Below are 121,896 nucleotides of genomic sequence, written 5' to 3'. Positions count from 1 at the left end.
GCAGGGAATGGAAGTTTGCAATGTGGCATACCTGTTCTACAAATGGCAGATTTTGGCTGCAATGTGGCACATTTCCTTACTACTAAATTCACACTGAAGGAAAGCTCCAGTGTTTCTTATAATACTATAAAGCGCTAAATAACCACAAATGCAATTTTAAAAAACCACCATAAAACCCCTAACCAGTATATAACTGCATTTAAAAAAATTACCATCTGGTTTAATCTTATACTTTTACCATATTTATAACATTTACCTTACAAAATATCTGTTTTCCAATTATTTTTACTGGCAAAGCTTATTTTTTCAATTCTTCTTAGCAAATTCTTCAGATGGCCATTTCCTGTTTCCTTCTTAATTATTTAAGGCACTTAAATTAAAAAAAAACAAAAACGTTTAGCTCAGATATATTTGTTAGCGTCATTTGATTTTGGGCACAGTGAAAAGAGGATGAAATTTTACATAATTGTCCAACTAAATCTCCAGATTTCTGTCTGATGTGCACAGCTTTCATAAGTACCCATAAATCTAGGTAAGTTATTAAAAGGCAGAGCAAGATTTGCTGCATAAGCACCAGTCTCTCCCCATAAATGCTCATCTTTAGGCCTCAGAGTGGTTTGCAAGGAGCTTGGGGCATTAGAGTGCAAGCTCTTTGGCATGTGGACCATGTCTTCATATATGCTTCCATGGCAACTACCAGAATGGGGCCCTGATCCTGACCATTACTGTAATATAAATATTAAAAAGTAATAAAAAATACAACTTCAAGTGTATCCTTAAATAGAAATAAGGACTTTTTCTGCCACAGGCATTCTATTAGACAAGCACTGAAAATTTAAAAGCAAGCCTCCTCCATCTTCCCAGTTACACTATAATTTGTTACTTCTACTGTACTAATTATCAAAACATACTCTTGCCCCCTTGTGTGTGTAGAAGGGAGCAGCAGAGCACAAGTTTAATAATTTAACATTTTGTCTGCATCCTCTCCTAACTTGAATAGAAATACAGCACCCTCTAGTGTTCTTTTAAGAAGCAGTGCATTGATATCAATTTGAAATCAAGTTTTGCCCATGCTCATGTGGGGCAATATCTATTTAAACTGAGCCCGTTGAATATCTGTTTGACATATAGAACAGGTTTATATAAACGAGCACACAGAAAATGCTATCCAGAAGAGTTTTTGCATCAGAGTGTATCTAATAAATTTAAACGTTTGTTAAATAGTGCTGTGTGAAATGTTCACAACAAAACACAAAAAGAAGGGTTACTTCCCAGTCACTGAGATTATCTGAGAGTTCCTTCTGTGTATTCATACAAGGGAGTTGGCATGGAAAAGTCTGTACTGAACATCACTGACCTGCCTGAAGACCCTTCTGGAGTCTTAAGATAAGGCTTCTGTGCAAGGGGCACCACATGCCTCTGTATTATGTCAGCAATGGTGGGGGTGAGTCAAAGCCTTGACCCTGCATTTGAGCCCCATCTAAAAGTTGGTGCAAATCCTGAGGACAGAGCCTACAGCGGAGACCAACACTGGCTGTTCTGGGCCTGTCATGGAACAAGCAGAAGGCTGTGCTGTTGCCTTCAATGCTTTCTCTGCACAGCATTTACAATCCCATCTGGATCTCAGTCCAGACATGGCTCTAGCATCAAGGGGAGCCCTTGAGGGTTCTAAGTGCCTAATAATGTCTGGGGAACCAAATGTTTGACATCATAAGGGGATATTCATGAAGCCCCAATGAATAGCTTTCAAGAAGGATGTACAAGCTCAAGATTCTGGGACACCATCTGAAGAGTGGGAATGCACAGAGGCCCTCAAAGAACCACCTCCAATATCATTAAAAACTAAGACCAAGTTAATCCAAAAATGTGCTAACGTTAACTAACTTCTGAATAAGCATAATAATTGATTTTATGGTTTTGACGCTAAGTAATGTTAAATTCATGGTTCTGATATGAAACTAGGTAAAACTCAGCTGGTCCCCAGCCTCCCTGAGTTATGATTTTAGATTTCTATTTTGTTAGAACTTGGCGTATTGATCAAGAGGGTGGAACTGGACAGGTATGAACACAGTCTGACCAAAGCTGAAGGTCTGCACACAAATCCCAGTAAAGATAAAACACTTCATTTCTTACTGGTTGTGTTGCAACTATACTATTCTAGTGCTGCGAGACAGCCAGGTGAGAACAGAGTGGTTCACTTCCCAGAATGTACCGTTATTGTGTAGCCAACCAAATAGTGATCCAAACTCAAATGGGAGTGCCATGGATACCATCTGCCTTGTCCCTAATAGAGGATAGGAAAAGCACCTCTGATCACTCATAAATTTCTTAATCTTTGGCATTCTTTACAATCTCCTTTTGTCTTTTTTGTTTTGCTTATTACACTTCAAAATAACACCTGTTACCATTTAACAGGCAAACAAGACATGAATGTGTCATTAAGACAAATCAAGCTTTAGAAATTCTGCTTTAGAAAAATTCTCATCCATTACATCTGCAAAATCTGTTCTACGCTAGTAAACCTGCATGCTTGTGTTGCTTTGGCAGCTGAACTGATATAACAATTACACTTCATAAAGTAGATTTAAGTGACACTTCTGACTATACTGCTAGAAATGCTTCCTAAGTAGTCTGTAAACTACTTAACGGCTTGTCTTCACTGCAACAGTTTAGTCCTGAGTTAATACACTCAAGTTATTGCACTCTACTAGCCTACCTCTAGAGAGTGAATACACTGCAAAACACCACTCCCGCTAAACAAAGTGATTTGGTTAACATCACAGTGATTAGATTAACAGTTGAGCTGTTGTCACTTGAGCTGCTGCATCCCCATTGCATTACTAGCTTGAGCATCAGCAGCATTTGAGCTTTAACCAACCCCACACAGGCCAACTAGTTTGAGTTTAAAGCACCACTTAACTCAAGCTAGTGATTTGCGTGTGGACAGGAGTTGGGTTGGGGCAAAATTTGAATCAGCTCAAACTAACAAGGCAGTGAACACAAGCTCTTATAGTTTTCATAGTCACAGCTCAGGCAGCATAAGGGCTTATAAACACAGTGGAGTAATGTGTACTAACTTCTTGTGCAGTAATTGGTCTGTGGAGACCCTGCTGCTGCACAATAAAAGTTTTCTAGTGCACACCAGATGGGTCTACACAAATGATACTCAGATTGAGGCTCGCGAGTCGCAAGTGGCTCTTTAATGTATCTCCTGCAGCTCTTTGCAGCACATGATATTAAAACACTGTGGGATTTAATTATTAACCAGTCTAAGTTATTACCCTATCAGGATTCTTTTAGTATGTTATTAACCAATTGTAGTTGATAAAATAATACTTGGTCAGTCATTTTGCTCTGAGAATAATTTATAAATAGTCAATGAAACAATGAATTCACTCTACTGTGGCTCTTTTGGGTAATGCTGATCACTAATTTGCCTCCTGAACCACTGAGGTCTGAGTATTACTGGTCTACACAGACTAATTAATGCACAACATGTAAGTGTGCTTTAGAATTCACCCCTGCAGTGTGCAGCACCCCATCATGTAGACAAGTCCTAAGGGTATGTCTACACTACGGAGAGTATATTGGCAGAGCTATGCACACACATCCCTGAGTGTAGATGCAGCCTACTCCACCAGAAGAGATTTTTCTGTCAGTGTAGTAACACAACCTCCCCAAACAATGTTAGTTATGTCAACAGAAGCACTCTTGCATTGACAAAGTTGCATCTATATTGGAGGTTATGTTGGCATAGCTACACTGATCAGTGGTGTGTTCTATTCACAACCCCGACCAATATAGCTATGCTGATATAAAGATCAAGCCTAAGAGAATTACTCAGTTTTGTAGTTCAATAACCCAGCCAAGTTTACCTGCTCATAAAGCTGCATCTTCTAATTCCAGTAGATTAGTTAAGACACTTACCAGAAAGACCTAGTTTAGAAGGGACTGTTGTAGAATAAGACTGAGGTGCACTCATGCAGCAGCAGGGGCCAGTGTTTTGTGCAGATATATAATTTTTTAAAAGGAGTATGGATCAACAATGGAGCCCTCTCCGGCCCCCTCAAAAAAGTCAGCCCAAATTCAAATTTATGAAGAGAAACCAGACAAAAACTACACATAAAATCAAACAGCATACAAACTAGCCCTGAGTTAAACTGGACATCAACTGGTCACCTATTTTTAGAGAAAAACATTAATTTACGCCCCATTGTAAGCCCTAGAATGCAACCTGATCTATGAAGTCATTACCAACTGATTTCATAACTAAACAATATTAAATGCAATATGTTGAACTGTTGATACATGGATTCTAGCAAAACAAAACAAATGACCAAGAGAGGATTAAGTGCACCTATAAATTTTGATTTGACTGGAACAATCTTTAGTAACCTCAAAATTAAGGGATCTGCATGACACTTTATTCCACCCAAATAAAAGAAAAAATAAAATTTAAAAAAGATCTAGTTCACAGTCTCAAGGATTTCTGCGCATCAGTTTCTCCGTAGCAGAGCATATAACATAGGATGGTATATTAGTCTTTGCAGACTAGGGTTATCTATTTAGATATCATGTTAGCAACTCATTACATAGAACTCCTGACCGCACTGGCTGAACTGGGTTATAAAAGTTTCACCAGCCAGGCGGGGTGATGCTAATTTGTGTTATACTCAGGTTATACTGTAAAATAAATTCTAGCCTGGGTCTTAACATAAGATAATGTGTGGTGGTTAAACATTGTTGTGAGCCCTGTAGAAACAGGGCCTTCAATTTGACAGAGACAAAAAATGATCACTCCTAGTAAATGGTTACTGTACAGCTAATGGCTTACTTTCATTCTCATTTTTTTCTCTTTACAGCTTGTTCCTGAAGGCCTGTCTAAACAGCATTGCTAACTTCAGTATCTATTTTTAGCATATATTTAAAATAGCCTTTTAATTCAATGGGAAGCTTCCATAATTGTGCTGGCATAGAACTTACTCATGGAAAGGATACAAAAAATAAAAGCAAAAAAGGAGCCCCTTAAAGGAAGCTCACCCCAATGTCATTAACCAACTTATTTGGTGGAAGAGTGGTCGGGGGAGTGTCTTTGTGAGATGAAACTCGTGGGGGAGGGAAAGGGTCTATTGGAGACTATACCACATGGGGGTAATGCTAGTTTTCTGTGGCTTAAAAAAAAAAAAAGACAGGAGAGAGCAATAACAAATTTGTAAACAACCCTTGTATATCAGATATGTCAATATATGCTGTTAATAAATATGAAAAAATATTTTTTTGTTTTTAAAGCTGTCTTCTCTGGATGCTCCGCTAATACTTTTTTTTAAAATCTAGGACAAATTTACAGCTCAAGTGAGGTAGCAAATCAATAATACAGGTGAGTTCTCTAGCAACAGGAGCCAAATTAAAGCTCTCAGAACTCTACTTTCCTCCCATTTGAATTATGTTTTCATAAGGCTTTTAGGGTATCACAGAGAATATGACATAATGGAGAGTTCAGATTTATCATAGGAGAACAGCAGTAAGGAAAAGAAAGTGCCTGTCTCATTTGTGAACAATTGATATCTTACTGGCTAATTGTTTCATATGGTCCATCTCTAGCACAAATATATTTGGATATGTTATTTTGCATGTGGATGTTGCACTAAAAGTTAACACACTCACATTCACACTCAAATTTGCTTTAACAGCAAATCATTTTAGAAAATATGCAAATTTATTTTTTAAAGTGAAAAAGTAACACAGCATGGCTCTTCCGGCAAGGGTTCTAATCAGTGGTGCTGGAACAATTTTTATAGTGCGGGTGCTGAAGGCGGAAACCATGTATTTGGGTTGTTATTACCACTTCAAGCCAGTGGCTGCAGCAGCACCCCTAGTTCCAACACCTATGGTTCTAATGCTGTATTATCAACCTGTTAAAGAGGAAAAGGAAATGGCTACTACTGGGATACAATCCAGTCAGCTTTTGCCAAAAATGTAGGTTTTATAAATAAACCTTTACAAAATAAAATACCAATGAAAATGTTTTCATTAATTGTTTTTTCTTAAAATATTTGTGTTTGGAATTAAAACCTGAAAGTGTAATTGACTTCATTTATTTTTATTATTTTGTATTCAAGTATTTTAGCATTGTATTAGAGCCTGAAAGTGTATTTGACTCATTTATTTTTATTATACAAACGGAGAGAAAATGCAATAATTAATGTAAGAACATAAAGAATAGAAAATGAATGAAAACGTTTTACATTTTCAGCTTTCTATGGTGTTATTTGTAAGATAAGACTTATTTTATATTCAGTATTTGAATTGGACAGTGACCTTTGAAAGAGGTTCTTTGAAGAGCTCCACATTCAAAGATAAATCTTATCTCCATGCCAAGAGAGAAAAACTTGTATATCCCACTGCAGTGAAAGAAGCATGTGTGTGCACACAAATGTGCATGGATATAGATAATGTATATTTATACCTCCCCTACAGCAGTAATATCCATCTGATTAAGTACAGAAATAGGGGATAAACTGCATTGATCATGCATCTTTGTTCTCCTCCATTGTGCCCATTACTCCTGACCTCCACATTGCCATCTTCAAGTAATCTTTCCTTTTCATCAATAATCCCTGCATTTCATTGCCTAAATCTGTGATTTTTCTTATGTTTGTCTAGTTATTTAGGGCCTGAACTTGTTCCCACCAAAATCAATACAAAACTCCCTTTTACTTCAGGAACAACAAGACTGATCCCTTACAATGTAAGCTTTGGGGTGGCAACATGTCTACAGTAGTCTATTTTTGTAAGGCACCATATACATTTATGACACTGTATAAATGTTGAGTAGTAACAATCCCTTTCCACTAAGACTTCCAAACCATCATTGTGCCATGACATAAAGCTGCAATACGATAACATATTCTGGGACCTATGAAAGTACATTGTGACTTCTATTTTAAAGGTTTTCCCTGTAACACTAATGAAAGGAAATGGGATTTTTCTTGCACTATTTAAGTTGTACCTAGCACTTGTTTTCAAATGTACAGTAAAAAGATGTAGAACCTAAGGAGGACATATATATAAGGAAATACTATTCTGGATTCCCTAAAACCAACTCAAAAAAAAAAAATCATTCTGTTGCTAACTTACTACCCCTTCATAGGTAAGATCCCTCTCACTCACCCCATCACTAAAAATTACCCAACATGTGGCTTTCAAAACATACTATTGTAAAGCAGTGTGTTTTTTATGTCACTCAACAAGCAGTTCTCCAACAATGTAAAGGTACTGGACTCTGGAGGGAAAACCAATCCAGTCCTCTGGAAGGAAAAAATGGAGCCTCAGGATGAAATAAGAGCCATTATAAAGTGGGCAATAGAAGATTCTACTGTATATCAGTCACAACACAAGCTGCATGCATTTACTTAACACCCAACAATTTTGATTACCACATGGAGATGCTGAACTGGTGCCTGGACATTTCCTGGGTTTCAGCAAGGCAACTTCTTACTGTTAAAGATTGCCAATAAACTAGAACCCTCCTCCTGCCTTTTTAAGCTTCTACAATTACCATTCAATTTCACACTACAGTAAGTTGACTTCAACCCTTGCTTAGTTTTAAGTTTCTTTTGATGTATCAGGCCCACTGACTAGACACTTATGTAACAGAATATCTGAAGCTTTAAACTGTGCCTATATGCTTTTCCCATTATGTTACCTACATAAGCACAACATTAAAAGCAAGTCTATTAATTCCTTTCTGAGATAGGAGAGATCTGACAAATATCAGGTGGAGTTCATATTGGCCTTAGCAAGGCTAATCAATCCTGTGCGCGTTCTGCCAGGACCTTCTTAGATTGAACAAAACTGAAATAGGAGGTCTCTGAAGATTCCATAGTACATTTAGGACGACAAGGGTCATTATCCCTCTTTTGCAGATGGCAAACGTCACTTCTGTTCTACTTCAGTAAAACCTGAGAAGCCTTTTTGTTAAATGACTAAAACTTTAAAAATTTAATCATTACAAAGCAGAGCAGTCCATTAATCAGGTCTTGCGAATAGCACAAAAATGCAGGAAGTGCCATGCATACAGGAAAAGATCAATGATCCATCTAGATAGGAATCCTCTCTCCAGCAGTGGCTGAAGCCACATGCTTCAAGGGAAGACCAAAAACTCTATAACATACCTGACCTGCTGTTCAAAATTATACCATGAGGGGAAAACTCCTTCCAGACCCCAGCTGGCAATTATCTTATTCCCAAAAGACAGAAGATTGATAGGCTCTTGTAATTTTTATTCTAGCCACTGCAGTGTAACTGCAAATGCTGTTCTTATTCATATCTATCTACCCTTCCACCCCCCCCCCCACTTTTTTTGGTGTAACTAAGCCTCAGTAATATCTTGCAACAACACATTTTTTGGATTAATTGTATGCTGTTTAAAATACGTCTTTCTATCCCATTTAAATGTTTTGCCTTTAGTTTTCATGTTTGCCTTTGTATTATAGGAAAGAACAAATGAAAGCACCAGATGGGCCTTCACCACACTATGCAGTATTTTATATCCATTGACCTTTCCAAACTAAGGCACTGATCCTGCAAGCTGTTCTGAGATGACAAGCCCCTGTTCTTGCACTGAGTCCTACAGACTTTAGGGAGGCTCTATGCAGACAAAGATTGGGCTGCATGGAACAGCCTGCAGAACTAAATAGCCTAATCTTTTAATATTTCTCTCATACCTCAACAAGATATCATACAGCCAATATTATGATATTTAGCTCGCTGATTTTAAGCTGAGTGTATTTACCCCATCACAATGACTGGACCTTTCATTTCTTTTTGGTAACTTCATTTGTTCAATTTCAGCATAAAATAAAGTCAATGTAGTAATTCTTTTTTATTTCAGTGGAGTCAGACACATCTGTGGTACACTTCCACAGCTCTAGAAGCAAAGAGAGACTAACCTGATTTTACATTTTGGGTACAGGGAGAACAAATCAACATCGCTTAATAGTAGGCCAAAGAGTTAATTTCTGCAAGCACTGCTTGCAACCCAAACCTACTTGCTGATGAGGCAGATATAATTGATTTTCTGTATATTTCCTTTGACCAAATATACATAAGAATAACCTTACAGAAAACAAAAATACCTTCATCCTCACTGCTAAGGCTGGCACCACAAACTATTTCGAACTCTTAGCTTCAGGCATTGCTTATTGTTTTAAAGCCTCCTAATATATCTTTAGGCTAAATATTTCTGAAATGCACCTACCAAAATAAGAAGGCAATAAAATAAGTACAATGGCAATAGCAGCTGTATTGTCCAAGCCAACTGGTTTAGAAGCAGCACAATATACTGCCATTTAGAAAACCAGAAGCAACTTTAGCACCTGGTCCATTACTGTAAAGATGATGAGCTTGGGCTTGTGAGTGGGAATGAAGGAAAACATCAGAGCATTCCACTCCTACTCTGTTAACCAACTCATGGAACAGTTCAGAAGTTGGTGTCACAGAAGAATTAACTTCTGTCCACTTTACAAAAAAAAAAAAAAAAAGAGGCACTGCTATAGAGGAGACCCAGGATAAAACAGTAGCTGCAGAATCAAGGGCTAAGATTTTTTTTTTTTTTTTGCTTCACTTCAGAACTGGGACCAGATATTCAACTGACAACAAAGAAACAATTTAAATTACAAGGTTATAAAATTATAAAGGAAGAAGCAAATAAAAGGTTAACCAAAAGGTAATTAGGATATGTTTAAGCAGCCCCATGCAATTAGTCCAAGCGTACAACTCTGAACACATAACTGGAGTGATTCCCAAATCAATAACTAAATAAAACTGAGTTCTTTGGGGCAGGTATTGTCTCTTATTTGTTTATATTTATTATGTCTTGAACAATAGGGCTGAGGCCTCTAGGCACTGTTGTGATACAAATAAATACATGTTTTATAACAAGTTAGTTGCAAATAATTTGCTCCTTTATTTACCTGCCAAGATTGAGTTCTGGTCTCTAGGGTTTTCCTGTAAGACCAGACTATATACAGAGTGGGAAGAGAGCGTCACTGCACTCTCCTTCCCTGAGCATAATAATATTACCATCAGCTACTGGAGGGGAAACAGAATCTTGCAGTCAAGTTGTATAGCAGGTAAATCAGCCTTCTACAGTTTCACTTCTACTACAACAAACCCACCATCTTGTTTGTCTTTTATTATCTTTTCTTTATTTTTCTCTTTTTAAGTGCCTTACACATGTGTATAGTGTTTCCACGGACTACTGAGCACAGAAATCTTACTAATTAAACACAAACTCAATTTGGGCAAATGCCGCCTTCTACTGTTCATGTAGCACGTACCTTTATTTTACTTAGAAATTTAAATTGGTACAGTTACAATGACTAGAAAAGTATAATGCACTGGTTATTTCTTGAAACAGGTAGATCCACCTTGTTTGACAATACTGTAAAGCCCTGATCTGGTCTCAGGCAATGCCCACCAAGTGTTACGGTAAACCTGTGCAAAAGATAACCAGAGTAATAGCATAATTCAGAAGGAAGATATGTCAAGGAGTCTAACTCCCAGTGAATAGATAAAGGCAAATGTGGCTGGGTGAGTGATAAAGGGTACTTGCTTGCAAATTGCTTTGGCTCAGTTTCAGAATAAAAGAGCAAACTGGAGTAGTACTTTTTTGGGAGAGGTGGGGGTAGAGGAAGGAGCAATAAATAACTCAAGTTAAATATATCTCAATCTCACCTGCAACATAAACTCCAGCTAAATACTCAGTAGAACCCAGACGTTTTGAACCTTTTAATTACAGTTCCTTTAAACTCAGCTGGAGAGAAGCAGCCATCCAAATACAGCACAATAACTTAGCCCCTTCCTGCCTCATCCTGAACTGCTGGTAGCCTACACCCCCAGAAAGTCTTCATCCTCCTAACCAATGGAAATCCTGCCCACTCTTTGCTGCAAATGAATGAGAAATTGTATGTATTTACATCAAGTGAGTGTCTCCCAACTTGCAAAAATCATGTCCTTAAATTAGCATTTCTCAGTATCACTAATTTCCACACTCCCACCCTCTTCGGGATCCACTTTTGACCATGCCTCTAGCAATATTCACTGAGCTCAGTACAGGTGTAATATGCATCAACTCCCATAGGGGAAGGGAAATGATAGCCAAGAACCTATTCCTATACCTCAAAGGTTAACTTTCAGATCCTCTGGCAATGTGCTCTGAGCTCAGTGCAGAAGCAACATACTCCATCTCCTATAAAAGTGGAGGGGGAGGAAGACAACACTTTGAACTATAAACACTTGCCTCCTAGTCCACGGTCTTTCACATCTGGTACAAACTATCTCAGGACTCATTCCTGATCTTCTTTCTGGCAAGATATTATAAATGAAGGAGTAACAGATTTTCACTTATTCCATCCCTTAAACCTAGAAAAATATCTCTTATTCTAGAAGGGTATGGCAAGCACTATATATAGCAATCGTGAAAAACTGATAGTTAAAAGCCAAGGTCCTGCAGGGCCTCACTTATTATTTGCAAACCAAAGATGATATATTAGAAATTAACATTACTTACTTACTTTCTGACAAAGTATATGATACTGAATAGGTCTGTTCCCAGATTCCTCCTGCAGCTGTATCTTGAGATGTGTTGGATGCTAATTCTTGTTTTCTGAAACAAAAACAACTAGTAAATAATCCTGCACTGGCAGGGAAGGGTGAACAAAATCTTTTAACATGGCTCATTCATTTCTTACTTCTGTGAAACCATATTGGTGTATTTAATATACCAGGTTCTCAGTTTGATCCATTAAAACTGGATTTTTTGAAGGGGAGCAGATGACTCAAGGACTAGGAATGACTTTAGGGGGCTTTCACATATAGGTTACTGGTTCAAATGCAGACCAGGGTTTTAATTGCTAAAAATTTCATTCCTGTTTCTTACCTCCATGAAATGAATTTGTAGTCTCAAGCTACTTTCTAGTGGATAAATTTCTGTCCCAAACCAGCATCATAACTGGCCCCTTTTAGTGGCAGTCTCAACATAGAGGTCTAAGGGACTGAATTGGTACTGCATGTCACAATTAAGGCATATTGAGGGAAGGGGGGAAACCTTGCACTACCACTAATCCACTTGTAACCTCTGTAAGTGCATATGAGGTTGTTCATTTTCAATACCAATTCCATTTTAGGCCTCTACTGAAACTACCAATAGGAGGACCAAATGTCATGCTGAGTTGAGAAATGGGGACTCCACTGGAAACTGTCCTGAGTCTAAACATTAATTTTACATCTCTCTGTCCCCTCTGTAAATTTTTTTGCACTACCTCCTGAAACTGGATCCATGTGACTGAACATTTGTCCAAGTCCTGTGAGGATGTGATTGTGGGATTGGGGCCTATGTCATTAAAATCTTGGGCCACATATAAACTAACTTAAAAAACACTCTCCCTTTAAAAAAAAGTGACAATACATGTAGTTTTAACTGTATGATTGTCTTTGAAAATGTTACTTGAAAAATGTTAAATAGGATCTTAATCCTTGGGCATAGAATTAACATTTATCAGTATAGATAGATATTAGGGAAAAAATTTAGAGCCCCGTTCTGCAAATGCTTGTGGACATGTGTAACTTAACTCCCACATAAATACTCCAGTAGAGCTCAGTATGGCTGCTCATGTGAATGGTTACATGTGTGATTAAGTGTTTGCAGGTTTCGGGCTTATGCCACTTCTCATTCACAAGTGTGAGGAAAATTGATAGGTGGAGGATATTAAGATGAATGAAGAATATCAGTTTCATATAGCTTTCTTATCACATTTGATTGCACAATGTCTATGATAATAAAAGATAACTGTGTAAATGTTAATGGTAACACTGTAGTTCTGCATGGCTTAAATTAAGTACAAGGTTATTCAAATGTGAAGATGGTCAGAAAAGTTAGGCTCCAATACTGGAAAAAATTCTGCCAGGATAAATCCTGAGCTGGCACAGGACCCAGTGAAATTAATTGGTCTTTGTGCTAGTGTACAGACTTGAGTGTGCTGAAGCAGAAAGGTCTATATTGGTAAAAACATCTCCTCCTTAATCATCTGATTCCTTTGTCTGTCAAATATCAGCACATACATTAAAGAAAAATACAGGTTTCTTTTCTTGTTTTTCTTTTTAGAACCAATACAACTAACAAAGAGCAATATATATGCTAGATGATGCTTGAGACAGAATAGAAAATTGTCAGTTAAATTCTGCTAATGCATTCTTTATTAATAGGGATAATGCCAGAGGCCGAGAGTGTTGTATGTAAATGAATATTTAGATCTTATGTTAAATTTGCAGAACTTGGCAGTTAGAAAAATCTATCTTTTTATTTGTAAACTAGATCCAATGCCAGAAAGCACACAGAATCCCATGACATAATTTACCATGGGAAAATGTCACTGATTGTTTTACTAGGTCAGAACAATTTCAGCATTAGTCCTTTCTGCTTACTCATAGCAGAATATGACCAATTGCTATTGTATCAAGTAAAAGTGTCTCAGAAAGACTGTGCTCATTCTGCTTACTATGGCAATAATAGCAACCTCATCTCTGCTCAGACCAGAAACAAGAACTTTATTTTTAAGCCAGTCTACTAGTTGCTTTTGATGCTAAAAATTAATTACGTTCACAAGCCACTTTAAAACAGTTACTGTATTCAGTTTAGCTGAACAAATAATTTATAATAAATAATATATTGCAAAAGTTCAGCCTCTTCTTCCATTAGCAGAAAACCTGCAAGTGGATCATTTCCCTCAGATATATTCAGTACTCCCAGTCTCAAGTGCTCAAAAATCATAATTTAGAGCCCCCCCCCAAATGTAATTACTTTACCTTAATCATTTTTAAATAATAAATATTAGATCTTTTTATTTGCTTTCTTTGTTTGAGCCACCGGGGTTCACCTTTTCCAACTTTTTCTCCACAATCATAGACGCTTAAAAAAACCCTCCATGAAACCTGAGATTCTTACACCTGAAGGAGCTGGATTTTTAAGAAAAACACCAAATATCACAAGACTTGTGATTAAATTACAAGAACTGGTAACACAACAAAAGTTTGCAAATGTTTTCACTGTAAAGTGATCATGATTTATAAACAGTTCACTGAGAGTACTTGATATTGGACTGATTTTGGTTAGTTGGGACAAGTAACATGTTTCTGCTTCCCAAACAAATGAACTTACAAGTACTTGTGAAGTGCATACCTGTGAGTGTAAATATAAAATTCAGTTTCTCTGGCTACATATGCCTGAAACTTAGACACGGACCAAACATGGGGCATGAACATGTCCAAACTGAATTTATTTAAAAACGTAGCTGAATATTCACAGGAATATCACTCAGCTTTAGTAATAAGGCATTTCAGGGACCCAAAATAAGTACTTTTATATTAATTGGAATGTATGCAACATTTGATAAGTAATAAACAATGGAAAAAATTATACTAACTTTAGGACTGCTGAAGAGATTTTCTCCTCTACAAATACTTGTTTGAAAATTTTCGCTCCCCACTTAAATTCACAATTGGATTCATGTGGGTGGAGCCTTGCACCCACACACAGGTTCACTGAAGTCAGTTCAAATTCAGCAAGGATTGAAAGGCTCCACCCACATGGATTTATTTGATTATAGGATGGGGCCAAAAATCTTTTATTTCCCTGTCACCTGAATACTTTCACAATACTGATGAAGTATCCTTCACTCAGGCCTTTCTCTAGGATACCCTTTCAAGTCTCCATTGTTTGCTTCTCAGTCAATTGACAATGATTTTCCTTAGTTCAGTATGGGAAGTTCCAGAACGTTCCCTCTGAGTTATTGTCCAACACTACAGCCCATGAAAACTCTTCAAAATTTCAATGAATTTTTGACTAGTTGGAAAAAAACTAACATCTCATTGAAAGTTCCTCCCCAAATTTGAGACAAATAAGAGTTTCACAATTCAGACACCCAGCTGCCCCATTTTTCAACCATGTCTGCCTGAGTGTCAACAGCAGCACCAACGATGGAAGCCCAGCCAAAAAGAGCTGCAGGCTGGAAAAAGCTGTTGTATCGTTGTAGGGGCTGCTGTGCTGCTTGTCTGGGAACCTGAGCTCTGCGTGGGATGCATCTCCCAGGGTAAGGAAGAGACCTAGGCCACTCAGCTCATGAGTGTCACACAGTCCAAGAGCCACCCCAGCCTCAGATAGGGTGACCAGACAGCAAATGTGAAAAATCGGGACGGGGTGGGGGGGGTAATAGGAGCCTATATAAGAAAAAGACCCAAAAATCGGGACTGTCCCTATAAAATCGGGACATCTGGTCACCCCAGCCTCAGAGGTGGCCCAACCCGGCTGCGATTACGATAGCTCAGTGCATGTTGAAACCTGCCTTCTCCATGGAGCCGCCTCCCACTGGGATGGGTCTGTCAGCTCCAGAAGGGGCACCCCAACATAGGGATCAGGATGGAGCGGTGCCTACTGGGACCGGTCGCCTCCATGGAGCCACCGGCTGCTAGGACTGAGGTGAAACAGTGCGCGCTGAGGCGTGCTGCAGCCACACCAATACGAGGAGCAGCGCGCGCTCAGAGCCCCACCCACAAGAGGGAGGTAACCTTTAGCGACCGCTCCAACCCCCCTTCCACGCCACTGAAGGATCGCCATAGTTGTCTTCTGTAAGCCCCACCCACTGCAGGTGGAGTTACACAGGTCCCGCCCCCTGACTCATTTCATTAGCTGGAGTCAGTATCACTCAACCCCGACAGCCGTTCCGAGAATCTAACGGCGTTTTATGCCCCGCTCCCTCTTGGAAGCCACACCTCCAGGTGGCACAGCGATTAACCGGCAAGGCTGTCAATCATAGATCTCCTGGAATGTGACTGGCTGAGTCTGGCTTGTGGGCGGGTAATCGGGGGGACAGCGGTGTTTACCGTGCGTGAGGTGAGGAGGCTGTTAAGAAAGAACCACCATCCCTTTTCTGGACCCGGACCACTGCCTAGGCCCTTGGGGGCTACCACCACCATGGGGCTCCGGAGGAAGAACAAGAGCCCGCCCGTGCTAAGCCATGAATTCGTGATCCAGAACCATGCGGACGCCGTGTCCTGCCTAGCTATGGGCCTCCTGCTGGGGCTTATGTTCGAGGTACGGGGGTTGGGAGCTTTGCCTGCGGCTGCCGAGCGGGGAATACCCGCCCCAATCGAGCCGTGCACCGGCACTTCCGAGCGGCCCCAACCCTGCAGTTCTCCGGGCAGCGACCGAGCCTCATCCTTACCCTCTCTCACTACTGGTCACGCCCCTGCTTCTCCTGCCTCCCCAGCGCCTCACCTTATGACACACCCCGGCTCTCATCTCCCCCCTTCACTCCCCCATAGTGGGGCAGGCTGCCCCACTGTCATTGCTGTCGCCCCCCGCGGACCCTTCATGCTCGCTCGTTCCCTTCTGCTCCATCTGCCAGACCCCATATCATACGCCCCAATTCCATCTGACTCTCCTCCCCTAGTCCTCGCCCTGCCCTCCTGGATCCCCATTGCCACACAACTCCTTTCGCATCTGCTTCACCTGTATTCCTTTCCACCAAGCCCCTCATTCCCATTTATCCCCCTGGAGCCAAATCTGCCCTTTCTCTTAGGCTTGGTTTGTCCTTTTTCTTTAAAACTTTCCAGTGGTGGAAACATGAGTTAGAGTGCTATTGTAGACAGAGCTCCAGGTGGACACTGCTGTTTTAACCACCATATTGTCTTGACCTGTTCTGAGCAGGGTTGGATGACATTGCAGATAAAATGCTACTGGCAGTCCACCTCTATTATTACTGCTTCTGTTGCTCTCACTGACTCAGGTCTACCAATGATGAGGAATCTGGGGAAAAATGCTAGTGTGGACACAGCCTTAGACTTGTATCCAAATCCCTCCTCTCTTTTATGTATTTTAAAGTTCTGTTAATAAAGTTAGATTTCCTAATTAAATGAAGGTGTCACCCTTTCATCAACCTCTTTTGGTGCCTTGGTTGAATCTTCTAGGCTTTGTTCTCTGGGATAAAATTGTTGTGTCATGATGCTGTATGTGTACATTGTGTCAGTCTGGAAGATGGTTAGTTTGATTTTACTGCCTCTCTGAAGAATGGGACTACCCAATGAACCAGATAAGGCAGATTGTTTGCCTTTTGTTTGGGGTTTTATGGATAGGTGGGAAGGGGAGTTGGCAGGGCTGTGGAGGGAGACATGGTTTTCCAAGCTGTGACAACTGATGTTTGGGAGAGGTGGTAAGTATCTTACTGAAACAATCTCAACATCACTCATCACTTGAGCAAGATTTAAAATAAAACTACTTAAAGATGAGAAAATGCTTTGAAATACTTGATTGAAAGGTTCTGTATACTGCTAAGTAATATTATCTTTAAAGGTTCATTCTTCTTTACTGCTATGCTAGTCCTGTAGACTTCAGAGCATTATTATGCTGGAAGAGGGTGGAGAATGGAGTCCTGATAATCAAATAATGTCCCTCTAAATGAATGACAGATGCTGAGTTGGGTGATACTGTAGTCTGCTGCATCAGAAGTGGTACAAATTGAAGGAGATACATGATGCAGAACTTGAATGCAGAAAGTGCAGTTGTGGAAAATCAGTACTTAAAACAGGAGACTGGAGGTGGGGAAAGAGAAGGACAGTTCAGATGACAAACTTTGTTTCTTCTATGAGGACTAATGTGTTTTTTTTTTTTTTTTTTTTTTTTTTTTTTTAATGTGAATCCCAGGAATATGAGATAAAGTGGATGCACTGGTCAAAAGTTAGAATTCTAGATCTCATAAATTAAAGCTCTGGGATCAAGGTGTGGGGGAGAGAGAGGAGGGGAGTTTTTTGTTTGGGTTTTTTAGTCTTAAGTACCAGTTTTAAAGAGACTGGTTTATTTTTTGGCTGCTAAAAAAACACAGTTTGTGAAATTGTGTTTGTAAATCCTTACTTGTTCAAATACAATAAGGTCTTGTGCAAACACAAAAGTTTACAGACCTTGTAGCATTGACACAGTTATACTGATATAGCTTATTCCTGTACAGGAAGGAGAATAAGCAGTATAAGCAATTCTACACCAGTATAATTGCATCAATAGTAAGATTAAACCAGTTTTAACTATATCAATAAAATATCGCACCCCTAACTGACCTCTAAGTGTAGACCAGCTCTAAGTGTAGTTTGTGCTGGGAATAATCAGCTGCATTCTGTGAAAAATATTTTCTGATATGTCCTCCTGTCTGATGCAAAATATATCTACATAGTGGTATTGCAGTCAGTTCAAATTATACAAAATAGGTAAAGATACAGTGATCCTATGTAGCAAGATAATTTTTACATAGCAATGCAATTTTTGGGAAAGTTGATTGAGAAACCTGTAACTACTTGGTTCCTGATGACCATGAGCAAACATTATTATAGGATCCACTTGGCCTTCATTTGGAGTGGGCTGTTCAGATCTTTCATGACATGACAAGAAGATTTCAGATCAGGGTCACTTGATTGTTCTGATGGTGCTTATACCTCAACGGTTGTTGATGAGATCATCGTTTGAAAAATCTATTCATCCTGGAAAGTGAGAACCTGGCCCTGATGAGTAAGGAAATATATGCTAACAATTTACTAATTGAATTTTAAAATTAAAGTTTAAGTTTCTAGCCCTTATAATTCAGAAGATAGCAATCTGATTGTAAAACAGTAGTGTCATCTTCCTGACTCTAAAGATAGACAGCTGCAGAATTAAATCAACAAAATTGCCTCAATTCAATTTCCTCAAATTCCTTCTCATACTTGTGCTGCTGCCCCAGGGATCTCCCTGCATAGGTGTCCTTAGAAAGTTGTGGGTTTTTTTGTTTTTTGTGTGTGTTTTTTTACAGGCAGTATTTCCTGTTATGGTCTCTGAATTTTGCATATATCTTCAAGTGCCATGAAAAATAGCTACTGTCTTCAGTCTCTTCAGTAATGTATTTAGTAGAAATAGATTGTATGGCACTTATTTAAAGCCCATTGATTGACTTAAAAAAAAAAAAAACAGACCTTAAATATTAATGACAGAACTGGAAGTGTCAGTTAGTCTAATCTCTCGTTGGTTTGAGGACATGTGTTCCTTATAATTTTATAAAACACAATCATTGTATTGTGGTTGCTACAAAAGTAAAATGTCTACTAGCATTTGCATTCTCAAGGAAACTCTTTTATCAAAATGCATGCTTCTTATGTAATAGTAGATTAGGCTGCTTAAATGTTTATTGCAGGATAACTGTGAAAGGCCCATTTGTTTCTTGCCTCATTACATTTTATATTTACCTTTAATTGATTCAAATAAATGTTGAAGATATGAAATCCATCCTGCTAATTAGAAGGAAATATGAGTTTTAGAAAACTGTTAGTTTGACCGGCTTGAGAATTTATTGGCAGAGTCCTGACTGCTATTTATAGTAACTCAGGTTTTGGATATCTATGCTACCTCTTTCCTATCTTCTGAAGGAATGGAGGGCCATTTTGTAAAGTTTGTATTATATTAATGCTGCAAAGAGAAGTATGGTCATCTGCATGGTTTGTCAAAGCTAAGGTGTTAAGACTGTAGTTGTAGAACTTGGATGCTTTCACGCTAAAGGATTTGGGTGTACCAAATTTTCTTCTGTCAGAGATAAAACTCATGTTTACATCTAGCACTTTTACAGGAAAATTAAGAGCATATTTCTCTATTACATCCCATGTAAAACCTATGTTAATATTAAGGGTGCAAAGTCAAGCACTCAAAAGTTGGAAAATGCCAGAATTAAGGTTGCTCATACAATATACATATATATTATGATACAATCTTAAATTACATGACCATGTACTATTTTTTAAATAGGACAGTTGCCCCATTCATTGCACAGTGTGGACAGTGCTTGCTGAATGGTTACCTAGTCAGTATTTCTCTTTGTTCTCATTATTTGGTGTATGTCTTCCATGCCATATTTACTGCACAGCAGCCAAACCCTGCACTCAATTCAGAATTATTGATTTCCTCATGGGTTTTTCTGTGGTACTGATCATGAAGCACTCAGTACCATAAACTTATCTTCATAACATATCCTTTGAAGTGTGGATGGGGAACTGAGGCACAAAGAGACGAAGGTCAAAAGTATCAATTTTGGGTGTCCAACCTGAGACACCTAGGGCCTGGTATTTTTCAGAGTCCTTAGCATTTTTATAGCACTTGATATGTTCAATGCACATTTACCTTTGCCTTCAGTTGCAATTGTGAGTGCCCTTTGGTAAATCTAACCCCAGGTTTCTCAAGTTTGGCACTAATAAAATAAGGAAAACACAAACAAAAACTTTTCAGAGGCCCACTAATTAAATGGCTTGCTCAGCATCATATAAGAACTTTGTGGTAGAGACAGGGATAAAATCTAATTCTTCGCAGTGTCATTCAGTTGTCATAACCATGAGGCCATCCTTTGTCTTCCTGCAGTCCCCTGTCTCACAATGCATCTTGCATTTTCTGCAGCAAATGAGGCAGGGTCCCATAGACAAGTCTTATTTACTACATAAGCTGGATTCATTCCCTGAGTACTGCCCATCTTGTGTACTGAGTGAGGCAGGGATCCTGTGGAGAAAAAAATAGTATATGATACTGTAATTAAAGATTATCATAATGCATTGCAGAAGCAGCCTTAATTCTGGTATTTCATAACATCTGAGGCTTGACTTTGCAACCCTAATTTTCTTTTAATACGGTGGTTTTGAATGTAATGGTTTTTTGTTTTTTTTTTAAACTTAGGACATAATGCATCATGTGCAACTATATGGACTCCCCCCTCTCCTTCCCCCCTCTCCCCCCCTCCTCCCATGAGTCATCAGCAAAATAGAAACCTTTTGATCCACAGCACACATCTCTGACACTTGAGCTAATAGCATAACTGGTGGCAGTAAAAGGCTGTTTATCCTCTGTGAACCAGCCCCTGCCAGTGGGTTTCACAACTATTTGCTAGACAGCACAGGAATGTTGAGACTCAAGAATCGTGGGTCTATTCCAGGCTCTGGAAAACCGTGTTCTCTACTGGCTATAGAAGAGGGATGGAGAACCTCTCGCCCACTGGCCAGATCCGTCCCCCTGCTTAATTTCATCCGGCCTGCGGCAAGTCGGCTCTGAGCCTTGGCGCCCCCCCATGGGCCTGGAGACGTGAGCACTGGCTCGCCTCGCTGAGGGGGGAAGCTAGGGTGCCAGGCCAGTTGGTCGGCTGCCCTTGCGGCCCCTAGGCGAAGGGGTGATCAAGAAAGCTCTGAGTCCGCAGTGCGCCTACCTACGCCCGCAGGCGTGGCCCCCGCAGCTCCCATTGGCCGGGAACCGTGGCCAATGGGAGCTGTGGGGGCGGTGCCTCCGGGCATGGGCAGCACACACTGTACAGAGTTGCCTGGCCACATCGTGGCAGCTTCCGGGAGCGGCACAGGGCCAGGGCAGGGGGGAGCCTGCCTTAACCCTACTGCGCCACTGACCAGGAGCCACCTGAGCTAAACGGTGGCCGGCCAGAGCCGGCACCACTTACCGCCTCCTTTTTAAAAATCAGGATGTCCAGATAACTTGGATCCAAGAGTTTTAAAAGAGCTGGCTGAGGAGCTCACTGGACTGTTAACGTTGATTTTTCAATAAGTCTTAGAGCATTGGGAAAGTTTCAGAAGATTGGAAGACCGCTAATGTGCCAGTTCTTAAAAAGGGTAAATGGGATGACCCATATAATTATGGGCCTTATCAGCCTGACATTATCCAGGGCAAGTTAATAGAGCAGCCCATATAAGAAACGATTAATAAAGAATTAAAGGAGGGTAATTAATGCAAATCAGCAAGAGTTTAAGGAAAATAGATCCTGTCAGACTAACTTGATAGCTTTTTTTATGAGATTACAAGTTTGGTTGATTAAAGGTAACAGTGTTTGATGTAATATATTTTGACTTCTGTAAGGTGTTTGATTTGGTACTGCGTAACATTTTGATATTAAAACCCCCCCAGAACAATATAAAATTAACATGGCACATGTTAAGTGGATTAAAAATTGGCTAACTCCTGGGTTTCAAAATATAATTGTAAATGGGAAATCATTATCAAGTGGTTTTGTTTCTACTAGCATCCCACATGGATCGGTTCTTGGCCCTATGATATTTGTCAATGATCTGGAAGAAAACATAAAATCATTACTGATAAAATTTGCAGATGACCCCAAAATTGGGGGGAGTTGTAAATAATGAAGAGAAGAGGTCACTGATTCAGAGCGATCTGGATTGCTTGGTAAACTGGGAACAAACAACTAATATGCATTTTAATATGGCTAAAAGTAAAGGTATACATCTAGGAATAAAGAACGTAGGCCATACTTCCATCATGGGGAACTCTATCATGGGAAGCAGTGACTCTAAAAAAGTCGCAGTGGTGGCTGTAGTCGATAATCAGCTGCACATAAGTGCCTGGTGAAACGCTGTGGCCAAAAGATCTAGTGCCATCCTGGGATGCATAAACAGGGAATTTTTGTGTAGGAGTAGAGAGGCTATTTTACCTCTATATTTGACACAGAGGATGTTACTGCTGCTGGAATACTGTGTACAGTTCTGATGTCAACAATTCAAGAAGGATGTTGATAAATTGGAGAGGGCTCCGAGAAGGGCCACAAGAATGATTAAAGGATTAGAAAACATGCCTTATAGTGATAGATTGAGCTCCTTGAGTCTATTTCAAAGAGAAGGTTAAGGGGTGACTTGATTACAGTCTGTAAGTCTAACAAATATTTGATAGTGGGCTCTTCAGTCTAGCAGGGAAAAGTATTACATGACCCAAAGGCTGGAAGTTGAAGCTAGACATATTCAGACAGGAAATAAGGCATAAATTTTTCACGGTGAGAGCAATTAACCAATGGAACAGTTTATCAAGAGTTGTGGTGGATTCTCTCACTGTCAAGTTTAAAATCAAGACTGGATGTTTTTTTTGAAAGATATGCTCTAGGAATTATTTTGGGGAAGTTCAAAGGCCTTTGTTACACAGGAGGGAAGACTAGATGATCACAGTGGTCCCTTCTGGCCTTGGAATCTATCTGGATCCAGTCAGTGCTGCATCTTTATTGATGAAAGAAGTTGGTGTTGAGAATTTTGAAGTATTAACATACTCAATAGCTTATAACCAAGTGTAGCAAAGAAACTCAAAAAGAGTTCCTGATTGATCTGTATTTTTGAAAGTAGCTGCTAATGACTTATTTTCCTGTTAAGATAGAAATACCTTTATAGAAAGGTGATCATTATTTATCAAGTGAAAAAGCATCCTAATATTCAGAAGTATTTTATGTATATTTAGGAATTGTTACTAAGGGCTTGTCTACATGGGACATTTAGAGAAATTAGTGTGAAATTAAAGTGCAATATCTACTCTACACGTGATCATTTTTATTCTGCATTAAAAGTGCCTTGGATTATCCTAAACCACAAAAAGTCAGTTTTTGTCCTGGTCTAAGTTTTTGTCAACAGAAGCTGCCTTTTTTGCTACAGGTTTGCATGTATCCACACCCAAATTTGATGTAAATTGACAAAACCCAGCCTTTCTGTTGCCCAAATAAAACCACTTCTGCAAATGACAAGTCCTCAGCAGACATAATTCTACTGACAGAATGCCAGTGTGGATACTGCATTGCCTGTGTCAGTTAGCAGTTCTCCAGCAATAGTCCCACGGTGCCCTGTCTGCAACAGTGACCACATCAGTAACAATTTTGAACTCGCTGCCCAGGAGTCCCAGTGACCAGAAACCTGCCCGCTTTAAAATTCCCAGTGTGTTTTGGAAATACCTTTTTTCCTGGTATGTTACGTTTGCAAGCACACCCAGTAGCCCACCTTTTTTGAACAGAGAGCATGGCTCAATGCAAAGATAGAGCATCACCTAAATCTCATTCTCCTGCCTGGTTCAGGAAAAGAAGGTCCTGAATCTTCTTTACATGCAGGGAGACGGGGCCATACAAGTCCAGCTGCAGGGCAACCAGAGGAATAAGGATTTGTATGCAGACATTGAAGAGGGGAAGCAAGCCCTGGGCTACACAGGGAAAGACGCAATGCCGGGTGAGGGACCTTCACCAGTTGTACTACAAGGCAAGGGAGAGGCACAAAAAATTGTCCACCCATAGATCTGCCACTTCTAAAATGAGTTCCATTTCATAGGTGGCATAGACCTCTCCACAGATCTGCCAGTTCTACATTGAGCTGTATTCCACATGTGGCAGAGGCACCACCATCACCCCAAAAGTGACAGTGGACACACTTCAAGATCCAGAGGAGGAAACCCCTGCAGGGCACAGCAAGAAAGGGAATAGGAAGGAGCATGCAGACCCTTCAGAGAATGATCAGCTCTTCAATGTACAACTGGAAAGGGACCAGACCCTGACAATCCCAGATGAGCCTGTGTGGGAAGGGAAAAGGAGCTTAGGTGTATTGCTGCATTTTTTTTTTTTTAAATGCATGACTCTTCCCTTTCCCCCTGCCCCCCTTCATGGTGCCCAAAATCTCCTAGGCCCTCTTCTACCCTGTCAAAATGGCAGCCATTAGCGCAGAGTCAGAGAGCAAAGGAATTGACTTTTACAATAGACAGTTGTTTTTTTTAATTAATAACTTAGTAGCCAACATGTTTTGACACCAAGATGGCTGAAATTTTATTATTAAAACACCACATATCAAATCATTGCAAATGAACAGAAAGATACCAACACTCATACCTGAGCATAAAAAGCAATCATTGACTGTCCAATTGGAATACCTGCTTTTTAAGCATACATTTGTACAGTACACATGTAATGTAAACATTGCAGAGGACAGTGGTTTGGTTTTAAGTCTGATTTCCCCAGTCCAACCAAACAAATCATCATGCTGTGTCGAGGAAGTGTTCATTGCTCAGGGGGCTCACTTTTCTTTAGCTTGCAGAACTAGGCAGTGGGGACCGTTCTTCTTCCCTTGTGGAGAATTTGTTAAACTGTACACAGATGATGTCATTGAGATTGTTCCAGAGGACAAAAGAGACATTTTCTAGGAGATACTCTGATCCTGAGCCTACCCAGTCCTCGTATGTTGCTGATGGGGAGAATAGGCATTGGACAGATCGCGTTATCGAGATGGAGCAAAAGGGTCAGGATTGGAAGGACTGCATGCTTGAAGAAAAGCAGAAGGACTGAGAGGTACCAAGAAATATTCCAAGAAATGTTATGATTCTGTTCAAGTACCAAACACTGGTATTGCACAGTAATCTGGAGCAAAAATACCCAAATCCTCCTCCCTATCAGCATGTGCACTCCATGGACAACTCTATACACACATCCCATGCCCCCCAAAAAAGGCTCTGACATAATTTTATCCCTTTTACTGAATGCCCGTGGAAAATAAAAACTGTGACTATCTATCTATCGACTTCTGATTACCACTTTGCTTTAATACATGTAATAAAGGTTTTATTTGAGTTTACTGTTTGTTTTTGCACTCAATCTTTTTTTAAAAATAAACAGTATTTTTATGGGTGTCTCCAAACAGAAATGATATACACCAAAACACTACTCCCCTCTCACCAGATTCACAGTAGGAATTTATAAATATCGCCATTGAAGCCAAATATACAAAGTACGCAAAAGCAGCACACTGCTATACTATGGCACACTCTTTTAAGGCCTTCCTAAGCCGTCCAGCTCTTTTGTAGGCTCTTGTAACTGCCCTTATGTCTGGCTGTTCAAAATAGGCAGTCTTTCCATTTCATTCCTCCATCCTGCCGGTAATGTTTCCTCCTTTGCTTTCACAAATGTGTAATACACAAAAATATTTGCCTGGCTGAGATCCAGCCTAGTTATGAGGCATTGTCAGCATCCTTTGCACATTCAGCAATCATTCTGGTGCTGTCTAGGTGTCCAGTGTAAGGTTTAGTGAGCCAGGGAAACAAAGGATAGGCCGGGTCCACTGGAATCACTACTGGCATTTCAAGCCATCAATGTGAATATGCCAGTAAGGGAAGAATGTCCCTGCCTCATCTTTTGCAAAAATCTTGTATGTCTAAATATGCTCTTCCCTGACCAGCCAATGTCAGAAAAATGTCCCTGGTGATCCAGCTGTGATTGTATAAGCATTGAAGAGTAACCCTTTCTCTTCACGTTCTTAGTGCCAAGGTCAGAATCAGGATACACATCCCATCAATCACCCCACCTCAGTTCAGGAAGTCCCTTGCTTGAAATCCCTCTATTTCTTGGACAGTGCCCTGAGTCTCAATCCTATGCAGCAGGAGATGCTTAATATTCTTGCACCTTCATATGAAAACTGTCTCCATTGTGGATTTTCCAACCTTGAACTGACTGTTTGCAGTGTGGGACTGCAAACTTCTAGATGACTGCCACCTGATTTTTTTCACTGTCAAAGCAGCTCTTGTTCTGAGGCCTCTTGTGCTGGAAGGCTGGGGTGAGCTCTGCTGGGTTAGATTCCTGCTTGTACATGAAGTCAAAGTCCATTGGCCACTTGGTGGATATAGCAGGATAGTATCACGGTGTTTACTGACTTGATAGTTTTTGTTGGCTGCTTCTTTTTTTAATTTGGGAAGGCTTGTGCACTGTATCTTTCTAAAATGATCGTGGAGACACATCAAGTCCAGGATAAGCCCTCTTTTATTACAAATCTAAAGGAATAATTCTGAGACAAACATTGTTAAAATAGAGTTAGGGTTGAGAGTACATATCTCTTAATTCAGGGCAAAACCATAACAGGGATGTTATAATGCTTATTTCTGAGATAATTACAAGCCCACAAATTCAGTGGTAAGTTTAAACTTAAAAGAAATCCAAACATAAGGCACAGAAATGCACGATTCAGGCATGTAAACAACTTTAATGTTTACCGGTAATGATGAGGAATTCATTTACGAGTACTGTAATGCATTCTAGTATTTGTGGTCCTAGATTAGATTAAACTGATTTCTAAAGACACTTTTTTTTCCATAGTGGTGTTACTGCAGGTAAGAATTAATATTGTTTGGTGCTCTAAGAACACATTTGCGTATCTTGGTGTATTATATTTCTTTTACAGTTTTTGTCTAGGATTTTTTTTAACTTTTAAGCTCTTAAAAAAAAATTATAGGTGAATACTAAAAAAGAAACCTAAAGAAAATACTACAGTGTGACTCTCCTAATGATTTGAAGATATGTAGTATCAACTTTTTTTTAGGGCTAGATTCACCAGTACACTCTGAGTGCTTTGCACCACTCTGGGGTAGTGTCAGACTGCCAGAGCATAAGTGCTAGTTTAAACTGGGTTTACAGCTGCTTTGTGTCACCAGAGAAACTTTAAGAAACCAGAGTTGTACATTTCAGTTCTTCTCCAAGTAGCTGTCAGTGTGGATCCCACTTAAGGTGCACATGGAATCTCAGGCATGTGTGACTGGATATTTTTGGAAAGCATGTCTATACGGGCCGCAAAAATGCCTTTGTGTCGCCTCATGTTCCAGTACATGGGCATAAAGGGTGGGGCAATGCCAACCCTCCCTCAGTTCCCTCTTGTTGCTTGAGATCTGTGTACTCCCGGTCCAAGCATCATGGGGTCAAATGAGTCAGGGTTCCACCCCAGGTCCTGCAAGAATTCACTTGGTGGCTGGACCCAAAGAATTTATGAAATAGGGTTATCTTGTAGTTGACTCCCTTCTGTGACTCTCCTCACAGGTGCATTGGGGCAGGTTGGGGTGCCCACCTGGACCATCTACAGATGAAGGGCATCTGGTCCCAAGATGATTTGAAACTGCATTTGAATGTTCTGAAGCGCAGGGCCATTTGACTGGCCTGCGTGGCATTGCTGTCTGTCCTGAAGGGCTCTATGGTGCAGATGTTGACAGACCACATGTCCACAATACATTACATCAATAAGCAGGGAGATGCATGATCATCCCTTCTGTGCCAGGAAGCCTTCAAATCATGGACCTGATGTCACCATAGGGTAACCTCACTGGCCTTACACCTTCCAGGTACTATCAACAATCTGGCACGCTTCCCAAGCAGGCACGTGGTAACCAACCATGAGCCTTTACTGCAGACATCCATCATAGAGCCAATATTTTGCCAATGGGAAATTCCCTCAATAGATCTGTTCCAGAGGAGGCACAAGCCCAGGATAGTTATCAGATGCCTTTCTGTAACAATGATCTCCAACCTTCCTATACGACTTTGATTTTCCTGATCCTTCAAGATGATATCTAAAATCAGATGGGACAAAACCATACTGATTCTGACAGCTTCCTGTTGGCTGAGGCAATTGTGGCCATCAGATCTCTTGCACGTGTCAGTTTGGTCTCCCATCTATCTCCTGATTTGCCCGGACATGTTTTCACAGAACCACGGCCGGATATTGCACTCACATCTGCAGTTATTGCAACTGGCAACCTGGATGAGCATGGCTGACCAAGACTCTTCTCGACAAGTGCAAGGAAACCACATACTGAGCAGAAAGCCACTAGCAGGAAGAACTACTTCAAATGGAAATGGTTCTTCATATTGGTAGGCTGACATAATCTGGATCCAGTTGAGACTCTCCTACGACAGATCCTCAACTATAAGCATTTAGTTCTTGCAAAATTCATCTTGCAGCAATATCAGCAGGTTATGCGCCAATACAATTGTACTTAGTCTTGCATTCAACATATTGATATTCCTCATCAAATGCTGGAGCAGACTGCACTTGCATCATCTTTAGGGCACTTGCATCATCTTCAGCCTGCTTCAGAAATATGCCAATATGTAAGATATGTGAAGCAGCAACAGGGAATAGCCCACTGACTTGTCATTGTGCCCTTGATACAGTGGTTGTCTGATGCCAGATTTGGAACAACTCCAATTATTTGACTGATGTCACTGTCACTCCTCATTTCCAGCATCCGGGGGGGATACTGCTTACCAGTCACCTATTGTGGGATCCAAACTGACACAAAAAGAAGAATGAAGTTACTTCTCTGTGGTAACTGTGTGATGGGTTTTTGTTTGTTTTTTGTTTTGTTTTTTGAGATGATGTAGTCAATGTGGCTCCCATGACCCACCCTTTACCCCTGCTTTTTGAAGTTCTTTGCAACGTGGGCTTTGAATTATAAGGGAACTGAGGGAGGGTCGCAGCCTTTTATGCCCTCATACAGGAGTATGGGGAGGCACAGGATGAATGTGTGGCCTTGACAGACATTGCTATTGAAAAATATCTGATCTCACACACTAGGCACATGGGCAATTTCAGAGGAATCCATACTAACTATAATGTCTCAAAAACCCACAATTTCCATATGGTAAGTAACCATTCTTTTCTTCCCTCACTCCTGCTCTCAACATCCTTCATTACACTTCCCTGTGTGCTCACACCCCAGTTTCCTGCTCCTACCCCGCCTGTTTGTGTAGATATGATGCAAGAAGTGGTGTTTTTTTTTTTTTTTTTAAAGAAACTTTTAAAATTAAGGTGTGGGTTTGTTTTTTTTGTTTTTTTGTCCGTCCCCCCCCCCTTTTTTGCCAATATTCTTTATAACCAAAAGTTTTATCCTTCAACATAGGCTGGCACATAAAATGTCCTTCAGAGAAACTTACACCTTCCATCACCATTTGTTCGTAATGGAGCTGAGGCCATTGGTTGCACTTATCAGTAGTAAATATTTATATTATGAAAGCTCAAATTAGGAGGACGGCAGTCCTATTGTGCTGGGTGCGCTGCAAAGAAAGAAAAAGACAATCTCTTGCCTGAAGGGCAAAGAGTGAAGACAGGTTACATTCAGGGAAGATAGAATTCTCTTATGAAGTCAGAAGGCAAAAAAGAGTAGATAAATAGTCAGTTGACATCTTTATTAAGGAAAGACTGTGGCCTCAGTCCCTTCTGAGGACCATATGAGATGGCAGTTATTTTGAAAGAGGTAAATTCTCTGAGGCTTTCTTAAGAACACTATTCTTCAGTTCCTGTTGAAGGAAAAACTTCCAGTTACAAAGAAGGGAAAAAATGCCTACTATTCCTAAATCCTTTTAAAAACTATACATTTCACCAGATCTACCCAAAATTTACATTACTGAATAGTTGTTAGTGTAGATAGGCAGTACATGCAATTAAATCATTTTGCGGGGGCTGTGGGTGTGGAATGGTTTGGCAGACGGTGCTAAATTTCTTAAAGGACCCATTTGAAAACTTTAACTCTAACCAATTTACTAGTAAGTTCCCAGACAAATTTTTTTTCTGTACAAAAAGATCAAGGCCTGGTCTACACTAGGAAATTAGATCACTATTGTGACAGTGTACCCCATAAGGCTTTATGGGGGGGGGTGCTTATAAATGTATGTATGACATAACTGGAATATGTTTTGTGCTGCCTGTGCCATGTACTATATCTCCGTAAAGGTTATGGTCTACTATATGTATTCATCCTATTTGTACATACATATCATTTTCTACTTGAGGTTAAGAATATGGGCTGTATGCTTGCTTGGTTTCTAAGTAAGCTTTGTGAGGCATTTGGTCAGCTTCTTTAGGAAGGACTTCGCCAGCTTAAGTACCTAATCAGGAAACACTTGGGGAACAATGCATCTTGGAATGCTCCAATCCACATAAGAAGTTTTCCTGGAGACATGCAAGATACCATGTGGACAATGGCTTCAGCCTGTAAAGACTGAGTCATGCAGGGACATGTGACTTGCCCAGGTGACTCCAGAACTCCATCTTGGAGCTGGACTTTGCATAGGAGGGAGGAGGGGGGTCTCCACCCACAAGAGAGAGTCTATTTAAACCCGTGGGAGACCCTTCCATTATGTCTTCAGCTGGCTAAGGAAGGAGCCTCTCCACCCCCTCAGGATACTTGAAGGGAACTGGAACAAAAGACAGTAACTACAGGGGGTGTGAGTGATTGCTGGACCCAGGCTAAAAGGAGATGAGCCTGTAAAAGGGGACATTCTGGAACTGGTGAGGAACTTATCTGTATTTAGTTTGATTAGACATAGATTTGCACATTTTATTTTACTTGGTGACTTAATTTGTTCTGTCTGTTACTACTTGGAACCACTTAAATGCTACTGTCTGTATTTAATAAAGTCACTTTTTATTTAGTAATTTACTCAGAGTATGTATTTAATACATGGGGGAGCAAACAACTGTGCATATCTCTCTCAGTGTTATAGAGGGCGAACAATTTATGAGTTTGCCCTGCATAAGCTTTATGCAGGGTAAAACGGATTTATTTGGGTTTAGACCCCATTGGGAGTTGAGCATCTGAGTGCTAGGGTACGTCTATACCCAGCCGCTAGTTCGGCGGCTGGCAATCGAACTTCTGGGTTCGACTTATCGCGTCCAGACAAGACGCGATAAGTCGAACCCAGAAGTGCTCGCCGTTGACTGCGGTACTCCTGCTCGGCGAGAGGAGTACCGCGGAGTCGACGGGGGAGCCTGCCTGCCACGTGTGGACCGAGGTAAGATCGAACTAAGGTACTTCGAACTTCAGCTACGTTATTCACGTAGCTGAAGTTGCGTACCTTAGTTCGATTTGGGGGGTTAGTGTAGACCAAGCCCTAGAGACAAGCACGCTTCCGTGAGCTGTTTTCAGGTAAACTTGCAGCTTTGGGGCAAGTGATTCAGACCCTGGGTCTGTGTTGGAGCAGACGGGAGTGTCTGGCTCAGCAAGACAGGGTGCTGGAATCCTGAGCTGGCAGGGAAAACAGAAGCAGGGGTAGTCTTTGCACATTAGGTGGCAGCTCCCAAGGGGGTTTCTGTGATCCAACCCGTCACAACTATAACTATGTCACTCAGGGGTGTGAAAAATCCACATCCCTGAGCAATGCAGTTAAACTGAGCTAACCTCTGGCTTAGACAGCAGTAGGTCGACGAGACCTAGCTACTGCCTCTTGGGGAGGTGGATTACCTATGCTGACAGGAGAAGTCCTCCTGTCGGCATAGGTAGTGTCTTCACTGAAGTGCTATAGTATTGCCACTTGTGACAGGATCAGGCCACTGGGCTACAGGCAGGGCCGGCTCCAGCTTTTCTGCTGCCCCAAGCAGCAAAAAAAAAAAAAAAAAAAAAAGACGAGCAGCGACACTTCGGCAGCAGCTCAATCGCGCCGCTTCTTAGGCGGCGCTTCAGCAGCGGGTCCTCCCTCTCTTCCTCTTCGGTGGCATAGCCCCAGGTTAAGCAGGTCCCTTTTCCCTGGGTAAGGTAACAGGGGCAGTTCCAGAACAATCAGGAACTTGCTGGAACAAATTAAGGCAGACAGGCTAATTAGGACACCTGGAGCCAATTAAGAAGCTGCTAGAATCAATTAAGATAGGCAGGCTAATCAGGGCACCTGGTTTAAAAAGGACCTCACTTCAGTCAGTGAGGGGCGTGTGTGAGGAGTTGGGAGTAAGAGGCGCAAGAAGCTGAGAGTGAGTAGACGTACTGCTGGAGGACTGTGAAGTACAAGCATTACCAGACATCAGGAGAGAGGTCCTGTGGTGAGGATAAAGAAGGTGTTGGGAGGAGGCCATGGGGAAGTAGCCCAGGGAGTTGTAGCTAGCTGTCACACAACTCCCTATTTGATATAGGAGGAGTTGATCTGGATTGTGGGTCCCACCAGAGGGGAAGGTCTCTGGCCTGTCCCCCGACCCATTAGGTGGGCCAGCAGAGACTGCAGGGATTGTTCTCCTCCTTTTCCCAATGCTGGCCAGTGATGAGGTTAGCCAAGTGAATGGCAGGTTAGTGCCACTAACAGAAGGAGCCAAACTGAGGACTGCCGTGAACCTCTGAGGTGAGCAAATCCGCCAGAAAGCACTGAACCCACCAAGGCACAGGAGGAACTTTATCACACACTGTAGCACTTCAAAGTGTAGACAGGCCTTAAGAGTTGAACCCACAAAGCAACTTAGGATCCTAACTTCCACTGAAGTCAGGAGCCTAAGTCCTGGTCCACACTAACCCCCCACTTCGAACTAAGGTACGCAAATTCAGCTACGTTAATAACGTAGCTGAATTCGAAGTACCTTAGTTTGAACTTACCGCGGGTTCAGACGCGGCAGGCAGGCTCCCCCGTCGATGCCGCGTACTCCTCTCGCCGAGCTGGAGTACCGGCGTCGACGGCGAGCACTTCCGGGATCGATCCCAGAAGATCGATTGCTTACGGCCGGACCAGGAAGTAAGTGTAGACCTGCCCTAAGTTGCTTTGGGGATTCCACTCTAAGTGCTATAACTTTGGGAAGGATAAGCTATATCGCACACACTCATACCTAAAAGGCTGAATTCCTGCATTAAGTGCAAAACTCAACACTCTCAACTATGGATAAGGCTCTTTGTTTTTGGTTTTTAATTATTTCCCAGGAATTTATTGGGTTTTATTTAAAAACTTGAAAAAACGGTGGGAAAATTGGTAAAAACTGAAAATGAAGGCCATGTGGCAGTTGAAGAAGCCACACACACACATACCCCACACAGTGGTCAGAGGTGTCTCGACTGCTGAGACCTGGCTCCCTGCCCTTCTTTATTCCCTCTGTACTGAGGAAGCGAACTAGGCCGCAGGGGGCTCTGTCCAGCAGTGGGGCAGTACTTATAGGATGCAGCCTTCCATTCCCTGCAAGCCTGTGATCTTTGCTGCTGGGACAAGGCTCCCTATCCATCTCGTGCTCCCACTAAGCAGAGAAAGCAAATGGGGGTGTGAAGGGGCACACTGGAGGGCCAAAGTCCACAGAGAAACGGAAGGCTGCAGCCTGTAAATACTGACACCCTCCGCCAGACAGAGACCCTTCCTGATTCTGCCAGCCATTCAGTGCAACCTATCTGCTTTCCCTGTTTTAAAAAAAAAAAAATTTCTTGGGTTCTGAAAAGGCCAACATTTGGGTGAAAATTGGTAAAACTCAAATGTTATTTTTTCCAAAAAACAAGGAATTTTTTTGGGGGGAAATTGGTAAATGCCAATAACGAAGAGCCTTAACTATGGAGTTATAACTGGTGCCTCCATAAGTTATGCCTCTACAATTGAGGTTGTGAAAGGCGAGCCACATCAGCACCATTACACTGCTCCCAGCCCAGTGCCCAGACTTCTCTCCCACCCAATAGTCCGTATGCCAACCCCAGAGAACTACATGCAAATGTCAGAACTGCTGACCTCTTCAGTATTCCCTCTGGTTGTAAAGGAGCTGCCTCCTGGTGTTGCTGAGGGTGGAGGGGAGGTACCACTCTCTGGGAATTACAGCGCGTCTGCCTATGTGGTGATCTGGAACAGATGGTGTTTTGGTCATGGCCTAAGCCTGGCTCGCTAAAGGTAGGGTGACCAGACAGCAAATGTGAAAAATCGGGAGGGTAATAGGAGCCTATATAAGAAAAAGACCCCAAAATTGGGACTGTCCCTATAAAATTGGGACATCTGGTCACCCTAGCTAAGGGGCATGGGAGGGCTCTGCTAGCCTCTTCCCTTTTCGTTTGGTATTGTTGGCACTTGCATCTACATGGCAATATATTCTTGTCTTTTGGGAGCAGACACTTGGCTGCCATTCCCACAACAGGGAGACAAGTCAAACTGTCATTTCACAAGCGAAAAAGACAGAACTCCTTTTTCCCATTGAGAACTGTTTTTAAAAGAGAGTTCCTTGATATTATAGGTCTTCTGGTATATGAGGTTCACATGTATGTACCCCTAACAGTATAACTTAATTATTCATACAAGGGATTGATGTGCAGTTTGTGACCCATGATTTAATTTTGGATGTTTACTTTTTAAAAAATTTGTTATGCCACTTCAGCTTCCTCAGTGCTAGTTGAGTTTGTGTATATTTTACATAACTACATATTTCTGTGCATCCTTATATCCATGTTACTAGAAATTACAGATTTCATAATACCTGGGGAAAAGCTTTTTCTGGTATGACTCATATTTCCTTATAAATCTTTCCAATGCCGGTCAGTTTAAAAGAGAGTGTACAGTGGATTACACTTTGTGCATGTTACAACAGCATGCATGCTTCTCTCTCATACAAATTTACAAGTGATTCCTGGGTACCCATCTCTGGCTTTATGTCCTGGAAATTTGAATGCATACATTCAGATAGATCTATTTGCTATGGGAGGCCTAGGTACTTGGATGCTGCAGTGATGGGCATGGTATAAAAATCTAGTTTTAAAAGTCTGCTCGACTTACTCATTTGACTAATGTTAAATAGGATTTAAAGAATCTTTTTTACTTTTGGAGAAAATGAAAGTCATTTTAATGTCTGTACCCTCTGTTCTGTGCTGAAAACAACATTTAAAATATTTTGTAAAGTGGTGCGAGAAGGACGACATTGAGCCTTAAGCTAAAATAGACTCCTAGATTTAATGCCAGAAGGCACTATCATGATGATCTAGTCATAGCCCCATACAGCATAGACACACATGTTAAATGATTTATTTGAAAAGTGGATGTGGGTGTGTGAAATCAGCAATGGTTGATGGTATCAACTATCAGCATGTAGTATAGTCTTTAACCAAGACTGGCTGAGTGGGTCCCATCCCCACTTTCTTTGCCAAGTTCCAGTTACTTTAACTTTATATGTTAAGGGTTTCTGCTTCATAAATAATTCATATTAATAACTGTTTGCATTAAAGTAACCATGTTCCCTCAAAATTTATTTTAATTGATTTCATATTCTTCTTCATAGACTTCATCTGAAAAGGAGTGTTTAGGGGCTCTGGAATTACTATGCTTGTAGTTTAGCGGGTGTTTAAAACTTTGAATATTAATGTAGCCAATTTTTCTATTTTTTTCCCCTCTCTCTTTTAAATTTCAGGTCACAGCCAAGTATGTCATCATCTTTATTACTGTGCAGTACAACGTTACCTACACCACTGGTAAGAATAAAGCAAATCCACCATCTATTTCTATATAGCGTAACAACCCAATTATAAAAAGTTTCCATTTATAAATAATAATGGTCTTATCTCTAACTCATTTCACTTGTATATCAGAGAATCTTTCTTATTTCTGTTTGTCTTGGGAATTTCTAATGTTCTCATCATTATAACATCTAAGCTCCCAGTTCTTCACTAGTGATAAGCAATTACCACTTTGATTTTTTGGCTATAGTTAATATTGCTATTGCACCAAAGCTTGACTTGATTAGGCATGATATGCCTTCCACTTCCTTTTTATAACTTGGTGCTTTTCATACCAAGTAGAATATTTTGTAACTCTGAACGTGGTTTCCTAAATGTTTCCTATTTTTAATCACAAATTGTCTTACGTTCTTAAATGGATTAATTTATTTTTGTCTTTAAAAGTACCAGATATTACTTCATGGATAACTATCTAAAATAGCTAGATGCTGAATAATGGCGTAAGATACTTCTCACTTTATGTCCCATCAGATACATTTATTTTAAAATGACATTATTGACTTGAAATCTAATCAATATATATTTAAAACATAAAATAAAATAACTTCAGGACCTACACTTTCCCTTGGGTTCCGTTACCAATTTTTGTAGTTGTAATCACATTTTCCTCTCTCTATATCTGAGACACTTCACATCTTCCAACTCCTGCAACAAATGAGGCAGCAGTTCTATAGACAACAGCCTCAAACACTGTACAACTCTGATTCATTCCTAGAGCACTGTCCTTTCTCTGCACTGACAGAGGCAGAGGTGCTGTGGGAAAAAATAGCATATGGTCATGTAATTAAAGACTATATTATAATGTATACACAGCAGGAGGTTGAATTAAGGTTTTATGGGCACCCTTAATTCTGACACTTTGTAACTCTTCAGTACTTAACTTTGCAATCTTAACATTCCTTCAGCATAGTGTATTTTGGGTATAATAAATAAATAAGATAATCCAACAACCCCACAACACTGAAAAAGCAGAATTTGACCCTAGTTTGTCACCAGCAAGGCTCAGACATTTACGTCCACAGTACAGATACCCATAGTTCGAATGGTGGACATGTCTACACTACGGGATACTCCGAATTTACAGAATTCAATTTTTGGCAACCGATTGTATAAAGTAGAGTGTATGCGGCCACACTAAGCACATTAATTCGGTGGTGTGCATCCATGTACCGAGGCTAGCGTCAACTTCCGGAGTGTTGCACTGTGGATAGCTATCCCATAGTTCCCGCAGTCTCCCCCGCCCATTGAGATCCCAATGCCTGATGGGGCCAAAAACATTGTCACGGGTGGTTCTGGGTACATCCTCCCCATCCCTCCGGGAAAGCAACGGCAGACAACCGTTTCGCGCCTTTTTTCCTGGGTGAACTGTGCAGACGCCATACCACGGCAAGCATGGAGCCCATTCAGCTCAAGTCAGCAGTCATGAACATTGTAAACACCTCGCGCATTATCGTGCAGTTTATGCTGAACCAGGACCTGAAAAACCAGGCGAGGAGGTGGCGACGAGAGTGATGAGGACATGGACACAGAATTCTCTCAAACCTCGAGCCCCGGCGCTTTGGAGATCATGTTGTTAATGGGGCAGGTTCTAGCTGTGGAACGCCGATTCTGGGCCCGGGAAACAAGCACAGACTGGTGGGACCGCATAGTGTTGCAGGTGTGGGACGATTCCCAGTGGCTGCGAAACTTTCGCATGCGTAAGGGCACTTTCATGGAACTTTATGACTTGCTTTCCCCTGCCCTGAAGTGCCAGAATACCAAGATGAGAGCAGCCCTCACAGTTGAGAAGCGAGTGGCGATAGCCCTGTGGAAGTTTGCAACACCAGACAGCTACCGGTCAGTCGGGAATCAATTTGGAGTGGACAAATCTACTGTGGGGGCTGCTGTGATGCAAGTAGCCAAAGCAATTGCTGAGCTGCTGCTACCAAAGGTAGTGACTCTGGGAAATGTGCAGGTCATAGTGGATGGCTTTGCTGCAATGGGATTCCCTAACTGTGGTGGGGCGATAGATGGAACCCATATCCCTATCTTGGCACCGGAGCACCAGGGCAGCCAGTACATAAACTGCAAAGGGTACTTTTCAATGGTGCTGCAAGCACTTGTGGATCACAAGGGACGTTTCACCAACATCAAGGTGGGATGGCCGGGAAGGGTTCATGACGCTCGCGTCTTCAGGAACACTAATCTGTTTAAACAGCTGCAGCAAGGGATTTACTTCCCAGACCAGAAAATAACCGTTGGGGATGATGAGATGCCTATAGTTATCCTTGGGGACCCAGCCTACCCCTTTATGCCATGGCTCATGAAGCCATACACAGGCAGCCTGGACAGTAGTCAGGAGCTGTTCAACTACAGGCTGAGCAAGTGCAGAATGGTGGTAGAATGTGCAGTTGGACGTTTAAAGGGTCGCTGGCGCACGTTACTGACTCGCTCAGACCTCAGCCAAACCAATATTCCCATTGTTATTGCTGCTTGCTGTGTGCTCCACAATCTCTGTGAGAGTAAGGGGGAGATGTTTATGGCGGGGTGGGGGGTTGAGACAAATCGCCTGGCCGCTCATTACGCGCAGCCAGACACCAGGGCGATTAGACGAACACACCAGGAAGCGCTGCGCATCAGCAAAGCTTTGAAAACCAGTTTCATGACTGGCCAGGCTACGGTGTGAAAGTTCTGTTTGTTTCTCCTTGATGAAAACCCGCCCCCTTGATTGACTCATTCACTGTAAGCAAACCACCCTCCCCCCTTCGATCACAGCTTGCTTTCAAAGGAAATAAAGTCACTATCATTTAAAAATCATGTATTCTTTATTAATTGATTATAAACATAGGGAGAGAACTGACAAGGTAGCCCGGGTGGGGTTTGGGAGGAGGATAGGAGGGAAGGAAAAGGCCATTTCAAAAGTTCAAAATAATGACAGCCTTTTGTTTGGGCTGTCCACTGGGGTGGAGTGGGAGGGTGCACGGAGCCCTCCCCCCCCCACGTTCTTGGGCATCTGGGTGAGGAGGCTATGGAACATGGTGAGGGGGGAGGGCAGTTATACAGGGGCTGCAGCGGCACTCTGTGATCCTGCTGCCGTTCCTGAAGCTCCAGCAGATGCCGGAGCATGTCCGTTTGATCACGCAGCAGCCCCTGCGTTGCAGCCTGCCATCTCTCATCTCGAGCGTCCTTCATGGCCTCACGTTCACTGGCATCTTTCCTGTACTTTGATACCATGTCCTTCCACTCATTCAGATGAGCTCTTCCATCGCGGGTCGATTGCATGATTTCCGAGAACATGTCGTCTCGCATGCGTTTTTTTTCGCCGTCTTATCTGAGATAGCCTTCGGAACGGAGGAGGGAGGTTTGAAAAATTTGCAGCTGCGGGAGGGAGGGAAAAAAGGGAGAGAAGTATTTAAAAAGATACATTTTACAGAACAATGCTTATACTCTTTCACGGTGAACAACACTATTCACATTACATAGCACATGTGATTTCGGTACAAGGTCGCATTTTGCATCTTATATTGAGTGCCTGCGGCTTTGGTGTTAGAGATCACAGACGCATGGCCGGGCAACAGAATTCAGCTTGCATGCAGCCATGGTAAGCCTTTGTCTTTCGGCTTCTGCAACCTTCATAAAAGCAGCGCCCTCCTTCCCATACCAAGCAAAGCCCATTGAGTGCTGCGGTTTTCCTGTTAACGTGCAGCAGCAGAAACCAAACTAAACGCCCCCACCACCCATCCAATTCTCTGGGATGATCGCCTTACCCCTCCCCCCACAGCGTTGCTGGTATCAGGGAAGATCCCTGCTAGCCAAACGCGAAAAGCTCAGCGCCAATGCCCGCCACTCTTTCCCCCCCACCCCCCGCCCGCTTGGCTAACTGCAGGGAAGGATTTCTTTTCAGCCACAGGCAAACAGCCCAGTAGGAACGGCCACCTCTGTCCCCTTCATTAAATTCCCGTATTTCAACCAGGTTGCCATGAACGATATCACTCTCCTGAGGATAACACAGCGAGATGATAAAGAACGGATGTTGCTTGAATGCCAGCAAACACCGGGACCATACGCTGCCAGGCTTTGTCATGCAATGATACCAGATTACTTGCTACTAGCATGGTGTGGTCAAGTGTCCTACCATGGAGGACGGAATAAGGCTGCACTGCCCAGAAACCTTCTGCAAAGGCTTTTGGAGTACCTCCAGGAGAGCTTCATGGAGATGTCCCTGGAGGATTTCTGCTTCATCCCCAGACACGTTAACAGACCTTTTTCAGTAGCTGTACTGGCCACGAATGCATCCCAAGTCCTTAGGGCAAATTAATCATTAAAAAACGCTTGCTTTTAAACCATGTTTTATATTTACGAAGGTACACTCCCCAGAGGTCCCTTCCATGGCCTCATTGTCTGGGATACCGCCTTGGGAGGGTTGGGAAGGTACTTCAGTCAGGCTGAGAAAAAGATCCTGGCTGTTGGGGAGAACAGAGTGCTGTGTGCTCTCCGCAAGCCTGTCCTCCTCCTCATCTTCCCCGTCCGCAGAATCCTCAGGCATGGCTGAGATTACCCCCTCCTCGGAATCCACGGTCAGAGGTGGGGTAGTGGTGGCGGCCCCCCCTAGAATTGCATGCAGCTCAGCATAGAACCGGCATGTCTGCGGCTCTGACCCGGAGTGACCGTTTGCCTCCTTTTGTTTTTTGATAGGCTTGTCTGAGCTCCTTAACTTTCACACGGCACTGATATGAGTCCCTATTGTGGCCTCTCTCCATCATGCCCATGGAGATTTTTTTCAAATGTTTTGGCATTTTGTCTTTTGGAACGTAGTTCTGCTAGCACGGAATCCTCTCCCCATATAGCGATCAGATCCAATTCCTCCCGTACGGTCGATGCTGGTGCTCTTTTTCGATTCTCGGACTGCATGGTTACCTGTGCTGATGAGCTCTGCGTGGTCACCTGTGCTCTCCATGCTGGACAAACAGGAAATGAAATTCAAAAGTTTGCGGGGCTTTTCCTGTCTACCTGGCCAGTGCATCCGAGTTCAGACCGCTGTCCAGAGCGGTCACAATGGTGCACTGTGGGATAGCTCCCGGAGGCCAATACCGTCTAATTTCGTCCACACTAACCCTAATTCGAACCGGCAATATCGATTTCGGCGCTACTCCCCTCGTCGGAGAGGAGTACAGAAATTGATTTTAAGAGCTCTTTATGTCGAAGTAAATGGCTTCGTTGTGTGGATGGGTGCAGGGTTAATTCAATTTAACGCTGCTAAATTCGACCTAAACTCATAGTGTAGACCAGGCCTAACAGAGTAACTGGTAGCAGTAAGAGGCTGTTATCTCCATGTGGACCAGCCGCTAGCAGAGGACGAGACACACACTTTATCAATGGGGCAAAGAGCAGAGGAACATAGAGACTCAAGTCTTGGGTTTAATTCCATATTCATAAAATCATAGAATATCAGGGTTGGAAGGGACCTCAGGAGGTCATCTAGTCCAACCCCCTGGTCAAAGCAGGACCAATCCCCAACTAAATCATTCCAGCCAGGGCTTTGTCAAGCCTGACCTTAAAAACCGCTAAGGAAAGAGATTCCACCACCTCCCTAGGTAACCCATTCCAGTGCTTCACTACCCTCCTGGTGAAAAAGTTTTTCCTAATATCCAACCTAAACCTCCCCCACTGCAACTTGAGACCATTACTCCTTGTTCTGTCATCTGGTACTACTGAGAACAGTCTAGATCCATCCTCTTTGGAACCCCCTTTCAGGTAGTTGAAAGAAGCTATCAAATCCCCCCTCATTCTTTTCTTCTGCAGACTAAACAATCCCAGTTCCCTCAGCCTCTCCTCATAAGTCATGTGCTCCAGCCCCCTATTCATTTTTGTTGCCCTCCGCTGGAGTCTTTCCAATTTTTCCACATCCTTCTTGTAGTGTGGGGCCCAAAACTGGACACAGTACTCCAGATGAGGCCTCACCAATGTCGAATAGAAGGGAATGATCACATCCCTCAATCTGCTGGCAATGCCCCTACTTATACAGCCCAAAATCCCATTAGCCTTCTTAGCAACAAGGGCACACTGTTGACCAAGGCCGGCTCCAGGCACCAGCACAGCAAGCAGGTGCCTGGGGCGGCCAATGGAGAGGGGCGGCACGTTCGGCTCTTCGGCGACAATTCAGCGGTGGGTCCCTAAGTCCCTCTTGGAGGGAAGGACCTGCCGCCGAATTGCCGCCAAAGAATTAAGCGGTGCGGTGGATCTGCCGCCAAATTGCTGCCGATCGCGATCGCGGCTTTTTTTTTTTTTTTTTTTTTCCCCTGCCGCTTGGGGCGGCAAAAACCCTGGAGTCGTCCCTGCTGTTGACTCATATCCAGCTTCTTGTCCACTGTAACCCCTAGGTCCTTTTCTGCAGAACTGCTGCCTAGCCATTCGGTCCCTAGTCTGTAGCAGTGCATGGGATTCTTCCGTCCTAAGTGCAGGACTCTGCACTTGTCCTTGCTGAACCTCCTCAGGTTTCTTTCGGCCCAATCCTCTAATTTGTCTAGGTCCCTCTGTATCCTATCCCTACCCTCCAGCGTCTCTACCACTCCTCCCAGTTTAGTGTCATCTGCAGACTTGCTGAGGGTGCAGTCCTCCAGATCATTAATGAAGATATTGAACAAAACTGGCCCCATGACCAACTCTTGGGGCACTCCACTTGAGGCTGCCAACTAGACATGGAGCCTTTGATCACTACCCGTTTAGCCCGACGATCTAGCCGGCTTTCTATCCACCTTATAGTCCATTCATCCAGCCCATACTTCTTTAACTTTCTGGCAAGAATACTGTGGGAGACCGTATCAAAAGTTTTGCTAAAGTCAAGGAATAACACGTCCACTGCTTTCCCCTCATCCACAGAGCCAGTTATCTCGTCATAGAAGGCAATTAGGTTAGTCAGGCATGACTTGCCCTTGGTGAATCCATGCTGGCTGTTCCTGATCACTTTCCTCTCCTCTAAGTGCTTCAGAATTGATTCCTTGAGGGACCTGCTCCATGATTTTTCCAGGGACTTAGGTGAGGCTGACTGGCCTGTAGTTCACAGGATCCTCCTCCTTCCCTTTTTTAAAGATGGGCACTATATTAGCCTTTTTCCAGTCATCCGGGATCTCTCCTGATCGCCATGAGTTTTCAAAGATAATGGCGGATGTGATTGCAGAGCCATTGGCCAACTCCTTTAGCACTCTCGAATGTAGTGCATTCGGCTCCATGGATGTGTGCTTGTCCAACTTTTCTAAATAGTCCTGAACCACTTCTTTTTCCACAGAGGGCTGGTCACCTCCTCCCCATGCTGTGCTGCCCAGTGCAGTAGTCTGGGAGCTGACCTTGTTTGTGAAAACAGAGGCAAAAAAAGCATTGAGTACATTAGCTTACATTAACTTATTCTGAAGGAGAGTGGTTTTTTTTTAGTGGTAATAGACCTCTGTACTCCTCTTTCCACCTCCATGCTCCCATTCCCACCCGAACATTCCTTTCTCACCCTTCTGCATTCTTGTTAGACTTCCTCCTTTTCCTCCATGCTGCCTGGGAGCCAGTAACAGAAGCATTGAGAGCACAGGCAAGACAGTGTTCTTTGAGTGGTTGAAGACATTTATTCCGCTCAGGTGCATGTGTGCCTAGCAGATCAAAGTTGGAGAATTTTGCCTACCAGTATCAGTAGGGGCAGCACTTGTGCTCCTCCCTTCATAATCCCTTTCATGGCTATATAAGGATGGTGCTGCCTGACCCCCTCTCAGTTCCTTCTCACTGACCACAGCTAGAGTTGCAGCGCTTAGTGTGATTTTTCTTCACACTTGTCTTCACAGCTCTTTGTAACTTCCTTTGTGTACATATTTATAGTTTAGTACCCTTGTAGTTTCTCCCAGTGGGATGCCCTGACTGGGGTTTAAACATTGCCCTTCTTGTGGGGCAGCTATCCTATCTCCTATTCTTGGAGAAAACTCCTGAGACATTACATTCTTTCAAGGACTTGCAGGCCATGCTACGCTTGTTGGAGATTTATAACCAAGCCAGAAAGAGACTGTGTTTTGGGAACCAACAATGGCAATATTGTCCTCACTGATATTTCCATCAGTCTTCCTACCCCATGAGGCAGCAAGATTTCCTTAGAAAGGGGCACAAATCATGGAGGAGGAAACCTTCTCGGTCTAGTTTTAGTCAACTGGCTTGTCCTCTTCCTTCTTCAGCTAGATTTGAGTGGCGTTTTGAGAGCAGCACCACAGTTGTCAATGTCATATCCATACTCTAGATATTTGGGGATAGGCTGTCTCACTTGGGAGACAATAAATATGGACAGATGGGTCTTAAACACTGTGGGATTGGGTTATGCCATTAGTTCCTATACATTCCACCCTCCAATTCTCCTGTCCCTCTTGAGGGACCCCTATCATGAGTCACTGCTGTTACAGCAGGTACAAACCTTGTGTACTCTAGGGGCTATAGAGGAGGTTCCTTATTTTTGTGGAAAGGGGTTTTATTCCCAATACTTCCTGATTCCCCCCCAGATTCAAGGGAGGAATGAGACCTATCCTCAATCTCCGTGCTCTCCACAAACATAAGCAAGTACATGAGATTCTGCATGATTACCCTGGCTGCCATTCTTCCCACTCTGAATCACAGTGACTGATTTGCTGTTCTTAATCTCCAGGATGCTTGCTGTCATGTGACAATCTTCCCAGGCCATAGGAAGTTCCTCATATTCCTCATCACTACCATTATGCAGTTCTCTCCTTCGGCTTGTCTTCAGCCCTGCGCATCTTTACCAAATGCATGGCTGTGGTGGCAGCCTTTCTCAGGAGGAGGGGAGTTCATATCGTACCTGGATGATTGGCTACTGAGAGGCTCATCCAGGGAACAGGTCCTCAATCTTTTCAGGTTCACGCTCAACCTTTTCAATTGGTGGAGTCTGATCTTAAACAGGGGTAAATCAGCTTTGAAGTCAATTCAAAAAATCAAGTTAATTGGAGCCCTGATGGAGTCTATGAATTCGAGGGCCTTTCTTCCATCCAAATGGTTCCAGGCAATTCAGCACCTTTGTCAGGATCTCCAGTTTGCACCCTCTGAGCACAATCCAAGTATGCCTGAGGTCACTGGGCCATATGGCTATATGCATGTACATAGTGCAACATGAGAGCTTACGCCCGCACCCTCGTCCTGTTCAGTGGTGGCTAAAGTTAGTCAATTGCCTGAGTTGCCAGCCAATGGACACCCTCGTCCAGGTGCTCCCAGAGACACTGTGCTCTTTACAATGGTGAATGGAATACAACCGTGTGTGTCAAGAGTCTTCTTTGCCTGCCCTTCGCTGATCGAGACAGTAGTTAGTGACGCCACCACAATAAGTTGAGGAGCGCATCTAGGAATGTTAAAAATTCAGAGTTTGTGGTCAGAAGAAGTATTCTCATATCAACTTGCTAGAACTTTGAGCAATATAGAATATCTGTCAGGCTATTTGGGATCACATCCGGAGGACAGCGATTTTTATTCTCAGATTATACCACTGCAATGTATTATGTGAACAAGCAGGCAGGTGCACACTCCAACCAGCAATAAAGTTCTGGCACCTCTGCATTGAGGAAGGTATTGTATCCAAAGTGGCGTGCTTACCAGGCACTCGGAACCAACTACCTGATTACCTCGGCAGGTCTTTTTCAAACAGCCATGAGTGGTCCCTAAAGAACAGTAATGCTGAGGTCCATTTTCTAGCAATGAGGAGCCCTTTCACAGACTTGTTTGTGACAAAGGACAACAGAAAATGGCATCAATTCTGTTCTTGAGAGGGACACAGTCCAGGGACTCTTTATCAATGCCTTTCATCAGAACTGGGAAGGGAACGTGATGTATGCCCCCTTCCTCCCCCGTTTCCTCAGGTTATCCTCATGCTCACATTGGATTACTCCAAACTAATTCTCATTTCTGACAGCATGGCTGAGGCAATGTTGGTTTTCTGATCTCCCCTCTCTCTGTTTGACCTCTCAAAACTTTCACTCAACATCATGGCCAGGATGTTTATCCAGCATTGAGCAGTCTGCACCTTAATGCGTGGAGGCTGCCTAGCTAGATGAAGGGAAGGAGCAATGCTCAGAGGTAGTTGGAGATGGTTTTTTAAGTGAAGATGATATTCTCACACCCTATGATGGTGAGATTTTTTTTTTAAGGGTGTTATCCATCTTTTTCCACCTGTGAAAGAAACAGTACCATTGTGGGACCTAAATACAGTCCTGGCAGTGCTGATGGGTCCTCTATTTAAGTCAGTAGAAGCATGTTCACATGCTCTCCTCTCTCAGAAAACGGCCTTCCTTGTGGTTATAACATCTGCAGGAAGAGTTAGTGAGTTGCAGTTCTTAATGGCAGAACCTCTGTATACTAAGTTCTTCAAGGACAAGGCGGTGTTTAAGACTACACACACACTTTTTTTTTTTCTGAAGTGGTATCTGTGTTTCACTTTAATCAGGTTATTTACTTACCTATATTTTTTTCCCAAACCACATTCAAGTGCAAAGGAGCAGCATCTACATAACTTAGATGTCAGGTGGTGCTTAGTGTTTTATGTAGAGAGAAATAAGCCATTTCGTTTATCACCTTGAATCTTTGTGTCCTATGCTGAGCGAATGAAGGGGCAACTAGTTTCCATGCAGACCATTTCCAAGGGGATTACCCTCTGTATTACCATGGTTTATGTAGTGTAGATGACACCTCTAGGCTCTACAATCATTGGAGGTTCATTGAACCAGAGCTTAGTCGACATCTGCTCCGTTGCTTAGTGATGTCTCAACAGTGGATATCTGCAGAGCTGAATGGTCTTCTGTGGATACATTTGCTAGGCATTTCGCTATCACCATGGCATCAAGATTGGACGTAAATTTTGGGAAGGCACTTCTGTGCACTAACTGTTTAAAGACTCTGAGCCCACCTTCTGCTGGAACTGCTTGTGAGTCACCTGAGTGGAATACAACTCTGCAACCACTCGAAGAAGAGACAGTTGCTTACCTGTATTGTAACTGTTGCTCTTCAAGATGTGGGTGCAGATATGTATTGCATGACCCACCCTCTGCCCCTCCACATAGGAGTCTCCAGCTGGGGATTTCAGTTCAAAGGCACTGCGGGGGGTCAGAGCGGCGCTGCCGTCATGGAGCCATGAGAGGGGTTATGAGGGGAGGGGGCAAGCACCATCCCTACAGGTGCTGCTAGGCAAATTTCTCTGACTTGGGTGCGCGCAGAGCTGAGTTGAATACATGTCTGCACCCACATCTTCAATACTTCGAGACACTAGAGCTTCTCAACAAAATGGTTATACGATTTTTTTTTTTTAATTTTAGCAAAATAGCGTACTTCCCTAATCTCATTCTCAGAAATCACTGAACCATTTTATCTGAAACCAATCAGCTTCCCCCCCAGTGCCTCCTGCCCGCTGGCGGGCCCCGTGGATCAACTCCCTCCCACCACAATCTGCTGTTTCAGGGTGTGCAGGCAGGAGGCTCGGGGGGGGGGGGGGGGAAGGGAAAGGAGCAAGGACGCGGTGTGCTCAGGGGAGGAGGCAGAACTGGGTGGGAAGAGGTGGGGTGGTGGAGCAGGGATGGGAAGAGGCGGGGAAGGGTTGGAGTGGAGGCGGAGGTGGAGGCCAAGCACCCCGTGGCACTTTCAAAAGTTGGCACCTGTGCTGAAAGGACCTTACACTTGTTCTCTTCACCCTCCCTGTGCATTCAATATTTCTTTATGTAATGTTTTCATATTGTGTTTACTAAATTTGCTATTTTTACAGAGAAACAAAATATTCCCAGTCTAGGAAAAAAAACCAACTATGCTCATTATCTTTTTGGACAAAAGCCTTTATGCTTGTAATTGAATATTTCTCTAGCTTATTTTAAAATGCTAATGTGAACGTTCCATATTACAAAATTGTTATATTTTCAAATGTATTGCTTAAGAAAACCATGCTTTTAACCATGCTTAAAAGAGATATTGGATAAATTCACATTTTAAATAATCATAAAACATCCACAACCAGCTAGTGAGTCATTGTAAACAAGAGATAAATTTTTAGGAGCAAACTTCGCTTTGCACCTCACATGTGTACCTAACTTATCCTTTTGAAACCTTTGCCCAAAATCACAACTTTGGCCAAGACACTTGGACTGTGGGTCACATCCCCCTTCATGTTGTAATCCATTCCCCCATCAGATTCAGTTTTAAGATCTCACTTTTAAAAATGAAGTGCCTTTGTAGTTGTAAAGATTATCTCCCAAAAGTAAATGGTACAGTTTGGCCCTCCAGCGTTTAGCGTATGACCTGAAATGGTAGCTCTGAGTGATAACAGCCCCACTATTTCAGTAGTGGTGTTGGCTCAGAAAATGACTGTTTCACTGATTGTTTGCTGTGTTGGTCCCAGGATATTAGAGAGACTAGGTAGGTAATATCTTTTATTGGACCAACTTCTGTGGAGAGAGAAAAGCTTTCAAGTTACCTGAGGAAGAGCTCTGTATAGCTTGAAAGCTTGTCTCTTTCACTAGCAGAAGGTGGTCCAATAAAAGAGATTACCTCACCCACCTTGCTTCACTGATTAGCAGAAACCCCCAGCTAATTTGTTCATACATTATTGTTTGCAAGCAGTGATGGATATGGAATATGTAGGCCAGGGGTTCTCAAACTGGGCATCAGGACCCCTGAGAGGGTCACAAGGTTATTACATGGGGGGGAGAGGGAGGTCACGAGCCGTCAGCCTCCACCCCAAACTCAACTTTGCCTCCAGCATTTATAATGGTGTTAAATATATAAAAAATGTTTTTAATTTATAAGGGATGGTCGCACTCAGAGGCTCGGTATGTGAAAGAGGTCACCAGTACAAAAATTTGAGAACCACTGTAGCAGATGCTCTCTTTCCCTCCCCAAAAGAAAAAAAAAACTAAACGTGCTCTGCCATAAGCAATGGGATTCTGCTTTATTCTCTCACTAAATTTACTCCTGAGGGAATTCTGTGCCAAAAAATTAAAAATTCTATGCACAATATTTTAAAATTCTGCATATTTTATTTGTCAAAATAACACAATATAATCACACCAGTTTCAATTATTTTTGGTCATTTATTTCAAAATACCTGTCAACAAGTATGTCTGTAACAATACAGACAACAAAAAAGATTCAGGAAATGTTTTTTGACAAATAGATTCCTTACTAGGCATATTAATACATAACTCTGAGTAATAATTCATTTAAACTACAATACAGTACCATATTTCCTGCACCCCTCAGAAGTAGTGCAAAGACTCGGGGGAGTTAGGATAATGGAGGAGCTGAGGGAGAGGGAAGTGAATTGCTGGGAAGGAGCCTGGGTGTGAACTTGGAGGGTTGTTGGCTATTGGTGGGGAAAGTATGGAACAGGTTTTTAAATTTCAGTGGATATGTAAGATGCCCTTTTTAGAGAGAGGGTAAATTAGTTACTTATAATTGATCCATGAAGCTGAGCTACATAGATCCATACATTGACGGTAATATCCTTTCTCCATACAGCTACGCTTCTTGAGATGGAATTCTGCTGGGTCTCTATATTTTCTATTGTCTAGGCCAGAAAGAACTGATAGAGGCTGACGCAGAATGGTACTACCCACAGCATTTCCCTTCCAGTCTTACAATTATAGTTTTGTTTGTATTTGGGGTGGGGAATACTCCAAATTATTTGAGGGGGGATCAGAATTCATTTGCCAAAGACGCAAGAATTTGGATACATAGGATACTATGTGCCAGAGAACAAGTAGGTAAGGTATTTATCCTTTCTCTGTTGCATAAAATGTTTCATAAGTAAATGCGTTCTATTCAAATAGATATTTTTATAGTAATTAAAACTTTGTTTTCAGATGACAAGAGTGAACCCATTCATTTCTATGAATATGGTCCAAAAGACATTGCCACCATCTTCTTCTACATGCTTATAGCCATTATTCTGCATGCTGTGATCCAAGAATACGTACTAGATGTAAGTTAACAATGGGGATGTAATTTACTTATGTAAATTCTTTATTTATTTAGGCTGTTTGTTACATGTTTCTTCTGCTTGTCTTATATAAGATAACACCAGCACTTGTATAAGTCATGTTGCAAAATAAAATAAACTCATGTAGGTATATTTACACATCACATGCTGGTGGTTCCTTTGTCATTCAATATAAATATTATTAGACTCTGGAAATGTCTATATAACAATATATTTAATGAAGTAATATTTAATCACAGTTTCTCTGACTCTTCTAGTATTCTCCATTAATAAGTGGATGGAAAAAACAGTAGAGTGCCCACTACATCAAACCTTCATGTCCCTAAAGTTTTAAATTGGAAGTCAGTTGAAAAAATATTTAAATAAAACAAAAATAATTGCTGTCCCCCCTTCCTCCATTGTTGCTTTATTGGAAACGTTTTGATTTAATATGAATTAGTAGCTAAATGTACTTTCCACTCTTTCTTTTATCTAAAGCTAGTGTTTATAAAAAAAAAAAAAAGGCAGATCTTAAGAATGTCTTTAACTAGTGAATTTTTTCACTTTTGTTTTCCATGCAATTTTTTTTAACCTCAGTCTTTAACGGTGACCATTGACATTCCCCTGGAACCGCCGTAAATCTACAGAGTTAGGTTCTGACTGTAAACTTCTGGGCTTTTATTTTTTGCCTCTTTGTCAAATAACTTCTCAAATTTGTGACTTGCTTAAGGTTCCAGTATTTTCACTGTTGTATATGTATGCTAGAGCTCCATTACCTGGAAATATGAATACAAAGGGTCTGGTCAATCCGGCCTTAGGATGACATCTGCAGCATCAGACCCTAACTAAGTAATAAGGCTCTGATCCTGGGGGAAAAAAAACATGACTAAATTTAAATACATGAGCACTTCTCATATTGGTTTCAGTATGACTTCTCACACAAGTAAAGTTAAGCATGCATGTAATATTTTTCAGGATCAGAGCCTAACATGAGGAATGGAAGATCTTGGAGGTAACGACTACTTAATTGAGGGCTAAGTGCCAAGTAGCTTGTTTTTTTCTCTCTACCAATAATGATTAAAGTAAAATGTTGATCTGTTTTTATATCCCCAAATGTGTTTCTTGTTTTCAGAAAATTAATAGACGTCTCCATTTGTCAAAAACGAAGCACAGCAAATTCAATGAATCGGGGCAGTTAGCATTTTTCTATTTGTTTTCATTTGCCTGGGGAGCAAGTATTTTGACTGCAGTAAGTAAGTCAAATCGCTATCTGTATTTGTTTTAAAAATACACATCTAAAATATTATGAAAGTTCTTAAATGACAACTTTTTTTCCAGGAAGAATTCATGACAAACCCTACCTTGTTATGGAAAGACTATCCCCATTCTCACATGTTGTAAGTGTTTTATTTTCTTTTTCTAGGTGTTTGACAGTTGGCTACCAGAACTTTGTATTGGTAATCCAAACAGTGTAGACAGTTTTCATTTGTATTAGTGACCAATAGCTGAAAATCCTTTGGGGGGTGTGGGTGTGTGTGTGTGTGTGTGTGTGTGTGTGTGTGTGTGTGTGAGAGAGAGAGAGAGAGAGAGAGAGAGAGAGAGAGAATATGAATTTAGGCTCCCATCCTGTAAATGCTTGCACCACTGTTTAACTTTACCATGTGAGTAGCCACACAGAGTTCAATGAGTGTAAAGTTAAGCATATGCAGAAGTATTTAGAGGATTATTGCCTGACTAAGTATTACTAAACCTGTCTGTCTTCCACTGAAGAAATTTGGTGGGTAGGTGGGTGTTCCTCCACTCCCCAAACAAAAACAAAAAAATGGTCCAAAGGGTGATATAGAACTTGCAAACAGGAAGGGAATTTGTAAACACTTATTCAAGAAATTACTTCTTGACTTTATAGTAGCTGATAAAGCAGTTTCTGTTTGCAATTCCTTTTATATATAGTATAGCATATTATAGGTCAGCATTTCTTATTGTGAGGGAGTGAGGTAAAATAGTGTATCCTTTAAAAACCTAAACACTTAACATCCTAAACTTCTTCCCTTCTAAATTGTTGTTTAGTTTTCAGGTAAAATTCTTCTATGTCTGCCAGATTGCCTATTGGCTTCATGCACTCCCAGAATTGTACTTTCAAAAGATTCGAAAGGTATGAATTGAAACCTTCGCTACTTTATTTTAAAAATACATTTTGAATTGCTTGATTTGTTTGGTAATGTAATCTTGGTGGGAAGCTTACATGGGGTACATACTTCAAATAGAATTCCTTTGCCTTACAGAGAGAAGTACAGCAGTGAGGAAGATAAGAAAGGTTGACACATTTCAGTATGGTGGATTTTAAAGTAGGTTAGCTAAAATTTAACTTTAAGTTTTCTCTTAATTTTAGGAAGATATACCAAGACAGCTATACTATATCTGCCTTTACATTGCTCACATATCTGGTGCCTATGTACTGAAGTAAGTATTTGTAAATGGTAACTAATTGAAAAGTTTTACTTCATTATTCCAGTTATCAATTTTTTTTTACTATTTTTCATGTGGCTCTGTATATTCCCATTTATGGGTACTGTGCCACCTTGTGGTGCTGTACAGTAAAACCTTCTAATAGCAGCATCCGTTAGATCGCTCTCGTGACCTTTCCCACTTCCCTCAGCATCAGGACATATTAAGCCAAGGCTATATAGGGGGTGGAGCGACCTCACCACCTTAGATCCTTCCACATGCCTGGATAGATGCGAAGCATTCTGGTCTTTTTGGAACCAGAGCCTTTTTTCTTGAGGTAGTTAGTGTTAGTTGTTGGTATGTAGTTAGTTAAGTATCAGAGGGGTAGTCGTGTTAGTCTGAATCTGTAAAAAGCAACAGAGGGTCCTGTGGCACCTTTAAGACTAACAGAAGTATTGGGAGCATAAGCTTTCGTGGGTAAGAACCTCACTTCTTCAGATGCAAGTAATGGAAATCTCCAGAGGCAGGTATAAATCAGTATGGAGATAACGAGGTTAGTTCAATCAGGGAGGGTGAGTTGCTCTGCTAGCAGTTGAGGTGTGAACACCAAGGGAGGAGAAACTGCTTCTGTAGTTGGATAGCCATTCACAGTCTGTTTAATCCTGATCTGATGGTGTCAAATTTGCAAATGAACTGGAGCTCAGCAGTTTCTCTTTGGAGTCTGGTCCTGAAGTTTTTTTGCTGTAATATGGCTACCTTTACATCTGCTATTGTGTGGCCAGGGAGGTTGAAGTGTTCTCCTACAGGTTTTTGTATATTGCCATTCCTGATATCTGACTTGTGTCCATTTATCCTCTTGCGTAGTGACTATCCAGTTTGGCCAATGTACATAGCAGAGGGGCATTGCTGGCATATGATGGCATATATAACATTGGTGGACATGCAGGTGAATGAGCCAGTGATGTTGTAGCTGATCTGGTTAGGTCCTGTGATGGTGTTGCTGGTGTAGATATGTGGGCAGAGTTGGCATCGAGGTTTGTTGCATGGGTTGGTTCCTGAGTTAGAGTTGTTATGGTGCGGTGCGTGGTTGCAGGATTAAACAAAGACTGTGAATGGCTATCCAACTACAGAAGCAGTTTCTCCTCCCTTGGTGTTCACACCTCAACTGCTAGCAGAGCACCTCACCCTCCCTGATTGAACTAACCTCGTTATCTCCATACTGATTTATACCTGCCTCTGGAGATTTCCATTACTTGCATCTGAAGAAGTGAGGTTCTTACCCACGAAAGCTTATGCTCCCAATACTTCTGTTAGTCTTAAAGGTGCCACAGGACCCTCTGTAGTTAGTGATTCTTTCCAGTTCTGCATTATGGCAGAATTGAAGAAACAGAAGAACCTGGGTTTCAAAAGGTGCATTTCCTGCCTGGCTGTCTTCCTAGCATCTGATGACTATGTTCAGGGCCTCAAGTGCCTGGGAGAAACTCATTCTTTTTCTAGGTGTTTGATTTGCTGGACCTTTTAGTCCCAGAGCTTTGCCTACAGCTCCTCCTTCTCAAGGAAGCTCTCAAGGCCAGACCCTCTGGATCTGAACAGTCCTCAGATCCAAGGTCTAAGAGGCCAGTCTTGGTTTCCAGCAGTTCCAAAGGACTGAAGGGCTCCAAGAATCCACACCCTATGTTGGGGCTGGATGCCCCCTAAGTCAAGCTCCCAAGGCTACATATGTTTGAACCAAGGGCCATGCACTTGGCTCCAGCTGCCCTGACTCTGGTGGAGCAGTCGAGAGAGAATTTGGCCACCATCACTGGTGCTGTACTTCATGATTTGCAATTGTCTGATCCTGTCGAATTCCTGTGCTACAGGGCCAGGATCAGATTCAGTGTTCACTTTTGGCTCCAGGAAGATGGATTTCATTGGTGTGTCCTAACTGGGGCATCTGGCAGTCCAGATTTGGCCCACAGGCTGCCTATTGACTACCCCTGGTATGCCATGCAGTTCAAATAACTGCCCCTCGATCTCTCCTACTTCTCCCTCTTTAGGGACCCCCGCCTCTCATGAGGCGAGTCTTCTTGAAGTGGAAAAGTTGCTTCTGTTAGGAGCAGTCGAGGAGATTCCTGACTTAAGGGGTCAGGGCTTTCATTCCTTTTATTTTTTGGTTCAAAAGAAGGATGTGGGGGGTTAATTGGATACTAGATAAAGGGACTTGAATAAGTATGCTCAGAGGCTTTATTTCCAGGTGTTGACTTTGGCCTCCATAAATCCCTTCACTGTTGCTCATGGATTGGTTCATGTAAGGGGTCGGACTCACCCCTGCGGCGCCCTCTACTGGTTGCTTTGGGGAATCAGCTTGTCCAGCGTCTGGAGCGCCCTCTACAGGCCAGTCATCCACCTTGTCCCCCTATTGGCTCCCGTGTCCCTCCCAGGACCCCGGTGCCCCTTGCTCTGGGTGCTGCTCCCTGGCAGTACCCACACACGCTAGGTCTCCCCTCCCAGGGGAACCCTTACCCACTAACCCCACCTCGCCTCGGTGTAAGGCCACTGCCAGTCACCAATTAGCCCCCACTGCCTGGGGCAGACTGCAGTATAGGCCACTCATCACAGGCAAGGGTGGGTTTGGACCTGCTGCCTCAGTCTAGCCGTGGGCTGCCCTCTGCAACCCCCAGTACCCCTTGGCCTTCTCCTAGGCCGCAGCCTGGGGCTTTCCAGGCTGGAGCTCCCCAGCTCCTCAGCCTTTCCCCAGCCCTGCTCCACTCAGGTACCCTGTCTCTGCTTCCTGCAGCCAGGCCCTTCTCTCTCTGAAGGCAGAGAGAGACTCTGAGCTCCTGGCTCCCAGCCTCTTTATACAGGCCAGCTGGATTCTGATTGGAGCGTGGCCCAGGTGCAGCTACTTCCCCAATCAGCCCAGTAGCTGCTTCCCTGCCCCAGCCTTCTCCCAGGGCTGTTCCAAACCCCTCAGGGCAGGAGCGGGTATCCACCCCGCTACAGTTCACAACTCTCTATCTAAAGGATGTGTATTTTTATATTTCTGTTAATCACCATCATTCCAAGTATCTTTGATTTATAGTGGCTGGGAATCATTTCCAGTACAAGATGCTTCCATTTGGCCTCTCCATGATGCCCAAGGTATTTACAAAATACCTCTTTGTGGTAGGGACTCATCTGAGTAATCAGGGTATTTTCATTATCCCTATCTGGATAACTGGCTACTGAGGGGCATTGTGCATGAGGACCTGTTAAGCCATATTGTCTTCACAATCAATCTCTTTTCAAATCTCAGGCTACTTTTCTACTGCCAAAGTCAATTCTCTGCCCCTTTAAAAGGATTCCCTTTATAGGATCCATAGTGCACTCTGTGGAAGGGAGAGCTTTTCTCCCAGAGGACAGATTTCTCAAAATGAGTGAGCATATGTAAAAGATTTGACCGTGTTCCTCTCGGAGAATGAAATTCTTCTTGGGTCTTGTGGTCTTTATGGCAGCCACTACATTTTGTGACTCCATTTGATTGTCTGATAATGAGACTGTGCATTATTGGATATCTCATGTCTACAGACCAAGCCAGAACAGCCTTCAGATGTTGATCACCATACCTCAGAATGTTATAGTCTCTCTCTAGAATGGTGGTCAGTCAGGGCAAATGTGCTCAGAGGTGTACAGTTCAGTGCTCCAGTCATCCCTGACAGTAACTTCAGTTGCATCAAACAAAAGTTGGGGGGAGCCTCTCCATTTGACAGTTCAAGGGCACTGGTCTGTGCAGGAGAGACCCCTGTGTAACACACACACACCTTCTGGGTGTGGTGTTCTGTCCCATCTAGTGGCACCGAGACCACCAATTTTTTGTATATCATCTAGATTGGTTATGTCTTATACCAAGAATGATAAGGGGTATTTGATTCCTTCCCAAACTATTTCTTGGTGGATTAAACAATGCATTACTGAATGCTACATACTGGCAAAAATTCTTGTATCTGCTGCAATTAGACCACTAGACAGGTGTGGCTACCTCCTTTGCTTGTCTTAGGTAGGTGTCTGTTGCTGAAACTTGCAAACTATAATCTGGACTTTGATGCAGACTTTCACTAAGCACTATGCTCTGGACTTGGCTTCTAAGGCAAACGCTGGATTTGGCAAAGCAGTGCTTGTCTCTATTCAACTAGGACTCTGGGTCCACCTCTAGGTTAGTCTCAGCACTGCTTATCAGTCTGTTCCATAAGTGGGAATATGCAGAGCCACTCAAAGAAAAAATGAAGGTTATTTACTTGTAATCAAGGTTCTTCAAAAGAGCTCTGCCTATTCACATTTCCTGTTGTCTTCCCCTCTCTGTCAGAATATTTGTTTATTCTGTGTCTCTGGCTTTGTGGTGGAAGGAATTGAGATGATGAGGGTGCTCTATCCCTTATCTTTGTCTTTGATATGTTGTGATGCTGAGGAGGGGGGTAGGAGTAGGAATGGGAGCATTCAAGCTGGCAGTGCTAGAAGAAGGTTTTACGATAAGACAGCACAATACCCACAAGTGTGAATATATAGGGCCATCTTGAAAAATCTCTGTTACAAATAAATAACCTTCATTTTCCGTTACAGCCTTCAACGCCTGGGGCTAATTTTGCTGGTACCTCACTATCTAGTGGAGCTCATTTTTCATGCCTCACGTCTTTTCTACTTCAGTGACGAAAACAAGCAGAAAGGGTAAATTTTGCATGTACTATCTTACTTTTTATTTTACTACCTCTGCGTTTAATTTTCAGAGCTCTATTGCAATTTCTATTGGCAGAAACGTGTCTGTGTGCACGTAATATAAAAAGCAAATGTTAGGACATCACACATCCTAAGCTATAGCTGTGATCCCAATATTACTATTTGATTGGCGTTCCATGAGAGCTCCAGTGTCATTATGTAGAATCAAGGAAACTGATCTGTCACTTCATGATCGTAATAATTTTTCAAGTAATATTTGTTAAAATCATGTCTTGGGTACATGTTAGCCATCTCTGTTGTAAATGCCTACCTGCTCCAATATATTTTTAATTGCAAATATATTTACGGAGATCTATATTTTAAAAACAAGTGCACCTTAGAATAAAAGTAATATGGACACCAAAATCATTACACCTCTCTCAGAATCTATTTGTGTTTTTGAACTTTGTTCATTATTGTAAACCAGTACAAAAGAACTGACAGAATTATACCAGTATTTTATAGTCATAAATGCACAAACAATCTAAACAACGTGTATTACTTTTATAATAGGAAGAAAATCAGTCTATGCATTATCAGTTCTATATTCTGCCCCTTCTTTGCAAGGGGTGGACAGGAAGAGAAAGTAAAATACTTATAATTTATGGAAGGCAACAGTTTCGAACAGCATATAAAGTAAAATTGTTTATTCTATATCTTGAGTGAATTGCTCACTTATTTTGAGATGTAGAGTTATAAGGACAATTGCATCGAAGCTGGGAAGGGGAAAGACAAGAGGACTGTTTTGTAGAATGAGGGTGGAGGAAGTGAACTTTGTGTGTGAGCAAAGGGGAGGAAGATGAAACTTACAAGAAAGAAGTATGTAACTAAGAAGAGGGGTGCTCTGCATCAATCTGAACACTTTACTCAAATCTCAACTTTCATGTCTGTTCGCAATTCTGCTCCACTTTTCCACTCCTGTCTCTTGTAGTTTCTCCCTCCACGCTCCCAGCTGTGCAAGACTTGACTGCCCATTCATGTGAGACTTCTACAAAAGTTATCTTGCTTTCTTCCACACAGCCTCTTATGCATACACAGTCCTCTTTGAAATAATCTGTAAGACTACTACCCTCTTCTCCATATCTCTTCCCAAGACCTGTTTCTGTCTCAACTCCTAACACCAGTATTTAAATAATTAGGCTGAAGGTCATTTGGAGAAAGTCAATATTTATTAATGCAAATAAAGTAAAAACAAACAAACAACTCTCTTTTTCCCTATTTTTTTTATATGTTGTTCATCTTAGGCCATAAGCTCTCTAGACCAGGGACCCTATCTACTTTTATTTGTGTAGCACCCAATGTAACAGGACTGCAATACTGATAAGGACATCTGGCCACTACTATAATACAAAGAATATGTTGTATTCCCCCTTCTGTCTGATTAAACAATGTGTTCTTCAGGATAGGGACAGTCTTCCTCTGATTAGGAAACACTTATCATTCTTTGGGTGCTACCATAATCTTAAATAATAATAAGGAATGGAAACGTATCTCCTTAAAAGATGAGTTAGAGAAGCATTTTGAGTGTTTTAGGAGAACTAAAATATTGCTGTTTATTATAATCTTGAAAAATAAACCCCCATCAAGAGCCATTTCTCCACATGGGCTTCCAGGCTATTCGCGACTTCATATTTAAGGTTATAAATTCCCACTCTCATAGCTTTCCAAAAACCTTGGCTTATTTTTCTAGGAGAAAAAAACCCCAAGTTCTGCTTGAACTGTCACAGGCTGAGTATAGGAATGTTGGGTATTTTTCTTTTTAAGTTTGAGATTAATTGAACAAGCTGTGTTTGAATTTTCGCCTTCCTCCGCAGCATGGGGCAGGGGTCGCTTGCTGGAGGATTCTCTGCGACTTGAAGTCTTTAAATCATGATTTGGGGACTTCAAGGGAGTCAAGCTGAGTCAAGGGAGAGAATTGTTCCAGGAGTGGGTGGGTCAGCTTTTGTGGCCTGCATCATGCGGGAGGTCAGACTAGATGATCATAATGGTCCCTTCTGACCTTAAAGTCTATGAGTCTATGAATTGAGATTCTGAATGCACTTTTCATTTTGAAAATAGTTCTAGTTTTTGTCCAATAATTAAGTAGCATGAAAAACTTCTGTACTGCTGAAATCTTTAATGAGAACTGCTTTCTATAGTTTATGTTGTCATGGTATTCTCCTAGATTAAGTGTAACCATCTCAGTAGGCCACCTCCTGTTCAACTGGTTAGAAACCAAAGCTTTTGCTCTCCAAATTGGTAATAGGTGAATTTCTCCCTTACTGACTTCTATGAGAGATCTGATCAATCCTCACTGAGACAGTAGCATTCAGAATGTAAATCAGTCAGTAATCTCTACTTACCTCCCAAAATTGCTACATACTGGAGAAGCTTAAATTCTTGGTCCTGGCTACTGGCATGGATGTGGGACAAGGAATGGTAGTGTCTTTTTTTTTTTTTTTTTTTCTTTTTCTTTGGGCACACCTCTCAGATTCCAGCTCTTGGCTTCAACAGTGTCTCTAGTGATGGCTATATTGAGGACCTCCAGTATATAGGATGAGGATTGGTGAGGAGATATGGAGGAAGACTTAAAGTTTAGATAGTTATCTAACTTTTTGTATTTTAATTGTGTTTTAACTGAAATATGCTAATGTTTTAAAATAATGGAGATCTTATCTTACAGCCAACTAAAATTTAAAAAGAAAAATAGTTGGGAAATTCATAATAGATGCTTGTAACTTTTCATTGTCCTTTTCAGTATTTATCCACCAAATTTTTTGTTCTCTGCAAGCTTGGATATTAAAATATCACTTTGCTCTAAGTTACCTACAAAGTAGAAAGGTAGTGCTTCAGTACTGATCCCATTAGCTTGCAATTCCTTATTTCCTCTTTCCCGCCACTACCTTCCTAACCTGTACACTTCTTGCTGTAATAATCTGCCTTTGTCCTCCCAACCACTTATTTTTTATCCATTTAATCTCTGTGTATTATTGGTCTAGTCATCTCTATGGTTTTATAATGTCCTTGCTATCTTATATATAATTTACAGCATGAATATCAATCTGACATGTACTTTCTGCCTTTACCCTGTTTCTGGGTCAGGGAAATTCACAATGAACTCAGCACCCAGATTTGGCATTCCATGTGGCAATACATTTAATTGCTATTATATACCCAAAATTTGGAAATTTCTAAGCACGCTTTTGAAAATAAAATTTAACTTCTATATTGAAAAAAAAAGTTTTATTTGAGGCATAATTGAGTGTATATGGACGGGGGGGGGGCAGAATTCACTGATGTGGGTGGAGAACTAGATGTAGAATTCCTGTAACTGTTGTTCATCTCAATATACCTTTCCTTTTCATCTTAAATTTCAGTGCTCAAGGAAGCTTAATAGAACTTGTACAGTTAACCAAGTTGAAAAGTGGTGGACAAAGGGAGAAGACACATTAATTTTATTATTTCCTTTTCAGATTTACCCTTTGGGCTTTACTGTTTGTAATGGCTCGTCTTTTGACCCTAACCTTATCTGTGCTCACATTTGGATTTGGTTTGGCAAGAGTAGAGAATCCAGGTTTTTCCATAGCAGACGGAAACTTCAATGTACTCACTGTGAGGTATAAAAAAGCTAGTAGACATTCATGTTTGACTAAAGTGACACTTTCAGACTGCCTTTAATATACCTATCCAAGATGGTAGAGCTTTTTGATGGAGAATTTTCCTGGGTGGCTTTTTTCCCAGGATTTTGGGGTGGAAGAATTTTTTGTTGTCTTTTTTTTTTTTTTTCTTCTCCACAAAGCAGGGACTGCTATTACAAAATACATGCTAAACATAAGAAATCTCTTTGTTTTTCTTTATCAATGTTTTTATAATTGAATTAATATGACTGCTGTGCAAAAGATCCTGCATAACATCGTGTGAGCTTTTGCTTTAAACTTTCCCTGTGGCCATTATGAACATACTGTAATTTTGAGATATCAATGCCTTCATTTTTGATCAACAACTCTTTAGGAAAACCCAAGCAATCTTCTAACATGTTCATTCTTGCTTGCTCATTTTTGAAGTCACATTAATTTTTCACCGGGAGCTCCGCTGTTTAACCTGCATTTCAACAATCTGTTCATTCAGTAGGTGGAAGGGAAATTGAATTTGCTTTGTCATCATTAAATCTCATTCTTAGATCACTTGGCAGAGGAGGCTGCAACTGTACAATTTGGTACTAGCTACTGAAGGCTGTCTGTTATATTTCCTTGATAAGCCTGGATACTTCCCCTGGTGTACTTACCTGTAGCTCCCATTTATTTAATGCAGACTATATGCCCTGTCTTAGATGTGCTCCTTGGCCACATCTGGCTTCCATCAGCGTGAGAGGTTTAAGTTCTTGTTCAAGTGCTTGCTCATGTCCATTCAACTTAGGTGTGTGTGCTCGCCACATGCACCAGTGCTGGAAGTTTTTCCCTCAGCGATATCCGTAGGGGAGTGGCGCGCACGCGGCTTATAGGGCGCCGCCGGTTCCCCCCACTCTCAGTTCATTCTTGCCGCCAGTGACGGTGCTGGAACTGTTACTGCTTCAGTCAGTGCTGTTGCTGCTCGTTCGTATGAACTAGTTATCTCTTGTATTCTAGTGTATATAGTTTTCTGTTAGTGTTTATAAATTCCTTAGCTATAGCTAGAGACTTCGTAGGTCCCAAACGGGACTTTGCCTCAGGATGGGGCATGCCCTGGTCCCCAGGCTTAAAGCCTGCGATCGCTGCAAGAGGCCCATGCCCGTTAGTGATCCACACAGCAATTGTCTGCGTTGCTTGGGCAAAGGGCACATTAGTGAGAAGTGCAAAATTTGCAAGTCCTTCGAGCCAAGGACTAAGAAGGAGAGCGATATTTGTTTAAGAGCGCTCCTTATGGAGTCAGCCCTCACCCCGGCACCAGAGCAACACTCCAACTAGGCACTGAGTACAGTGACCTTGGTACGCAGCGCCCCCCTGGGACCATCCACTGGCCGGCACCAGTCCCCATCCGTGGCTCTGACCAAGAAGGCGGTGCAAGGCTGGTCTCCAACCTCCTGCAAGGGAAAGGAGAAGACTGGGTGCGAGCAAGGTCCCAAGCCGGGCAACTCTTCACCTATGTCTCAGAGACCGCGGTACCGCTCCAGGAACCTGTCAAGGGATCAATGTTACCATTCCTCAGACCGCCTAGGAGGGCATCACTATGTGCAGGCACTTCCCAGCACTGGGCCCGTTCCAGCTCCTGGTCCTGCTCCTCATCCCGGTACCGCTCATCAAGTGCGAGACCTAGATCGCCAGCTCCAAGATGCCATGGATCCGTCGAGCGCCACCGGTCCCTAACACCCTGCTCCAGATCAAACTCCAGGTGGAGTGACCGGCACCGGTCTGGACAGAGCCACTGTTCTGCTCTGTCCTGGTCACCAGGGAGCGACTGCTCAGGATCCAGTCCTGGTTCAGAGCAAGGTTCTCTGACGGTGGGACAAGCTCCCGTACCAGCAGTATGGCTACATTGTCGGCACCGAAACCGGCCTCGTGGCCTCGTGTACCCATGGAACCTGTGGGGGTTCACCCAGCCCTCCCAAGCTGCCCGCTCGATGTCCAGAGCCTCGGAGAGACCAGCTGCCTCTCTCTCCCGCCCTCCTCCGGTGCATGAAGCCTCTGGCGTGAGGACCCCACAGGTCAAAGAGGGAGCAGGGGAACAAGCCACTGGGCCACCAATGGGTGTGGAGGACCCTATGGCACTGGCATCTTCCTCGTTGTCGCCAGATGAGGCTATAACAGGCCTCCACCCCCCCACCCCCGGATGACACTACAGTGCACCAGGAACTACTGAGGAGGGTCGCTGCCAACCTGGGTCTTCAGGTGCAGGAGCCTAGAGGAACCCTTGGACTCTCTCTTCCATGTCCTCTGCTCCACAGCATTGGCCAGGGTGGCTCTACCCCTTCATGATGAGGTCTCTAAGATCAATAATGCCCTCTGGCAAACTCCCTCCTCCCTGCCACCCATCTTCAAGAGGGCTGAGCACACGTACTTTGTGTGATCCAAAGGCCACGAGTATCTGTTCACCCACCCTGCACCCAACTTCCTAGCGGTAGAAGCAGTTAACCACAGGGAGCGACAAGGTCAATCTGGGGCTACCACTAAGAACAGATTCCAAGACACTAGACTTGTTTGGGTGTAAGATTTATTCATCCTGTTGTCTCCAGTGGAAGGCAGCCAACTATCGAGCCCTCCTGGGACGCTATGATTTTAACATGTGGCGAGCTATGACCAAGTTCGAGGGCTCTCTTCCTGAGGCTTCTAGGAAGGAGTTCCAGGCAATTATGGAGGAGGGCACGACTGTGGCCAGGGCAACGCTCCAGCCGGTGTCGGATGCGGCGGACACTGCCGCCAGAACCATGGCCTCAGCCATCGCCGTATGCCGGGCATCCTGGTTGTTCTTCTCTAGCTTGTCCACGGAGGCTCAGCAGTTGATCCTAGACCTTCCCTTCGATGGGAAAGCCCTGTTTGTGGAATAGACAGACAATAAGCTCCATGGCCTAAAGGACTCCCGCATGACCCTTAAAACTCTGGGCCCGTATGTTCCCGGCCCTGCCCACAAGCGGTTTAAGCCGCAGCAGCCTCAGAGCCAGGGGAGCCACCCTCACCAGGAGCCTCCCCATAAGAAATCCAGAGGCTACAAGCAGCATCCTAGCCAACAGCTTTCGCAGGCCTCTCAGTCAAGCTCAACCTGCAATAAGCAGGTGGCAAGCGCTCATTTTGAGGGTACACCCAAGGGTGACCTACCGGACTATTCCCAGGATCCTCCCTTCCCTATTTTTGCCAACCGCCTTTCTCCTTGCCTCCCTGCATGGGCATCTATAACATCAGACCGATGGTTCCTCAGTATGGTGGCGCGGGGTTACACCCTTCAGTTACTTTCTGCCCCTCCTCTTCCCTGTTCAGGGACCCTTTTCACAAGAGTCTCCTTGCGCAGGAGGTAGAGGGGTTACTGCAGCTAGGTGCAGTAGAGGTCGTTCCTCCAGAATACAGGAACAAGGGGTTCTATTCCTGCTACTTTTTAATCCTGAAGGCCAAGGGCAGTCTGCGACCTATCCTGGACCTGCGAGACTTGAACTGCTTCCTAGCAAAGCTGAAGTTCCGCATGGTCTCCCTGGCCTCCATCATCCCCTCCCTGGATCCGGGAGACTGGTACACCGACCTTGCTCTGAAAGATGCGTACTTTCACATTGCCATCTTTGAGGGACACGGATGCTTCCTCTAGTTTACGGTAGGTCCCAACCATGATCAGTTTGCGGTCCTCCGTTTGGCCTCCCGTTTGGCACCGTGGGTATTTACCAAGTGCATGTCAATGGTCGCTGCTTACCTCAGACATCAGGATGTCCAGATCTACCCGTACTTCGATGATTGGCTAGTCCAGGGCAGCTCCAGGTCCAAAGGGATGTTGTGATGCTATTAGCCACCTGCCATTGTCTTGGCCTGTTGGTAAATGACAAAAAAAAATCCTGTGGCCCCTGCCGAACCGACTGGACCTGCTGTCACAGGATCACGGTCGACTTTTGCACCCCAATCTTGCATCCCTCTACCTCATGGCGTGGATGTTGCATGGCTGACCTCTGAGGAACAGACCTGTTCGGAAGGGGTCCAAAAGGTCCTCTTTGAGAGTAGAAAGCCCTCGACTAGGCAGACCTACCTGGCAAAGAGGATGAGGTTCTCCCACTGGGCAGCCGAACAGGGCATCTCCCCTTCACATTCTTTGGTGCAGTCAATCTTAGACTACCTGCTTCATTTGAGGAACCAGGGCCTGGCACACTCGTCTATCAGGGTGCATCTCGTGGCCATTTCTGCCTTTCATCCGCCAATCCCAGGGGCAGACTGTGTTCTCCCATGACATGACGGTCCGGTTCCTCAGATGCCTTGAGAGACTTTTTCCTCAGGTTTGGTCCCCGGCCCCTCAGTGAGATCTCAACTTGGTTCTGTCCAGGCTCACAGACCCGCCCTTTGAGCCTTTGGCCTCATGCTCCCTGTCTCACCTATCATGGAAGGTAGCTTTCCTGGTGGCTGCGATGTCAGTGAGGCGATCTCCGAGCTGCAAGCCCTGACCTCAGAACTACCGTACATGGTCTTCTATAAGGACAAGGTCCAGCTCCGGCCCCACCCGTCCTTCCTTCCCAAGGTGGTGTCTACTTTCCACATGAGCCAGGACATCTTCCTTCCGGTCTTCTGCCCTAAGCCCCATGAGACTAGTGAAGAAAGGCACCTTCATGCTTTGGACGTAAGAAGGGCCCTGGTTTTCTACCTAGATCGGACAAAGCCTTTCTGTAAGTCGACTCAGCTTTTCTTCTCTACAGCTGATAGGATGAAGGGCCTCCCGGTGTCCACGCAGAGGATTTCTAACTGGATCACCTCTTGCATTTGGACCTGTGATGAGTTGGCAGGAGTCCCTCCGCCGTCAATCGTCAGAGCCCACTTGACCACAGCACAGGCACCTTCGGCGGCCTTCCTGGCACACTTCCCGATCCAGGACATTTGTCGAGCCACGACGTGGTCCTCGGTGCACACGTTCACGGCCCACTACGCCATCACTCAGCAGGCCACAGATGACGCTGGGTTCAGCAGAGCTGTGTTGCAATCTACACGTCCATGAACTCCTACCCACCTCCGAGGGGTGCTGCTTGGGAGTCACCTAAGTTGAATGGACATGAGCAAGCACTCGAAGCAGAAAAGACAGTTACCTTTTCCGTAACTGGTGTTCTTTGAGATTTGTTGCTCACATCCATTCCACAACCCGTCCTCCTTCCCCACTGTCAGAGTTTCCGGCAACAAGGAACTGAGGGTGGGGGGAACTGGTGGCACACTATATACCGCGGCATGTGCACGCCACTCCAGGGGGCGCTGGAGCTGGTCCCCTATGGATACTGCTGAGGGAAAAACTTCTGGCACCGGCATGTGGCGAGCACACACACCTCAGTTGAATGGACATGAGCAACACATCTCCAAGAACACCAGTTATGGAAAAGGTAACTGTATTTTCTAAGAGTGATCAGCAACTTTTTTAAATGGACATTTGATGCTGCTTTGCTGTGTAACAATGTATAGTTGAAACTTTTATCTAACTTCTTATTTTAATCTGAAATCTTTTAGGATTAGTTGCTTGGCTGCAATTTGTCTAACACAGGCCTGGATGATGTGGAAATTTATAAATTTCCAGCTAAAGAAATGGAGAGAGCACATCCAGAACCAGATTCCTAAGAAAAAAATCACTTGCACAAAGAGCAAATCAACAAAAAAAGAACCAAACAGAGGTCAGTAGGTTTTTTTTTTTTAGTCACTTCAGATAAAAATAAATATTTTTATGCTTGATTTGTTCTTGAAATCTTTTTGTATTTTCCTTGTATCAGTTCCCAAGGGAGCTAATGTGTGGTCCATTTCTTATTATATGGTGAAAATAGATGTCATTTTTAGCTTCCTCAAAGTTAGAAAATAGTCTGCATCAAAACATATTTACTCGTGGTACGCTGTATTGCATGTTGCTAACTCGAGCCAGCAGAGAGAGAATACTGCACTATAATAAAAACCAAAATTAACAAAAGCCCACAGAGCTAATGTTCTTTCTAGAGTTGATGTCCTTTACTGAACTCTGCATAGATACAGACTCCACAATTTCTGCATATTACTAGGTTGAAAACTTAAAAAAATTAGTCTTAAAATTGTAATAGCACTTTAGAATTCATCTTTTTGAATGCTGAAAAAAAACTGTATGTTGTCTATTTTATTCTGATTAGTGAGGCTTTTAAGGTGGCCATTTTTTCTTGATGACCATAAATTCTATTTTTATTGAATTTTAGGTAATTAACAAATTGCTGTCACTTACTCTTCTAAATTCTACACCAAATCACAGAGACTTCTTTCTATAGTGACAATTGGACCCTTTATTATTAAAAAAAAAACAAAAAACCTACTACTGTGAAATTAAATTGTAATCACTGGGAGACCTGTAGTGAACAAAGATTCCCTATTGTATTGCATAGGCAAGATTTGGAAGAAAATTACATCTACTAATAGGAGGACTAACCCTATTTGGCAGAAGTAGACTGGGAGTCTTCACCCATAAGATCCAGTACAGTGCTCTGATGAGAAGCCTATTACCAGTTGCTGGAATTTCTACCAGGATGCTGTCCCTGGATCCTTTTTGGGAGCTCCCTTGTTCGTATCTTTCTGTACCTAAGGGGCTGTGGTACTTCAGATTTAGATACACTACTAAGCACATAATCCAGTGCCCCTGGAAGTCGATGGAAATACTCCCATTGATCTTAATGGGTGTTGGAGAAGCAGCTTTTACTCTCCACTACCTTTCAGAGCCTTCAAACTGCTGTAAAAGAAGTGTGTCTGCTTCTCTATTTCTCCTCCAGCCTTGTGGATCCTTCTCTTTCTCCTGTGGATAACTTCACTGCTGCTGTTCATTGTTTTTCCATACAGAAGCATGAAATTGACACTATTCTTGAGCTTCACAGCTGCCCACAGTATTCTAAATAGCAGCAGTGAAACTGTAATCCTGTGGACTTCACACTCTGCTGCGGGTGGGAAAATCAATGACCAGGAGAGGTTGAATGTCTGTAGGTGCAGGAGGACGACACTGCATTGGTTTACACTTACCCTTACAATCATAAATTCTAGAAATGTGTGTGTGGGGGGGGGTGTTTTGGTTTGGTTTGTTTAAATCTTAGATTCTGCTGAAGCTGATGGTGGTGGTCCCCTAAATCCCCAGGCCAAGCTTCCCACTTACTTAGAGTGAGTGGATTTTTCAAGCCCTGAATAGAGGGATCCAGGCTAGGTTGAAGTTAACGCATACAGATTGATTCGCAGTGACTGCACAAGATTTTAATACTAGGGGACAAATATCGTAGGTTACCATAGACTTTTATTGTGTTAGCATTGATAGTTCACACACAACTATAGTAAAACAAAATCTTCAGGTTCCATCCTCCACTGGCAAAAGGAATGATAGGGAGAGTTAGGAGGTAAGTATTCTATAAGTCCTTCAAAACATTACCTTGTTCCACCTCTCTACTGGAAGGCCCCAGAGCTTTGCCTACATTAAGTGTTGAATATTGTCATCTGACATTTTTAGGTTTGCATATTAACTTTTTGTTTTTCATTCTGCAGAGGCAAATAGCATATTACCTGTACTTTAGCTTTCCCTGTTTTAAAATTTCAGCTAACTTTGTCAATGGAGCAGTAAAATTAGAAGATGGAGCATCACCCAGAACAAGAAAATCAAAAGCATTATGAGATAGAAGCTAAAATCAGAAGACAACATATTGACAGAAGACTGTGATTAAAAAATATAATCTGTCACTGCAGAATCATAGGCTATTTGTCTGTCTTGTTATGATTTAAATGGACTCTATCAAGTTAAAATATATTTTAAACACATTTTTTTATTAATACATAACTTACTATGAAAACTGGTCACTTTTAATCTAATTTACTTTACAATTAGTATTTACCTCTTTCAGTTTCACTCAATTTGGACAAGAAAATAGACAAATCACTTGCACTTTCTGGCTCTTAGTAGCACAATTCTGCAATGTTTGAGTGACAGACATTTCAGGGGAATATTTCAATCTAAACAATCTGTTTATTTGGAATTTTAAAAAAAGTTGGAAACATTTTCATTAATATTATGGTTTAGAAAACCAGTGGTTTTACAAAACCTAAATTCTGGGCCAAAAATATCTGACCGTGTATGTTTAACTTTAAACGTTTGCACAACAGACTCTTCTTTTTATCACATTCTGATATTTAAGTAAGAGATAGTACAGTATGTCTGAAATACATGTTAGCATGGCAAAAAAAAAAAAAAAAGAGTAAATGGCATCTATTTCCCTTCAAAGATTATATAAAACTTGATTTATATAACATGCTCATCAAATTCTGACTTAATGTACCTAACTTCCTCTTAGGTGATTGTGATATTTTAGTTAGACACACAGATTATTGGATGCAGTCGCCTTGCAGAATTGCCAGTGTACATAGGGAGTTTTGAAATAGATTGTAATGTCTTGTTTGGAAACAAGTTGCCAATTAAACATCTCAGGTGAAAACCTGGTGCCATTGAAATAAGTGGCAAAGATGTCATCGATTTTAGTGAGACCAGCATTTTACCCCATGGCCAAATCTTGTGAAAATTTACCCCTGGTAATTTTTCTTTAATTTTGGCACTGACCTGTTTGAAAGTTACACATGGCTTTTTCATAAAGACTATGAAGTTGAGTTCAGGAAATGTATTTTCTGTAGCTGCAATTTTTTTTTAAAGGTGCTAAGATTTTTAATTACCTGCATTAGGCAGCCACTTTATTTTGGTTTCAAATTCAGATTTAAGTTTTTATATCTCCATGAAGCTATTAAGATGCTCATTACTTAAATACTATTTTAGATATGATTCATATTTAAATTTGTAGACCATTTCAGTATGTCTTTTCAGAAGTAATAAGGTCTGATGCTGGTATAATTAAGTGGTCTAGTAAACACTGCATTATAGGCCTCTTATCCCCAACCAGTGGCATCAGTTTTGCATGGCTTCTTGTACTACTTGCCATCCTTTCAGCCAATTGGATCCTATTTCTCCAGCACACAAAATTCCGTTCAGAAAACAGTTGATTTATGCAGTAGAGCTGACTTTATAATATATGCCTTGGGTGCATAAAACACTAGAGAGGTGCATTAAATTGCATTGTCACATGTTCTGAAGTGTCTGTGGTTACGATTTTAGGAAGAAGGTTTACAATTTCTTACGTGTTCATGCCACAAAATATATTTACAACTTTCTTGAAAGAATAGTTATTTAAAATTTATCCATATGTAGGTTTTTCTTTAATACTATTTCTCCCTTCCCTCCCTCCCTGCACTGGCTACCCAGGTTCTATCTTGTGTTTCTTGAAGCCGTGCAGTCTTTTTTAATGAAGTGAAGCAGAATCTAGTAGGACTGAGGGGCCACTTGTAAAAAGTTCAGCTGCATTTACCCAATTTCTCCCTCTAGAAACTGGCTATTGACCACCTATTCATTTCAGATAGACCCATGTATTCACATACAGTAGAAACAGTTTTTGGCATGTTCACCTAAGCTACACTCGATTAAACAGTATTTGCCACTTATCACATAGCATGTTCAAAGCACCTTACAAGCATAAATCCTCATAACCCTCCAGAAAGGTAGGTAAGTAGCAGTGTTCTCAGTATATAAGAAACTGACAGATTAAGTGACTTGTCCAAGGACACAGTGAGGATCACTGCCTCTGGGAGTAGAAATCAGGATTCCTAATTCCTAGTCCAGCGAATGAATCACACTTGACTCCTGGCCACACTTCTGTGAAAAGCAAGTGAGTGAAAGACTAAAGGTTTCATTTCATATATTACCAATCCCTTGAGCCATCTTAGGTGTTGCCATGTTGATCTAAGCACTTGTTTGACTATGATAAGGCTACTGATATTTTTGTAAGTTACCTACATAGTCGTGACTGGTATATCTAATGCTATTTAAGTCTTACGAACCCATTTTCTAATTTGCCCTAACTGTTCCCATGTGCAAATGGTATGTAGGAGTATCATATGTGATTTCTCATAAACCTGTACATTTCTACTAAAAATGTTTACCATGGAACTAAAATATATATTTTTTTAACAATTTTAATAAACGTATTTGTATAATCATGAATGCCTCATTTGATAAAAGTATCATCTTATGAGCAGTTTTGGTGTGACCTGCTTAGTCTCTCTATCATACTGCTCACAAGACCATGCTTTCACTGATAAATAACTGCACATGTAAGTATACCATACATTTAGGTTTTGGGCCACTTTCCAGCTGAAATGGCCAAAGACTAGTTATTATATAGGTAAAAAATCTTTTACCCTGAGAAGGGAATTCCTACACTAAGGACACTGTGAATACAGGATAAAAGTTATATTGCTTTTACATTACTGATGCAAACATTTTCTTGAATAAAAACATTTTCCTTTTCCCCCCATCCATCGCAAAAGCATTCAGACCAAGATTTAAAAAAAAAAAAGCCTAATTTTAGGCTCCTATATCTGTACTTATGCACCTAAAAATTGGCCAGATTTTCAAAAGCGTGGAACACCCAGCAGTTACAATTAAGTAGCCAGATTCCCATTATGAGCACTGCAGAGTATTCAACACTCTTCAAAATCTGGCCACTTATTTAGGAGCCTAAGTGGTAACTTAATTTTAGGGTCCTGTTTTTCTCAAAAACTTAGCCCCAATCTTTTCCCCTTCAGTATTATGGAAAAGTACATTTCTAGCACACTGCCTATTAATTCACTGAACAGAATGTACTTGAATGCTATTCTTGTTGCATGTCATACATAATGGACACTTTAAGGAATCTACACTTCTGAAGTCAAATAATTTAAGTGAAACATTTAAAGTGTCCTTGGCATATAACTATTGTGTGTATGGATACTGTGTTCATACGCACATACAATATCTGTAAAATAAAGATAGGAATCTCAGTCTTGTAGCATGAGAGAAACTCCCACTATTTCTTTTAAAGGTAAAAATCATTGTTTTTTGTCATTCCATTGCATTTTTGGATGCTCACTGTGGAATATCAAAATGCGTGAAATGAACTAGGCCTGTGCCTTAATATTAAGACATTTCAGTAAACTTTAAACAACTTGCAGCAAAAAAAAAAAAAAAAAAGTTCTTTGCACTTAATGCAGTGTGTTTTGACAACTTTACAATGTAATTCTACATATATTTTAGTGACTATTGCACTGTTTGGAATGTCAAATGATGGAAGATGGAAAGTTGGGGATGGGAGGGATATGGCTTATTCACATCGGAGCTGGCTGTTCTGAGGCAGGGACTTGTGTGATGACTGGAGTTGGTAATGACTAAAAATAGTAACTTGATCTTATTGTTCAAAATTCCTTGTAGGTTAATATGTAGACTGATTATTTCTGTTTTTAGTTTTTGTTGCTGTTTGTTTTTTTTGGAGTGGTGGTTTGTTGTTTTTCCTACCTGATTTGAACATGTATGTGTAAGGGAAGGGAAGATTATGGGTTAGGGGAGTAGAAGCTAGGATACTAGTAAGACTAATAAATAACTGTACTAATGTTCCCTTTTATTTATGAGTACAAAGCCCCCCACCCACCTAATAATAATTTTATTGTATTTGAAAGAGTAATTTTAACAATCTTCAAAAATAAGAACCCCATCTCTGTACACTGCAGCCTGTCTTGAATTCATTTTACACTGCCAAACAAAAATTCACACATGGTTTTGTTCCATGGTGGGAAGAAACTTTGTGACACTTTCAGGACTCCTGTACTTGTATTAAGCACAATATTTAGGAGGAAGCTATGAGAGAGGGGTCAGCAATTAAAAATTCCTAAGTGCTTGACAATTGATTTTGGAAATATTGTCCAACAACCTCTTCTTCTTCTACCATCTTTGAAACAACAACCATTTTCTAACAAAATACTAAACTAATCCATATCTCTGAAGCTATAACAAGACCCTAATTCTGCAAAGCACATACTTAAGTCTCATTGAAGTCAGTGAGAGTTATGTGCATGCATAAGTGCTTTGCTACATTGGGGCCTAACTCAAATATATATAATTCAGGATTACAGTTGGGAGTGCATACTACCTCTTCATCTTTAAAGCACATTGGTGTCAAGGGTGGAATTTTCAGAGTGCCTAAATGTCTTAGGAGCACTTAGGACTTGTGCCCAGAGACCCAAAGGTATTTAGGCCCCAAACTCCTTTTTTAATCAAGGGGCATTAGAGGCCTAAATATCTTTGAGGATCTGGGCCTTCTATTCCTAAATTATATAGGCCCGAACTTTTAAAAGTATTTAGGTGCCTAATTCCCACTGATTTCAGTGGGAGTTAAATGTCTAAATATCTTTAAAAATCTGTGTCTTAGGCACTTCTGAAAATGTTACCCAAAGTGTTTAAGATCATACACTAACAACATGTATTTTATTACAGATAATGAATTTCCTTGTTTTATAGGTTTGTCAGACCTTCACAAAACTAGTTTGATATTTTTTAATTTTAATAGTATTATAAACTTCTAATACATTAAAGGCCAAGTTCTGCATTTATGCTTCCTTCAACCCCATTGACTTAGCTGAGGTTGTATGAGATCTCAGTGCAAAATCTGAGGCAAAAACTCTAGTCCTGTGACAACACCATGAATAGTCCTATTCATTTGCATAAGCATTTTACTTAAATCATAAATAATCTTTGTAGTCATTTCAGTCAATTTTCTGTTCTGTCCTGTCTAGTTATAGACTTCAGTTGCACATCAGGAGTCCTTCAGAAGTAAGGTTTATTTGGGAATGGGGAGCATGCATAGTAAAGTCACCTGCTAAAAGCTCTTATCAGTTTCAAATAGAAAAAACTTACTGTGTAAATAACTTATTATGAAACCAAAATTGGATCCTCTTATTTTAACCCTCAGAACATGAAAGGGTTATGCTTTATCTGCAATGTATTGCTTTAAGGTTACAATGACATTTTCTAGTAAGTACAAATCATTTAAGCTACCAACTTGTATTTTTTAAATTTTGAACAGATTTACTGATGCTGTTCCTGTGGCAGTATTTTAACCAGGGCCTGATCCAACTACTAAAGTCAACAAAAAGACTCCCAACAGGAATTGGATCAGGCCCTAATGGTACATATTTTCTTTGAGTTTGCTTCTCTCCAGCTCCAAGATGTATATGAGAAAAATTTCTAAATGCACAATATCGTCAAATAATGAAGCAGTGGTACTTCACATGCTATACATAATGTATTTAATTGGGTTTCCTATTACATGATTTGGCAGAGGGGGGCAATGAACTATGATTTTTATAAATGTATCATCTACATCTGATTGTCTCCCAACATTATCTATTGGAATGGCTGCTATATCTAGTTAAGTTGGAGGTATATTGCTACTTGGAATACACTCTGATGCATTCCTTAATCTGCCTGAATGTTGGCTTCTTCCCCCACCCCCAAAATGTAATATATGCTAGTACTGAGAATTGTTGGCTAAAAAGGACCTCAATACTGTAAATGGTAAAGGTATAGATGTTAAACCTCTCTTTGTTACTAGTTTTAAGCCTCAGACGTTGAAACTATGGATTTAACTATCATGAACAAGAGAGTAATGTTTACAAACTGTAATAGTGTCTTAAAATTTTTTTACAATTATCCAGTAAAATTCTTATGTAGAGCTGACTCTACACTTAAACCAGCAATGTACTCCATATTATATTGCTCATGAACCATGATTAATGTGGAACTGTCTGATTGCAACAAATATGGAAGCTTTGTTTTTTAATTGATGTTAAACTGTACTTTCCATTTAATTTAACTGATTTGTCTGTTCTCTTCCAGTTAATCTTCTTGAGTGCTGAAATACATTGCTTTTTCTAATGCATCAAGAAAAATAAATCTGTTAAAAACATCACTTTATCCACCACTCTACAGGCTAAAATACCATCAGTTATTTTACTTTTGCCCCCTGTAAAATTTATGTAATTGGTTGTTTGGTTTGGTTTTGTTTAAGTTTGTAAAACATAGCACAAAAGCTATGTTTTCTGATGTATGTAAACTAGTGATTATTCATTTGCTTGGTAAAATGTCTAATAACCTTGCTCCATAGAAAGTGTTGCTGGTATTCTGTAAATGTTTGATATGTATTTATGATACTTTTTTAATTCTGTAATTTAATTTTTTTGTTGCCATTAAATCCATGTTTTATTACTACACTAAATCAGTTGATTTTTGTAGTTTGGTCAATTAAGTAGTCCAGCCATCTGAAAAGCATTAACAGTGTCTATGGAGAAAGTATTATAAAAAGTGTGCACATAATTATGCAAAGTGCATCTGGGTTTATTCCTTTTCCAACATTTTATCTCTTTCCTGTTGATAATCTTTGCTTAGTGTCTGCTGCCAAGAGGCACCTCTTTCTTCTGTCTCCATAGTGCACATAATGATCCTTCTATGCTGGTCCAGACAGTGGCTGAGAGGAATTTTCTATATTAGATTTGTTTCTCCCCTTCCCCACACACCACTCCCGAGAAGTGCAGCTACACAAATGCATTGCTGCTAAGCCCTTATGTAGACACACTTGCACCAATATAAAGCAGGTAAGTTGCAATTTTTACAGCTGTGCAGCATGTCTATATTTAGGCTTTGTTTAAACTTAAAAGTTATGTCTGACCCCTGCAGATATGTAGGGGAAAAAACACACCTCTGCCTGACATACCTGTACCAACAAAAGCCCCAGAGTAGATGCAGTGATGTTGATAGACGAGTGCTTCTGTCTACATAGGTAATGTTGTTTGGGAATGTGGTGTTCCTAAACTAACAGAAAAACTTCCATCAGCATAGGCTGCATCTACACTATGCCTGCATGACAATTGTAGGCTCTCTGAGAATTCTAACTCAAATGCAAAGGGGTGCCATCTTGCAAATAATACTATATATATACAGTGCTTTACAAACATTAACTCAGTGTAGTATATGCATGGTGAGACTCCCTCCCCCCACCCCCAAAAAAGAAGAGCCTGACTCATTGACTTTCAATTGTAATTGTGCTCATAGGCTTTTTTGAAAATCCCATCCTCAACCTGGAATCTATTTGGTTCTTTTTGGCTCATGCAGCACTAACTATAGAACAGGGGTTGGCAACCTTTCAGAAGCGGTGTGCTGAGTCTTCTTTTATTCACTCTAATTTAAGGTTTTGCGTGCCAGTTATACATTTTAACGTTTTTAGAAGGTCTCTTTCTATAAGTCTATAATATATAACTAAACTATTGTATGTAAAGTAAGTAAGGTTTTAAAAATGTGTTAGAAGCTTCATTTAAAATTAAATTAAAATGCAGAGCCCCCCCGGACTGTGGGCAGGACCCGAGCAATGTGAGTGCCACTGAAAATCAGCTCGCATGCCGCCTTTGGCACTCATGCCATAGGTTGCCTACCCCTGCTATAGAATTTTCAGGCAGACCATAGTTCAATTTTGTCAATAATGCATGAGCCCAAATAGAATCTACTGTACACAAAGTAGATTGAATGAATGTCACTTTTCACAACAAAACTGCACTTTGAAGAAATGACTAATTTAGAAAGTTATGTTTGATTCCAGGAAAAAAAAGACCCTCTAAATTGCAGGAAGCATGTTAAGTAATACATTAAAAATGGATGTGGAATCAACTAAAGGAGTATCCTCCATGCAACATTAAGGAAATGTGCAGTCTTGGGGGGGAAAAATTAAATCTCATGTTTTAGGAATAAAGGAGGGAAAGGTAGATGCAGGTTTTATTACTGGGACCTGTGGAGTTCTAGAGCTTTTTCTAGATTCCTACTTGATCTGCCTCTTGAGCTGAATCAAATATTTTCCCCAGGAGCCTTCCTGAAGCACTGGAAAATTAAATACTAAAATACCTAAAGTGTAATAGTATTTATAAATACAGCTGCTCATTAACATTTGACAGAACTTTGAGCAAAATATCAGGCCTCTAGGAGCATAAAGTATCATCCCTTCTAAAGTATGTGTATATGGATAGTCCTTGGTTGACACACCTGAGCCAGAGCTGATTCTACAAAGGATAACTTCATCGGAGTAAGCACTACCCTAGGAGGCAAACATTTATGTCTTTTGGAAGGTGCTAAACAGTCATCAGGATACTGATCCTTGTAATTCATAATTATTTTATTTCTAACCAATTTGGGTTCTGACATAAAGGAATCAACTTCCCGCTAAGAACTGGATACTTATTTGGTCTACCACTATCAGGTGATGCATGTGTACAATTACTGAAAGTCTGTAAAGGGCTCATGACCTGTCTGCCCCAGTCCTTGCTAGCAGTGGAGGCAAGGAGAACCCATTTTCTTGTATTTGAGGACTTTTAATATACAAGACTTCAGTAACTTTATCCATAAGGACCATAAATCATTGAAAAGACATCTTGTTTTTCTTTCTTTAGTAATTACTTTTATACATCCTTTTACCTCCTGAAAAGTAGTTAAGGTGGGGCTCTACTTACTTCCAATTATGGAATTGGAAAGTACTTCAAATGAAACCCATTCCTTAATTCATCTGGCTGCAGGGAGTCTTACCCTGTTTCTGAAAAGGATGTTTCTAATGTGCTCTTGAGGGGGCAATTTGGCTGGTGTTCTCAAGCTAAGTTTGTAGCTTCATCAAGTAATGTTGAGGCACAAATGTGTTTTTACTGAAATTTATATTTGGAGTATACATTATTCCCAGGAATATGCCTGCATACATTCCTTAATCAGAACATAAGCAATCAGGGCTTAAAGATGCATAAAAATAAAGTTAATGCCTATCTCTGAATCTAAGGCAATCTATACGGTGTAGATGGTCTTCTACATTTACATGGAGCCCCTCTGTCTTCCATGGAGCTCCATGTAGGTGCAAGTCTGCTCATTTGTTGTAAATTACAGGATTAATATTGATGAACATACTTCAATATTTAGATTTTACATATTTAACCTCTAAACAGTGAAAGTCTCTAAAATACATCTACAATAGTTACATTGAATTTTGAATTCTCAATGATATTTCTACAGCATCTGAATTATCCTCAGCCAGAATGTGAATTCAAATACATATAATATAACTTATAACATTATGCAGCTTTGCTGTCCGAATTATAGTCTAGTAGGTCCTACTGCAGTAAGGCTTCTTACCCTTATATTATTGGCAAATGGATCTATCCTCATCAAGAATGTATAAACCATTCCATATTTAGACCTATTTTTAAAAAAAATTCTGATTTTAGATATTTCTGGGTTTCTAACCTGAGACGGTTTAAATTGGTCGGACTCCCAGAAGCTGGGTGCTGAGCGCTTTCCACTGTTCTCATTGGTAGTCCAGATTTATCACAGGTAGCTACTTTTCAATAGTTAAATAGAATTGTTTAACTAGAATACAGTCACCAGTTGCTCTAAGTGTTCCAAAAATTGAAAAAAAATTTCAATTTGAAAAGTTTTTTTTTTTAATTAGGTAAATGGTTTATTACTAATTTACACTGATATAAATTTAGAGGTGGAATTTTCTCCTTTCCACCATATACTAATAAGATTTAACTTGTAGAACTGCCTTGCACATTGTAGAAGGCTTATATTCAAGTACAAGATGCATATAATTTCCATATCTTGAACTACTGTAATATAAATATACAAGATTGTGTTTGTCTATGCCTAGTTAGTTGAAATTCAGAGATAAAAGTAAGTTTGGTAACAGACAGCTGTAGGAATTAACTGACATGCCACATGTTATCTAGAAGAAATAGCAGAAATTGTTCCAGTATTAATTGTAATTTTGTGATTTCTGTAGCTGCATTTAATGAAAAAAGTTGTTTTTCCTTTCCCCTGCATATACACAGTCCTTAATTAGATCATTTATCCCTGTTTTTTAACCTGCCTTAATCTCAATCAAGAAACTACTAAGGAACAAATAAGATGGCAGATCACTTGCCATGAAATCAATTTTTCATGTCAGTAGTTGCAGTATGCGTGTGGGGAAACTCTCCCTCAACACAAGAATGCCTTAACATGAATCCTAAAAATGAGTGAGTTATGTTTAGGTCCCTGTACTAAAGATACAACATGACTTGAGTACAAATCACTGCATTTCCACGTTATAAAAACGATATGGTGGCTGCTGCTTTTCTCCCCTATGAAGCTGGCCACCGTCTTTGCTATAACTCTTCATGCAGCAAGGGGCAGCCCTTGATAACCCCATACGCATCTGACCTACTCCAAGGGATGTAGCAAACAGCGCTGAGATAATCGCAGAGGCGAGGGCCACTTGCAAAGCCCTCTTCCCGCAGCGCGGGGCGAGACCGACTCACCACTTTTCAATAGTAAGGCCTCTAAGCTGCTTGGGTGATTGTTTGAAACGACAGTTTGAATTCTGTAGAAATGTTTGGCGAGTCCCCTTCCCCCTTCAGTTCCTTGACCCCAGAGAAAAGCTCTCTGGTAAGGTCGGGGCCTTACCGGGCAGTTGAGCCCTTTGTGGACATCAAGCGAGCCACAGTCCTAGTAATACCGACGCGAACCTGAAGAGAACCCTCGAGAGACAGACAAAAGCTGGTTGCTTGTCAAAGGCGGCCCTCCTACAACAGGGCTGTGCGCAGCCGGGGCCTCCCACACAACTCCCCCCGCACCCTGGGCAGGAGTGACAGCCGGCGAACACCTCAGCTCCGGCGCCGCTAGACTGGTCCCTTTTCCAGTGCGGGGGTCTCAGCTAGGGTTAAGGGGTGTGTGTGAGAGAGAGAGAGAGAGAGAAGGTCCCACTGGGGAGGTTCACACAACGCTGCGTTCCCGCCCCGCCACCGGTGTTATTATTTAACTCCCCAGAACCAGGAAGTCGGACGCCGGAAACAGAATGATTTAAGAAAAAAAAATCGCCATTGGGGCCACCGGTTGGAGGGCAGCCGCGGAGGCCACTGGGAGATGAAGTTTAAAAGGGGGTGTGTGGCTCAGCGGAGGACTCCAGGTTCCATCGTGAGCCGCGCTGAAGGGGCAGGGTCGCGTCAGGACTACAGGTCCCATTGTATCCCGCGCGGGTTGGAACTACACATCCCATAATGTCCCGCGGTGGCCGGGCTGAGTCCGGCTGTGGCTGGCGGCGGCTCTCCGAGAGGCTGGTTCCTATTTAAACTCAGGCAAGGAGGAAAATGGCGGCGAGGAGCTGAGTGTGGGGGACTTGGGGAAAAGGATACGCCGGCGAGCTCTGGCTCCCTTCCCTGGTGAGTAGGGCGCGGGGGGTGTCCACACCAGGGGTCGAGTCCTAGCTCTTTCTCCTCCGCTTCCAGCTCTGGGGGGCGGTGGAAGGACTATTGCTTGGGGGGGAAGGTAACAGTGTGGGGCGAGGGTCTGAGGGGCATCTCTAGCCCCTGTGCTGGCCGTGCCTCCCTTGGCGGCTGAGGTGGAGGGCGCTCCTCGTTTGTGGGGAGGCGAGGACTGAGGGATTGCTAAATCTGCGGGTCCGAGCGCTCTCTTTCCCTCCCCTTGCCAGGAGAAGTTTGAGGGGTGTGTTTGTGTGGCTGGGAGGGCGCTCCCTACACCAGCAGTAGAGGCTGTGGGGCCCGGAGATAGAAGGGCTACCCAAGTCCCTGTCCCTTATCAGGTACACGCCCAGGCCTGGCAATTTGGGTGGAGGTCCCTGTGGCGACAGCCGAAACTACAGGAGTGCTCGGGGGTTTCTCTGCTGCTTCTCTCCGCCTCCGCTGAGTGGGGGGCGGTGAATTACTTGAGGTAAACTGGGATGAATGGGGGACGGTGGGTGGGGACCAGGGGCCAGCCTGGATGTGAGATTTCAAAGCCCTTGTTTTGGTAAGTTTCAAACGTGGCTTCTGGCCTTCGTCTCTCCCTCGGGAAACACTGGAATGGATGGGAGGGATTGGCAATTTGAGGTGATTTCCCTTCCTTGTCTCTCTTGTCCTCTTCTGCCTCATAACTATGGTGAGTGTGTGGTGTTGGGAGATGGAGGCAGGAACCAGCTTCCGGTGTTGTGTGGTAACAGTGTAATGACTGGAAGGCTAAGGGTGGTGGTGGTTGGCTACTGGTGTGCTTGGCTCTGTGGGGTGCTGTCTGAGGCTGAAATAATTCCCGTGCCCTATTCATTCTGTGCTTGCTTAGTCTTATTGCTGCTTTTCAGTGTGGTGGAAGCTGTTGCTTCTTAAAGCCCTGCACTTTACTCTGCCAACTCCATCAATTAAAATAGCCTTTAAAGCTCCTCCTTTCCTTTTAAACTATTAGAAGGAAGTTCAGTCTAATGCATGTTTACTTTGTCTAAAAGTTAATACAGAAAGAAAATGGAATCCTGGCTAAAATTGAAGTGGATCTTTAAAATGGACAAGTGTCTGTCTATACAGTTTGTCTATAGTACCTTTCATCCAAAAAAACTTAAAATAGAATTATTTAAATTTGTTAAATAATACATTTTAATATAAAGTAAACTTTTAATGTTAAAACTTACTTAGTATTGATGGTGTCTTTGCTGTACATGACACAAAGATGCTTTCATTCTGGATTTTTTTTATTTTTTGGATTGCAGATAGCCACAATGTAATATATATTGTGTTTAGAGGGTGCAAAAAAACCAAACCAAAGGCTTTTACTAGAAAGTGTCTTATATGACCATTACAGTACCTCCTTAATAGTCAATAACTAGTGATTGATTGGTGATCTAGCACTTTAGCTTCTGCCTACCATTCAGCCCCTCATTACTGCAGTCAACATTCTTGTTCTCCTGTTGATGCAAATAAACGGGAAAGTAAATACCAGCACCTTTGCTGCAGTAATATGAGGTGAGAGAGTGGTGGTAGACTTTAAAAAAAAAAAAATCCCACCAAGAAACTTTCAACCACCACACTGGAGAGAAATGTGCAGTATTGAACAACAAGCAAACTACTTAGTGTATAAAGCAAAGCTGGGAGAAGCACTTTTGCTTATCTTGAAGTCTAGGTTTCTATTTTTTAATAGGAAGATATAACACATGTTGCCTGTGGCTATATTAATTTGGAAATATGCATTGTATGCTAGTGTTTTCAGTGCATATCACTTATCTGGCACCCACCGTACAGCTAAGACAAAATTCAGAGTGGGAGAGGAAAGAGAGCTTGACTGCAGTAGAATATTCTCTTGGAGTCTTGTGCCTTTTTACAGTCATGCTGAACTAGAGGAGAACTTTACAAGACAAACCTTTATCTTACTGATTTTTATGTAACTGCTGTATGCGAAAACAAACTGAGTGAGGCTTCAGCAAAGGAAGACACCTTGGCTATATAAATTGTTTCCTATGTAAGATGATATAGGATACTGTAGTCTGACACTGGAGGTTGCTTCAGGTTCTGCATTTAAATGAGCAGTAATCTAAGATATTATGATTGCAAAATATCCTGCATCGCACCTTGTGTTGCTATAAGCTGTAGGAGAAATTTAATTGCAAAGATTAAAAAAAAAAAAAGGCCCAAAGAGGGAAATGAAATGGTTTAAACTAGTAAAATACTGGACATAAAGAGTTTATAAGAGAATGGAAGGGAGGCCTTAAAGCTGATTTCTGGGGAAAATGCTCATTGATAAGACCCTCCTGTTCACTTTTTTTTTAATCTATTGATAATTTCAACTTGAATAGTGTATTGAGGTGCTACTCTGAAAACTATCTCTATATATAAATTCCCAATTTCATTTTATACATCAAATGTCTGCTACAGATTATATTCCAAATAACTTAAGCAAAGGTGCATTGAATGCCTTTTTTCCCCACTTAGAAAATGAAAAGGAAAAAGCTTATGCAGTTCTCTCCAAATATCTTGCTTAATTTAAAATTGAAGATTACTTCAAGAATGGATTTTTTTACTTTTATGTAATTCTATGACCGTTATCAATAAACTGACTTTTTAAAACATAGACAAAATTAAATGAACTTGATTTCAATCTAGTTAGTGTAGTGTTAAAAAGAATTTCTTTAAAAAATTCTTTAATAAACGTATAGAGTGACTACTGATGGTTTTAATCTTGACATTTAACAATGCAGAAGAGAACACTTTATGCTTTTTGATATGCGTACTAAATTCAAGAAACCTTTATAAGGAACTATTATACTAGTTAATCACTAATAACTTGTTTGTGAAACCATTCTCACTAACTTGCACAGCATTACCCTTATGTAAAGCCTACTTAATGGATTGCCTTAGAATATCACTTTAAGCACATGTAGTGACATGACTTAACTCTTCCAGTGGTCTTAAATTTAGCTTTAAAGGTGTTTGTTTTCCAGATCTTAAAAATGCTAAATTCAATCCTTGCTCTGAAAATCTGTAATATTTTTAATCGGTTAAACAATTATTTGGGTTCAGAGTTGGTCTAGAAGATCATGAGAAAGGAGTTGTTCTAAATAGGTCTCCAGTGGGATTTGTCTACATGTCTAAACTATATGGCAGCTTTGCCCTGACTTTACCAGAGGCATGCTGGGGATCAATGACTGCAAAAGCATAGGGAAAGACTAAAGGGTTGCTGGTGTGCCTAAAGTCAGATTGACCAGTTTCTTTTGGCTTGCAAGTTGGACCTTGTTCTTTTGGCTTGTAAGCAGATCAACTCTTGTGGACAGGCAGAATACTGAATAGTAACTAATAGAGGAGCAGCTAGGCTGAAGGGGCAAAGTGTTCAGGTACCAAAAAAGCACCATTTGATGGCAGCTGTGATTATTACCAATAATGCAATCTTGTTTTGATGAAACTGAATAAAGAATAAATCTTAAAACATGAGGGGGAAGGGGCTTTCCAGAAGTGCATTGACAAGGCATCTGTAAAATCACACTGAGATGCTGTGGTTGGCTCGCTTTAAAGCAACAACAACAAATATTTTAAACTGTTCAATGGGGAAGGAACTGTTTCATGTTGCTGTGTTTGAAACTGAGACTGCCCTTTACATAGCTTGATGTGTTTTTAAGTGTACATACTAAAACCTTCAATAAAATTACCTTTACATCTTTATTTCCCCTGTTTCTTGAGTAACTGCAGACCAACATTTTCACATGCAACTTAAGGGGTTGGGAGAAGTGGCATGTCGCTTTTCCGCCTTGCTAGTTCGGTGGGCAGTAGCACTATCTTGTGCTGGCTGGAACTGGCATTTTGGAACTGTCATTCTGATCTAGAATGTTTAGAGCAGGGGTGGCCAACCTGTGCCTGAGAAGGAGCCAGAATTTACCAATGTACTTTGCCAAAGAGCCACAGTAATACGTCAACAGCCCCCGTCAGCTCCCCGCTCCCAGTGCCTCCCGCCCACCCAATCATCGCCTCCCTCTCCCTCCACGCACCTCCCAATCAGCTGTTTCCTGGTGTGCAGGAGGCTAAGGGAGAGGAGCGAGGGCATGGCAGGTTCGGGAAGGGGTGGAGTGGGGGCATGGCCTGTGGCAGAGCCAGGGGTTGAGCAGTGAGCACTCCCTGGCACATTGGAAAGTTGGCGCCTGTAGCTCCAGCCCTGGAGTCGGTGCCTATACAAGGAGCCGCATATTAACTTCTGAAGAGCCGCATGTGGCTCCGGAGCCACAGGTTAGCCCCCCTGGTTTAGAGTGCAGTGCATTCTTCCCATGCCCTCTGCTAGCCCCAACACCTGCTCTAGGTAACACAGGACTTGATAGTCTGTCTTTTTGTCATTGGGATTCCCCTGTGCCCCCTCAGAGCGGTACAAATTAGTTACTTTGGCTTGATCTGGCTTTTAGGCCAGAAAAATAAATATATTCAGTATTTGAAAAAAATCAGTATTTTAAGAAACCAACTTTTTAATATTTGGGTTGTAGCAGGCTTATCAACTTCTATATGGCCCAGTCACCCCCTAGATGGGAGACAGAGCAGGTGTGGGTTATATACTCCCCTGGACAGAGTGTTCTTGGTAGTCTAGTACAGTTGCTCTCAACCTTTCCAGACAACTGTACCTCTTTCAGGAATCTGATTTGTCTTACCTACCCCAAGTTTCACCTTAAACTACTTGCCTAGTGACCGTTTCTCAGGTGAGGTACCTATGCTGATGGGAGAATCCTTTCCATCAACTTAGATAGTGTCTTCACTGAAATACTACAGCGGCACAGGTGTGCTGCTGCAGTGTTTTAAGTGTAGACAAACCCCTAATGTAGACCAGGCCTTATTGCATTAACTTCACACCTTTAGTTGATTGGTCTTAACTTTCCTGAGTGTCCCCATTTAGACATGGCATGAGCTTGCCCTTCCTTGACTGCAGACAGCACTGCATTGGTTTAACCTCTGTTTGCATTTGGAAGGCTCTCGGCAGCCATAAGGCTGTAAACCTAACTTTTTTTTTTTTTTAAATGAAACCTTACCTTTAGAAAGTGAGGAGGGTTGTCTGAGTAAAATTACTTATTCAGGGCAGTGAGGTTTTTCCAGCCTTGTGGTAAAACCTATTCCATTGTCTAGGGTGACTTTTTTTCATTATGGCTTAGTGATGTGTACCTCTAAAGCAGGGGTGGGCAAACTTTTTGGCCCAAGGGCCACATCTGGGTATGGAAATTGTATGGTGGGCCATGAATGCTCACAAAATTGGGGGTTGGCCTGCAGGAGGGGGTGAGGGCTCCGGCTGGAGGTGCGGGCTCTGGGGTGGGGCCAGAAATGAGGAGTTCAGGGTGCAGGAGGAGGCTCCAGGCAGGGGTGTGGGTGGGAGGGTGATGGCTCTGGCTGGGGGTGCAGGCTCAGGGGTGCAGGAGGGTGAGACCGGGCGGTTCAGAGGGCAGGAGGGGGATCAGGGCTAGGGCAAGGGGTTGGTGTTGGGGTATGGGAGGGGGTGGAGGTGCGGGCTCTAGGAGGCACTTAGCTCAAGCAGCTCTCAGAAGCAGCAATGTGTCCCCTCTCTGGCTCCTACGTGGAGGCATGGCCAGGCAGCTCTGCACGCTGCCCCATCTGCAGGTGCTCCCGTTTGCTGGCCAGTGGGAGCTGCGGCGGGTGGCACTTGGGCTGGGGGCAGCGTGCAGAGCCCTCTGGCTGCCCGTACACGTAGGAGCCAGAGTGGGGATGTGCCACTGCTTCCGGGAGCCGCGCAGAGCAAGCCCACGATCCCACTTCCCGGCAGGACATCGAGGGACAGTTTAAAATGTCTGAAGGGCCAGTTGCGGCCCCCAGGCCAGAGTTTTCCCACCCCTGCTCTAAAGCTTATTTGAAGGGGCATAAGTGGGCAAGGGATAGTGTCTACAAAATATAAAATATTGTCCATTTGTGGAGAATTCCAACTAAACTTCTCTGTATTTCAGTACTTCAAAACATCTAGAAAATATCCAGTATTGCTAAACTCAAGCATTAAAAAAAAATAAATATGTTTGCCTTGTGTTTAGCCTTTAGGATTCATGTGCTCAAGCTTGTTTCTGCAGCCATGAGGGTTAGAATTGTTTTAATGAAAGCCGGCATTCTCAGATGATGCTTCCAGCAGCTTTCTTTTAAGAAAAACACCAAACTGAGATACTTAAATGTAGTATTGCCAGCTCTTGTGATTTTTATCATGAAACTGTTTTCCCTGCTCTAAACTTGTACACATTGCACAAGACATTCTGTCTCATTAAGATGTCCTCGTAATGGGATACTTTTCTTCCCTAGGTGAAAACCTTTGCTGCCTCTTGAGTCTCAGGGAATTCTGAGAGTAGTTAGTGAACACTAGGGATTATCATTGGATATGGTGTTTTAACAAGTCACTTTGAAAATCCTTCTTTTAAGGTAGTTTTTCAATGAAGAAGGGAAAATCTGAGAGAGAATTTCAAGGCAGTTCAAGCACTGTTCTGGAAGTTCACTAAGCTTAAGAAGAATGAAGACTGAGCTTGGAAGGTTTCTACAAATTTAAATTCCAGTAAAAACTGCAGAGGAGCTCTCTGGATTGCCCATGTCTGTAGCTGTTGACGTGTTGTTTAACCCATGTGTTCCTGATGTACATAGGATGGATGGTGTTATCCACTTTCTTGGACTCTGTAGTTACCGTAGCTTTGTTATATACATACAGGATGAATACCGTATATACTTGATCATAAGCCAGTTTGTTTATAAACTGACCCCCCCTTCCCCCCTCAAGGTGGATAAGTAAAAATGGAAAATGTTTATGACCCACTCATAAGCCGACCCTATAATTCAGGGGTCAGCAAACTTTGGCTCCCGGGCCATCAGGATAAGCCGCTAGTGGGCCGAGATGGTTTGTTTACCTCGAGCGTCCGCAGGCACAGAGGTAAACCTAAGTAAACAGTGTCCTGGTGCACCAGCTGCTTACCCTGACGGGCCGGGACAGCAACTGGTGGGGAAATTTTTTTGGGGGGGAGAAGCTGGGGGTCAGGGGAGTAACCCCTGGGACCCCACCCCTAGCCTGGGACCCCCACACTCTCTGGCCTGGCTGGAGCTGCTCCGGCAGGCTGGGCAGGGCGGCTGCAGCCTGCTCCGGCGGGCCAGACCAGGCAGTGCGGCCGCAGCATGTTCCAGCAGGCTGGGCCGGGCGGCCTGGCTGCAGCATGCTCCGGTGGGCCAGGCGGCGCAGCCACAGCCTGCTCTGGGGGGCGGGGCCAAGCAGCATGGCTGCAGCCTGCCAGCCGTGGAGCTGCAGCTGCTTCCGAGGGTGGGGGGAGAGCAGTGTGGCCAGAAGCAGAGAGACTCTGGCCCCGCCTCTTCCCTTCTGGCTGTGCTGCCTCTCCTTGCTCCCTCTGTTGGGGGGAGGGGCTGTGTCCCACCTCTCCCTCTCTATACCCCTTCTCTGGTGCTTCCCTTTTTTAATAAAAATATTCAGCTTATGAACAAGTATATACGGTACTTAAATTTACCACTGAAAACAAAGAAAAATACTAAGAATAGTGGATAAGTAATGGGCAGGAAGCTTGCAGTTGTATTGTGGTGCTTATTGTTAAATCTGAAATCAGTAATATAAACAAATGTAGAAGCTGTGTCAGGGAAGTGGGGATACTAATGGCTGTAGAGCTCAAGTGGTCATTGCTTTTAATTCTACTTAATTAGAACGTAAAGCATAAAACTATCCACCATAGTGAGGTGGTGGATATCTGTTCATAGGATACTGAAAGCAAGTAATTCTAATTGAGTGTGTAATTGATACTCCTGCAAATGCAGTAGCAAACACTACTGCAGGGCCATGTAGTATATTCTTAAATTCTAAAACAATATGTTCATGCTATGACTTCACCTAATATATGTAGACACAATAATGGGCTTCCTAAATTTCTTTAAGATCTGCATGTGTCAAAAGCCGATTTTTCTTTATATTCTAACTTTAAATTGAGGGGAAACTTCCCCAAGAACTACTTGTCAAATAGCACTTGAGGTCTGGCAAGGAATCTAAACACTGCATGGGTATAAAGCTCTGTTATTGAGTCCCATTGGCCAAATACTGAATGAGCTAAGCTGTTTACATACAGATAATGGTGTGAAGTCAAGTGCAGCTTCCAGTGCCTGAAAAGCCTGGTGACAAGATGGCTTGTGAACTAACTCGATAGAAGTGCGTCAATCAACTTTTTTGTTTAACTCTTATGACTGCCAGGACTAAAAACACTCTATTTCCCTAATGCTATCTCTGACTCAATAATTGAGCTGACAAGGATTTGAGAAAATATTTGATAATTCTTTTTGGAGGGCTCTTGTCAATGGAGACACATCACATTTATTTAGTGATTACAGAAATGTAGGCAATTTCAGGAAGGGTATAATACAAATATTAAAAAAAATAAAATTGAGAATGTATAAACCACAAAGTAATGATACTGCTATGCAGCATTTTTAATAAATAGCCTGCTAACTGTAGAGGTAGTAATCTTAAATTAGATCACAATAAGTGTTCTGTCCTCATCATATTTTAAACTTCCCACTGTAATTGGTGGTAAACTGTTAATAGTTAAAAGTATTCTCCTTCCCTGTGTGGTAGGTGTAGGTAGCAGAGGATAAACAAATCATACTGCACACTTTATTAACTGTCCAGTTTTCAAAAGAAACATGTAGATAGTTGTCAGGGATGATCTAGGTTTACTTAGTCCTGCCTAAGTGCAGGGGGTTGGAGTACATATCATCATCATCATCATCATCATCATCGCTTGTCACTCCAAAACTGCAGCCAAGGCCTGGTGGTGTCACTCACCTCAAATAGTTCTTTGAGAGTTCAGGATGTTAAGGGGCACTTCATCAAACAACTTTCAAATCTTTACTTAGGCTTTCCACATTCATATTTGGGGTTCCTCAGCTTTCTTTTGGTCTCATCGTCCTCAGCCTTTGCCACCCCGGCTCTTGCTTGATTTAGAGTACACAAGTGGTTTTTGTTTAGTGCCTGCAGGGAGTTGCTCTGAAGGAACCAGGTTCTCCAGGATGATTTCTCACCATTTTGTTACTCTGTAGCTTTCCATATTGTATTTTGAGGAAAGACTTTTCTGAGGTGAAGTACTTTCTGGACTTCCTCCTCTCAGATGGTGGAATGTGTCCACACAGTGGATGTATTGGATCGTGTTACCTGTATGTGTGGTGGGTTTTTTTATTTATTTAAACTGAAGGCATCCTCCCTTGCTAATGGAGGAGCAATCCTGGCAAAGTACTATAGTGATAATGTGGGAGTTGGCTTCAGAATCCCTCTGATAGTCCTGCAGGACTGACTTCAATATCAGTTTTGTGTACCTGGCTTGAGTTTGACCATATAGGGACACGGTACTCTGCAACTAAGTAACATGGGGCATGACTGGTTGCTGTGTGTTTTGGGATCAGCTCCCCATTTTGTATTGGTCAGTTGCTGAAGTATACAATTCCTGGAGTTCACTTTCTTTTTCAGCTTCTTAATGTGCTCTTTGAATGTCAGTGTTCTGTCTAATGTGACCCTGTGATACAACAGATGTCTGTAGTGCTCAAGGATTGTACCATCCTGTGATATTTGGAGTTTTTGCTTGGCTTGCTAGTGCTACAGGTGGAAGATGCACGTATGTCTTGCAAGGGTTGGCATTCAGGAATGGAAGTGCAATAGTATTTTCCAAGTATACTCAGGGAGCTAGTTAGAATGTCCTCAGTGTCTTCAAAGATTTCTGATTATCTGCATAAATGAAGCTTTACATGTTAGAAGATTCTGGTTAACTTGTGTAGACATTAAACAGCCTTAGGGCAATCCATTCAATTGAGTATGCTGTAGACTTTTCTGACCATCCATCCATGACAAAGAAATAGATTCTTGAGCATGGAGGAAATGTCCTGAACCATCTTGCCATTTCTCAAAATTCTTACTAATATCAATAGAAATACACAATGGTTTGCTGTTTTAGGCAGCCCACAGATTAACAAACACAGCTCCTCTATTTTTGCTGGTTTTGGAGCCATCTTCAATAAATTGACTTAAGCTTACAACTTGGCCACCATGTGAATGTCCTGGGCAGAAATTGGCTTGGTCATCAGTCAGCTGCCCTTCTAATATTGTTGCTATGCTACCATTATCACCTGTTCATATAGCTTGTAGGTTAAGCAGAGTAAAGCTGCTGGGATGGTAACTTGGAATTGAGCAAAGCAACCACTTCGGTGTCTCTCCACAGCCTGAGTGTTTCATTGTCTCCATACAAGAGTTAAAGTCAAGCAGCCACTTCTACACGCTTTTCCCAAAGTGTGGTAATAGTTCATTAGATACATAGTCAGTTGCTTCCCACAATTCAGGGTTTTTATGATTATTGTCGCTCTTCAGTGTTGAGCTGCTCATTGTGGACTTTGTTGTCTTTAGAGAGTGTGCAAAGTTTTGCTTGTTTCATTCTGTTCTTTACTTTTTGGTTTACTGTTTAGAATGAGTTGGTTGGGAGAGACTATGGCAATGTACTTGAGCTGTAATGCATCAGCCAGGGGTGGGGTGGGGTGAGGGTGGGGAAGAGGGGCGCTGTGTGTGTGTGGTTTTTTTTGGTGGTGGTTGTTACGGCACAGGGTTTTTCAGTCGGCGCTCTCCAGCTGCTCCTTTCCAATCTCTCTCATAAGCATTTTGCTGAGCCTAATAGTGGTGTGTGTGTTTCTCTCTCCTCTTTTTCCCCCCCGCACCAAAGGGATCTAAATCAAATAGTTTTGAATCTTGTTGGTGGCTTGGCTGTTGTGAATGCCCACGTACATGTGTCTGACACATCTGGGGATGTACTTCTGGGCAGTCTTCCCACACCAGGGAGACAAATTCTATGTAGTGCTTGCATATTGGAGTAATATTACAGAAGGTTTTGTCCAGTTCAGAGGAAAAGCTTCTCGAGGTCATTTCCAGCCTTAATTTTTTACGTTTAAGTAGATGGTACAAATGCATTGCCATTACGTATGTTAAATGTTGAATATTCTGCATCCTTTCTCTTCTGTCCTCCCCCCCCCCCCCCCCCCATGCATTTATCCTTGCAACACAATGGAATGTCTGGGGAGAACTATTGTGGCCTTACTCTTCAATCTGAATTCAAACACAATACAAAAGCAAAGATAGCATCACTAAGTGACTGTCAATTGCAGTCCAACTCCTGCCATCATAGTACACTACTACATTCAGTATAGTGCATTTTGTATAGCAACTATATGCCTACATTCAATATGGTGTTTTTAACAAAATACAGAATCTTAATGAAGCTCTTACTGTATCTAATATCTGGGAGGTGAGGCCATCAACTTTTATGCAGCTTGTGAAGTCTGCAAAATAAGGAGATTCTACTTTGCGTATTTCATTAACTGGTGTTGGCATGTACATAACTTGGTGATTACTATATTTTAAAACTTTCTACTTTAATCAGAATCAATTTTTAAAATCTATAATTGCAGATGTATAACTTTGAGCAGGCTAAAAGTAGTCTTGTTTAAATTAAGGAAAAACATTTTTAAAACAGCATCCTTCTTTTTTAAAGCAAAAAAAAATTAAGTATAAAGGGAGGAAACATAACCTAAACATCTTGTTTAGATGCTAGGAACATTACATGGCATGTTGTATTGATATACTGCTTTCTTCATTTGTAAATCAATGACATACAGCTATTTATATTCAAGCTTGTTTAAAAACCTTGGTTTGTAATTAAAACTCCTCTGGAACTGCTTTCTTAAGAACATAATTAAGTAGAAAGGGTTTTATTTTTATTTTTTATTTGGGCTAATATAAGTATAATTTGTTGGCCTGAATCTTATTGATAAAGTATGGTTCCAAATCAGGGAAATGAAGTCCAAAACAGCTCTTTACAAACAGTTACCCTCTTATGTTTAATAAATATAAAGAATATGCCCTTATTAAGGGAAAGGAGGACATTAGGGTTGAACTAGAAGACTTTTATTGTATTGAGCAGTTTGCTTTATTCAAGATCTAGTTTTCTGTACACAGCTGTACTAACTTGGTGAGCTTCCAAGGGTTCTATATCATATGTGCACCTCTACCCGATATAATGCGATCCGATATAACACGAATTTGAATATAACACAGTAAAGCAATGCTCCGGGGAGGCGGGGCTGCGCACTCCAGCAGATCAAAGGAAGTTCGATGTAACACGGTAAGATTTTTTTTGGCTCCCGAGGACAGCGTTCTATCTGGGTAGGGGTGTATAGCTTGGCTGGAAATCATTTTGAAAGTCCCTTCAAAATATACTGTACTTATCTGGACTTCAAATGAAATTACTAAATCCCTAATTACTACTTCTCTCCCCAACGTGGTGTGTGTTATTTCAAAATGGCTATGTAACACTTCTCATATTTTGGTTCAGTTCTCTGGGGTTTTTATTGCTATTGGTGATGCTTTTATCTCAACAAAACTTGTTTAAATTATGGGTTCTATCAAGTCAGAATTCTAGAGCTGGTTGGGCTTTAGTTTTGAGAATTTTTTTTATAGATCTCTTAAGCTGAGGAAACTTCCAAGATTCACAAAAAATAGATTTGAGGTCCTGGCCTTATAACTGCTTTATAGGAAGAGAGATAGGAAAAGGAACCGCAGACATTCTGGATGTCAGCCTGTGAATTTTTCCACTAGTTCCTTTAATAACATGCAGGCATGCTTATGCTATTGGTATTTCGGTCAGCAGTTCCACTCTGAGTAGAATTTCAAGCTTCTCAGTCAGTGATGAAATGATTGGCCAGAGTTTTAGAGAGCAAGGCATAAGTACATTTACACTTCCTAGTTAACACTAAGTTCCTATTTAACAATGCTTGTAATAGGTGAAATGAATTATCACACAAAATCAAAGTAATTATTGGATCTGTGCAGAGTGTAAATACCCATGTTTGGGGTTATCCCCTTTTTTTCTCTTCCTTTTGGCATCCAGATTTTCAATCTAGACTATAATTTAAAACCTGAAGGATTTTATATTGCAGAGCTAGAAATTTGATTGGCAGTTCTGTAATACGTTCAAGAAAAAAGGACCAGCTGCTGAGCAAAACTAGTTTGGCTTAACCAGTGGGTTAATCTGACTAACCCAGAACAAATCTGCTGCCCAACACTTTGTGTAGGAAAAGAAGGAATTTCCATACTGAATAGACCTAACGTCCATCAGAAGCACGAGAGGCTTCGGAGGATGCCATATTAGGCCTCATCCAGTTCTCGAATAATAGACAACTGTTTTAAACACTGTAGTGGAAGAGATTCAATCTTATGCAATTTTTGTCAATTATAACTCTGGATGTTGATATTCTCTCTAAATGTCCAGTTCCTTTTTGAATATTAAGTTCTTGGCCTAAATGAATTCCACAAATTAATTACACATTGTTTGGAAAAAGTATTTTCTTCTTACCTGATGAATTTCACACCTCTTTTTAATTTCATTGACTGTCCCTTTGGCTCGTCTCTTGTGAGACAAGGAGACCAGAAGTTCCTAGTCTACCCTCTCATCTTAAATTCTGCAATATCCTTTCGGAAATGGGGTGAGCAGTACTGCCCACAGTTTTCCAGTTCAGGCCACAACATTAACTTTTATAACAGCATTTTAATATTCTCTGTATTCTTCACTAGCCCATTCCTTGTGTAACAGAACACCTTGTTTCCTTTATTTGACCACAACTGCACATTGAACAGAAGTTGCTATTGAGCTGTCTGCAAGAAGGACAAGAACTTATTCTTTGCCTTTTGTGCAGCCACAATATAAGAAATTTAAAAATCTTTATTCTGCAATTGATCTGCCTCAGCCCAAGATTTCCTCCACTGACTCTTGTCTACAATCTTGTTTAACTTGTCGCAGGTTATTTACATGTGAACGTGTCTTATGAGAACAAAGCCAGAGAAGAGGATGCTTACAGGCCACTTAGTGGATGGTGCATAAACATCTTGTAATCCACCAAGTCAAGAATAGTCTGTCAGAACAAAACTCTTATTCTAGAAGGCTCTGACAATCTGCTTACATTAGCCTCAAAGAACAAGCTATCAAAACCCCAACTTCAAAATGCAGGTTGTAATGGTCAGTCCATGACCTGTCTGGAAGTTATAAGTCTAACTCAACTACTAGATCCAATATACGGCCAGCTGTGTAAGTGTGGATTAGTGGCGAGAGTAAATGTTCTATAGTTGATAAATACAATCAAGGTGTGACCATGTCTAAAACAGACTCGTACTCCAAAAGTAGAGTGGCTTCACCTGCTTCTGGAGCATATGCCTCCAGGCCTTGAGCAGGGCTCATAGAGGTGTATATAACACCTAGGTTTCTTGCCTGTTTTATCATGTGAAACTTTTTTTTTAGAGCTCTATCTTGTAGTATTTAATATCCTTAATCTAATTTTCTTAAAATGTAGTAATTATAAATCCTAAAATGCTAAACTATATATCAAAGTTAAGGTGTGCAAGAGTCTTACTGAAAAATAACTCCACTCATTTGAATGAAGATTCCTATTTGAATTTTACTTCAATTCTATATCTATTTACTAGAGTACTGCAGAACACTTAAGAAATCAGACTGTTTGAAATGTATTGAACACTGAATTTCTTCACAGCGGTTCTGCATAAAATACTTTTTTAGTAAAAACAACAGGGAGTCTGGTGGCACCTTAAAGACTAACAGATTTATTTGGGCATAAGCTTCCGTAGGTAAAAACCTCACTTCTTCGGATGCATCCGAAGAAGTGAGGTTTTTACCCATGAAAGCTTATGCCCAAATAAATCTGTTAGTCTTTAAGGTGCCACCAGACTCCTTGTTGTTTTTGTAGATACAGACTAACACGGCTACCCCCTGATACTTTTTTAGTAAAGTTCACTTTTGTATTGCTTAGAAATGAATTCCTAAGAGCCGCATTTTAAAAATATATTCTGGAGCTGAGTAAGCCTTTGGCATGCTGGACTGTCTTTCAAAATAAGACTTCTGGCTGGCTTGGAAATACTAAAGGTTGTCTCTTTGGTTTCTTTCAGCACTCATGAAAAGTATTTTGAGAAGACCAGTTTAGAAAGCTACCACTACACTATTTCTGAACATCAAAAAAGCAGGTAAAGTTCTGTCTATGAAACACTAATTCCAGTGCATGTATGTCTTTGTAATTGCATTACTAGTAACTTTAAAAGTTATGTAAGTGAACAAGCAGATATTCTTAATGCCCTTTTGAAGGGGGAATTTAATAGAGCAATGGAAATTTACATGATGCTTTGTAAAATATGAGGAAGAGGGCCAGTGAGGAGTGAGTATTTTACTTTTGCCCAAGTGACTTCAACTTTATTAAATCTTAATATGAGATCTTCTAAAAGCAGTCTCTCCAGGCATCAGTGAAAAGGGTTTGGCCATACCCACCCCAAGCTGTCAACAGTCTCTCCCCCTCCCACTTCCTTAATGTCCTTTTCATGTTCTATTCCAGAGCATTCTAACACTTCTTGAGTTTAGGAGGCCTATCATATTCCCAAGGCGACAGCCCCATGTAGAGTAATTGTGTGAGGTGACCACCAGGCTTCATGCAAGTGCCTAGTCTTTGTTGATAGCATCTCACTGAGTAAAATATGATAGTAGGCATAATGTTCTCTCATACATCCTTCTTTTAGCACTTGACTAAATACAAGCTGCATTAGTTTTAACAACTTTTAAATTTAAACTGGTGTAAACCTATCGTTAGATGCTTATTTGGGTTCAGCTTAAACCTGTTCCTAATTAACTTAAGCCAAATTGAAACGATCCTGTCTTAAACTGAGAATAGGCCACATGACCTTCTTCACTAGTTCAACTAAATTGGTTTTGAAATCCGCCTTTAGTCCAACCTATGTAGCTTTCACATATAGAAAAATCCTTAACCTAACAAAGCAACTTTTGACTGGCAAGATAATTGTAGAAGCTTTCATAATTTCCCATTACCCAAGTAAATGGGCATGAACATAATATTGTAACATGCACATGTTGAACTGAAACTTTTATATGAAGCCACTGTTTCCAAAGACTTCTTGTTCCCCTTAAATCAGTGGTCCCCAACCTTTTTGTGGCCAGTAGCACAATCATGTTTTCAGAAGTGTGTGATGGGCACCAACAATTTTTCAAGGCTTACTTTGTATTTGTACATTAAATAATACAAAAAAATCATATTTAATATTACATAATATATGAATCGAGAGAAGCCACGAGGACAGAGAACACCGGCGCCCACAGCCCCAGAGTACTCTGTCCCCAGCAGGCACGGGCCCACAGCTTCTCTCCCCTGCTAGTCACTAGGCGGGCCCCGCGCCTGCCAGGAACAGAGAACACCATGCCCGCAGCCTGCAGCCCCAGAGTTCTCTGTCCCCGGCAGGCGCGGGGCCACGGTTTCTCTCCGGCTTAAGCCGCGGCCCCGCGCCTGCCAGGGACCGAGAACACCGGTGCCCGCAGCCTGCAACCCCGGAGTTCTGTCCTCGTCAGGCACAGGGCCGCAGCTTCTCTCCCCTGCTGGGCACTAGGCGGACGCACATAAATGACCCGGCAGGTGCCATGGCGCCCGCGGGCACCGCGTTGGGGACCACTGCCTTAAATGTTTAAACCTGTGCTAGTTTTGGGGATTGTTTTATTTGTTACTTTTTTACCTATCTGAGGCAAAATGCTTAACATTTTGGGTTGGAGGAGCTGTTGGATTAGTTGGGGTGTCACAGGGTAACTGGCTCCTGTAAGAGGGAGCTTGGTCTAGTGCACTGTGATTGATTAGTTGCCTCCTAAGTGGGCTTAGAAGAAGGCACATGAATCCTACAAGGGAGGAGGCTGGGTGAGCCAGCATGTGAGGAGCAAGGAAGGGGGTGACTGAGAGCTGACTAGGATAGACAGGGAAGCTGCAGAGAGTGGGAAGGTCTGCAGGACCTCATTGTGAATAGTGAGGCATTACTAGGAGATCCAGGGGCGGGAGGGCAGGTTAGCTTACTGATCATCCTGAGCAACTGCTGAAGGCTTGGAAAAAACAGAGAGCCTGTGCTGACGAGCTGGATTGTTTGGATAGAAGTTGAGACTGGTTACTCAGATGGATGGAGAACGGAGTCCTGGAACAAGCACAGAAAGGAACTGAGAACCAAATGCTGGTGGACTCATGGGTGGGTGTTCTGGAAGTGATCCGTTTGGAGAGGGAAATGGAAAATTGCTGTCTTAAAATGTTTACTGCAGAAATGGAAAACTGGGTTTGATCATTAGGGTTCTCAGGATTACTGCGCACCGGCATGAATAAGTCATGCCCATAGGTGGGTCTTTGACTTGAATAGTGAGAGAGATTGTGCTCTTGGCTAGACCAAGGGAAAACTGAAGTAGGGCACACCTGTTACGCTGCAGGGGGCACCCAGTTGGGGCCACCTTATTATAAGGTTCTCTGGGTCAATTATTCTGCTGTACCAGTGGAGCCTATGGTTTCTGCCAACACATTGAAACTACAAACTGCTTTGTCTTCACTAGGATTTTACCGTTTTAGTTGCTGTGTGATAGGTAACATGGTAAGAAAACACCTCTCTTCCTAGTGAAGACAAGACCCTACAGGCATGTCTTCACTATATTTAGCTGATACACTTCTGTATCAAGTTTGTTCCTAGGTTAAGCCAAATATGTAGAGTGTCCAGACTCTCTGTCCTGAGAGTTATACACTCCAAACACTTGTTCAGACTAGTATGTACAAATGTGTTGTCTGACAGTTGCTAAACTCTACTGTAAAAAAGTCCTCAGTGGTTTGTTCATTGAGCTTTTATACTGAAAAAATCATTTAATTTGTGAGGTCTAAACTAGCCATCCAATGCCACAAAGCAGGATGGAGGACTGAGAAGAGCACAGGTACGATATTAACAGTGCTTTCAATTGTTACAACAACACTAGTTTTATGCGTTCTAGTACTTAAGATTCCAGTGTGTTTGCCTAGATTAACCATACTAGTTTGTCAAATCCTATTTTAGGAGACAGCATTTTTTGTCCCTCAAGAATTGTTTTTATAGCTTGCTTTTTGCAGTGTAAATATTAGTTTAAAACACTTCTAACGAGTTCATTGTGGATTTTGGGACAGTATTTTCCTCACAAATTAACTTCTGATTATATTTGGAAGTACTACTCTTTTCCACAAGCAAGCTACGTACATGATTCTGTAAGTAGTTTCTGGCTTTGAGGAAAAAATTCTTCCTTCCTGAGTTTTCGGTAGGCTTCTGTTAGCAGAAATACTTGCTAGCTAGCAAATGTTCTGCTGTTGAATACCAATCTGATTTAATAATAAAAAAAAGTAACGAAGTGAATTCCCAGAAAATAACTTACTAGTGAGACTTGAAATAATATTGGTCTGTACTTAAATGCATGCTTGAGCAAACTGTAGTGAATGACATCTGTTTTTTTTTCCTTCAAGTTTTGAGGATGACCTAGCACTTTATGGGTAGCTTAGTTTTGCTAGATCTCTTTACATAAATGAGTACTAGTTCACTTTTCTCTGTATTTGTCCAGGAGTATCTGCTTATCCCCTCTGAATAGAAGGATTCTTTTTCTGGAAACATAAGCAAATGAGCTCAGTTGTGAGATTATGGTGGGTGTCTCATTTGTGGTGGTATAACTTTAAATTAAGAGAAATAGTAAGCTTTCAGTTGAGCAGACTTTGTCATTTGATTATATAAATGTCTTAAGTTATTCCTTTCAGTTGAACTGGTACTTTAAAGAACTCCAGTTCTTTTAAAGTTAAACCCTCAGATGAAGAACAGATGAGACTGTCCTTACTTCTAAAAAGTAAAGTGCAGAGAAAGTTGCAAGGAATAGACACTCCAGCCTTCATGCAGATATCTTCAGTCAAAGGCAATCACCTGAATGTTTAGTGTAGCTGAGCTTGCATGTATTACACAAACCCCTACATTAGCAGAATGCTGTTTGCGAAGTCAGCACTCGAGTTAGTAAATGCCAGAATTAAGGTTGCCTGTACAACCTTAATTTGCCCCTTTATGTGTGTGCATTATGATAATCTTTAATTCCATGATCACATTGAGCAAACTGAAAAAAAAATTCCATTATGTGGTACAATATTGACACCCATGGGGATCATCAGCAGTGTTGAAACCTTTAGCTCATTGCTGTACACTTGAGTTAAAGGAGTAACTGGTAGCTGTAGTAAATTCTCGTCTATGAATTAGCACTACAGGGGGGTAGCTATTTTGCCAGTGGGTTTCACAGATACTTGCTGACAGTGAAGGAATGATTGGGGTGGGGGGGTGTTTCCATTTCAGACTGTGTGGAGGAGAGCATGCTCTAGAGGACACAGATTCTTCTGTTCATTCCCCTGAGTTTGACCCCTTTTGTTTCCCCATTCCCTCCAACCTGTCCCTGTTTCTTGCCTACACCTGTCTCCTCATACCAGTCCCATTCTCCTCATCTAGTTAGTCTACTCCTCAGGCTTTTCAACCCACTCCCATTGCCCAGCAAGTTCCAGACTCCCTATCCCAGGCTCCTTGTCCAGTCAATCTGTTCCAAATCTCTTTGCTCCCAGTCCCTTGCTTTTGCATGTGATTGATCTTTATATCCAGAAAGATTTGAGAATATTAAGATTCCAATTCATTAGCTTTTAAATAAGCAAACTGAGGAAAAACAACAACCCAAAAAACAAATTCCACCATGTGGAACCATGGTGACCCCCAACTTGGGTCATCTGCAGGCTTTGGGCCATTAGGTGGGTTTCACAGCTATTTGCTGATCAGAGGGGAGAGTGTAGAGATTAAAGACTTTTGGGTTCAGTTCCAGGATCTGGATGGGGAGTGTGCTCTAGTGGTTTAGAACCTTCTGCCTATATTCTCTCCACCCCCACCCCCAATTCCTCTGCTCCTGTTCAATCCCCTCACTTCTTCTGCATTCTAAATCAGGCTGCTTTCTTCTTCTCTGGCTGGGTGCCAGTAAGGGGATACATTGCGACCCTGGGAAGCCCAGTGTCCCTCCTCTCACTTTCAGCCTTACACAGAATATGCTCCATTGCTCTATGGGTATCATGCTTGTGCAGTCAATTCATACATAGGAGCTGTGCAGGGCTGGAGCATGCTCTGTAAGGACAGAATACCTGGCTACTGAATTCTCCAAACTCTTAATTCTCTACTGAGCATGTTCAAACAACTTTTCAAAGACTCATAACTTGAGCCCAAATTTGGGCTCTGTTTCATAGGACTGCAAAATGCCTATTCCTGACCCCCTTTGCAAATTTCATGTCCCTGCTCCAAACCATGGAGGTATTAGTGTCTCCATTTCTTACAATACATTTGTTAACATGAACTGAATAATGTTGGTCCTTAATCTCGCTCTTGGAAATGGCTGAACCACTCTTGCTGAGGGTTTTCAAAAATATTCAGCCTGAGGCAGATGCCTGACATTAGACATTTGGGTTGAAATTTTCAAAGTTTTCCAAAGTTATAAGCAATTGAAAACAGCGTCTTATAATAGAAAATGTTAGGCAGCCTTAACTACAGATGTTGCTGCCTGCACTACCTGTTTTTAACAAGGCTTACTTGCCAATGGTAAGTAGGAAGTGCTCCCAGGTAAATGTGCAGGTCTAAGACATGCTGGGAAACTTGACTTTTCATAGAAAAATGTTACTTGTGCAGGGGGTTTTGATTTTGAAAATTTTGATTACAAATGTAAAAAGTGTCATTTTGAGTCCAACAGAGCTATGAACAACAATGTAGGCACTACAGGTTTCTGTCTTGCTTGTATCGCTCAGGTAACTTTTTCAAGACCTATTTTATAAGATTAGGGAATAAAATGGGGAGGATAAGATGCAAAAACCACTAACTGCATTGGGTATCCAAAGATTCCCATGTTTGAAAGGAATCATGACAGTAGTGGTGTTTCATATTGAGGTATATGCTTCGATCTAACTTTAAGGAACAGGTTGCAACTTTACTGTCAAATCATATTGAGGCTTTTCTTACCCTGGAAGGAATTTTGGAGTTCTACATTGTATTCAACCTCCTTCAACCCCTAGTGTTCTCTTGCTACACAATCATCAGAGTTTTAAATCCCAGGTTTCAGCTACTGTCCTAGCTACAGAATGGATAGGACTCATGTTAAATCAAGTCAATGCAAGTTAATCAGCTGAGCTTGCTGTGGATCAACATGAGGATGCATACTTTACCCTCTTAGGTAGAGGAAAGGAGATGGCGTTACTTCCAACACACCCAGGCCCACCAGTCTCTGGATCAAGTGGCTGGGAATCACGTGGGATTACTGCATGGCAATGTGAATTACAAGTGCCTATAATGGCCTTCACATTTCTCAACTTCTACAGCATGCTTTAGGAATCTTAAGAATGAGACAAAACTCCTTATGGCTTCACTAAAGTATTAGCATTTAAAAATATCTCAATGGATGGACTAGCAAATTTTACGTTTCTTAGTAACCAAGTTTGGCTGTGACAGTAAATGTTTTTTGGCAACTAACAATTAAACCTGTCTATCCATGAGATTACTGTAGGATGAAAACAGGTGGGTAATTCTGTTAATTCATATAAATGAGAATTACTGAAATTGAATTGATTCCAGAAACATACTTTAGTGCTGCTGCTAAAATTAAGGTTTTTAATCACTATTTTCATGCTGTTTAGATAAAACTGACTGCTGATGAATGTAACAGTCTTTCTTTTTTCAGATTGCAGAAAGATAGGGAGGTCTTGCTCTAAGTGAAGTTTGAAAAGAAAAGAAAAAACCAAAACACATTCCAAAAAACTTATTAAATGAGCATATGATTTTTAAACAGACAAAATGAAACCTTATTCTTTCCATTAGACTTGCTTAGGAATTCAATTCTGCTCTAGAAAGAGACTAGGTAACCAGTGTATAACCTTACTCAACAGGTATTCAATTATCCAAAGTACTCCCATTTATCCAAATAGCATGGCAGGACATGGATTTTAGTTGGATAATAGGGTGTTTGGATAATCAAGAGGGAATTGAATAAGGAGTGTGGGAAACACAAGTAAGATGTCAGACTATCACAGTATTTTATTGTAAAATGCACCTTTATTGAAAAGTAGACAAACGTGAACTTTGCTAGAGAATGCTAGCTTGCACAAAGCAATCACAGTAATCAGCTAAAATATGGCAAAGAACTCTGTTATAGCAGCTTTCTTTTTTGTATTTAATTTTTCTGTTGCCTGCATGCGTAACTTTTAGAGGAACAAGGTGTGCATGTAGTCCATGTTCTGACTCTCCATCCCAAGTAAAAACCTGTTAAATACAGCATCTGGTTCAGAAGCTGTCAGTACCTTATCCGAAGGTGCTGCTACCTTTGACGACTCCTTATCCTCTTCAGCTGTGTCCATGAATTCTGTGTTGATCTTGGGAATGTTCACAACAGCTTACCATAACCTTCATCCTGAGTATCATAGCCCTCCTATTCCTGGACAGCCTCTGTTTCCCGACTTGTCTGCTCAGCAATTGCATGCAGGGCATCTTGTATCCTTAATTTCCTGGGATACTCTAACCGGCTCAGTCTTGGGTTCATGTAGGACCTTTTTTCTCCCCCAACACCTGGCTGTTTCCTGCTGAAGCCTGGACCACAATTCAGCCAATAGATAGCAGTCACCTTTTATTGTTAGCATCTTAACTGAATCTGTGAGGGTCAGTAGCATGTGTACAGTGAGGACATTAGCAATCCTTGGACATTTGTACAGGGCTAACCTGTTGGCTAATGTTCCTTGATCCATAAGTTGAGGTTTTGATGCGTTAGTAGGCAAAAATAAACACTAGACACCATCAGCTGAAGTGAGCTGATTAGAATCATTATCTATAAAGAATATCATGCTGTGGGAGGTCTAATGACCACAAACCCATTTGGACAGCTAGCACAAAGTTGGAGTGGAACCAATGTTTTAAAAAATGGTGGCATTCGCCCATTGACTGTGCAGTGTGGGACACCGGAAATCTATGCATTTGAAGCATCGGGGACACCTGGACTTGCTGATCACAAGCAGCTTTAGACGGTGTATTCCTGTGTCATTTGTACAACACATTGTCTATTCTTTTTCAAACCGGGGATGAACTTCTCAGACCAACATGCAAGTGTCTTCTGGAAGCATTTTCCAGAATGTCTGCTTTGACCTTGTCATAGATCTGGTCAGCCTTCAGACCCTCTTTAACTGCACATGAATTTAACTGCTTGATTTTTATGCTGTTCCTGAGTAGCCGCTAGTCAGCAATTACTGAACAGGCATTTTTTAAAAATTGCTGCTAATGTACTAATTGGAACATAATGTGGCATGTGTCTCATGGTGGGAGACAAGGAAGGGATTCAGATGAGATGGTTCGGATAATCAAGTTTTGGATAAATGGGAGTATACTGTATCCGAAGACGTTGGTAACAGTCTTACTACTTTTATCCTCTTGCAGGGCTCACAAAAGCTATGAGTTCCTTCTGTGTTTGCCTCAACAGACTTGTTTAGTTCCAAGTAGAATTTTGACAGTTACACTTGTGAAACTCAACTCAGGACAATAGGATTGCACAGGTATAACAGAATCTTCTGGCCTGCAGAATTTCTTACTAGGAATAAGTGAGACAGCACAAATTGATGCCCAAGTCCCACAGGGAGTTTGTAGGGTTGATGGTTAGAAAAACAGTTAAAAGGAGCAAATTTGATCTGGAGTCAGACAAACATGGAACCTCACAATACCACTTCAGCAGACTCATTCTTCAGAGTAGATCCATACTTCAGAGCTTTTTTTCTAAGCTGAAATACTAATACTCAAGACTCATGTTGTGTTACATTGTGTTAGGGCAATATGATTTAAATAGGTTTTTAACTATTTCACACAAAATGCACTAGTTTGCATGCCACGGTAAAAGATTCTATATCTTTTGTTCTATAAAAGATTAACGTGATCCTCTAGTGGTTGAGATTTTGTCTAGAAAGGTCTCAGGAATAAAACCTATAGGGGAAAAGGGTAACAACTTCACTATATGGCAAAGGAGGAAAAGTGGTTTTATGACTCTAATATTCAAAACAAGTTGGTCATGCTGGCTTTATTTAAGGGGCTGAGGGATAGGTGGGGAGATCGTTTCCCTTTTCAAAGGCCTTTCATTAGTCCAGCTTCTAAGGATACTCCTGGTGCATTGGCTGACGCAATTCATTCAAAAGTGATGTTACCTCTGGAATGTTTTTGGCACCTGATAACCCTGAGGAGCAAGGCGCCTGCTTGGGACATAACTCAGTTCCTTGTGTAGAGTTCCAGAATAACCTGACTTTAGTCATATGGCCAGCCACTTCCTATTACCTTTACGGAAGTAGTTCCTTCCACCCACGGATAATGGAAATGAATGCTTTGGGAACAAAGTGATTAAAACATTTATAAGTAATGACTATCTTAAAATATTACCTACACTGTATATTAATGCATCAGTAGAGCTACTGTATACCTGTTTGTTATATCAGTAACACGATGCACCAAGTTGGTGCTTTCCCTGAGGATGAGCCACCTTTGTGGTGTGTTGCTATGGCAACTGCCTTCCACAGCTGCATCAAGGTCACTCATCGCTCATAGCTTAGAATGTGGATTTTGTTAAACAAAATATCAACGCCCAACAGATAATACAGTTAATGGTCTTTTTGCTGCTTTATGGAAACTGTTTGTTAGACTACATACATGACGAGTACTATGGATTAAAAGTAATTCTATTTAGGTATCACTTAATTTAGCAACAAAGCAACTTAAAATGATGCATACGTTTCTTAGAAGGCTAATCTCACTACTCATGCCAAATGTGCACACGTTAATACAAAGTTGTCAAATTTAGATAACTATAGGAAAAATAGAAGTCCTTTTTTTATAGTTAAATCGGAGGTAACCAGTATCAGGCATAAGCAAACCGATTCCTTTACTCAACGTAAATTAAGTATTTACTGTTTTCCTTCTAATACACCTCTACCCTGATAAAACGCTATCCTCAGGAGCCAAAAAATCTTACCACGTTATAGGTGAAACCATGTTATATTGAACTTGCTTTGATCCGCCGGAGTGCGCAGCCCCCCCCTCCCCCCAGCACCCGAGCGCTGCTTTTGAGAGAACAGATTTTCTCCATTCTATCAAGGGCCATAAACTCATCTAACCATTCCATCATATCACTGGGAACTTTAGGTGATTTGAGCCCTAATTCCGTATCCTATTTTATGTGGGCCAGAGTGTCCATGCCAATCCTCTTGCAGTATTGGGGATGCTGGACTTTGATACATGCCCGTTTTTGTTTCTGTCTCCTTCATGAATCCTGATAGGAATTCAATGGAGGAGACTTTTTTTTCTCCCTTGGAAGTAGGAAGTTAAATAGAGATGTCCTGTAGCATCTGACCTTACTAGAATTGTTTGTCTCATTTGTTCCCCAGATGCATGTTGAGTACTCTGGATAGATGTTGAATATGAATATACACCTCTACCCCAATAGAACGCTGTCCTCGGGAGCCAAAAAATCTTACCGCGTTATAGGTGAAACCATGTTATATCGAACTTGCTTTGATCCGTTGGAGTGCGCAAACCCCCCCTTCCCCCCCCCCCCCCGGGAGCACTGCTTTATTGCGTTATATCCAAATTCGTGTTATATCGGGGTAGAGAGAGGGGTGTGTGTGTGTATGTATATATATTCTATAAAGACCATAGTTACTGATAATTACTAAAAAAGCAGTAATAACCTACAGAATAAAATATTAAGGAACTGATGCCCTCCCCGACCCACAAAAAAGTATACCATCCTGCCTGTCACTCTGACCTAGAGATTACTTTTGACTCCTCCATGTCTAGCTTCACATGCTCAAGCAGTGGCCATATCCTAGAACTCTTCCTTCACTTTCTCCCTCCCCAAACTTGTAAGATCTCTTCTCTGTCCAGGCATCCAAAGTTTTACCCTGGCCCACATCTTCTGTCTAGATTGCTTAATTGCCCCCACCAATTCTATATAAAACACAGCAGCTAAAATCGGCTTTGCCCACTTTTCTGATCACATCAACCCCATTTAACTCCTTCCTCTTACTATATCAAGGCCGCCTTTGTCCTCAACATCAAACCCTTTCATGATTGTCCATCCCTAGGTGTCTGCTCTCTTACTGTCATTCCAGCCTCCACCATTTCTCCAGTACTACCATGTCTGTCATATAGTTATACTTCTGTACCATTTTCTATGCTACTCCTACTCCTAGAACTACCTGTCCTAATTAATCTGTATAACTGCTATTCTCTGCTTCATACCTCATCACAAGACCATGTCTATATCAATTTTGTAAAAAATCAGCCAGTTAGCAATGGCTTGAGTGGGAGATGGAATTTGAAACTTGGTCTAGATAATTTCTAAAAATTGCAAATGTAGGTAAACACATGGTGGGAGCAGGCAGAGAGGAATAGTTAAATCCATCTGTGACTGTCTTAGGGTTTCACCCCACTTCGGGGGGTGAGGGGAAGGAAGGCTATAGCAGCGAGTCTCCGAACCTGGGTCAACTGACTCAATATCCAATGTAGATGTTCTCACTTGGGTTGGAGTCTTGCTGTTTAGATGTATCCAGTGATTATAAGGTCTTCCAGGTGGGCAGTGTACATTGCCTAGTACAGTGGGGCCCTCATCCTGCTTGGAGCCTCTGAATGCTTGGCTATTAACAATAGGTAATAGCTTCACCTTACAAAACTTCCCCTGTTAATACCCCACTTCCCACATTCTTGAGACTGAGGACAGTGATAAAAGCAGCAGAAGAAGATTGCATCTCAAGCGGCTTCTAAACCATTAAACTTCTGTAATTGGCAGCTCTCAAACTTTGACAGCAGATTTCTCGTTTCTGGGCTGATGGAGGGATAGCTCAGTGGTTTGAGCATTGGCCTGCTAAACCCAGGGTTGTGAGTTCAATCCTTGAGGGGGCCACCTAGGGATCTGGGGCAAAATCAGTACTTGGTCCTGCCAGTGAAGGCAGGGGGCTGGACTCGATGACCTTTCAAGGTCCCTTCCAGTTCTAGGAGATAGGATATCTCCATTAATTTAAGTGAGGCAGTAGCATGTTCTCAGGAACAGCCATTATCCTATTTTTAGAGATAGTCGTGGCAGGTAACCAGTGTGACTACTTTGAATAACAAACACTTCTATATACTGCAAGGACAGGTATAAGACTAAGGGCTAGTTTACACGAAGTGCTACAGTGGCACAGCTGGTGAAGACATTTTATGCCGACGGAGAGAGCTTTCTCGTCCACATAATAAAACCACCTCTGCAAGAGGCAGCAACTATGTCAGTGGGAGACGCTCTCCTGCCAGTGTAGCGCAGTCCACACTGACGCTTAGGTTGGTGTAACTTGCATCGATCAGGGTGGGGAAGAGCGCTTATTCACACCCCTGAGGGACTTGTTATACTGAAATAAGTGCTAGTGTGTACAAGCCGTAAGTGATAAGTATGTATAGCTGAAAATTTACAAAATGTACTCGCCAACCCTGTGCTAGGACTACTGAATGGAAAAACTAGTTTTACTTATCAGAAATAACTGTTGCTAGGCAGGTAGAATTTTGCAAGTCTGTAGACTGTCTAGTCACTTGGTATTGTACTTACTATGCCATATTTCTAAGACTCTTCATTTACTTAAATAAACAAACTTTCCTCATGAGTTCTGATATGTTATTACATCCTCCTTTGGCTACAAGTGGCAGTTCTGTATTATAATTCTTGAAGATCAGCAGCTTAATATGCATCCTGATTCTGTGAAATTTAAAACAAAAGTTATTTGGCACAAATATGGAGAATTTGAGACCTACCAAGCAACTATTACCTGAATTCCATAATTTAGGCCATTTAAAATGGTGGTGGATTTCCATGTCATTGACTACATGGAATATATAAAATAAATTATGCTGTTTTCATCTGAGAGAACAAAATCACTTCCACCATTCTTCCCCTCCTTTAGTAACTATTAACATCTGCATTATAACATAATGCTGCAAGTAATAAAGTATTAACTATTTTCTCATAGCTACGATATCCACCTTTAGAGAAAGCAATAAAAATGTCTGAGACTGTCAGAAACTAACCTTTTCCCCCAGAAACTTGCCGGGATTGGGATTGGGGGCTTGCCCGCTCGTCAGCTGGAATGCCAGGCGGGCGGAGTGGGGCGAGCCAAACAACCTTATAACAGAACATTGCGCAACTTTAAACGAGTGTGTTCTCTAATAGATCAGCAACCTAATAACACAACCATGTTCACCAGGATGACTTTAAGTGAGGAATTACTGTAGAAGTTTCATCACTCTATAATGGAAGAGGGTAGTGATCAATGGTTCCATGTCTAGTTGGCAGCCGGTATCAAGTGGCGTCCCCCAAGGGTCGGTCCTGGGGCTGGTTTTGTTCAATATCTTCATTAATGATCTAGAGGATGATGTGGACTGCACTCTCAGCAAGTTTGCAGATGACACGAAACTGGGAGGAGTGGTGTATATACGCTGGAGGGTAGGGATAGGATACAGAGGGACCTAGACAAATTAGAGGATTGGGCCAAAAGAAACCTGATGAGGTTCAACAAGGACCAGTGCAGAGTCCTGCACTTAGGACGGAAGAATCCCATTCACTATTACAGACTAGGGACCGAATGGCTAGGAAGCAGTTCTGCAGAAAAGGACCTAGGGATTACAGTGGACGAGAAGCTAGATATGAGTAGACAGTGTGCCCTTGTTGCCAAGAAGGCTAACGGCATTTTGGGCTGTATAAGTAGGGGCATTGCCAGCAGATCGAGGGACGTGATCATTCCCCTCTATTCGACATTGGTGAGGCCTCATCTGGAGTACTTGGTCCAGTTTTGGGCCCCACACTACAAGGAGGATGTGGAAAAATTGGAAAGAGTCCAGCGGAGGGCAACAAAAATGATTAGGGGGCTGGAGCACATGACTTTTGAGGAGAGGCTGCAGGAACTGGGATTGTTTAGTCTGCAGAAGAGAAGAATGAGGGGGGGATTTGATAGCTGCTTTCAACTACCTGAAAGGGGGTTCCAAAGAGGATGGAGCTCAGCTGTTGTGAATGGTGGCAGACGACAGAACAAGGAGTAATGGTCTCAAGTTGCAGTGGGGGAGATTTAGGTTGGATATTAGGAAAAACTTTTTCATTAGGAGGGTGGTGGGATTCAGCTTGTAGTCAAATGCAGGATTTCTTTAACGGTCCCTTAGAAAAAATGCAAACCGATGTTTTAAATCAGCGGTGGCCTGAAACCCTTACCACTACTGTGGGAGTGCCACCCGAGCTGTGGAAGTGGAGAAATACGTGGACATTGTCAAATGGGAGCTGTGACTCTGTTGCATGTACCTTCCAAGCTTCGGGACCTATTAATGACACCTGGGCTCCAGTGCAATTGCTTGTACCTGGGCCATGGGCAAACTGTCTATGGGACTGGGTCATCAATCGGCAGGTATGGGAAGTTAAACCACCTCATAAACCTAGTCGTTTCATCACCACTCCCTATGATTTCACTGCTCAACATATCTGGGTGGGTATCGGAACCTTGTGGTCATTATGGCCCTTGGAACCCCCACAGCTATTTTGCCTCCGCAAATTGAATCCTGAAGAAGTGGTTAACGTTTTGATTTGGCATGTTGGAAAGGGGAAGCGATAGGTAAAAATCCAGAGGGAAAATTACTATTTAGTAAGAGCCATGGATGTGCCCTGCCATCAGACCCCCACATCCCTATCCCCTTTCACCTTAACTTAACCACTGCACAAGGAAGCCGCTTTATTGTATGGCCTGCTAATCCTCAGGTTTATGTAACCCTCCATCCAAGTGTTCCTTTTACATTTAATTGGACTTCCCTTATCCCTAACTGCTTCCTAAATCTCACTTCTCTACTCCCTCTGCTCTCCAACTTCTCACCTGCAAGGCCAAATGCATGTAATAGAAATAGAATACAACAAAGAGGCCAAAGCCTTCCAAACTGCTTATCGAGTACATACCTTATGCTCCTCCCATGACATTGCGTGCTTTGCCTCTAAGGAAATCACCCAAGTTGCACCCAGTTGGCTAACCTCTTCTGCCCTTCACATTCTATTTTGGATTGTTCTAGCAATTTGTTGCGGATTAATGTTGGCTGTTGCTTGTTGTCTATGTAAATTTTGCCGTTTGCCCCGGCTCCCGGTTCAGCCCCGACCACCACCGGAAGCCCTTTTTATTTTCACAGATGTTCCCCACCCCACACTATATTGTCCCTCAGATCCGGAAATCGACCACCTTAGTGTCATTTCTAAATCCGAATACTGTCCTATGGCCCCTTTGTTTAATGATAGTAGTGATGCCTATAGGGCATCAGAGGAGGGAAATTGTGGGGAAATAGAGGGGGGGGCCCTTTTTAATAGCCAGAGCTGTGAATCTGAAGGCCCCAAAATAATACCCTCCAACAGAGATCTGTTATGCTAACTACCCTTACACAAAGCAGGGCCTGAACTAGACTAAAAAAACAGTTTTCTGCCAAACTCGGTCAAGTGTTGTGTCCAGAGGAGGGGGGAGGGGTAAGTTGGGGCAAGGAGGGAAAGAATAAAAAGCCCCAGCAGCAGCACTAATGAAATATGTTCATGACTAATGAAATATAATAACCACTTGTGTGAAGCAATAGGTAACTTTAGCTAAATGCAAACTGACTCATGCAGCTTCTCCTTTGGGTGATATGTGACCCACTCCGTGATTCCAGCTATCTGCAAAAATAGCCAATCATAGATCCTCTTTAGGCATCCCATGGAAACCCCCCCCTAATCTTTAACCAAAAGACCCCGGAAAATAACGTGTCTTGAGAAATGTACCCAAACTGGTGCCAAGTACCACCCCTGGGGAAAACCATTTCTCGGAAAATTAATAAGGAAGGTAACGGGGGGGGGGACACTGACCCCGACCCTACTTTCTTAACTCGCGGTTTGGGGGAGGGACTAACCCAACCCTAATTTCTTAACTCATGACGCATTGTTTGTACTTTTGCTTGCGGTTTGACGAAATAAAGGAGCCTGCGAGCTGCTGCTCGGGGTGTCAGTCTTCGGACTGCACCCCAGTGCACTGGTATGTATGTCAATAAATTGGCCTCAGGCTTGAGTCTTTGAACTAAAATGACTGCGGGGGGGTCTTTGACCACAACAGTGGTGAAGCACTGGAATGGGTTACCTAGGGAGGTGGTGGAATCTCCTTCCTTAGAGGTTTTTAAAGTCAGGCTTGACAAAGCCCTGGCTGGGATGATTTAGTTGGGAATTGGTCCCCCTTTGAGCAGGGGGTTGGACTAGATGACCTCCTGAGGTCCCTTCCAACCCCGATATTCTAAGAGGAAAGAGTGGGTCTTTTAACAGACTTTTCTGTCTAATGTTGAGCACTTAATTAGGGATGTAGATCTTAAACTGTCTGTTCTACTAAAAATGCTTCCCCCTCACATTTGGTCAGGTATCACTTTCTTTGGTATTTGTGAAGATGATCTGTTAGTCCAACCAGCACCTTTTATGGAGTACTGGAGCAGAGGAGACCCAAAGCAAAATTTCTGAGGAAAATGTATTCGCCATTAGGATGAAAAACAAAAGAAGCATCCTTTTGAGAGAATACATTTTGAATGGTGGCAAGAAATGTGACAAGACCATTTTGATTATCTTGGCTGTGTACCGGATTCTCTACTAACACAAGGAAGCAACAACACTAAGTTTATGGTAAATTACTTGGTATACATGTTTAAAGGATTAAAAACACACACCTAACTTGCTAGAATAACATTGGGTTTTTCCCCTATAGTGTAGTTTAACAGGCAATTAAATATGCTGCTATTTAAAAACAAAAAACACCTACTTCTGTAGCAACAACTATCCACCAACTTTCAGAAGGAAGCATGTTCTTATTTAGGGATGAGTGTCATAATTAATCTATCCTGTAGTCTAAATTTGAGAGAGTAATACAGTGAGCTGGAACCCTTCTGAGATATCTAGACTAGGAAAAGTTGGTGTGTTAACTTTAAAAAACTACTTGGACTGTGCTTACACAAGGTCTTAACATCTTTTTAACCTGGCTTAACAAAACATTCCTGGAGAAAGACTAAACTAAAATCACTCAACAAACCAAAACTCTTCTGAAGGGAGCACTAGTCTTTCATGGTAACCAGACAAAACCAGAAACCAGACAAAAGCTGTGTTTGCTTCTCCGTTGTACAGGCAGTGAGCATTTAAAAAGACTCCCCATTAAAAATACACCTCTACCTGGATATAACGCTGTCCTCGGGAGCCAAAAAAATCTTACCGCGTTATAGGTGAAACCGCGTTATATCGAACTTGCTTTGATCCACTGGAATGCGCAGACCCGCCCCCCTGGAGCACTGCTTTACCCCGTTACATCCGAATTCTTGTTATATCGGGTCGCATTATATCTGGGTAGAGGTGTATCAGCTGCAGCTTTTACTTAACTAGAGCGGTATAATAGATATTTACTACATTTAATTGCAATAAAAATAAACTTCTTTCTATTTCCCTGTTTAACATTTGGTTAACCTGACTATATAGAACTGGCTCTTAGTTCACATGCAGAAAACACAAGACATCCATGTGAATAAGGGTTTTCATACTGTTCCCTTAAGCTAATCCTGTGCTACAGGTATTGAAACAGTCGTGCTATTATCTGAACACATTCTTTCAGATTTCTAAGAATCTCATGTCATAGATACAAAAGGGCATATTACTATTTGTATGTCTGCTTTTGTACACCCCTGTATTGTGGGTTAAGCCTGGCTATGTGTCTAGAATAGTGGCCATTTGTTAAAACTAAAATTTGAAACCTGAATTGTTGCAATATTACCATTTGACTACTAGCTAATCTGCCTTCTTTTATTGACTGTCGGACAGATCCATTAGAAAAAACTACTTTGAGTAAGCAGAATGAGATCAGCAGTGGGCATTCACTCTTCTGTGTGGGTCAGGTCTAGGGTGACCAGATGTCCTGATTTTTATAGGGACAGTCCTGATATTTGGGGCTTTTCTTATATGGGCTCCTATTACACTCTTCCCCCGCGCGCACACACCCTCTGTCCCCTTTTTTCACACTATCTGGTCACCCTAGTCAGGTCTTAATGTAAAGGACTCTGTTTTGACCACCTTTCCTTCTGCTGTGAGACTGAGACAACCATCTGTCTGCTACAGTAATTGCTTACATGGGAAAGTAGTATTTCTTTAGCTGGCTGTAATGTAATAAATGTTGCTTATGGAAAACAATAGCTTAGACTACTTCCTCTTGCTCTTAATTTCACACATACACCCCCACCCCCAAAAGCAGGGAGGGAAAAGCACAACCCTGCCCTGGTTAATCTGGAAACGGAGAGCAGCTAGTACTATGTGACCTACAATTTCTCAGCAGACTGCCAACTGGTGTTCCATGGACCACAGTTCTGGGAATTCCTGCTTATATCTGGGAAATTTCTTTGACAGCTGTTGTCTATATTGGAATATAAATAACGTCTAGTTAGTGCAGACCAGGTTACTCCCTAAAAAGTTAAAGTACACTGTTTTTATATGTTTACTTTAGCATGCCATCTACACTGAAAAATACATTTCTCTAATGTCACTATAGTGGGAGGTGAGGAAATATTCTATATCTGAAGTAAAACACAATGGTAGCAGCTCTGTAGATGCCTTCATTTTAAAGGTGCAGAAATTTAATAAATTACATAGCTACATTCACCACAGAGCAATCTGAATTGTTGTAAACCAGTACTGTCTACATTTAATTATGCCTGTTCCTGTTTATAAATTAAATAAATAAATTAATGGAGATACCCTATCTCCTAGAACTGGAAAGGACCTTGAAAGGTCATTGAGTCCAGCCCCCTGCCTTCACTAGCAGGACCAAGTACTGATTTTGCCCCAGATCCCTAAGTGGCCCCCTCAAGGATTGAACTCACAACCCTGGGTTTAGCAGGCCAATGCTCAAACCACGGAGCTATCCCTCCCCCCAACTTAGTTTCTTTTATTTCTTGTTTTTTCGCAGGGACTTAATCAACGCGAGCTTATGACCCGCACTTACTAGGAATTCCTCGTTCATGGGGAATAATTGCAATCCCCGATCCCCATCACGAATGCGGTTCAACGGGTTACCCGCACCTGTCGGCGTAGGGTAGACACACGCTGAGCCAGTCAGTGTAGCGTGCGTGCAGCCCCGGACATCTAAGGGCATCACAGACTTGTTATTGCTCAATCTCGGGTGGCTGAACGCCACTTGTCCCTCTAAGAAGTTTCATAGATTCATAGATTCTAGGACTGGAAGGGACCTCAAGAGGTCATCGAGTCCAGTCCCCTACCCGCATGGCAGGACCAAATACTGTCTAGACCATCCCTGATAGACATTTATCTAACCTACTCTTAAATATCTCCAGAGATGAAGATTCCACAACCTCCCTAGGCAATTTATTCCAGTGTTTAACCACCCTGACAGTTAGGAACTTTTTCCTAATGTCCAACCTAGACCTCCCTTGCTGCAGTTTAAGCCCATTGCTTCTTGTTCTATCCTTAGAGGCTAAGGTGAACAAGTTTTTTTCCTCCTCCTTATGACACCCTTTTAGATACCTGAAAACTGCTATCATGTCCCCTCTCAGTCTTCTCTTTTCCAAACTAAACAAACCCAGTTCTTTCAGCCTTCCTTCATAGGTCATGTTCTCAAGACCTTTAATCATTCTTGTTGCTCTTCTCTGGACCCTTTCCAATTTCTCCACATCTTTCTTGAAATACGGTGCCCAGAACTGGATACAATACTCCAGCTGAGGCCTAACCAGAGCAGAGTAGAGCGGAAGAATGACTTCTCGTGTCTTGCTCACAACACGCCCGTTAATACATCCCAGAATCATGTTTGCTTTCTTTGTAACAGCATCACACTGACTCATATTTAGCCTGTGGTCCACTATAACCCCTAGATCCCTTTCTGCCGTACTCCTTCCTAGACAGTCTCTTCCCATTCTGTATGTGTGAAACTGATTTTTTTCTTCCTAAGTGGAGCACTTTGCATTTGTCTTTGTTAAACTTCATCCTGTTTAACTCAGACCATTTCTCCAATTTGTCCAGATCATTTTGAATTATGACCCTGTCCTCCAAAGCAGTTGCAATCCCTCCCAGTTTGGTATCATCCGCAAACTTAATAAGCGTACTTTCTATGCCAATATCTAAGTCGTTAATGAAGATATTGAACAGAGCCTCTATGGAATTCTCTATAAAGAAATCTATTTACAGGAATGTAAATCAGCCCTGCAGAAAAAGTGGACAGTCACAGTGCTGTCTTCTCCTATCCTTCTGTGGGGCCGGGGAAGGTAGTATTTAATTACTCAGGTTTAAAGAGACCTAAAACAAAACTTTTTTTGGATGTCAGCAATTCCCAGGTTATTTCAGTCTTATGGTTTAATCTACTCATCTTGTCTGATTGTGGCTAGTACCACATGTTTTAGAGGGACATGAAAGAAACCTTCTGAGACTTCTTCCTAGCCCACATCAGTTCATGACTTAACATTTTTTTTCCCCTCAAGGATGCTTTGGATCTCTGGACTATTTCTAGGAATTCTTCCTCGTTGCTGACTGTTGAAAATCAGCAGGTGCCTATATAAAGACTTGAGTTTAAATTTTTTGGCTTTTGCAGTTTCTTTAACACATTCCTATTAGACAGCTCTGATTTAAAAATAAAATAACACAGCTGAGTACTCGTCTATTTCAACTTTCACATCAAGTAGTCACCTTTAGGGCCTATTCCCTTTAAAAACAAAAACAAACTTTTTGCCCTTCTTTCTAGTTCTCATAGTCATTACTCCGCTTTCTACCTTGCTACATTGGAGTGACCATGCTCCCACTGATCAGCATGAGGTAAGAAAAGATCCGTTTTCCATGCAAGGTCCTAAAGTGTCCTATTGCACAGCATTTACCTGATTTAGTACTCCATTGTGAAAGAGACCTATTATCTTTGGGGTTCCTGTACAGTAATAAAAGATGTTTTCTTAGTTTCATAGCCATGTTTTTCTTTTGATACAAGAGATTTTTGTAGTGCCTTTAAGGGAAGGTGGACTGACTTCATATTAGTGTTTACCTGAATTCTAATTTGCATTTAATAAAGATTTTCTTACCCCTTTTCACTCAAATTTAATATTGGGGGCTGGTAGAGAAGTTTGTTAGTGCATATTCCTTCACACAACTTGGTACAATGCTCCCTTTTTCCAAACTAATTGTTCAGCACGTCCCTTACCAAGCTATATAACTTCATGAACACTAAATATTAAATTCACTATAGCAATTCAATTTAATATTCAATGGCAAGATAACACCTAATACCTAACTCTTAGTCTATGAAAGATTTTGAACAAATTTTATTTGATGAAGGAAGCTAACTGTCCCCTCTCATGCCCCTGCTTGTTACACTTCTCAATTCCCTTTGATTTTACACCTCTATGCCTATTCAGGTTGAAGTATAGATACCAAAGATAAGGGTGGCAACTCTTTAATCATACAAAACTGAACACCCCTGTCCTCCCTGGCCCTTTCACTCTATCTCCTCCTCCCCCCCGGGTTGCTCTCTTGCTCACTTTCACAAGGCTGGGGCAGGGGGTTGGGGTGTGCGAGGGGGTGAGGGCTCTGGCTGGGGCTGTGCACTCCAGGGTGGGGCCATAAATGAAGCATTCAGGGTGCAGGAGGGGGCTCTGGCTGGGGGTGAGGGCTCTGGGGTGGGGCCAGAGATGAGGGGTTTGGGGTGCAGGAGGGGGCTGGGGATGAGGGATTGGGGATGTGGGAGGGGGCTCAGGGCTGGAGCAGAGGGTTGAGGGATGGGCCCCGGGGTGGGCCTGGGGATGAGGGGCTTGGGGTGTGGCAGGGGGTTCAGGGCTGGGGCAGGGAGTTGGGGTACGGGCTTTGGGAGGGGGGTTACGGTGTGTGGGGGTGGATTTGGGCTGTAGGCTCCAGCCGGGCGGCACTTACCCTCAGGTAGCTCTTGGAAGTGGCTGGCATGCCTGGCTTCTAGGCAGAGGGCCAAGGGGTCTCTGCACACTGCCTGTGCCCACAGGCATCACCCCTGCAGCTCCCATTGGCTGTGGTTCCTGACCAATGGGAGCTGTGGAGCAGGCACTCAGGGCAGGGGTAGTGTGTGGAGCACCTATGGCAACCCATGCGCCTAGAAGCCAGGCATGCCAGCTGCTTCTGGGACATGCACGGAGCCAGGGCAGGCAAAGAGCCTGCCTTAGCCCAGCTGCGCTGCTGACTTGACTTTTAGTGGCCAGAGCTGCCAGGGTCCCTTCTTGAATGGGCATTCCAGTTAAAAACCGGATGCCTGACAATCCTAACCAGAGAAAGACAAGATTGTGAACTGGAATTTCTTAGATGTAATACCTCCATTAGTAGAAGAGCATTTATTTCCACTCTTGATTGTGAACTTCTAGTGTTTCAGTAACAACGAGTTAATAACATAGAAATTTTTGGTCTGCAGTTGCCCTCATGCTTTAGGCAACTTTCTTGATGTTTCAGGTTATAAATAATAAACATACAGGCATACCAGCAAATGCTGAAGTACAATATCTAGGTGACTGTGCGAGTGAAGCATATGTGGTGTTGCATTAGCAAAACCAAGGATATTTAAAAGGGCATACTTCAAAAAAAAATGTTAGATTTATGCAGTTCTTCCCTTAATATCTGCTTGCATGGCCTCCTTTCTACCCCTCAATACAAGCAGCTGGGCAAAACTCAATTGTTTTTTGAATAGGAGTAAAACACCTGCAGGATTGAGAGAGAGAGAGAGAGAGAGAAATGGGGAAAACTGTTTGGACATGTGCTCTTCTTCTGGCTTGAGGACTTTCTTTACGGTGCTGTTTAAGTTATTAAAATTAAGCTATAAACTAGTTTAAAGGCATAAGCTCAACTTTGGAAGAAGACTGAATGCCTTATTTAGCCAGAATGCTCTGAATATGCAGATGTTATGAATTATACTTGGATTTTGGCATGGGTGGTACTTGGTTTATTTTAATTTTATCTATAAACAAAACCGTGTCTGTTCTATGTTCTAGGTGCCTTTGCCATTTCAACCATGCAACAGTCCTGCATGGGGTGTCTTCACTCTGTAGGTAGGAAATAACACACCTGGTTATCACTCTGGACAGCTAAAGTCCTTTGAGGGTAGACACCTACGGTTGGCCCGTGCCAACTGACTTAAGGCTCGCAGGGCTTGGGCTGTTTCATTGCAATGTAGACTTACAGGCTCAGACTGGAGCCCAGGCTCTAGGACCTTGCAAGGCGGGAGGGTCCCTGAGCCCAGGCTCCAGCCCGAGCCCAAGTCAGCTGGCACAGGCCAGCCATAGGTGTCTAATTTCTGTGTAGACATACCCTGAGTGGCCTCTGCATATTCCTACTTCTGGGACGTAGTGCCTCTGGTATCGAGCTGTGGAATTTTTCTAGTGACTAGTGTCCAGTGGGGCCACTTGTCCTTTGCCCTTCCTTGTGTGGGATTTTGAGGTCATAAAAGGGGAGTTGCCCCAACTGCCCTTCAGTTCTTTTTTTAGTCTCTCTGAAGTTGTAGTGCAGTGAATTTGAATCATGTGCAGTCTCATCTATACTTTTTGTTTTCTTTCTATTGATCCCCCACCACCACCTGGAACTATTTTTTTATTTCTAGTTAGTTGAACAATTAGCACAGACTTTCTTAGATCAGAAGAATAAAGAAGAAACGGTACCCATTGGCCACTGGTGTCATCTGGATGACTCGCTGGGGTTCGAGGGCCACTTCAATGCTGCTATTGAAGGGAGAGGTTCCTCAGACCTGTCAACTAATTCTGACAATGTATATGTCCAGTATTGACTTTTGATATCCACTAGCCTAAGTTGCTCTTTGCCCAGTGAAAGCCACATTCTCTCTGGGTGAATCCAGTGCCAAGGGCTTTAGGCACACCCAAAGGAACCCAATGTGGTATCAATGTCCTGGCATCAACAGAGTGACACTGAGGTCATTGTATCAACCTGATTCAGGTCAGGGGGCTCCAGAATGACCTGATTCTGCGCTGAGATCTTGGCTCTGTTGAAATAACTTGACCAAATTTAGTGCTGAGGTCCCTATATTGCTCTGGGTAGACCTATTTAGTACCAAAGTTTCTGGATCCTCCAGGTCAGCCTCATTTAGCACTGCAGTTCTGGCACTGCTGATGCTGTGCTGCAGTCCTAGTCTGGCCCAAGGTCCTTGGGTACTGTTGGATCGATCTGGATTTGGTGCTTCGGTTCCAGCACAATTGAAGCGGTGCAGGGATCCCTGGATCTCTTTGGGAACCAAGCACCATTCATTCTGTGTGGGTGTGTTTTTTAAATAAATGGCGCCAAAGTGTCCTGATCTTTTGGGATCTGCTGAGTTGATACTCTTAAATCTGTGCCTCCTAGCCTGATCTCATAAAATGACTGAAAAGTTATTTCTACCTATAGATTACTCCCAGAACTTGTGGATATTTAATTTAGACCCCATGGAACCTAGAACAACCTCTGTTGGCTCTGAATTCCTAACACAGATGCCCTTGGCTGCTGAGATACCCTGAGGTCCGAGGCTTATATTAACAGTAGCCCCCGAGTGCATACGGAGTCATATTCATTGCTGTACCACTTGTTGGCTTTGAAAATGTCTAAGACTTAGAAAATATTAAGGTTGCTATTGTCTTAAGACATCTAGGTTCCAAAAAAAAGCTTTCTTAGCGTCTGCTGTGCTACCATCTGTCAATGCTGGATCACTAACTCTTTAGGCTTGTTCTATTTACGTACTGAGATTGATTTTTTGTTTTGTGTGTGGAAAGTTCTACAAATGACCTTTCTCACCTCTATACTAAGTTTTTGCTCTACTCTCTCAAGACCTGATTTTTTTTTTTCTAGGCTTATCTGGAGCATTAAGATGTCTGGAAGGCTTGTTGTTTACCACTTTGACTGGTTTTTAGAACAGATGTCTGTGCAGGAGTTTTCTCAAGTCCCCAGAAGGTGTTTCAGAACTTTCAGCAGGATTGCTAATGGAGTTGTGCACTTAGTTCGGTGGTAAAGGGGAAACTCTGAATCCAAAGAGTATCTTAATTTCATCTTTTGTTCTCTTTTCTTGTAACCTCAGTGTAGGGGGAGTCTAAATCTTCTCTTTGGGAGGTTTGACCTGTATCTTCAGGCCTTGAGGCTGCATGAGTACCATGTAATTTTTTTTATGTGTTGTTTCATGCTCTTTAGTGGCAAATTAGATAGCAATTGCTACTTAGTGAACAGTTTTTTCATTTGAGTACTTTAAATATTTAGTACAAAAATGGTTGATTTCATATATAGTAAGAGTGTGATATTGTAAAATATTAACATTTTATTTACATACTTGGTCAGTTTTGAGTAACTGAATTGTTTAGCTAACGTGCCTGTTGTGAATAAATACTAGCATTTGATACAGAAACTATGGAATTGATTTATTTAGCTGCAAGAACTTGCTGATCTTTAATCTCTCCAAATATTACATTGCTCCTGGGGAATAAAACACATGTGATTAGGAGTTCAGAAATCAAATGTATTAGTTAATTCTCTGAGGTCTGTGCAGTTGGACTTTTAACTAAGGCCGTGGCTACACTCGAAACTCCAAAGCGCTGCCGCGGCAGCGCTTGGAAGTGCGAGTGTGGTTGCGCGCCAGCGCTGGGAGACCGCTCTCCCAGCACTGCAGGTACTCTACCTCCACGAGGGGATTAGCTTGCAGCACTGGGAGCACAGCTGTTTACACTGGCGCTTTACAGCACTGTAACTTGCTGCGCTCGGGGTGTTTTTTCACACCCCTAAGCGAGAAAGTTGCAGCGCTGTAAAGCGCCAGTGTAGCCATAGCCTAAGGGTTTCTCTTCATGTACAGTTTTACAATGGTGTAGCTGCACTGCTGTAGTACTTTAGTGAAGACGCTACTATGCCGATGGGAGAGTTTCTCCAGCTGGTGCAGTTAATTCACCTGCCCGATAGGTGGTAGGTAAGTCGATGGAGAAGTTCTCCCATCAACATAGCACTGTCTACATGGGGGGAGGGGGGGGGTTAGGTATAACTGTGTCACTCGGTTGTGGATTTTTCACACTTCTGAGCAGCGTAGTCATACCGGTATAGGTCTGTAGTGTAGACCTCGCCTAAGGCTTTTTTAAAAGTGGACGCTTACTAAAGTAATACCAATAAAACTTTTTAAAACTCTAATTGTTCTGCACACTGTGGTCAGGGCCGGCTCTAGGCACCAGCTGGTCAAGCAGGTGCTTGGGGCGGCCACTCCGGAGAGAGGCGGCACGTCCAGCTGTTCGGCGGCAATTTGGCGGACGGTCCCTCACTCCAGCTCGGAGCGAAGGACCTCCCGCCTAATTGCCGCCACAGATCGCCCTGGAGCCGGCCCTGACTGTGGTACATGCCTCACCATTAAGCATTCTGTATGTTAAATAGGCTTCATTGGCATTCATGAAACCCAGGTGGGGGGAGGAGGTGGGGAGGCTCAAGCGACAATGAGGAAAGGGAAGGGGGGAAAGCAGCGAGTGAGCGGGGGAGGGAGGGAGTTCCAGCGCTCCTGCTGTAGCATCCGTTTTTCAGAAATTAGAAAGTTGGCAACCCTACATCTAGGTGTTGTAAATTTGGACATTGGCAAAAATCAGGGGGGCGAAATAGTCATGTTGCTATACCCTGCTTCTGCCAAAAGGTCTTTGTTTTGTTGTTTTGGGGCAGGGGCTATTTAGGAGAAGTGTAATCTTAGTCAGGCAGAAAATCCAGAAGGTGCTCAAACTATTTTTGAAAAGAGAACCACACATACCAATGCTTGCTGGGAGGGAAGAGAAAATTATGGGTAGGGGGGATAAATGGAGATGTATGGTGGGGAGGACAAGGAGTGAGAGTGGGACACTGGGAGGGGTGACAAGGAGGTGGATAGCAGGCTAAATGGAAGGGTTTAGAGGCAGATGTGCCTGTCAGCTCCACATTCTCCCCTCCAGAGATGACCTGTACCTGCCAGTAGTGGGGGATGGGAGGCAGAGTGAGGGAAGCGCCTTCAGCAGATGTTACTGA

At 42.1% G+C, this 121,896-nt stretch overlaps 1 protein-coding gene across 2 annotated transcripts; it reads left to right on the top strand.

The window, feature by feature from the left end:
• The first annotated feature begins 15,925 nt into the window (after window positions 1–15,925).
• LOC135886625 (translocating chain-associated membrane protein 1-like) lies at window positions 15,926–68,844 on the top strand. 2 transcript variants are annotated; one of them, XM_065414395.1, is made up of 11 exons: window positions 15,926–16,150; window positions 35,779–35,839; window positions 49,729–49,847; window positions 50,977–51,093; window positions 51,183–51,241; window positions 51,912–51,996; window positions 52,234–52,304; window positions 56,865–56,969; window positions 60,470–60,613; window positions 66,143–66,303; window positions 68,217–68,844. In XM_065414395.1, exons 1-11 carry the CDS (start codon window positions 16,031–16,033, stop codon window positions 68,288–68,290), a joined length of 1,116 nt encoding a protein of 371 aa, XP_065270467.1. In that variant the 5' UTR covers window positions 15,926–16,030; the 3' UTR covers window positions 68,291–68,844. The 2 variants fall into 2 exon arrangements, with proteins under 2 accessions (XP_065270467.1, XP_065270469.1); XM_065414397.1 differs by lacking the exons at window positions 15,926–16,150; window positions 35,779–35,839 and adding an exon at window positions 49,557–49,629.
• The last annotated feature ends 53,052 nt before the right edge of the window (window positions 68,845–121,896 follow it).

The sequence above is a fragment of the Emys orbicularis genome, chromosome 12, assembly GCF_028017835.1.
Source record: "Emys orbicularis isolate rEmyOrb1 chromosome 12, rEmyOrb1.hap1, whole genome shotgun sequence".
Classification (NCBI taxonomy): Eukaryota; Metazoa; Chordata; order Testudines; family Emydidae; genus Emys; species Emys orbicularis.
Note: the sequence above shows the minus strand (reverse complement) of the source record. Positions and strands in the feature narration are given on the sequence as shown.

What these genes read in the sequence shown, in the direction of transcription:
- LOC135886625 (XM_065414395.1), top strand. Translation starts at nt 16,031, where the DNA reads ATGGGGCTCCGGAGGAAGAACAAGAGCCCGCCCGTGCTAAGCCATGAA. An exon ending in TATCCCCATTCTCACATGTT is followed by an intron (nt 51,242 to 51,911) that starts GTAAGTGTTTTA and finishes ATTGTTGTTTAG; the next exon opens with TTTTCAGGTAAAATTCTTCT. An exon ending in ACTTTCAAAAGATTCGAAAG is followed by an intron (nt 51,997 to 52,233) that starts GTATGAATTGAA and finishes TCTTAATTTTAG; the next exon opens with GAAGATATACCAAGACAGCT.